Source organism: Calypte anna, chromosome 13 (assembly GCF_003957555.1).
Source record: "Calypte anna isolate BGI_N300 chromosome 13, bCalAnn1_v1.p, whole genome shotgun sequence".
NCBI classification, from domain to species: Eukaryota; Metazoa; Chordata; class Aves; order Apodiformes; family Trochilidae; genus Calypte; species Calypte anna.
The window spans coordinates 15,370,162-15,512,624 of record NC_044259.1 but is presented as its reverse complement, the minus strand read 5'-3'; the positions used below and the strand labels follow the sequence as shown (position 1 = coordinate 15,512,624).

The following is a 142,463-nucleotide window of genomic DNA, read 5'->3' as shown; positions in this document are numbered from 1 at the left end:
CTGTAAAGATTAACTTTTTAGGAAGATCTTCAGCTGGCAAAACATTCTGAAATAGAATTCCCTGGTGGTCTATTTTCAGAACTGAAATACTTGGTGGTCACTATATTTCACTACTAGCACTTAGTGGTTTAAAAAGATGTTTTCTGTTCTACATATTAACATAATTTGTTTACTATAAAAAGACTCCTAAACATATATTTCACCAACCTTCCTTCTCCATTACAGAACAAAATCTGAATGTTGTATCAGAGACTGAGGCAAAGTCACGTCTCGAAGTGTTCTTACCCAAAACCAGTTTCATTTGCAGACTCTAACTGCTTATTTCCTAGATAAGCTTTAAAGCCCTTAAAACAACACCACGGTCACATACACTACACCCCATCAGAAAAGCATCACATTCCCTTATTGTCACAAAAATGCCATGATAACAAGAGTCCCAGCACACAGGAGACAGACACACCGAAAGCACAGCTTTCTGCACACAGCAGAAAACATCCATGGAGAATAAACAGTGTTTGAAAAAGCAAGTTCCAGGACTTGCAGCTATGTCTCAGCAGCTGCTCCTGCTATATCTGCTTCTGCCTGCAAAAAAAGCCAGGACAGAGAACATCTCAGACACTAGAGGAATCTTCAGTGAAATGATCAGGAAAAGCTCTCCTCCTCCCTCACCAGTCATGTTTGCCACTAATGTTTTCTTCTGGGTAAATATTTAACAGCAAGCAGTATTTGTCCTGCTGTACACCTGTTTGCAGAGTATGTGATTAGGTGGTGGGCCAGGGCATTCTCTGGTTGTGAAAGCTTCCTTAGCTAAGTGAGTGGGAGCAGCCAAGTCAGCACAGAAAATTAAAGAAAATTAGAATATGAAATAGTATGGGGGCAAAAGGGTTGTTGTAGAAACTCTTTCACTGCAGAATTCCAAAGTAAGCACCATGAAGTTCTATTAAACATTCAGCAAGGAGGATCATCCTTTGTGAAGTTATCTCAGGGACCCACTAACACTTCACCAGCTCTAAGATCTGGCACTGTATTTATGCCTGACCATATCATGGGATGCAATGCACCAAAGTCTTACCCAGTCACTTTCCTTGATATCTCTGCTTCACAGAGCTGAGCTTTTATTGTGCTCCTGGACTCCTGAGTGGATTCTCCATCCCTGGAGATATTTAAACAGAGCCTGGATGTGGCACTCAGTGCCATGGTCTAGCAACCGTGACGGTGGTTCAGGGGTTGGACTCGATGATCTCTGAGGTCCCTTCCAACCCAGCCAATTCTATGATTCTATGATACTGGTGGCAGCAGAAGCCAAGTGTAGTGGTGTTACTCCAAGTAGTAACTGAAGAGCAAAGGGAGCTGCCAGATGCTGCCTTCTCCCTAGAAGGATAAAACTCTGGCGCAACACATGCCACTAGGTTATTCTTCTTCTGCCAGAGTTTACATCTATGACTGAAATAAAACAATAGTCTCGCCCTGACATTTATTTCAATAAACATTGGGAGAGCTTCCAAAAGCCTGTTGCAGTTACAAATACTAACCAAGCCATTGAACTATTATATAAATGATCTTCCAGGCCTTCCATCATCATGGTTACTATTGGGCAATAACAGGACTTTGAGGGGGTTCCACAATAGTGAAGTCTTGACTGTGATCCCAGAGGCTTCTGGCTCAGCCTCTGCTATTCAAGCACAGCAGAACTCACCCAGCTCTGACTGAACTGCAGGACTCTGTGGGGTTAAAACAAGCACTGCATCGAGATTAAACACATCTGTTATGAAAACCTCCTGTGTTTTGCATACATGATTCAATAAAGAGCCGTAGTGGGATAATTGTTTCGCCCAGATTATTAACTAGTTTTCTTTACTTTTTTTTTTTTTCCTCCTCAGAGTAATGTTTCAGGTAAACAACTCACGATTGTGCAAGAATTGCACTAAGTGGAACAAGCTACCCTGGCTGTCTGTTCCTGGATATTATTCTCTTAAAGTCATCCTTGCAGTAGGAAGTTAATTTGGCGTTTCAAGGAGCTAAAGCAGACACTGCGTGTAAAACAAACAAACCCCCCCATAAAAAACCAAAACAAGCAAAACACCCGAACCAAATAAAAGAACAGAACAGCATTCCGCACTCAAGTCCTGAATATCAGCAGCAATGTGAAAGCACAAACCCGGTTCGGACAAGAGCAGAACTCATTGTCGGCACCGTCAGAACCAAGCAGCTGTCCTTCAACCCAGCTCCTGCCGCCCACCAAGCACAACCAGCCCCGCACTGACACGGTTTGAACCCCGAGCTCTCCCTCACAATAGCTCCGACGAAGAAGCTGTGACAAACTCCGGAGCGAAACCTCCATCCCCGAACCCTTCTCCCCCCCGACTCCCGGCGCCTCCGCCACCGCCTGAGGGGCAGCGCCCAGCGCGGGCCGCCAGGGGGCGCCACTGAGGCTGCACGACCCAGCCCCGCGTCCCCTGAGGGGAGAGGGGAGTGCGGGTCCCGGTGCGGTCTCAGTGCGGGGTGAAGAGGACCCCTGGAAGCCCCCATGGGCGACAGCAAGCGGGGATTGAGTGAAAAAAGCAAAGAGTCCCCCCCCGTGGTTGTGTCACTCGTGGTAGTCGCAGCCAAGCGTGGTCCTGTGGAGGCCGCCAGCCAGGGTCAAGCGTTGGGATGTGGAGCGGTGGTGTTGGAGATCTGAAATAAATGGCTGCGTGTTGGGCTGCGGGTTATGGGTGGGGTAGTGTTGGGAAAATGTGGTTGAGGACATGGAGATCAGTGCTTCTGTTCCCAGGAGATAACAGGGATGTAAAAAGCTCCAAAGGAAGAGAAGCTTGAAAGTGATGGTGAAAATTAGGAATGGGATGTGTAAAGCGGGACTAGACCCAACACCCAAACCAGTAATGCCCAAAATTCCTCTCCATTTGCAGGTAATTAACACATCCCCAAAGCCTCTCTGTCCAGGGCTAAGCATCTCAGTGTGTAGCTTGGATCTGATCCCTTCAAAGCCACCTAACTCTGGTGGTTATTGTTTTTCCTGAAGGGTTTGATCTTGGAGGACTGGAATAGCTCACCAGGTACTGGCAGTGCTCATCACCTTTCTTTAGAAGAACTCAGAGATTTGGACCTTGGTTAGGACCATGCCTGTCACCTCTCCAGGTAGCATCTGGGCTACCAAACTGGAGGCTGGGCTGATGGGCAGCAGATATTTTTCTCCCTAAGCATGGGACATTTCCAGACCGATTGTACAGGAGGAAGAGAACAGGACTGAGTAGCTCTGGGATAAGGCTCAGTCCTATGTATTCATCATGGGGCTTGAAATGAAGAGCATTCTTACCAACGGAGAAGAGCAGCCAAGTGGTTTAACCTCTGAACTCCTTTGAACTGAAGGGTTCCAACACCCTGTCCTGTGTTTGGGGGAAACTGCCATTTTGCAAAAAAGCACCGTCCACCACAAATGTTGCTGGAGAGGTCCTACAAGTTTCAGCCTTTCCACAGAAACAAGCAGAACTTTGCCTACTCAGCAAATCCTGCCAGGGCAGAGGTGTTAAATAACTACCTTAAAGCTCAGTGTTGCAATAATCCCTGTCCTTGCTCAATTGTCACCCAACCTTAAAGACTTCTGGAGCCTGCTGGTGCCTTTCTTGTCCAATTTAACTTGCCCCAGAACTCAAATGACACAAGAAGGTGTCCTGCAGTGCTCTCCAGAGGCCCACTACCAACCCATGCTTTGTTAAGGGTAATTAGTTGAGTAGCCTTTAGGGATGAGGTAGATAACTGGGAATGCCACATTGGAAGCTGAGAGTGACCACCAGTCAGCATTGCAGTGTTTCGACAGAAAAGACATTGTTTTCTGCTATGTGGACAAACAGGTTGGACTAATTACCACATAGAACCATTATTATTTATGCTCTATAGACATCAGAGTTTTGTCTTTAAATGAATTTATAGAGGGGGAAAAAAAAAATCACAAAGCTGAATAATCCCTTTAATTATACACTTAAAAATCCTGAATAGAAGAAATTAGGAGACACAGAGGAACAAACATAAACTAATTATTCTTTGTTTTGCAGCTAACGTATTTCTATGGTAACCACTATGAAAGAAATTAAAAGATTTTTTAAAGTCAGTTCATAAGGAAAGTCACCCAAGTAAAGCCACAAAACAAAAATCTTTCAAATAAGTCTAGAGATGAAGGAGAAAAGCAAGCATTTTCCCAGATGTTGATCATTAGAGCTACGAAACTGCATTTTCAGTAAAACCACCAAGTAGATTCTCTCTGACATTCTGTGTGGGGACCTTGGTGGGTGTGGGCAGAGGCACAAATGCCTGGCTGTATATAGAGAAGAAGAGAGACAATTTTCACCTCTTCTGCAATCATTAAAGCAAGGTGAGCAAAAGACAAGGATCCGTTTTGTAATAGTTGCACGTTCTGCTCACACACTGATTTTTTTTGAGGCTGAAACCTTCCAAACCTGATTCTTACACAGCCTCAGTTTTCCTGTGCAGCTCCAAGTAGGTTGTTAAGTATCGACTGAAACATGGGGTGTCCTAGCTCTGTCTCTACCTGGAAAAGCACAACAGGTAGGTACAATTTCAGTAGGTCAACAACACAAGAAGTGGTGTAGGATTGAGTAAAGACCAAGTTTACACATTTTTTGTCCCTAAAATATAGTGAATTAATCAAAAACATGCACTTAAATCCTCAACCAGCCTGTCACCAGCTTTATAGTATTAAACTTGAGCTCAGGGGGTGAATTGCCAGAGGACTAATTCAAGCAGAATGGTCCACAAAGCAGGCAGATTCTGGCTCTGTGGGAGGTTCTCTTCTTCAGACTGTGCAGAGCTTGTCAGCCAAACAGACAATTCATGCAAACAACCCTTGCTCTTCATTTGACCACACCACCAAAACCAATGGTTTCCCCTATCTCATCTGTGGCCTTGCTGGCAGCTACAGATAAAGCATTTAACTGAACAGGCTCCTACGAAGGGATCCTCAGGTTTCAGTTAGGGGGAAGTCCCTGCAGTTGAAGCTGAGGAGCACAGTTCAAACTTTTTCACAGAATTCAGACTTTTTTCCTCCCTTCAGGCTCTGCACCCTCCTTCAGTGCTGCGACCAAAACAGGAACTTCACTGCAGAAAGCTATACATTGAATGCTGTATGCAAGTCCTCTCTCTGTGCTGGGATGAGTTGCCACAAACAGAAGAAATACCAAGAAACTTCAGCATCAGGGGGGAGTAAAAGGCTGCCCAGCTCCCAGCACAGCAACCATCTTCTTTCCCATTCCTCTTGAATGCTTTTTGCCACAGCTTTGCAAGGACATAAAGAAATGTCACACATCCAAGGCATGGTCCAGCAGCAGAATCATTCCTGCCTTGGTTAACATAATATTATTAATATTGTTAATAACAGCAATAACAGCTCCTATTAAGACATCCTGCTGGCTTCAGAGAACAGGTTCCTATTTTCCTCAGCTTCTAATTTTAGAAGCTTCTGGGGACTATGTAAACACGTGAGCTAGGAATAAAAAAAAACCAAACCAACAGGATCTGTATAGATTATTTGCAGAAAGCTTGGGGTGAGTGATCAGATCCAAATATCCTGCTCTCTTGAAGTCACTGCCCTGTTCTTGCCCAGGAATATCAATGGGCCTTGACTGGGCTGCTGCTCCAAACAGGAGCAGTAAGAGAAACTTATCCCATCTGATGTGAGGTTCCTCAGCTCTCTGTGGTCCCATTCTGCAGCTGCTCTGCCAAATCTCCATGCCCACAGCTGGGCTGAGAAAAAACTGTAGTGGTGAAATGCTCATTTTGCATTACAGAGAAAAGAAAATTCACCTTTTCACACAGTGAAATACATCTCTAAAGTCAAGCCTGTTCATCTGCCATTTTTCTTTTTAATTAGTCCAGGAAAAAATATCCAAAACTTCACGACAATTTCTATCACACTTCCAACAGATGAAAGGGCTGAGAAAAATCCATGAGATTTTTTTTGGGTCCTGTTTTTACAAAGTATTTAAGCAGAAGTTTAATTTACTGCAGGTAAGTAGTGTGTGGCTCCAGTGGGACTACGTATCTGACTAAAGAATAAATGTAATTATCTCTATAGATCAATGCCATAATTTATTCCTCCTTGAGTATCAGATGGATCCTTATAATCTCTTTGATAACATTTTGCACTGCTTGAGTTTAAATTATCCAACCTGTGAAACCACACACAACACACTACTGGAAACCTATTGAAAGAAGTTATTTTCTAATGCATTCCCCACTTCATAAATTCCACACTTCTTTCACAAGTCTCTATATAGAGCTCTTAAAAGCAACTCCTCACCTTTTCCAACACCACCTTGACAAATTCTAGACAAAAAAACCCAAACAAACAAAAAAAACAGAAAACCCCTTCTCAGGTCAGATTCCTTCAACAAAAGGGATACCCTTTGTCAGAAGGGACAAGTTTTCAAGACCCTGAAAAAATAAGTTATTCAAAAGAAGACTTTCTGTAGGCCAGCTCTAGGGCATAAATAGCTGGTGCTTTGGACATGGTTTTTTTTTTCTCTGACCCCTGTTCAGTAGGCTCTGGAAGTCAGCACAACCATCAGAGGTTGGATTTAATGGCCCTCACAGCAAACAGGGACCCTACAGGAAGAATAAATGAGTATGTGTTGCTAGCTGAAGGCAAAGGCATGTTTTGCACACATGATGTCACTCTTGCAACTCAGGAAGAACTAATTGCTTGGCTTGTTGTAAAGTCTCATACTCGTTGGGTTCACTTGCAAATTATAGTTGTCTGGAGAGCTCCAGGATGTCATCAGCACCCAACAATGTTGTCTGAAGCCTAATTAATATCTGTCTTTCTTTTCAAGTTCCTTATTTACCCTCTTTCCCCCATGACAAATATGTTAATGACCTCTCCAAAACCCACAGGTTGTCATTTTCAAAAAGCCCCCATCTTTCTGCCTTGAGCTGAACACTTGAGACTAAATCATGGTGAGCCTGTTCTTGCCCCCATTAAAGCTGCTGAGGGTTTTCTCAGTGACTTCAGTGTAAGCAAACTCCCCCAGGCTGTAATGGGAGCAGAGCAGGACCACAGACCTATGCAGCTTTGCACAGGGGGGAAATAAAAACAACAACCAAAAAAAGAAAGAAAAAAAGGAAAAAAGAAAAAGAAAAAAAAAAAAAAAAGGAAAAAGAGAGAAAGAAAAAGAAAAAAGGAAAAAAGAAAAAGAAAAAAAGAGAAAGAAAAAAAGAAGAGAAGTGAAGTGAAGTGAAGTGAAGAGAGAAGAGAAGAGAAGAGAAGAGAAGAGAAGAGAAGAGAAGAGAGAAGAGAGAAGAGAGAAGAGAGAAGAGAGAAGAGAGAAGAGAGAAGAGAGAAGAGAGAAGAGAGAAGAGAGAAGAGAAGAAGAGAAGAAGAGAAGAAGAGAAGAAGAGAAGAAGAGAAGAAGAGGAGAAGAGGAGAAGAGGAGAAGAGGAGAAGAGGAGAAGAGGAGAAGAGGAGAAGAGGAGAAGAGGAGAAGAGGAGAAGAGGAGAAGAGGAGAAGAGGAGAAGAGGAGAAGAGGAGAAGAGGAGAAGAGGAGAAGAGGAGAAGAGGAGAAGAGGAGAAGAGGAGAAGAGGAGAAGAGGAGAAGAGGAGAAGAGGAGAAGAGGAGAAGAAGAGAAGAAGAGAAGAAGAGAAGAAGAGAAGAAGAGAAGAAGAGAAGAGAAGAGAAGAGAAGAGAAGAGAAGAGAAGAGAAGAGAAGAGAAGAGAAGAGAAGAGAAGAGAAGAGAAGAAGAATAAAACAGCACTCCAAATAAATAGGCAGGGATTGACTTAGAATTTTGCAGGATTTTGAGCTGATTCAGGTGCCCAGAGCAACATGAGGATCAAACCATCCAATCCTATGGGTTGCAAAGTTTATGTTGGATTACAGGGTCCTAAAAGGCTCCTGAATTTGATTTTTTAAATGGTGTGGGGAGCTCTGAGGGGCTTTTTGTTTGTTTTTAATCTTTATTTTTAGTGATATCATCTATTTACCTGGTTCTCTCTTAAGTACTTATCTGCAAAGTGTAAAATACTGCCCAGAGCTTAATACAGTTGCATGTGAAAATACATATACAGAACATGTATATCAGTGACAGCAGTAAATGTACTGGTATCCTAGACCATTACTGGGGAACATTTTGACACCAGCTTGTGATTTAGTGCTCACACTCACACAAGGACTCGGACTGATTCTGAATGTGTGCCCGTTTTTGTGTCTGCCTTTACAAATGAGCCAGGTTTACAAATAATAAATGCATTTGCACTGAAACCAGAAATAGGATCTTCTATATTTAATTACCCACATCTGTATTCCATTTTTCCTGTTCCATTAAAAAAATTTCCCCTGCTTAAATCATCTGCCATTCAGCAGAAATCTGGCCAACGACAACAACAACAAAAAGTACTATTTCCACTACTACATAGCTGTTAGTTTCAGATGTGAATAAAGCATTTCCCTTTCCAAGACTTGAACACATGGCAAGTCCCCATACTGTGTTTATCAAGTTCTCACATGTTTCTATCCTTCCCCAATTAGCAAGGTAAGTCTTCTGGAATTCTTACCATATTACTAATATGAATGTACTTGCCAGCAAGAAACAAAATACATTATAAATTTCTTCTTCTTTTGTAGAAAGTGCTGTAAAATAGAGGTCCAGGCACCCATTTTCTTCTAAAACACCTGGCAGGATTTGATTTCAGCATCAGCTGGACTGCTGTGGTCTCAGCTACACAGGGGTAAGTTTTACCTTGGCTGGAGCACCTTCTCCCAAGCTCCTTTCCTGCAGTCAGGAGCATGAAACCATCCCACAAGGCTTCCAGCAGGAGCACTGGGGCCACCATTACAACAGAAAACTGTAGACCTGAATTAGCTGGACACAGAGCCCACCCCTACCCCTTCCACTGAAGGCTGGGATACAGACACTTGGTCCTGCTGAGCAAAGCAGAAGGAAGCCCATGCTGTATCAGCACTAAAGTATCCTACAAGCCACCTGCCATTTATGTTTTTTAAAGGCTTTTATATTACATAGGTATAGCAGCCTAAAGGGGACAGAATCTAAACATAGCTGGACAACAGGAAAAATCTCTTCCAGCAAAAAAAAACCTTTTAATGACTTTTATTGATCCTCATTCCACCACAGTTTAGATGTGTTTCTTCAGCATTATGTTAAAACCCTCCTACAGTCATCACTTAATAAAGATAACTCCTCTGCTTTTAGAAGCAGGTATAAGTTTCTGCCAGACAAGTCCAGTGGATTTTAATGATCTTCTAACAATAAACAGCTCTTAGAATAGGGGCTATGATTCAGAATTCTTGGGTTCTGGTCTTCGTTTTGCAATCCCATTGCTGCATTTGACACCTCTGTGCCTCAGCTTGCCTTGTTCATAAGTGGCCCTGACAACACCTCTGTCACATGGTGTTAAAGGGTTTAGTTAATTGCTACTCATAAATCATATTGAGAGCCTTGAAAAAGAGAAATATATATATATGCAAAGTAGTTTTGATGTTGTAATAGAACTGCATTGCTTTCAGATGCAGTGTTTAAAATTAAATTCCTAGAAGATTCATAATTCTTGTATCACTTGGCTACCCATTAACATCAAGGATTAGTTCCAGAATATTCAAATACAATATTTGTGCAATTCAAGATGACACTGCTCATAACAATCTCAGGGGATCATACAGGAAATGGAAAAACTTTCTGTATCCACCTCCTGCTGAATTGGAGTGACTTTTGCTTTCATTTTGAGGACCCAAACTTATTCACCTCTCCTAATCCCCCTTGAAAAGTAACTCTGTCTTTGTAAGACACAAATTCTACATTTTAAAGCTCTGTTACAAACAAATACTTCTCCTCCCTCCTCTTCAGTGGCACGTTGGGTGGCTGAAGGTTTTTAATTTAGGCACCTTCACTTAGAGAAGTGTTTTGAGATCTGCCAAGTACAGAGTTAAGGTTACCATTTTCACTTGGATTTTTTTTTTCCCCCATTAATTACTTGCTATCAAGTAGAGCTGCTTTGTGGCCAAGAAGCAGATAAGGAGTTTAGGAATGAATACTGTAGCTTTTCAGGGTATCATACACAGATGTGGGTTGCAGTAGCAGAAATAGGATCAAGGTATGAAGCTGGAATTAGAAGAGAAACCCCCTATTTATACCTCAACAGGTTTTAAATCCTCAGTTTTCCTTCTGCCCACTACCAAGACAAGGGACAAACTTCCATGCCCAGAATTCAATCAAATCCAATAAAGCTGACTTGGGCTTTTGGCTTCATTTCAGCTTTAAGGTAGAGCTAAAGTAGATAATTTCTCTGCCTCTTCCATGTTGCAGTGAAGTGGCACAAAAAAAGCAATAAAGGTTGGTGGCTGGAGGTGCCTATAGCAACATGAGTCCATCCCTGCCCATTTCTCCCACTGCTGAACACTCCCTGTGCCCCAGGCAGGCAGCAAACACAACCACAAGTGGCCCTTTGGAGGAGAGAGGGTTTGAATCCCTGCTGAGCTGTTCCATCCATCCTGGGACAATTTCTACCCACACAACTACGACAGAATCCCAGACGATGAGACCTTGGGAGACTCATCCTTCACCCCTACCTGGGGCATCAGGGAACTCGAGCTCCATTCCCAGAGCAGCTTGCTCAGGCTGACCCAGGACTCATGTCAAGGCAGGTGAAAGATTAGTCTTGGACTTAACCATTTCAAACTCAACCATTTCTTCTCCTTTCACACACTGGGTGTGCTTTGCTGAGGAAACCTGAAGTTTGCTGTGAGGATTTTTATTTTTTTTCTTATTCTAAAATCATAAGCCTCACAAAATAAACCTGATTTCTTGGCCACAGTATGGCAGCTTGCCTTTGGTGATGAATTTGAGCTTCACAGAAAAAGGGAAGCAAGGGCACCTAAACAGTTTAGTAGCCACTTATCACCATATGAACAAAGAAAGCTACAAGAACAGTAGGTAGATTGGAATCTTTTATTTCTTGCTTGAAATCAGAATGAGCTGCAGGTAGGTTGGATTGCCCAAATTCTGGCCTGAGTCTGAAGTAACCAGATTTTACAAGAAGGGGCCTGGTCTCTAAATAGAGTCATCTCTGTGCTAGAGAATGTCAATAGAGAGACAGGTAATAGAAATAATAGAAATAATCTATTATTTCTTGTGATCCCATCCCTCATTTGGGGGCATAATGCTGACATTATAATTGCTTTGGCAATGAATAGCTGATGAATGAAAACAATGTCATTTTATTTAAGCTGTTGTTAGTTCTATCAACTCAAGTTTACAAAAGTCATTAGTCAGACTGCACACAAGAAGAAAAAAAAAGGAGATATTTGATTTTAATCATATTTTAAAAGCTCCCAAACTGATAAAGATGTTCAGAATTTCTCTTTCTTTCTGGCTGGCACACCAGAGTGGATTTTTCCCCAAACTTTTCTTGGGTGTCATGAGAATCAGAATATGTGTTGTTTTTTTGAAGGTCCATGTCCATTAAGAATTGCAGCCTGGATACCATCTGCATCCAGTATACCAGGAGGTATTCATGATCTCCTCTGCCCTCCCACACTCACTATTTTTATGCTTTTATTAAACCTGCATCAAACCCTCACAACCTAGATTATTTTTATATTTTTTTTAATAATGACAAAGGCTCTGTTAGGGTAAAAACAAGATTAATCAAAAGGTAAATGCAATCAATGATCTCCACTCCAGAAATCACAACAAATATCATCATTAAAGATGCTTTAGATTGTTCCCTCCACATTCTAAATGTTCATAATGCTCATGAAAGTCACTCCATAAGCTCTCTCCCTGGCAGTACTTCCATGTGCCATATGCTTTGGAGCAGAAAGCAGCCTTTCCATGATCCTTCTGTTTGAGTGAATCCCTGTGAATCTCTTTTTTCTTCCTGGATCTCGGGGAAGCAGCACTGAATCTCCTCAGGAGTGTTTTAACTGGCACTCCATGAACAGGCTGTCATCACTCCCCTTCATTTTCTATTGTATCTTTCCAAAATCACAATGCCTACTTCTCTAATTATTTTATTTGGCAACCTGGAAATCAGGGTAATTGCAGTGTTTGCTGTGAGCTTGTAAGAAGGACAGAGGGTCAGATCATTTGGAGAGAATCAAGATCAGACCAGTAGGTCCTGGTTACACTCCAGTAAGAGTCTCCAGAGGAAACATTTGGTTGCCCACGAAGTATTTCTGGCAACTTTAAAAGCAATTTTGCTTCAGACCAATACTGAACCAATACTCCAGCATGACACCAGAGGCACAGTAACTCTGGATATGCTACATTCCCAAACGAGATGTTGAACAAATGTCTTTACCACATGTGGTCATTAAAGATTTGATGCCGAGATGAAAGGTGTTAACCTTGGAAACCTGGCCAGACTCCAGCACTGGGTAATTACATTCTGCCTCCCCAAGCAGTTCTCTGTAGAGTTTCAGCTGGACATCTCAGATCTCAACCCGTTATGTAGCCTGGCTGTCAGTGCCTAAAGAAAAGGACTTTGTTTGATCACTGCGACAACTCCCTGCTCCTCTGCATCAACAACTCGTATTAGGGAGCTGCAAACCTCAGAGCAGTGACAAATCACAGCAGGGAAAAACCATTCTGGTTACTGCACATTGCTGCAGCCTTCATTGCTGTAGCCCTGGGACTGCAGTGAAAGCTCCTGTGTTGTTGTGGGGTGGACCCCCAAAAAAAAAATAATTGTATTTTATAGAACCCCAGACTGGTTTGGATTGGAAAGCACCTTTAAGATTATCTAATTCCATCCCCTCTGCCACAGGCAGGTAGACCTCCTCCTAGACCAGGTTGCTCCAAGCCCCATCCAACCTGGTCTTCAACACTGCCAGGGATGGGGCAGTCACAGCTTCTCTGGGCAGCCTGGGCCAGGCTCTCACCACCCTCACAGTGGAGAATTTCTTCCTAATGTCTCACCTCAGTCTCCTTCTTCCAGTTTAAAGCCATTGCCCCTCATCCTACCACCACAAACCCTTGTAAAAATTCCCTCCCCAGTTTTCTGTAGGCCCCCTGTTTACTCTGCATTGGAAGAAACTCACAGGTACAGGCTAGGGTTTCCATTTTAATGGAACTAAAAGCTTGCCTTGTGTCACTGTTTCTCATCGAAGCAGTCTGCTCAGGTCTAGGAGTTATGGGAAAAAACCTGCAGAGTCTGATAACACCATCATCAAGCCTAAGCATGGCATTTGTAGCCTGGCCACTGGATGCTACCAGCACATTAAGTACTGCAGCACTGAGACCTGCTCTGCAAGCAGAACGTTTACCATGCCAGACACTCTTCTGAAGGAGGTTCCCTAGAGGCAGTATCTCCATTGCTGGGGAGATGCACCCTGCAATCCTCTTCCCTGGGTGCACACCCTCTCCCTGCACCCTCTACGGTGCAGGAGGAGATGTGTGTGAACACAAAGCAAAGTGGTTCCCTTTGTAAGGAAGCCAGGACATGGCTGGGGTCAGAGGGGCAGGGAGGTCCCCAGGGAGCTGATCTGGGGACCAGGGCAGTGCTGAGCTGCAGCTGCTGATCCTGCAGCCCCCATCCAGACAGCAAGCAGAAAGCAGCCCTGAGAATGTTTTGCACAAGTTTCCCAGGCGTTGACAAGACTCTTGTTATTAGGATCCTCATTATTCCCATCTACATCTGTACCTTACAGAAGGTTTCAGCAAGAGCAGATGTGATTCCTGCCAGCCCCACTCTGCCCAACGTTGGCTCCATGCAAAATCCTGGTGCAGAGTCCCTGAAGTCTGTCACACAACTGATTTAAATGCAAGTGACTTCAAGGACTGCAAACTCAGATGTTCCTGAGCACAGGAGACCTACTGGTCTGATCTTGATTCTCTCCAAATGATCTGACCCTCTGTCCTTCTTGCAAAACGTGCAGACCAGGTTATGAATCTAAGAGTAGAAATAAATCCTTGTTCATGTAAAAAACCATGAGCCTACCTGCTCCTGTATTGATTGCCATGCTATCTTAGATATATTTTCATTTCAGAAGGCTTTTTATAATACTAAGCACAAACCAGAGCCAGTGATGATCTCTTTTCAATGCTAAGATTCTGACACCACAAAGAACAGTGGGGATCATTTTCAGAAACTTTCCCAGTGCTCAACACACAACAGATCAAATTCCCTTCAAGCGTTCATCACACCCATGCAAATAATTTATTCTTCCCCACAGAAGCTTTGTGTTTGATCACAATGACAACTTACTGCTGCTGCTCTCTATCAAACACATTCTGGAGCTTCAAACCCCAGAGCAAGAGCTAAATCAAGATGAGGAAACCTATTGAGGTGAAGGTCCATTATTCCTGCAGTCCTGACACACACAATTACACCTCATAAACTCAGCAAGATTTAATTATGTCAGCAAGGGCTGCAGAACCAAGACCACACTTTTGAAAAATGAGTTGTTAATCTTTGAAAAGGATTAACATGTTGGAAGATAAGAAAACACCTAGCCCAAGATTGTTGTTACAAGAAAGGCAATTTGGTTATAAACTACATTTTTATCATTTAGGAGTCACCTGTCCTGCAAATACACATGCACTAATTTGTCTGTGAAATCCCTGGGAAACCACAAACAGGTTTTAGAATCTGCTGATCGGTGTAAGCAGTCTGTCAGAATAGCTTTAGCAAATAAAAGAAATGCAAAATACCGAAACATACCTAGAGGACAGAATGTCCTGGCTGAGTAGGGTTGCAGGCTGAGCCCCAAAGAGCTGGTAATTTGGGATGGAACTGCTTCTACAAATCAATCAGTACAGAAAGCCAACATCACACAAGCTCTGCATTCACTAGGCAGGGGCTGACAGCAAGAAACAAACTCCAGCATGGAAACTTTCTGTGTATTTTAAGCCTCCATCCCAAACTTACTCTTCATACAATTCATCTGCAGGCTGTAATTTACTAAATCCATCTGTTGTTCCTACAGCTTGCTTTCTGGAAAGACTGCATTTCAAGGGTCTGCTTGTTAGAGAAGGTCGAAGAGTAAAGCAGGCCCTTTCATTTTAAGTGACTTGAAAGAAAAGTAAAGGAAATTTATATTTAGAAATATCAATGATTAACTAGGGGAAATATATTAGAGTATTAAAATAAACTACATAGGATAGCTCTTACTTCCAATTAAGCTGACTTGACTTCAAGAAAAATATTTATATAGAAATATAAAAAGCTGGAGAATGTTAACCTATTCTAAGATGAAAGCATCTCATAACAAAATTTGTGCTTAGCCATTAAAATCAGTGATAACATTTTCCCATACTTTTTCTTCTTCTTTTTTTTCTCCTCTGCTTCTGTGTTTTATTCTCTAATCACCAAAACTTTTAGCAACTCTCATTTGTCTCTCACCAAGCAACTGCACACCTTCCACATCTCTGTCGCCTTTAGACACAACATCCTCTGCTACTGCTGTAGCATTCCTGAAGCCACACACACACCTCACAAGCAGAGAGCTGACAGATCTGCCACACAACTAAGGACACCAGCTCCCATCCACATCAGCCCAAATCTCAGGGTCTCAAGGGCTAAAGTCCAGAGCAGCAGCCACCAAACCATACCTGGGACTCCTGAGTGTATCCAGGGCTTCTGCTCTGAGCATCCCCCATGATCACTGAAGTGCAGAGCCACCCAGGGCAGCTCAAGTCAGCCCAGAAACTCAAAGGTGAACCTACACCCCCTGTAGAAGGGGGTTGTGAGACCTCTGCCTAAATGCTGAGCAGCTGAGGCTGTAGTTGCCCAGGTGTTGGCTTCCAACTAACCAGTTAAAGGTGTCTCACCACCAGCTACAGTCGTACTTCAGGGCTGTGGTGTACCCCATGGTCATAGCCTCAAACGAGGCAATAATTGACACCACACAAAGCAGTTCTGAGGGAAAACACAGTACAGCTGGACACTGACCAGGAGACTGGAATCACCATCCATATGAGTGCAAAATCTTCAGGACCCTTCCTGGCATGAGTAGTCAGGCTTTCAGTCTAAAAAACATCCTAAACTGGGGCGTGCTAACGTCATGTGAGAACACTGCTTCAGTCCTGACTCATATGAACCCTTGTCACCTCCTGAGTCACCAAAACCATCCCTTGCAGCATGGGTTTCCTTGGAGTCCCCTTTGTAAGCCCTGCTTAGGCCTGGCCCTGTTTTGCCTGTAAGATTTAGCATGATGGGAGTCAAAAGTCATAGCACGATGCAATGAGCTGCATAGTTTGTTTGCTTTCATAGGGGCTTTCCCTCCCTTCCTCAGACTGCAACCCTACCAAAAGGCCTTTGTCTGAGGAGTAGAATCAGAAGCATTACAGAGTGTTTGCATTTCCTTTCAGGGGAGCTACTCCAGCAACTCCTCTGGAGCCTCAGAAGTCAGCTCCAGTACAGTTACTTGGCTTAAGTTCATCTCCGCTCAATGGGCTGACTTGGTTCAAATGTATTGCACAACCAAACGATAAAATTGGGAAGGGGGGTCATGGGGAGGGGGGGAGGGGGATGACTAGTGATGACACATGTATTTCACACTGCATGTCTCCTCTTTCCAGATTAGGAGGAGCTGGCAAGCTCCAGTCTGTCCACATGCCAGCAGCGGATGTCGGCACATATACAACACTTTTCAGAGCAACATACTGTTGAAACATGTAGTTCAACTCAAAGGCACCCCTTCTGTTCAGCTAGCCCCAAAACAACCAGAATTGTCTTGCTTAATATGGTAGGATTTGTAGCACAGCTTTTAAATGTTGCTTTAATCTGGTTTCTTTATGGCCGCTTCAGAAGTGTGGAGAAGGAGGTGGGAGCCATCCTGCTGTACTTTGCAGAAGGTCCCCCACATCCATTTCAGGCCAGGGAAGTGATGAAACTGTTGGCAAGAGGGAAATGACAAGGATAAAGGGGGTGGCATAAATGATGCAGGAACACAAGCCTCCCTTCCATGTTCACCTTTCCTCACTTGTCTTTCATTTTTCGGTCTGAAGCACAGAGAAGTCTGATGCTGACAGGCTCACCCTGCCTTGTTGTCAGTGTGCCTCAAGGAAGTCACCAGTAAAGATCTGAAAGAAATAACAGCCTCAAAATAAATAAAAATAGACCCCAAGCAGTAAATGAAGTGTTCTGCATTCATTAGCAGAAAGCTTTGCTGTGCTGAATTCAGATTTTTAAACACGTTCGGTCCTTTGCTCCTCTTCTTTTCCATAATTTTGGTGTGAATATTTATAAATTCAGCATCCCCCCCCATTTCCATGTCCTTTTCCCTGCCCCATTGTCCCCTTTAGCTTGTCAATTATTTTGCTTCTTTCTCACAGCAGGCAGAAATCATCAACTAAAAGCAGTGCAGAAAAAAATATTCCTTAGTAAGTGCAGAGGAAGACACTTTTTGCCAGGGGTCTGGAGTGGTGCTGAATGTCTCAGAACCCCACATGATATGGGTGGCTTTTAAAAGACTTTTGAAAGACTCATGATGGAATCATTTGCCTGTGGCTTCTGATCTGGCCACCCTATCCCACCATCATTACCCTGACAATTTCCTTTTACTCTCACTTCCTACCAGCTGTTTCTATTTCTTGCCTCCTTTCCTTCTGCCTGGCTCCAGGACTGGGAAGGAGGTGATGAGGCTGAAGAGACCCTGGGAGAGTTTCCTGCCATGGGACTCAAACTCTTGCTTGGGTAAGGCAAGAGATTGCCAAAGCCTCCAGCTCTGCTCTGCAGGAGTTTGATGTGCTAATGTGGGGATCACAGAAGGAGCTGCAGCCAAGGTTGTCATCAGCATCCTCAACTCTTTCTCACTTCTCCCCCAGCACCAGGCCTTGCAGGTATTTCTCAGCAGCGTGGTTTGGTCTTGTTCCTCTGGAGCATCCAGAGACAGCACTTCTGCATTCAGATGTCCCAGGTCACGACAACAAATGTCACTGTCACTCTCAGTTCAGCAGTTCACTGCCACCATCCAGCCCTCTTGTCAGCAGTGGTCCTCGTTCAGACCTGTCTAACCCAGCTTTCTAGCAATGATTCTTGCTAGTGTCCTTTTAGCAACAAGGTCCTCTTTTAGAAACAGGCTGAGTTACACTGATGGAGAACAGTCACAACCTGGTCTAGTGGAAGGTGTTTGGAACTAGACAATCTGTAAGGTCCCTCCCAACCCAAACCAGTCTGAGATTCTGTGTGCAAGAAGGAAAGAAGAAGCTGGAAGCTGGCTCTGGATTACAATCTCTTATCCAGGCTCAGCTGAAGCCTGGATAGCATGTCTGACCAGAGCCTGAGCTAAAAGAACAATATTTGGATTTCTCCTGCACTTTGTTCCATCCAATGTACAACCAGGAATCCCAGGACAAAGTGTACTTCATGTGACTTGTACCAAACACACAACAAGGGGCTGCTTCTATGGGCTTGGAAGGATTTTGCTAAAATATAAAGGGCACTGCCAGAGAAAAAAAGGAAGCCAGTTCTTTGGTTTGGCAAAAATAAGGTTTTACAGACCCGAAAATCAAGCTACTTTTCCCTCTGGTTTACAGAAAAACGGTTGTGGAAGCAGTGAGTGTGATTCTGCAAATCCATCTTCAGGAGTCCTTTTAATTTAGAGGCATTGACTCATCGGAGCAGGGACTGCTTGGGTGAGTGTATGACCACAGGATGCAGCCCTGGAAAAGTGTTTTTGTAAACAAATAAACATGCTCCTTCCTGTTTGAAACTCAGATCTTTCAGCATTGGGCAAGCGCCTGAGAACCTGACAGTGAAAGTAGTAAGAAATATTACAGAGAATGCCAGTTGCTTGGGCTGGTTCCAGCAGCAAGAGGTGAACAAAACCCACAGAGTGAAAAACAGATGAGTCGCTTAAACTCCTTTAATAATCTGAAGTGTTGTTTGTATCAGGAAGAAAGACTTTTCAAGGCAAAACTGACCAAAGCAATGGTCTTACAATGGGATAAAACTGAAACAGAGAGTATTTTCTAAAAAAAAAAAAGGAAAAAACCCCAAAAACTGTGCTTGGAGATTTGACAGCGGTTTGTGCCGTGTTGTGCCACACGTGCAGGGAGTTCTCCCAAGATCACAGTCTCCAAAATGGATTTCACACTGTGGCTTTTGACATCTGATGAAGTCTTCTGAGTGAGATTATCCTCTTTTCCTGGAGAAAGCAGGATGCTGGCCCAGGTCACAGACTGCAGTGCCTTTGCTTCTGGAGTCCCAGGAGGAAACAAGGAGTCTCCAGCTGGAAGCATTTCCAGAAAAAAATGTAGACATTCAAAAGCAACCTAAATATTGCAATGTCAAGGAGTCAATTTTCTGCTAGTATTTTAAAAGTAATCTTTTGGCAGCTGCCAGTGAATCCTTTAAGTCCGTTTAGATCAACACATGATGTCAAATAAACACTTAAAATCACTCACAATTAAGATGGACAGAGGGAATCAAGTAAGGAAAGAGCAGAGTGCCTGCTTGACCCTTTTTTCAGTCACAGCCCAAGAAAACCAGAGGATGCTCCAAACCAGGACAAAATCCTGCTCTACCCAAAGGGAAAGCCAAGAGGAAAGAAGAACACAAGGCTTTGTGCTCACCTCAGCTGGGTCAAGATGTTTCAGTTGCAAACGATAGATCTATTTTACCTTTTAGAGCTTGTCTAGACTAAGGAAATGTTCCTGCAATGACTAGGCCAAGGTAATTACACCAGAGTAAAACCCTTTGGGCAAAAGAGAGCTTTCAGTGGCCTGATTTACTCTGGTCACTTGCCAGGATTAGTTCAGCTGGTACCAGCCTATCCTCCAGGAGCTCCTGCTCCCAGCTGGAATTCCACACAGGAGTTTTCATCCCTCTCATCTGAAACGTTGGCACTGCCAGTCTATCAATCACACCATCCTTATGGGACGATTGTGCAAATGTGTCTCCAAAAGAATGGGAATTATTTAGAAGGTTTCTGTTAGTAGGGAGCTGATTAATTTGCTATGAAAAACAACCCCACGCTGAACTAAATCTGTTTTAAAATTAAAGAACACTTTGCTTTGCCTCTGTGTATCAAGGAAACGTATTTGCTGCAAATACAAGGAAATCAGGAAGGTTTTGTTCCTAGGTTGTTGAGCTTGCCAGGGATAGATGTGTCCCTTACCCACATTAAATAAACTCATAGGGAAGATAAAAGTGTCCAAAAAGAGCAAAATGGGAGCTACTCCAGGCTGATTCTATTAAATTAACCACAAACTAAGAAAAACAAATAAATTAAATTATAAAACATCACTCTGAAGCCCCTTTTAAAGACCAGAAGGCAAAAGACTACCCTAGGAGGATTTAGTGGTAACATTTACGTTGACTTTAAAGCAAAGGCTTCACTTGCAACGTGCTTGGTGATGCCACGTGGAACAAAAATACATGTGCTGAGTTTCACACAGAGTGCTCAGAGAACTGGCTAATAAATGCAAGAGGAGAACAGACAGACTGACAGACAGACAGACTTGGTTATAATTTAATCTAGTTTACTGTTCTCTACGTCTGCTGGAGTTAAAATGCTCTAAAAAGTTATTATACACCTTTAATTCTAAACAGTTACTGGGAGTACAGTTAGAAACTCTAATAGGGAAACAAACACACTGCTTTAGAAGTCTTGTTGTTTAAAAAAAAATTTAAAAAGGAGGGGGAAAAAGTATGTCTGAAGCACAAAGATGACATCAGAAAAGTTCCTCAGTTCACAGATGGCTGCACCTTTCAAAAAAAATTAAAATAGGAACCCTAGATTGATTTAATCACCCATACAAGCGAAAAAACGTAATGAAGATACTTAGTGCCAAATTGGTTTCTTGGGACCTTTTCCATGTAAATAATACAAATCAAACCTTGAAGTTCAGTGTAGATATGATCTGACAAGTAAGCCAGGTTTTTTGTTTTACTTTGATCTAGCTCCAGAAATGTTTTATCCAAGGTAAAGTTGTTTTTAAGTGTTTTCCATTTCAGTTTTTAATTTTGGGTATTCAGCATATAGGAAACTTGCTTATAATGCTTAAAACATCAGTCTGGCTGAACTGACTCAAGGCTCCAAACATAAAGATTTCCTTAGATTTGCTCCTAAGACAAAGACATAAAGATGTGGCAAGGGATCAATTTCAACTTGCTCTCTTATTCTTAATGGTACAGTGAACGTGAACAACCTGAGTCGAGGATTTCCAAACACCAAGATAACCTGATTCCAGTATTTTTAGCTCTGTTCCACTCCTCATAGGTGTGCTTGTGAGTAATACTTTTGAAAGCAGTAAGATAGACAGGCCTTTGTTTTCTAAGTGATTCCCCAAACTCCCCACGTTCAGCCATTCCCTCAGGATGCCATCTAGGAGCAACAGTGCCTTCTCTTGGAAAAACATCTCTGTGTTCAACTATTTTGATTTTTTAAATATTTTACTTTTACACTTCTGTTTGTTGCAGATAAATTTTTGAATAAATTATATTTTTCTTTTTCCACTCCATTCTAACACCAGGATGAAGATTCTGCAGTTCAGAAAACCACGTATATATATATATATATATATATATTAAAAAAGCCTTGTTCAAAATTTTCAGTGCTTTTGCATAAACAAGATTCAGGCACCTTGCTGCAGGCATCCAGTTTTTAAAAATTCAGCTTTTGTGAACCATGTAAAATCCTCTGTATTCTCTTACTTCCACAATCACTAGGTAGTATATTTAGAATTAACAGGGTGCCTTTTCTCTTTTCACTCAAATTTGTGGTGTAAGGTTAATGAAAAAAAGATGGATTTTTTATTTTGGGTCTTAAACATAAAAATATGAAATGTGCCCACCAGAAATGTAGGATAAAATATTTGCTCTGCTTGAAGATTATGTGATATTTGTATTCTAAGCCTCACCACAGTGGGTTTCTTTAAATAGAAGCTATACTTTACTCCTAAATTGCTTAAGGCAAAGGAAGCAGAGATGATGTTTTTATGAATGTTTAAATGCAAATGGAACTGAGAGTGAATGCTATGCTAGCTAACATCAAAGGCTCACCAAAGTCTCTGCATTAATGAGGCTCTTTGTTTCCTGGATCACAGATTACAACAGGTTTCCAACTCATTGCCAAGGCTTTATCTCCATTTGGGAGGGCTGTAAATCTCAGACGATTTTTTTCACATGCAAAACAAGAGGATCATCTGAAAGGAAAAAAAAAAAAAACCACCAAAAAAAAACCACCTTAAAGTAGCAAACATTTCATTCAAATTATTATTACTCAAAGTGGCTGCAGCATATTTTATTTTTGTGATGTTTAAAAGAATGGAAATTTGCAGACGGAGTTTCCTATGGGGCAGCCTGCCATTCATTGGGATGGGGGAGCTGAGCAGGAAAAGAAGCAACCAGCATCCTCTCCCTCACCCTTCTCCTTTAGCCCAGCGTCAACTGTGCCCCCTAAATCAGCGCAGTAATTCTATGTCATGCAAAATCAGCAATTAGCAGAAAGAGGGATTTTGCTCCATTTAAATATATTCAGTACTTTTCAAAGTGGCTCCAACTAGTTCTTCTCCTCCCCAAAAAGTAATGAGATTATACCCCTCGTAATAATATCCTAATTAACAAGAAAAATAGGGACCGAGATTTTGAGCTTCCTATTCAAGGGCTGAATGTGACAATATGCAGTATATTGGGTCATAAAAAACAATTTACATGGCGTCATTGCAGTCTGTAGAGAAGTCTCCAGGACTCAGGGCTATCTTATGCAATCTTAATTAAGGAAAATAAATATCAGTGTGTTGTTTTAAGCTACCGGAGACATGCACAGGACCTGTCGTATGTGATCAGAAGAGATGGGGAGTTTCCTATTCCATGGGAACGGCTTACAAAAAAAAAAAAAAAAAAATAGAAAAGAAAAGAAAACGCCGACGCCGACACACAAGTGTCTAGTGCCGTCGGAATTGGCTGCGAGGATGGTAATTTCTTGTTTCCTGACCCTCGGGGCCACTCAGGAAAACTCATCATTTTCTGCCATCCAACACGTCACGTCTGTGCCTCCGAAGGGGCTGGGGACACGGGAGAGGTGGCCGGGGACAGTGGCACCCACGCCTGTCCTGCACGTGCAATCCTTGTGTGTGTGCACACTTACGTGTCCCGGCGTGTGCTCGTGTGCACACACGCGTGTCCTCGTGTTTCTCTGTGTTTCACACCTATGTGCTGATAGGTGCCCGGGTGTGCATGCAGACGTGCTGCTGCCTCCATGCACACGCTTGTGTCCCCTTCTGTGTTTCAGTCGTGTGCTGCTGATGGGTGCTTGTCAAGTCCTGGGCAAATGTGTGTGTGCAGATATGTTTGTGTGTCCAGGTGCGTGCAGGTGTGTGCAGGTGAGCTTGTGTGTGCAGATGTTTTGCACAGATGTGTTTGATTGTGTGTGCAGATGTGTTTCTGTACAGGTGTGTTTCTGTGTGCAGGTGTGTGCACTTGGCATCCTCACTTGTGCTGACATGTCCAGGGATGTGTGTGGATCCCACTGTTGTGTGGCTGCTCAGCTGCAGATGTGTGCTAACATGTGTGTGCACACAGACCCACGTGTGACACGTGTGACAGTGCATACATGCAGGTGTATGTGCATGCTGCGTGTGTGCATGCTGCGTTTGTGTGTGCAAATAAACACCCAGGTATGCAGATTTACATGCAGAGGTAGGCACGGAGATGTATGTGCACAGGTGTGCGTGCAGACATGGGAGTGTGCACGTGTGTGCACAGATGTGTGAGCAGAGATGTGTGTACATATATGTGGAGATGTATGTGCATACGTATGTGTGCAGATGTGTGAGCACAAAGGGATGTCCGTGCACATGTCAGCAGAGAGGCATGTGCAAACACACGTGTGTACAGATGTGCAAGGGACATGTGCAAACACACGTGCACGCAGCTGTGTGAGCAGAGATGCGCGTGCAAACACGGGTGTGCAGATGTGTGAGCCGAAACACACGTGCAAACACATCTGTACAGATTTGCACCAACAGATGGGTAGGTTTGCACCAACCCCAGCTGCCTACCACCGGGCCACCCCAATCCCTTAACCTTACAGTGTCCGGCGGGGTCCCTCCTCACTGTACCGCGTGTGCGTGGGGTCACCCCGATAAAACGCGGTGGCGGAAGAGTTGGGGGGGGGAAGGAGGGCGGGGTAGGCGGGCGAGGCGGGCGTTCCCTTTAAGGCCGGCAGTGCGTGTGCGGTGTGTACATGTGTGTGTGTGTACACATGTGTGTCTGTGTGTGTCTGTGTGTCTGTGTGCCCGCCCCCGGCTCCTCCCCGGAGCTGCCAATCACCCGGCGGCCGCTTTGATGCCGCCAGCCCTTGGCCGCCGCGCCGCCGCGCTCGCACACAGGCACCGACCGCTCCGTCCCTTCGGCTGCCGCCTCCCGCTGCTCCCAGGGAAACTTTCCGGGGCTCGGGGCTGGAGGGGCGGGGGGTGGGCGGCAAGGGGCGGGGGGGGGCCCGCCGAGCCCGGCATCCCGCGACGCCTGCCCGCAGCCCGCCGAGCCCCCCGCCAGCCGCCGAGGGAGGGAAAGGTGGGTGGGGGGTGGAAAAGATCTAAGAAGGGAAAAAAAAAAATTATAATTAATTTTTACGGGTTTTGTTTTTTTTTTTTTCGTTTTTAGAAGAGGGATTTGAGAAGGGGGAGCGAAATTAAAGGGAAAAGTTTAAAAGTTGAAAGGGAAAAAAAAAAAAAAAGGAAAACTTTACAAAGAGAAATTTAAAGAGGGAGCAAATTTTTTTTTTTTTAAGATTAAAAAAAAAATTGAGGGAGGAAAAAAAAAAAAAAAAAGCCAAATCAACCAACACAACATAATTGCGAAGGGCTTGATCCGGGCGGCGGAGAACAATACTCGCCGGGAAAGTTGCTGCGCGGCTCGGGCGGGAGCGGCGGGAGGAAAATGCCGCAGCTGGGCAGCGGCGGCGGGGACGACCTGGGGGCCACGGACGAGATGTTGGCCTTCAAGGACGAGGGCGAGCAGGAAGAGAAGATCCCCGAGAACGCCTTCACCGAACGCGACCTGGCCGACCTGAAATCCTCGCTGGTGAACGAGTCTGAGGGCAGCGGCAGCCCCGCCGCCGCCGCCGCCGACCCTGAGGTGAGCCGGGCGGCCCCGGCCCCCGCCCCGGCCCGCGCCCCCCGCCCCGCCAGCCCCCACTCTGCCTCTCTCTCTCCTCCTCCCCATACAGGCCATCAGGCGTGTGCAGGATCCGCAGAGGGTTTATCAGGAGAAGCTCCCGGACCACATGGATGATGGTTAGTGGCAGCTCGCCCCCGTGTCTCTGTGGCTTCCCCCGGCCAAGCCCTCACCATCCCCGGGGTGGGTGAGCCCCCTGAGCCCACTGCCTGGCTGTGCGGGAGGCCGGCCTGGCCGCCACAGCCCCCCTGGGGGAAGCTGTTCCTGTCAGCAACCAGGCTGCCCAGTGCCCCCCTCTGTGGCATCCTGCATCCCCCAGCACCCTCTCTGAGGAGTGTCAGGCAAAAAGACTCCCTAAATGTGCTGTCACCTCTTTGGGGGCCTCTGACAGGCAGAGAAATCACCTGTCCTAAGGCAAATCTTGATGGGGAACTTGACTTTTGGCAGGTATGAAGCATCAGGACCCAGGGATGTATAAAGGATCTGCGTATTCTGGCTACCCTTTCCTCATGCTCTCAGACCCGTACCTGCCAAATGGATCTATGTCACCTCTGGTGAGTTCATCCTCTCCTTACGGAGAAGTTTTGTGGCCTCTCTCACTGCTGAAGTATGTTGCTGGTATTGTGCAGGTACCTACGTGTGCCTATTATTTTTTTTACGTGACAAAAATGCAGCTGGTTTCTAAAACGTTTAGGCAATGTTCAGTCCAAGCTGAAGGGAGGAGTGAGAAAAGGGAGAGATGCTCGGCAGCAGTCGCCTGCGTTGCTCTGAATTTGCTGTAGGAGCTTCTTTTCCAATCTCCCCTCCTCCAGATTTCCCTGTACTCCTCCAACAGTCAAGACCTAATATCTAATTTAAGAATGTCCCTCTCTTCTGCTGGGTCTGGGGCTGTGGAGGCAAGCAGCTTCTGGTGTTTGTTTTCAGGGATATGTCTCTCAGCTTCACTTTGGTTTGATGTTACCCCCTTGTAAAATGGACAGGTTTTGGGCAGCCGTCGGTCAGGGCTCTGTTGTGGGTGATAGCCCAGAAAGTGGATCTTCTTCTAAAACAGCAATGAGGCTTTTTTAAGAAAAGTCTTAGTGGTGTTGGAGGACAATTCCCGTCTTCTCCATTTAAAGTTTTTCCCCCTTGGGTCAAATCAGCTTTAGTAGTTTTGTATATTCTAATGTTCATAAGTTTTGCTGTCTGAAGAATTCAACTAAAGGCTTCTCTATAAAAGAAATCTTTTCCCATCACCATCTCTGTCAGAATTTAGGAAAATAATGTCGTGACATTGTAGCAGACAGTCATTGCTCCTGTTGTTCCTGGGGACCCAGCATTGCTGCATTCATTCAGACATTATTCTGCTTTTCTAGTCAGTGAATGAAAGTAGAACATCATTTAGTTTATCTCAGGTTTTAGGTTTTCACCTTTAAAGGGGTGAAGTTTGACAGAACATGTAACACTGTCCTTTCCTTAATTCTAGTCATTTGGAGGGGTAGGAGGTTAAAGTGACACTATGAAAAATTGATGAATTGTAGGGTATGAAACTCAGGTTTAAGTGTGATGAAATATTGCTAATGGGAATTACTGCTGTGTCCTCCTGTCCGATCAAAGGTAGCAGGAGACAGGTCCCCCCCTGAGCCTCCCTGTACCCCAGCTTAGCCCTTTGGTGGGGCTGATTTCCGTGGCTGTTAGAACTGCTGAAGTCAGTTCACAGATACTCGGCATCTATCCCAGAATTTTGAAGTCTTCCTTCAGTTTAGAGAAAGATGTGTTTGCAAGGAAGGACCAATATAAGTTGTTGTAAGCCCAATAAGTATTTCTTCTGCTGTTTCCCACTTTATGTCTTCCTCTAGGTACCAGGTATTTCTATCACTCACCCGACAATATTAAACTTCTATCTTCCTGTTATATTCTAAATATTATATATTATTTTTTGTGTATTTAAACACATTTAGTTTGCTCCCTTGCGTGGAATCTGAGTAAATTCAGAGTTATATTAGCCCAGAAACTATTTGCTGTAGTACAATATCTATTTTAACCTTAGATCTTCACTAGATGGGCCACAAAATGCTATAGCCTGTTTATTAGCAATTAAACTGAAAACTAAATGATGTTTTGTGAATTGCCTTTCCCCTTGATAATGTAATAAAGCCCCGTGTGGTTACTGTTGGAGTAAATAGGCTGCAGGACTCGGAGGGGAGAAAACTGAGTAGCAGGGAAGGAAAGATCCCATCCCTCGAGAGCCACAGAAATCCTCAGCTGCCTCAGCCAGCTTTACTTGGGCCTGTTCAGATCCTGTGGTGGTTCATGTTGCGTGACTTAAGAATCTGATTTGAGGTTTTCAGCTGAAAAATCTGTTGCCTGACAGGCACGGGAAGATTTCTTCCTCAGATAAAGGCTGGTCTTTTGTTTTTCCTACTTGGTACAATAGCTGTTTCGATACATCTTTCTGGGCAGTTCTGTCTCTTGTTTCTATTGACTGTGCAGAGGTTATCACAGTAAATTGTGCATTGCTCTCCTATGGATTTATTGCTACTGTGTATATTATATAAAGTGTGGGTTATAATCTGGTGGCTGCTTCCAATAATTGAGGGGGTCAGATCTGTGACCGAAGATTGCAGATACTTAACCATCCATAAAAGTGTGTTAATTAACACTTCAGCACAAGTGGAGTCAGGGAGGAGGGTTGTGTGAGTGAATGGGATTATGTATCACAGACATGCGTGCTCTTGGTAATGGAGATTGTGTTTTGATTAATGGGGCTTCCCAGAAACACTTGTTTGCAGCTAGGATTCATTTCAGAATCTTCTAAAAGTCAAAAGGTTTTTTAAAATTTTCCTAGGAGGGCTTTGGCAAGCTGTCAGGCCTTTACACTGAGCTGTTTGAAAATGACAGTATGGCTCCCCAAAAGATGAAGGCCAGCTGGCTGCGGGCTGAACCCCCACCCTGCCACATACTGTAAAACCACTTCTTTATTTTTCCTTCCAAACCCCATCAGGGTTGTGTGAGTGGTGTGGAGCTGTCCCGGGGTGCCTGCCCGGGTGGGTGTGTCACTACCGGCGTTTACGGGCACACTAATTTCCTTTTTTTTTTTTTTCTTTTTTTCTCAGCAGCATCCCTTTTTGCTCTGTTTCCCTCAAGGTGGTTGTAGCCCGCCAACTGTTACACCACTCACCCCAGCATCCTGCCCGCATCTCCCCAGCCAGAATTGTCTCTTTTTACCAAAACACACCCACTTGGGTTATTTACATGCTCTGATGTCGCTTCGGAGTGATGCGCTGAACGTGTCTGGGTACCTGACATCAGCAGCAGCACCAAACCCAGCTGATGGCCCCAGCCACCAACAGGATGTGGGACATACCCTCTGCCCCCCCTCAGTGGGCAGGTCCCAGGCATTGAGGTTGGTGTGCCACCTTTGCTGCAAGTGGCAAACACCAATTTAGGGTAATTCAGCTGGAGTGAATCTGGTTTGAGCACACGCAAGGAGCCTGGACTGGCAGGAGAGAAAGAGAGGGCTGAGAGTTGCCAGGGAGTGCAGAGGAAGGTGCTCCAGGAGCTGGGGACAAGGCAGTGGGCTGAGCCAAGAGGTCCCGTGGTTTGGGAACATGCTGTGAGTGCAGACTGAGTGTGCATCTGAAATCTTGGAAGTTTGCAAGGCACCAGGAGAACTGTTTCTCACCCAGCTCCTGAGTGTCACACGTGGGGTGGTTCACAACTGCTTTGACTCTCCTGACTCTGGCGAAGTCCACCTTTTCCCAGAGTGGAATTGTTGGATTTGCCAGTTAAAAATCTGCAAGAAAACTTCCAAAGAATATTAACAAGTTGAGGAACTGTTTTTCTAAATGAAATATAAAATCATAAAACTATATCCTTTTTTAAATTGAACAAATGACTTTAAATCAAATTAAGGTACATCCTTAGTAAGAACATCAGCCTTTTAGGTGGTTACAAACATTAGAGGTCAGACATGGTCAAACATGTTAACACTTTGATCAGATTAAAATATTTTTCTTGCTACAGTTGTCTAATTGAGTTTAGACCTGAGGGGGTTTTCTGAACATTGTTATATCTTGTACCATGTGGTAGTTTAATGGTAGAAGGAGCACTTATAAGTTCCTTTAAGTTGCTTTTGTAAATAGGTTTGTAAAATAGGGGAATGAGTCGTGTTGCCCTGTATGTAGAGCACAAGCTCTCCCCCTCCAGTCAGTGGGAGAGCTCCCAGGGGAGCTCCTCTCACCTTCTGTTGTGCACTTCTGCTGAGTGTAATTGAGCGTGTGAGGTGTGTGAAGGCAGAATTGAAATATTTTATATATAAAGTTGAGGTGCTGGACTTTGTGTCTGTGTGAGAAACAGAGGTCCGAGAGCCTTTATTTCCTTGGAAAACAGATACTCCCTGATTTTCTGGATTATAAAGTTGCCTAACCAGGGCTCGTGCAGAAGCTGAAAGGTGGTGTTGCCTCCCCAAGCTCTGCACATCTGAAGTCCTGAAGTCAGATGGCAGGCTGAGGAGAGAACACTGATACTCAGAGCCTGATGCCTTGGCTGGCCGGGCTCCTCCAGCCTGGTTCCCAATCAGAGGGTTTGAAACATCCCCTTGGGCAGGATGAGATGAAAGTGCAGTTACTGCTGGCCTGGGGCCACAGGTCCCATATGTCTGACATGAGGTCAAAAAGCATGGAGCTGGAAGTCTCTGCCCTTGGCTGGGCAGAAGCTGAGGCAGCAGCAGCTGAGCTCTGGGCCACAGCTCCTTCTGAAAGCCCCTTCTGAGGCTGCTCCATCCCTTTGCAGGAGGAGGCTGTTGCCCCTGCAGCAGTTGGTGGAAGGAAATCTGCAGCTCAGCTGCTTCTATGGACAAATCTCTCTGTCCTAGGTTGCACTGTCAGGGCAACAGTTTAGTATTGCTTATCCCTGCCATGGGTTCTCCCTGGAGTCACAGTCTGATGGGTGTTTTGGCACTGTGCTAGGGCTGCCACATCCTTCTCCAGATGTGCGGGGAGGGAGGGCAGCTGGGACCCAGCAGTAGCTCCATAGCTTCCCGGTGATGCCAGCTGCTGTGGGAGAGCAACATCACCACCAGCATCCCAGCCAGGTTCCCTCACCGGGATGGTTCTTTGTCCCCATAAATTGCTATATTCTTGGCAGAAAGTGTTAGGAGTGCAGTGGCTGCTGATGGATGTCCTGGCAAACAGACAGATGAGTAATTTGTTCCCTCCTGACCAGGGCAAATCCACTTCTTCCAGCTCTTCTGCTTAGCTTGAAATAAGTGAAAATTATTTTTTTTCTTTTTTATTAAAGCATAATCTTGGATAGGTGGATGTACCAAGACACAGGGCTTCCGAGGTCATTTATTGCATGTCTGATTCAGCCTTCGTTCCCCCCAAGGAAAATTCTTGTGTTAATTTCTGAGTTCATATCACACCCTCAATTTTGAAGCAGAACTTCCCTTTGAAATAAATTAGAGAGTTCTGCTTAAGAAGCAGTGACATGATACAGCACTGCCTGTGTGTGGTCTAATATAACCTTATTTTTTAAATTGTTTGGAATGAAAAAAAGAGAGAGAAAAAAATGTCACAGGGAAACAAAGGCAAGTTTTATGTAAATCCCTGCATGTGATTCAGAGGGTTCAGCCATTTCTGTTCTCCCCCTGGGATTCCTCTGCAGGGTCAGTGGGGAGTTGCTACGAGATTACGGATGGTGAAGGCACCGTTCCTGCAAGCTTCCAACTGTTGCTGTTGGTGGAATGTTATTAGCTCAACCGGTTGAGAATTTGGAGAGAAAAGCAAAAAAAGCCTCACATCAACCCAAGCTCCCCGAGCTCATCCATGTTAATGATTAATATGTTTGAAATTTTCACTGTGAAGAACAAAGTGATTTGGGGGTTAGTGGCACACGATGTGTCCGAGATGAAAGAACATTGCTCAGTGTGGTATCCAAAGCTTTAACTGAGAGCAGAGGAGGGTAACCAGGAGCTCTGCATCCTGCTTGTGCCACTGATAGGACACGTGTCACATCACAGCTTTCCTGCATTCATGCTAGAGGTCCCATTCAATCCCTGGTTTTGGGTGGAAACTCTGACAAATCCGTAGGGTCGAGTGAGCTGGCGTTTGCAGTTCCGAGGTTCCTGCACCAGTAACCACACCGTGTGTTCCTGTGACTAAACAGACCCTGCTGAGTGCCTAGGGATGACTGTTGACCTGCTCTCAGAGATGATCTGTGAAGGGCCAGGTCCTAATGAGCTAAATCTCTCTCTACCCTCTCTATCTCATCTATGATCTGCAAGTGAAGCAGGTCTTCACACTGGTGGTGTGAGCTGCACACCTAGGATTGCAGTCTGGGCTGGACTGTGTGTGTCTGCATGTACATGACATGATGGTTGTTGGTAGAGCACAGTAAAGTGCTGAGAAATGCCAGCAGTTCTGAGGAAACATCCACAGCTTGCCATTAATTTCACACCTGCAGTTCTTTCTCTGCCCTGTGGTCGCGAGGGATGCAGGAAGACCAAATTTAGTCTTTGTTTTGTACAGAGGCCCCTTGCTAATTCAGTATAGAGATGGTGAAGGAAGGACCCATGCATCTGTGAGCATTGTGTGCTTGTGAGGGGGCTGGGCTGGTCACAAATTCCTCAAGAAATCCTCAAGGATGGTTTCTCCTGTCTATTGCCTTGATTTGAAGAGGGACCTCTTGGAGAGACCATTGCCACTGCGGGAACTTCTCTCCATCCCACCCCTCTGAGGCTTTGGGCTGTCCACAGCCACCATGTAATGCCCCTCCCTTTGTTTGCTGCTCATTTCCTTGGTTTCTCATGGCTTTTGGTACCAGGAGATGGTTTATGTCAGCAGCTCTCCCTGCCTGATGTATATATGCTCCTACCTCATCTGTCATTTACCAATGATAGGTGGAGAATTCTGTAATTTCTCCACAGAAATAGGAGAGCAGGTACAGTCTGCTTCCTGAACTCTTTCCAGAGCCACTACAGCAGGGAAAACCTCTCGACCTGACCAAACCCAAGGTTGATGCCAAGCTGGGATGTGTGTCCCCCCTACAGGTTCTTCCATGTGCTCTTCTCCCAAATCTCTTTTTAAAAATAGGATATAACTTGATACTTGCTTAATAGCCTCTGTGCCTGGAGGATGAAACAAAGGTTCAGGTGACTCAGTGGGTTGGTAGCAGGGTGCAGAGCTGTTCCTTTCCTAGTTTCCAGTTTTAATCCAGCTGAATCAGTGAGGCCCAGACGCCTGCTCTGTCTGCTGGGTTGTCCACTGGTCTGTCCAGGAGGGCTCGGCTCCTTCCAGCCCCAGGCAGGGCAAGGGTTTCAGGGCTTGAATGATGAGATATCCAGGGAACCTGCAAGGTCTCTACCAAACCCTCTGTGAGTGTCAGCTTCAGTTTTCGTTCTCACTGTGGGACTTGCCAGTTCAGCAGATGCTGCTGGCTCCCAAACCCCACTGGCTTTGTATCTTAAAGGAAGTGATTGCAACATCACATGCCTCAGAGTCTTGATTATGGAAGGGTCTTTGTCACCTCCGAGTGATCTTGGACAAAGAGCTCTCACCTTCACCTCTTTACGGAGCAGCTGCTCTGTCCTGTGGACATTTCCATGATTTTTGCCTCTGAGCCTTTACAATTTATGACCATTCCCAAAGTTCCACCAACGCTGCCTCTGAGAGGTGGGTTCACAGACATTTGGTCAAGATAGAGGATGAGGCAGGTTAGCAAAACGTGGCAGATCTGGTGGTATCCATCCAGAGCATCCCACTGGCTGGAGATGCTGGGCAAAAGGTCACCAAAGTGGCTTTAAGTGACTTGTCTCCCATCTGCCACTAAACACAGCTCAGCTGCAATGAAAAGAATCTGGTTCATTGTATTTTATGGGGTCCCAAAATTAGTATTTTGTTAAAGAAAACAATAAACTCAACAATGCTGTGGTAAGTTTTTGAAACCAAAGTAAAGCTGGATACTAGAATTGAGTGCTCTTTTCCCCTCTGGTTATAACAACTTTACATTTGATTAAATGATAGGCAAAAATAAAATGTCTCAACAGTATCTCCTTTGTTCCATTGAGAATCTGGAACTATAATGTACAAAGTATATGTCTGCCATGAAGAGCTATGCAGTAATCAGGGGCTGACCAAAAAAAAAAAAAAAAAAAACCAAAAACAACTTTTTTTGTTTTGGTTTGGGTTTTTTTTAAGTGATTCAAGTTGTATGCTATATGTTGACTTTGTTTTCTGCTGCGGTTTGCTCTGAGGAATAGCACAGCCGGGCATAAACAGAGGTTCTCCTCTGATGGGACTTACACAAAAGCAAAATGTGAGAGCCCAAGATCATAAAGTATGCTTGACTCAGCACGAGGGGAATGCAATTATAAACACACTTGTGGAAGACGTGCTGGGGAGAGACTCTTCCTGAGCAAAACGCTCGGAAAGGATCAGAAATGTGGAATTTTTATTCTATCACCAAGGAGATGGCACTGAGGAGATTGCTTTCATGTTTAGGAAATAAACCCTTGTAAGATCTACCACATGAAATTGTCTTGTTCTTAGCATGAGAGGCTGATGGGTTGGTTCTCAGTAATTCTCATGGAATTACTGGTGTGGCAGTAGAGATAGTGAGGAGGAGTCCTCTTCTTTTACATCCTCTGCATGACTTTGCCCTCAGAGGAGGAAGATCCATTCTAGTGGTGGAGACGATGCTCAAGCCCTGACACCAGCACACCCGAGGTCAACACTTGCCTTTGAGCTTTGGCTTCCTGCTATAACTGACTGAGTGTGGCACTGCCAGCTTTGAAATCTGACCATCCAAAGGGACAAGTCAGAAATCCAGGTGACGTTTTGTGGGATCACATTGAGCTGTGCTGCGTATTCCTTTGGGACAGCCAGTGCTGTCACTTAGAATAAATGAAAATATGCATATGAGCCCTAAATCCAAACCAGAAGCAATAATATAAGAAATAAATTATTTAAAAAAAAAAAAAAAAAAAAAAAAGAAAACAAACCCACTCACATCTTTTTGTTTAACTTTCTCTGATACAAAGCAATTTCTCCAGGACTGTGCACCATATGAAACACATTATAAATGCTCTTGTAAAATCCACATCATTATACCACATGAAAGGCTGGGTCCTAAAAATAGCCATTCGGAGAGGATGCAGGCTAGTAGCAATTTCGGTGATCATGAAATAGTTGTGTTGACATCTCTATGCATGCACACCCACAGAAAGCTTTGACTTTTGAATATTCTTAGCAACATTTGTGCTTTATGGAATTTTCCACATTCTGGTCCCATGAATATTTTCTTATCGTGGGGTGTTCCTTTCTGATCCTATCCCTGTGTTTCTAACCCTGATTTTATTGAGAAAATGAGGAAATTATGTTTTGGGGGTTTTTAAATTTTACATGGAACTATTTCCTTGCTATCAGTTTGACAGCAGTTGACAGTATCAGTCGTATTTCCCTGTCTCCTATCAGTGGAAGTATGCCTTTTTTTCCTTTAACAGACACACAACATCCCAGATTTTTCTGGAGGGATAACTGTCAAAATGTAGACCTAGAGCATTAGAAGATAACACAAGGAGCTGCCACATCTACCCACCCTTTGTATCTGCTGTACTATTCCAAAGCAAGTAAATGAAATCTGCAGTAATTATACAGTAATGTATCCACAACAAAAATTTTTTTCTTCCTGGTCCCAGCGATCAGAACTTGGCTTTTGTTTTGAACTATGAAAGGATGCAGCCTCCTGGCTTTGGTGCATTTATCCCTGGCTGGGATAAACTGCCATAGCTCTGGGATAGACAACACAATCCTGCCAATTGGTATCACTCGAGATCTTTTTGAAGAGCTCATCAGATTTGATTTTATTACAGTTGTGTTTTGGTTTTAGCTCGGGGTTTTTTGTTGTTTGAAAATCGTTACTATAAGGCCACCACTCTGCAAAATGTTTGAATCTTCAGTGCTGATCTCTTGTTTGAGTTTTTCTAAGTAGAGCTGGGGATGAGGAGACCTACACCCTCCAACACAAGGATGTCTGGAGGTTGTGGCTTAAGCTTGTCCAGGGTTTTAAAGTGTGTGGCCTTCCTACAGCCAGCTGGATACAGTCCATTTCCTCAAAATAAATTTGTTTTTGGAATTGGCAGAAAATTTTTGGAGGCAGCGAATGAAGTAATAGGGTGTTGAAGAAAATGACATTGCATCTTAAATAGCTGCCACGAAAATCATTAAGTCTGGAGCTTTATTCAAATCAGATGGAGCTGTGGTTGTACTGGGGCAGGACACAAAATTCTTCAAGCAGTTCAACCCAGAGTGATTCACTTGAGGCTTAGGAGTCGTTCTCCACGTTGCTTTAAGTTAAGAGCAGCTCTTGTCCCTTGTCCAGCTCTGGGGTCCTTTTCTCAGAATGATCAGTTCTCAGAGTGATCAGTTGAATTCTTTCAGGCTCTTAGCAGCTTGGATGAATCAAATGCTGTAGAATGATATCACAGAAATGTGTTTGCTGTTGTTATTTTAGCTTCCTAAAGGAGCTGGACAGTGGGACATGGCAACACCCTGAGAAGACAAGAATTTTATCTAAACCTTATAGAATGAATGCATTAACTTCTAAATACAGTCAACAATAGTTTAATGATATATTTCCAACTAAGTGCTAAGAAATGAGGGCTCCTGTTGGTGTATGTGTGCTGTGTATTGCAACAGATACTGATGTTTAGAAAAAGCCAAAAAGTTTTTCAACACTCCTGGTTTGAAGTTAATGTAATACCTAAGCTCTTTTGTGTTTTCCATCATTATTTTGATGGCTGACACCAGGGTTATATTTGGTAATATTAATTTTTTACTATTCTGGTGAGCTCTGCAGTCCCTGCTAGGAGCAGAATTTGGGTAAAATCACCAAATTTTTGTTGGCAGGGACTTCTGACAGCACTTGAACACAGGAGTTGTTGTAGAGAAAATTTACTTTAAAGATCAGGAGGGCAGAAAATTACCTGATATGTCAGTGCCAGTTTCTTGGCTATTGGCATTTTCTGGAGACAGTATATAGCTACATGCTTTTATTTAAACTTCACAAAATAAAATATTTTGAAGTTACAATATACTACTTGTACTGATCTGGTACGTGGATCTGCATCTACTGCATATTGGGAGATGAGGCAGGCTGCAGTGAATCCCTGAAAGATCAGCTCCTGTACCCCAAAGCATCACTCTTTATCCAGATTTTTTCTTTAAAAAGCCAGGGCTGTGGTGTCTGGCTGCTGGGTTGTGCTGTGGGTGAGAGCTGCCTCTCTCCTGCTTGGGTTTTGTACGGAGCCGAACCATCCCCTTACCCGAGAGCACCAGGTGCTGTGTCAGACACATGCAAACAGCCAAATCAACAGACATTAGTAACACCAGTTGTTTATGTGTTAACACAGGATGTTCTCAAAAATCAGGTAAGAAGTGAGGCATGTTACCAAGTTTTATAGCAGAGGAACCGGATAGTCTTGTAACTGACGAGCAGAGTTGCGGCAGAGGAAGCGCCGTTTTATCCCAACTTCTGCTCCCAGTCCCCCAGGAGCCTGTTTTTCTGTGACTCAGTTTCCCCTAGGAGGGTTTGAAGCTTTTATCATTTCATGTTTGGAGAGCACTGCAGAGAAGGCCACCTCGATACTGAAAAAAAATCCCATAAAAACCAGCATAGGCTGCTGCAAGAGGGGATGTTTCAGAAATTATCAGAGAGGGATTGGCCAAAAAAAGTAAGCTGAGCTGATTGTTAAACCGTTTAATTCAAGATACTAAACAAATTGCAATTTCATAATCTTTCAGCAAGTTGCAGGTGGCCCTGAAACCACAACTCCTCCAAGGCGGTTGGCATCTTTGCCTGCTTTTCAAAGCAAATCCCTTTTTCAGCCGAAATGGCAGTTTCAGAGAGTGGCACTAGTTGGATGGGAATGATGAGTGGCTGGCCCAACGTGTTGTCTCAAGTCTCTGCTATTAAACCGAGGACAAAATGTCATTTCTTATTTACCCACTTACACTAAGCTGAGGAGAACAACCTCCAGGATTGCGTGGCATAGTTTTTGGACACATCTACCAAACCCCTGGATGCATAATTCAAATTCCATGTCATAAAGAATGAGTCTATTTATCTTGGAACCTTTTTTACTTAAACAGTAATCTCTAGGAAATAATTTGTTAACAGTAGTTAGCTGCCAGTTTGTCAGTTAATGGCTTGAGGCAAAGTCAGAAGGGAGTGAAATCTTTTCCAGGGAGATGCTGCTGTCGCATGTGGTGCAGAAAGGTTTATAACAAAAAGTATTAGAGGAGGCAGTCAGATGAGTTCAGTCCAACTTTTGGAAACATGAGGAAAGGAGGCATGATGGGGTAGGCACCCGTTCTGCTAGCATACCTATCCATTTGTAAAATATTAAAGCCATCAATCGTGGCTGTGTCAATTTCTAAGCCTAAATTTCCCTTACTGGAGGCTCCAGGTTTGAGTGCACAGAGGCCAAAACCACACGATTGTGGCAGCTGAGGTTCTGCCTTGCATCCCAGACACCTCTGCATCCCAGACACCTATCTCCCCATCCCTGCATCCCAGACATCTCCACATCCTGGTTAGGAGAGCTGGGGGGCAGCTCCCCCAGTTCAGCCAGGTGCTGCAGGGTGTCTGCCAGGGCAGCAGAGTCCTCCAGCTCTCAGACGTTACCATTTCTCTCTAATAAATGTCTAGCAGTGAGTTTCAGTGAGGTAATGAGAGTTACCTGATTTCTCTTTAATCTGAGCAGCATGGCTATGGCGTGATAACCTCAACTCACTGTTTATGTCATGCAGGGTGCTGCAGGGAGAAAAGTGGCAAAGATGGGTGAAAATTCACTGGAAAAAAAAAAAAAAAAAAGGAGCTGAGAAAAGTCTTCCTAGTCTACACCAAATCCCTCCCTTCTTGCAGCAGGAGCGGGTGAGAAATAACTGCCCCGAGTAGAAACTCTCCCATGAAGCCACATAATCCAGCTGAAGTAAATACCACTTCCCTGCAGCATTATCTCCCACTCTGTGCTGTCTGCCCACAGAGGATGGTAGGGTGCAGGAACTGGCAGGGATTAATGGCAGCCTGGTTCATAAAAACTCTGCTGCCAGAAGGACGTGGGACCCAGACAGAAGTAAAGAGGGGCTGGTTTCTCTCTGCAGATGCCCCAAGTGCTATTTGTCTGAGAGCAGATTTTCCCACAGATCTTTGGCCTTCATATTATTTGAAGAACCCCCTCTGCAGCTGCAATCCTTCCCTCCCCCGAGGGAAAAACAGGGTGGTAACTTTGTGAACTGAATGGTGTGGAGGTTTAGGAGTACAGCCATGGGAGGGGAAGATTTGGCTCATTAGCGTGGAACATTGTGTTGCCAGGAACAGAGTTTTGGGGCAGAACTAATAACATGGAAGCAGATGCAGTCAGCTTTTATTAAACTGGTTTGTGGATGACTTTAAATAGGCAACTGTTTTATCTGGGGCTTTCCTTGCAAAAGGCAGAATGGCAGACCCCAGCAGCAGAGCCTGGATTAGATACTGGATGACAAGTAGATAGAAGCCAACCAAATCTCTGGATGCAAGGAAAAAAATTTGTCCCAAATGTATTTAAAAACCCAATACTTTGTTGTTGTGTTCTTCTCTTTAAACTCCTACAGTCCACACATCTCACTTGGAGCAAGGAACAGCTGTAGAGTCGTGGAGTTATTAGTATGTAGGATCCAACATTATATCATTTCCTCGTTATCATGGTGGATCATCTCCTCTACTCCTGGATCTCACTCAGTTCCCCCAATAGCTGGATGTACAATTAACTGCTTGACAGTGTGTTGTAGGTAGGGATGGATAGCTTCATCTCCAAGCCAAGTTTTGAAGCACTTCTCCTTGAACCACCCTTTCTGTATCACTAATTAACTCTGTAGCTCTTATCTGCATCGGTGATGGTCGGGTGCCATTTCCTGACACATGGCATTCCATGGCCACCAGTAAGGATGGGCTGAGCTCTCTCTGTAATTGCCTTACCCCAGTACCCATGTTGGAATGACCACAAGGCAAAGGACATATTGTCCTTCTCAGAACTGAGCAAAGCCATTGATACCTCAAGAAGTCCCCACAAAGACCATCCATCCTTTTGCCAGACCCAGTGGTGACTGTTGCTGTGTTGTCCCTTACAGTGTCCTTCACCACCTCCATACAGCCTGGACTAACCATCCAGATTTCATGCAAATCTCTGTAGAGGTGCCTGTTGGTTTTCTGACTTCTCCATAGATGTTCTGTAGCTCCAGCCACCATCCAGAAATCCTCTCTCTGCCCTGTGCATCCGAGAGCAGCCTGACACTGGCTCTTCACTGATGTGCTCCTCGCAGCCTTGTCATCCTAGGCTGGCTGAATAAGGCATGAAGAAGTCCATCTGAATGCTGTACTCCAATCCTGCCTTTGTTGTGCAATACTTTTTTCTTGGGCAGTTTCTAATCTAGAGATTTTTCTGGGATCTGTGCATGGGATGTAGGGAAGTCTCCTCATCACCTCGGGTTCTGTCTTTCAGTACCAAGTGTTTAAGACATAATTCTAGGCGTCCAGGGCCTTGCTTTCTCTTTGTGTCTCCTTTGCTGTTGCTTTCATTTACTGACATGTTTGAACTTCAAAGTCTATTCTTTCTCCTTCCTAATTTTTATGGAAAAAAATGGTCTGAACCCCATTTGCATTTCCTCCCTGAGGATACTGGCAATCCTTAATCCTATATTTAAAGAATCTCAGTTTCCCAGCAGCCTTTTATTCTGGACTACTCTTCCACTCTGTTTTATCCTTGAAAATTCTCTCCTGGGATTCAGAATTGCTCTTCCACGGTGCCCCTGACCACTATCACTTTCTGTTAGGAGCTATTTGCACAGACTTTGATCCCTTCTGAGTCCTCTTCCCTCCCCATCCACTCCTTTCCAGGTAATTTGTAAAGATTTTGTGCTCCTGGCAGTAGGTTCATGTTTGCCCTTGGTGGTTGCAGCACATCAGCATTGGGGCCATGCGCTCTGCAACCTCCGGGGACTTGCTGGGATAACTATTTTTAGTGCCTAGAGATAGCAGGATGAAAGCAAATGGAATTTAATAACTGGGTGCTCGTTTATTCAGGGTGATTGTCATTTCACACCCAGGGGTCCATATTCCAGTTGAGGACAAGGCTCCCAGCAACCTGCTCGAGAGGAATCACCATCCTTCCCCAGCTATGGCACAGGATGGCATCAGGGGGATCCTGCCTGTCTGTCCCTTGTCCCTCTCCCTGCCTGTCCCTTGCCCCTCTCCTTGCCTGTCCCTTATCCTTCCCTCTGCTGCCTTCAGGGCCCGTGGCAATTCCCTGGGTGGGAGCTGTGGGAAGGAGGTGGGGGTGCTGGCTGGCTGTCTTTGCGGATCCAGGGATTTAGATCAACGCAAACCCAGTATTCTCTCCTCCAAGTCATTTCTCAGCTATGTACTGGGGTAATTAGCATGTGCATAAACATTTGTAATCTTGTGATCATGGCTTGCAGATTAGCTCTTTTGCCAGCTTTGCGATTTCTTTGCCAGTTTTAGTTTTAATTGCAAATCCATTACTGCCAGCTCCCTTGCATATTGTAGCAATAGGCAAATTAAAACACTTGGACACAGTTGGGCGGGTTTCAGTTAAGAAATTAATTGTTACTGGCCAACCAGTGCTTTTAATGTGAGGGTGGCATTTGAGCTTGTTTTTGAGGGCATAATCTCCGAGACTTTCTTTTTTCCCTCTCCTCCCCCCTCCCCAGACTGCGTTGCCCTGTCGAGCAGCTCCACAGATGGCATGAAGCAAATGCTCTCCTCTTTGATCTCCTAGTCAAGAAATTTGGAAGTCGTTCTGAATTTATGAGAATCCTGTCTGAAATAAATCTGTCTGTGCGCGGGGCCACACTAAGTCAACCCAGAGCTGCAGGCAGGGCTCACCTGAGCCTCCCGGGGAAGCACATCCCACAGGAGCATCGTGTGATGCTGCAGCGATAAAGAGAAACTTTATGCATATTGTTGAACATGAAAAAGTCTAGACAATCTACAATTTGCCAGTCGGGGTAATTGGCTAAAGGCTTAATCCACCCTGATAATCCAGTAATGGTATTGTTGGCAGGGACACTGATGTAAATACCACTCAGCAGAGCTGGCAGCCGCTGTCTCCTGCGACTGCTGCTGTTCCCCATTCCCTTTCCACAGTCTTCAGGGCTGACAGGGAATTTTCAGAGTTCTGCAAACTCTTTTGTCTTTGGTATTTTTTCAAAAGTTGCCCCTGCTCAGTGGATATTTTTCTCTCTCTTTATTTCATAGGTAACATATTTCATCAGATCATAATTTCACAAAAGTGTTCATCAAGAATATATGTTTTTTTTCCACAATGTACTGTTTTTCCCTTATGGATTTTTCACATAGTTCTTTCCAGCCCCTCATGCTACTGGTCACAGAGCCTCCCATTGCACTCCCAATACAAACAGGCATTTGGTTTTCCACAGGACCTGAGCCAATGCTGTAAGCCACATGCCACCTTGTGTGTCACCTCCAGACCTGGTGGCATTCACTGAGGCCTTGGTGGCATCATTCTGCATGACCCCAAGCCCTCACACGCTGGGGGCTGCCAACACTGGTGAGAAGTTTAGAGGTCAATGAGCTGAACAGGGTTTTAAAAATAAGCTTCACTAAGCCTTTTTGCAGGGGTAGTTTTAATGCATGGCCATTTTACCCCGTCAGGACAAAGGAGAGTGAACTGGGGCATAGGGGCTGTAGCAGCAACAAATGATGGAAGGATGGATAGACAAGCCCACTTTATTCTCTGTACTTTATTCCCTGTACCTCATTTTCTCCATTTTTCCTAGGTAGAAGGGGTTTATGTTAAACTGATGGGCTCTGCTCCTCTGAGCCTGTACAGCACCAAGCACAACTGAGCCCTGCCAGGTACTGGAGTCTCCAGACTGAATGTAAATCAAGTCATATTTGCTCCCTGCAAAGCCTTTTACTTCTTTCTGATTGCTGCCTTGCATGTTTAGTCCAGGGACTAAGTAAGAGCAAGTCAGTTTCTTTCTTTCAGTGCATCACCACCAACCATTCCCTGAGTATTGTCTGTACAACTCCCCTACCTTCAGTGAGGCTGCAGATGGGAATTTCTTGGTGCTTAGCAACAACTGCCCTGGTGACCAAAGCAGAAATACCCTGGGAATGACTTTTCTCCAGCAGACCTGGAGCTGCCAACAAAGTATTCAAAAACCATATATAATACATAAAAATAATAATATCTATAAAACTTCTTTTGGTCACTGAAACCATCTGAGCTGGCTGTGAATCCTTGCCACCATTTTTAAAGCAGCCTGCAAAGGGTTTTTTTTTAACTTTTTGCTTTCTGTTTGTCTTAGGGTTTTTTTATTTGTTTTTGGAGGGTTTTTTTCTCAGAAAACAATAGAAGAAGCCCAGTTCTGCTGCAAACAAAACCTGAGCGTGCTCTGAGTTACATGCAGAATATCAAAGAGTGCTTGTTCAGTACACATTACCACCCTTCCGCTCCACAGCAAACACCTCGGCACGGCCAAGAGACTTGGGGAAAACGATCTGTAGTGTATTGGGCCAAATGTCACCCTTGTAAATTAGCCCGTAGCTCTGTCTCCTTGATGTTGTGGCTAAAAAATCCAACTTTAATTGTTTGTGATCTCTATCGGAGCAGACATGGGGTTTGAGTTCAGCTGGTACAGAGTCAGGAGGAATAAACACGAACCTACAGTAAGATCAAAGCAGCAGCGAGGTGCGCATGTGCTAATAATAATAGCTTATGAAAGCTCATATTTTCCTTCAACAACATCCTGTCATTTGTGTATTACCTCTTTGAAAAGTGTAAAAAAAAAAATAAAGAAATTTCAGTGTAATTTGCTGCAGCAAAAAAAAAAAAATGAGATAAGGCAGATAGTTGATTGCAGCAGCTCGTGTGTGGTTTGCTGCGAGGATTGTACATGCATCTCCAGTGCATGTGTGCATGAGAGTGCAGAGGCTGAGCTGGCTGTGAACTGAAGTACCATCTTTATCTGATTTTTATATACAGTCTGTGACAGTGTGATGCAGAAAGGAGGATGAGGTAAACAGTCGCAGAGTCGGTAACCCGCAATCCACACCTGGTGCACCCTCGATAAAATGTCTGTAACAGTTTGTATAGAGTGAGTTAATGTGAGGCTGAGGATTCTAACGGCTCTGGAGATGTGCCCATGCAGGGGCAGATCGTGGAGTTTTGGGGATGATGTTTCTTGTCGGGGTGGAATCACCTGGGGCATTAAATTGGGATTTGTTGGTTGTTGTGTAGGGATGAGTGGTTGGGTGGCCCTAGCCTGGGGGACATGTGGTGATAACTGGGTGACACACTCATTGCCCTTGATGTGATGTGACCCTGCTCAGGAAGCCTTTGGGTCAGCCCTGGAAGGGGGCACAGGCTGACCATTTCCCCATCCTCGTTATTTCAGACTTCACTATCAGCTTTTTTAATCACATTCTTAAACCCTCCAGCAAGGTTTTGGCCCCTGCCCAAGATGCTTCCGTGGCTGTGGGGGATCAGAACCTGAGAAGCAGCAAGATGGAGCTGTAAGGGTGATGCCTGGTTGCCAGGAGGAGACCAGCCTGTGTTTTTTAATTAAATCTCCACATTTCACGTTGTGGGTTGTTGACCCTGGGTCATGCCTGTAGTTCTCTCTGCAGGCAGGAAAGGGTTTGGGGTTTTGGTGAAGTGGAGGAAGGCTGGTGATAAAAGGTGACAGTGGCCCACTGAGTACTGAAGGTGTCCTGGCTGAGGACAGGAGAAAGGTTGATTTTAAAAACGAAAACCAGAAGGGAAAGAGGACACAGGAGGAGCAGGTTACAGGCACAGTTGCAAACTGTTCTGCTCTTTCTGCAGCGGGGTGCTGTGTCTTTGGGTCACCGAGCTCCCTGGGCAAGATGTGAAGGACTGGCCACAGGGGTGACAACAGCAAGGGCCAGTTGACTGCTCTGGGAAGGTGTTTTCTCAGGGTTGCTAAAGGCTGAGGCCTTGAGAGCATCTTCAACCCAACATTCTGAGAGCAGAGCTGAAGCACAGCAAACAGCGGACTCGTTAAGAAAGTGGAGCGAAATAATAATGATCGTCTGTTTGAATGCAGCTGAAAGGCGATACTTTCAAAGATAGTGATAGTCGCTCAAAAAGCCCAAGTATAGAGGGGAATATACTTGATCACAGCTTCCAAGTTTTGATGGTAGCGTTTGTAAGTAGGTCAGCAAACGGTAATATTTAAATTAACTCCTCTTTTGGCAACTAGATGGGAATGTAGGTCTGGAAATGGGTAGATGTAGATTCTCTTCCCAGCTCTGCCACTCTGACAAGTCACTTCATCTCCTTGTGCCTGAGGGAAGAATACACCTTTGGGCTCTGCCCAGTAATCATCAGCCAAATAGTTCCCCACCTATCTGAAGGGTTTTAGAATATGTGATTGAAAAGTGCAAAGTGTTATTAACATTGAATTAATGTCTGCCATTACAATATGTAATGGAGTATTTCTGCACACACCCCATTTCCTCCTGCTCGAGTGTTTTGTCAGACAGGTCCAAGTGTTTACCAGTGTTATAGCTGGCCTAAAAAGAGCCAGAGAGCTGGAGCTAGCTGGTGGCTAGTGATGGATGGGACATTTTGGGAGCTGGCAGCAGAGCAGAGCCAGCAGGGTTTTCAGCAGCAGGGTCAAGGTATCTGGGCTGCTCCATCATGGCCTCCCTGGAGCTGCAGGGCACATCTTGTGTGGAACGTGCTCGTCTGTAGCACCAGACCAAGGTGCCTTCTCCACAGGGTCCATGGTGGGGTGCAGATGTGTCACACTTTCTGTCAGGGGCAGAGAGGACCAGGGGGGGGATGTGCTCCCAGAGCACCTCCCTTCACTTCTTTTTTGGGAGCTGAGAGCCCTCCCACTGCCTGCACATCACCCACGCTTCCGACAGAGAAGAAAGCTGGGGAGGGACTTTTTATAAGGGCCTGTAGCAAGAGGACAAGGGCCAACAGTTTTAAACTGGAAGAGGGGAAACTGAAGTTGGACATTAGGAAGAAATTCTTCACCATGGGGGTGCTGAGCCCCTGGCCCAGGCAGCCCAGAGAAGCTGTGGCTGCCTCATCCGTGGCAGTGTTGAAGGTTGGATGGGGCTTGGAGCAACCTGGGCTGGTGGGAAGAGTGGCAGAGGGGTTGGACCTGGATGAGCTTTAAGGCCCCTTCCAACCCAAACCAGTCTGGGATTCTATGATTCCCCAGGCAGCTCACCAACACCCTGTGCAAATTGCTTTAATTTCAACCTCCTCTAAATATATTGATTTTCTCTATGCAAATAACAGCTGCATATTTTTTGACCCACAGCTGTGTTTAAGGATATCAACCAAGTCCTTTCAAGGCAGCATTCCTCTTTTTTCCATCTTCAGCTCATCCCATCAGACAGAAGTTCCCTGCCTGCCTGTTGCTCTTGCCCGTCAGCCTCTCATTATCACACCCTGCACAGACATTTTGCTTCTTTTCTAAAATATCTCAGCACATGGTGTGGGTTACTGTCTAGACTGCATCACTTCAACCAAATGTATTCACTAATATATTATATTATTAGGGCTCACTAAAAGTAACAAACAAAGTACATTTCTTTGTTCACTCCTTAATTGTTTGTTCATTACCTTGCTTGCTGATTCATAAAATATGAAAACCTCCAATAGGGTATCTAGTCACTAGTGCAAATTAGCTAGTTTCTAATGTACATAAATAAATTATAAACCTGCATTTACAACTTGCCTTAAGTGTGAGCACTTTATCTCATCAGGAAAGAATTGGATCTGCTGCTATGAGCACAAATTGACAACAAGTAAAGGCAGGGGCTGGGAGTGAGTGCTTCATCCTACACTTGCAGAACACGTTAGAGGCAAAAATGGTCTCTTTGCTGCTGGATAATCTGTTTTCTTTAGCTTCAGAACTGAAATGTGACATCCTCAGATCCCTACTTTTGTATCAGGGTCTGGATGTTCAGCTGGTGTGGGCATGGCCTGTGCACTGTCAGCAGGTGGGAAAGCCCTGAAGCTTTCATTATCCTGCAGCTCTGGGTTTTGCTCTTTTTGTCCAGCAGCAGCTCTTCCTACTTTTTGTTTGTTCTTGTTACTTAGGATATTCCCAAAGACACCCAGACCCTCAGATTCCTCAGAAACTAACTTCCAGCTAGGATGTGCCCATGTGCAAGACTCGTAGAGGATCAAAAATCACAATTTCATGGTATTTTTTTCCAGCCTACAGATTTCTGTGGCAAAGAGTGTCAATTCAGAGATGTAATTTCTTCCCTCTCCATAGCACAGTTAACATGCTCATCTCAAATGATACAATCCTCTAAAAATAGTGCAGGTTTTTAGATAAAATTCTGAGGGCTGCTGTTTAATGTCTGCATATTTGGTTGGTTTAATCCCTTTTCAGTCCTGTAATTCTCTTAAATAATGAATACAGGCTCTCTATAAGCTTGTGACTTCACTGCACAACCTGTCTAAAACAGAGGTTTGCCCTTGTGCAGCTTCACACAAGGGTCCCACACAGAGAGGACCAAAGTCCAAGCAGCACAACTTTTATATTATTTCTTAAAAACTCTGATTTGTCTGATTTGTATGGACACTGAAGATTCATGGCTGTAAATGCCTTGTGTTGCCAAATGAATGGCTACTGCCTCATCTATGGGCAAGGTTTCCAAAGTCTTCACACTTCATGAAGCTTGGAGCTGCAGATGCTCCCATAGGTGAAGGATTTCACATATATGGATGGTCTTGTCAAAACCAGCCTGACAATTTGTGCCTAAAATTATTAGCATGTATTTGTATTTGCAAGGATTTATACATGCAAGGTCAAGGACTTTGTTTGTAATTTTTTTTTGCTTAATATATAAAAGCTTTGCTCACTGTGTATTTGGAGGTCTCTGCTGTGTAAGTCCTGTTGAATTTCAACAGCAGCAACTCATCCACATCCCTTGAGCACACAGAGGTTTTCACAGCATTTTAAAAATTCTGATAAAATGAAGGGTGTTCCAGCAGGTAGGATGCAACATTTCAAATGGGGTGTTGACAGCAATTTAGACTTTAAAAAATGTGTATTTTTGACAGAATGAAGTATACACTTCTTTTCCCTCAGCCTTTTTCAATGCAATTGATTGAACAGAGATTAGGATGATGTGGGGTTCTTTTTTTCAGTTATTTTACCTCAGTACCATAACATTACTGTAACTGACTTTACCTCAAAGCCTGTCAAACTTCCTTTTTTTTTTGCTAAATTAGCTCGTGAATTTTCCACTTGCTGACATGCCCAGCTCCTCTGCCTCTGACAGAGATGGAAAAAGCCTGCACCAAATGCCAGAATTGTTTTCTTTATCACTGCACATCCCTGGGTGATAATTCTGGTCCACCTCATGATGCCAGCAGGCCAAAGCTCTTCTTGACATGCTGCAAACTGGCACTTGGGAGGGGACTTCATCCACAGGCAGATGGATATCCCAGTCCCCAAGACATATTCAGACCTCTGTATTGTCAAAAGGGATAATTTTTCTTCTGTTGTTTGGGTTTTTTTTTTTGGTTTTTATTTTTTAATGTGGAGATCCTAAGGTGTGATTCCTGTGGCTGGGGAGCTGGCAGAGGGTGTACAGAGTGTTCTCCAGCTTCACCAAGAGCCTGTGACCTGCTGTTCTTTAAGTACAGGGCAGTCACATCAGCAGACAAAATGAAATCTTGCTTTGGAAAGTCAGGGGTGCCTTTCCCCTGACTTTATCCACATTTTTGTTTCAATCACAGAATTACTGAGGATGGAAAAGACCTGAGATCATCCAGTCCAGCCTATGACCTAACACTGCCACATTTCACATGGGTTTTTTCTTGCTTGATCAGTGGCCAATTTCTGTCGTTTTGTCAGTATTGTGTTTAACAATCTATAATCTTTAGCTGATGAAGGAAGGACACCAAAATGGGAGCATCTCATGTCCTGCTCTTGGAGCCAAGCAGTGCAAGGTGCTGCAGAGCTCTGCATTCCGAGTGGCGTCATTCAAACATTCTCTTTCATCTTCATCTCATTCTGCTTGAATTTCTCCATTTAATTGTTCAGATCACTGGCTGTGCTTGGGTGCTTCCAGTTTTGGGTTTGCTGTGCATGTGATCCTATCCAGGTCTCTTTGCAGAGACCAGATTAGGTGAAAGAAAATTAATTATGCTTATTTCTGTGCTTTAGGTGTTTTTTTCATGTGTACTGCCCTATGCAAAACAAGGAATATGATGCTTTAATGTTTTCTTTAGATCCCAACTCTAATCCAGCCTCCCCAGCTCCACCTGAGTTCCATGTGAAGGTAGTTTTTTGTTGGGTTTTTTTGCTGTTTTGCAATATTTCTACATAATTTTCTGCATCATCTTGCCAAAGAGGTAGAAATTCTAGATCAACATCTCTTCTTTCAGGCTACAACCATTGTCACTTTTTCTGCCCATTCTGTTCTCTGCTTCTGTCTTGGTGTTAGGATTTAGGACAACAACTCTAAGGCAAAACATTTTACTGCAGATACCAAGAGTTTTAAAGTCCTCAAGCAAGCTTGTCTTTAAAAGGAAGAGTTGCTACATTCAACGTTCATAATTAACATATAATTTGAAATAATAGCTTTACAGGAGTGTCTGAGTAGAATTTGACCTATATATTCCTAAGAATTGGTGACCATGTGGAGGAAGGAGAGAGTTTGACCCAGCTTGACATTCATATTCCATTGGAAGGCTGCATGACTAACATGAAAAAACTCAGATATTTAATTTCAGTCTTGGAATGATGAAATCACAAGCTGATAACTATGGAAGCCAACGTGGGCATTTTTTGGAGCCATTTATTGGTTCTCATCCACCTGAATTAGGAAAAAAAGAGTTAGCTGCTTGCTTTTGGAAAGCAGCTGTGAGTGTATCTCCTCTTAACCACTTCCCTTTGCTGAGAGCACCTCTTCTGCAGTTGAGGAGGATTTCAGCCATACCTTTGACTCACACTGTTGCCAGGTGGTGGTGATCCTGCTTTTACAAAACACCTCTACAGAAAACTATTCCAATCCCACAAACCACCCTGCAGTATTCCATTGGTGTTCTGCTGGCAGAGAGGCCTCTAAGGTTTGGAGACTCAAAGGGAGGCAGGTGCCTTTTTTGTCCTCCAGCCTTCCCTGAAAATCTAGTGATGCTTTGGGATTTCCCTTGTCCTCAGAGGAATCCCTTCCTTGGGGGAAGATACAGATCAGGGAGGCAGGGGGGGTTATATATTTGCATCTTCCTGGGCAGAGAACTCTGTCTCCAGCTCATCCTTCTCCTGCATCCCTGTGCCACCTGGTGCTAAGCTCCCAGTCCCGTACTGTGTCCCCAGGCCACCTTTTCCTCTCCATTTTCCCCTTATTGGTGGGGTGACAGCAGGTAGATCACACAGGGAGGGAGGAGGTGCAGCAGCACCATCGTCCTTACAAAACAGGGCATTAATCCAGTGACACCAGAGGCCCAGATACCAAACTCCCAGGAGAGCACATGAGGACAGTGCCTGAAGACAGCAGCATCCCTGGGTAGCGTGCCAGGGTTCTGCTGTTCCTGCTGCACCGCCCATTGCCCCGTGCTGCAGCGTATTCTTCATCAGCTTTATGGAAAGGACTTTTCTATCAACTGTTCTGATCTCTGTGTTTCATACGTGTGGAATGTCCTGACTTCCATACACAGCAGAACTGGCTGTTGGGTTCCTCACTTGGGCTGGAGGGACGTGGTGTGTGAGTGAGGGTGATTCACCGGGCTGCAGCGCTCTGCCCCTTGCTGCCTTTGCTAAAGACATGACACACGATGTGGGCATTAGACCAGGGGAGAGCAGAAAAGGAGCAAAATGTTGCTATACTGATACATTTTTTAAAAGTCAGCTTTTAAAGTGATGAGCAGAGCATGCTGAGATGTTGGTCTCTGATCCTCTGCTCCCTTAAACAACTAGTTCCCAGAGAGTTGGGTTTTCTTTTGCAAAGCAGCTGGGTAAAAATTGGCTGGAAAGGCAGGGATGGAAAAGGCAGGGTGGTTTTCTCAAGTGCTGGGGCCAGCATCAGCTGTGGAGATGCAAGCTACTGCTGGGCCACCCAAAAAACAAGCCCAGAGAGAGGGAGGGGAGAAGCTTGAGCTGCTGTAATCGCAGGTAGGAGTGGAAGTGCCTGGAAACAGTCCATCAGTGAATGGTGGGACACTCCTTGGCAATACCAGGAATAACTTCTGCACTCTCCCAGAGAATGTGTGCTAAGGTGGCCTTGCACAGGACTTTCCTTTTCAGTCGTAGCAACCTGTTTAGATAGATATTGATATATAAATCTTTTTACATTTCATTTCCAAGCCACCAAGCATGGATTTACTCATGAGTAATGGGTGAGTCTGCTGGGTATAATGCTCATTACTCATGGGGAGCATGCAGGGAGGTACTTGGAGCTGTGGCAAGGGACGGGTGTATCCCAGATCCATCCTCTCCTCAAAAGGCTGGGCATTGCCACCTGGAGCTGCCATACTGCTGATGCTGCAGGAGCTGCAACAAGGAATTTAGATCATTTTTCCCCATTTTTTTAGTTCACTTCTGTCATGGCAAAGTAAGCCTCTACCGTGGCGTAGAGCACAAGCCAGCAATAAAAGTCTGATTTCTGCATCTTCTGTCCTTCCACTGCTGTTTGTGGAAGGGAGGTAACAAGTGACATTGGATTGGGCTCTCTTTTAAATGGGGATTACATTACCTACAAAGAATGTGAGCAAGCCAGATTCAGTGGTGCAAGTTTCTGAAGACCAGCAGCCAGTGCTAATGAGAGTATCTGGTCATTCACAAATGGATTAATCTTCTTTTCCCTCAGTCAAATGTTTCTGTTTAAAGCACCTGCTGAAAAGCGAGCAATATAATGAAGTGTCTGGGTGGTAAAAAGTGTTTTTAGAGCCTTGGTTTTGCTTCCCATTCTTTAGCCCATGTATAGAGCAAAGAAAAGGCTCCCTTAGCATGGGAAGCCAGGAGCAGAGATGGGGAATTAGGATCTGGGCCCTAGAGCCTGAAATACCCAGCCTGCAAAACCTCATGCTGTGGGTTGGGTGGAAAACAAGAGCGATAATTGAAGCAGAGAGACTGAATTTAGGAACAGAGCTGAACAAATTAATGTGTGGTCCTGGCGGGTGATTATTCCTGTGCCTGAGAACGCCCGGGCTCATCCTGTATCACGGGGATGCACAGGGGGAGGGAGGCAAAGGATTAGCTTCTCCTTCTGTTCAGAATACAGTCTAGACCAACCCTAGCCAGACCAGAAAGACAACATGGCATGGAAATCAAAACACAGGCTCCCATTTCACTAATGGTACACAGGATACAGTGGGGCCAGTGGGAGTTTGGGGTTTTTTTGGTTTTTTTTTTGCTTGTGGTCAAGAATTTGACTTTCTTTTTTTCTGAACACACTTGTAACGTAAGAGACTTTGGGGGTGAGGGTTTAAATGAAACAGTATTCTGTGCATGCAGGAGTTGCTTGTTTGCAAATACAGAGATGTGAATTTCAACCCCTTGTGGTTTACTATGGAAAATACAGACTTGGTGTTTTTCACCTAAACTTTGCTACACACCAACTGCAGGCAGAGGAGACTGGGTGGCTCGAGCAGTGAAGAACTACAGACATGAAACTGAAATTAACTTACTTGGTGTGCACACAGACAAATGCAGATAAACACACACACAGAGGCTGCTGTGGGGTGATTTCCTTGTACCATGTGTGTTTGCTGAGTGGTGAGATTGTGGGCATCTCGGGCAGTGGGTGAGCAGAGCTCTGACCCCCCCAGCCACAGAGGGAAGGTTTTGCAGAGCTGGAGCTTGCTGCAGCTGTGGGAGGGAGTGACCACTCCTGGATTTTACTTTAGCCATATTCTTTGCAAACTTGGACACACATTTAGCCTCTATAAATCTTTGTAGGGAACTTCACGTCTTTGTGGGTCTTTAATTTCTAAGTGCTTTCCCAGAAATAAGAAATAAATATCTTCCTTGCTTTTGCTCATACAAGAATTAGACACTTCAGCATCCCACCTGGATGGTGGATGGTTATCTTCCCAGCTTGGATGTGGCAGGGAAAAGGCAGGTTGTGGCCTTTCTGCAGGATCCAGGAGAGCTGAGATGAGTTATTTGTGCACAGGACCCATCTAGGCTGCATCTGCTCTGCTGTCAGACACACTGAGGATCAAGATCCGGGGAGCAAATCCCAAAAATACAAGGAGGGCCAAGAGTACTTCCATATCTTGAGCCTCAGCAGTAAATGACAGCTGCTGCCTGTTTTCCAGTGACTTGTACCTGTGAAAAGAAGGGCAGGATGCAAGTCCTAGTGGTGATAGTTTGTTTGATAGTTTGTTTCTTACTCAACATGTCAGGGGGGAAAGCATGGTTGACCAGATGACTGCCTCATCTGAAATGGAAAGTTTCCACTTTGGGACTGGGAAAATAAAGAGAGACCTCCTGGTATGGACTGTGCAAAGAGGGCTTGGATGTATTTATCACTGTGCATTAATGAAGTGGGTGAGAGTTTTGCCTTCCACATTCATAACTGCTTTTACTTTTGATTCCTCCTGCAGTGCTAAGGTTGACAGCCTGTAAGACAACACGTGTGGGTTTCACAGGTCAGTCAGCCTGCCCTGGAGGAGACAGGCTGTGTATGTGGTGTCTCTGTAGTTTCTTGTTCTTATTTACTCCTTGTGTTCTTCAGTGGTGCAGATGCCCACAACGAGCTGAATGCCAAACATCAGCCACAACTGGGAGAACCAAGACACGATCATTTTTCACATGTCAACAATTTTGTGAGGATTTGTCTTGAATGTACAGTTGAGCAAAAAATAAAAACAAAATAAAAAAAATCTGGTTTTGGTTAGGATAAGGCAAGTTTCAAGTTTAAGGGTTGGGCTGGTAGAGATCTGTGAACTGAATGAGCACCATCCATGGCTGGAAGTGAGCCTGGGGACCAGGACAGAGCACTGACCTGCATGGGGCTTAGAGCTGCTTGGAGACATTGGATAGGAGGGGAAAAATTTAGGTTTTTGGCTGAGAAAAGCCATGAGACAGTGTAGCTGCTTCTCAGTCCCATGCTACACTATTTAGTTACCTCTGAGCTTTACCTCTTAGCTTGAGGCATGGTCCTCAGTGCCTTGCTGGCCATGGTTGGCAGTGTGGCCCAGGGGCACACAGCAGCTCTCAGATCACTTTATTGACCTCCTCTGGAGTGCAATCTCAGCAGTTTCTCCTGGGTACAGGTCCTGATCCTACACTCAGTGTCAGCTGAACCCTGGGAACATCTTCCTGTACACAAACCAAATACACTGTGAGAGATGTGGCAGCTCATTCACAGTCCCCTATGTCATCTCCTGGATTCCAGCTCTTACCCCAACCTCAACCTCAGCCCGTTTGCTGCTCCAGTGACTCCTGGTGACCCCAGATTTCAAAGGAGTCACAGATAACACTCAACAGGAGCTTTCCATTTCAGTGCTGTCTTCCCCAAATCCCTTTATTATCCTAGCCCACCAGTTTCTTCTGATAAAACTGTAATTTTGGTCCTTCCCAAACTCATGCAGCCATCCCCAGTCCCAGAAGAAAAAGGTTTCAGAGAGCTCCATCTCCTCTCTTTACTCATCTACCTCCTCTGCACCTCCTTACGACCCAACATCATCTGTTCATCCTGTCCTGGAATATAATCCTAATGCTTACTCCTGCCTCAGCACCATTGCTTTCCCCTTGTCAAGTACTAACCCTAACCAAAACTATCACCCAAGCCATGAAGATGTAACTTATATTCAACCTGCCTTAAAACAGGAGTCCCACGAGCTGGGACTGGGGTTGGGTCTGGGGTTAATATTGTTCTGCAAATTAAGTTTAGGGTTTAGTTGAGGCTCATGTTTCACAGGAGCCATGAGCTAGGAAAAAACGGGAGTGCTGCTGATGCGTCTTGCCTCTGGTCATGGGTGCTGCTTTCCCAAGCAAGTGGGTCGGGGAGTGTCCCTGTCCCACATTTCCCTCCTGCTGTCACATGGATGAATTAAAAATCAGCACCTTAGCTGCATGGTCTGGCAGGAGTCTTCCTTGGAAAAAAACAGGCTTCAAGGAAGAGTGTCTGATGGCGTCACTGTGAGATGACTGGGCTAAAGCAGTTTCCTTAATTAACCTCTTGTAAATAAGGTGCCTTGATGGAATGCAGCTCAGCAGTGGTGCAAGGATCTATTTTTGATGAAATTCTTCTGAACTCCAAAAGAGGTAAAGAGTTTTGACTGAGCAGGTACCGTGTCCAATAATAGCTCTAAAGTTCGCAAATAAGTCTTTGATCTCTTCTGTTTCATGACTCCACATCACTTTTGAAAGATAGCTGAATCCTCAACCCTCACAGAAAAATTGTGGGTTTTTTCTTACCTTGCTTAACCATAAACAGATGCAGGTGGCAAGTCCTGGTGGTGCAGTGAGTGCGAGGGAATGACCTTCCCTTCTTTACAGCTCAGTGACAAGTGCTTCAGGAATGGAATGGAATGGAATGGAATGGAATAGAATAGAATAGAATAGAATAGAATAGAATAGAATAGAATAGAATAGAATAGAATAGAATAGAATGAATACTTCAGTTGGAAGGAGTATGACAGCTGCTACTGTTTTACATATAAAAAGAGCATTTGAGATTTAGGTAATCAACAGTTCAAGAACTATCAGAAGAGAAGCTCCAGGCTGTTCACATGCTTGCTCACAACTGAATGCAAAGAAACTTGAGGCCAAAGCCCTCTCCTAGCCTGCATGCCCCCTTGTTGCAGAGCACCCCAACCAGGGCTGGGTTCAGATGGGCTGCTCTGTTTCCAGCCTGTGTTGAGTAACAGTCCCCATTGGGATAGGGGAGGCAAACCAACTGCACCCCTCTCCCAGGAGGTGCACACATCTGTGAGCACTTTCTGATTTGATGCATCACATGGGAAGGAGGAGGCTTCTCTTCAAACCCATCCCCACCATACCCGTGGCCACGGGAGAGCAAAGCCACATACCCAGAAGTTTGTTGAGAGAAGCAGTCACAGGTTTTTCCATTGATTTCCATTCAGACTTCCAAGGGTACTTTTTCTTTTCTCTGTGTTTTATGAAATGCTGCATCCACCTACTTTCAGCTATAAATAAAAAATAATCATGTGCATTTAACACTTATTAAAATTCTTTTAAATTTATATGCAAACTAGGAGCAGCCACAGGCTCCTGGCAGGCTGCCTATAAAGCCCTTTGTTCTGCAAAGATTGTACACCACTGATGAGGCAGATAAATTTGTCTTCAGTGCCATAGTCTTGTCTTTGCTCTGAATCTTTTTTATAACTACTGGAAGGTGTAGGTTGAGAAATGCTGGTTTGATTAGCTGGGCTTGTGGTTGGTCCCTTTTCATGCCAAAATCATTTAAGTGTTCCAGACATGGCATACACCCATGGAATCTACAAATATATCTCTCCCCAGTGCGTCATAATTCCTAGGGTAGTAAGTGATGAATCATCAGGATCTAATGTGAAGATAAGCTAATTAGCATTAATCAGAGCTCCTGCCCGAGGTGGGAAAATGCTAGGTGAGCAGTCTTTGGCTGCCATCTGAGTTACTGAATTCTTTTCTTTTCATTTCTTTCGATTTTACAAATCGGGCTCTTCAAAGCTCCCGAGCTGGCAGGCTGGTAGTGCAATGCAAATGGAGCAGTGCCATGCAAAATGGAGCAACCCAGTCTTGTCCCTCAGTCTCTGCTGTGCTCTGGTCTCACCCATCACCTTTCTTCTCAGCATGGCCTGAAAGTCCCCAGATGGTGGCCAGGTCATGCCGTGGTGTGGGATGGCTGCTGGGCTTCAGAGTTTCTCCCTGCAAGAAAGCTGCCTGCAGCACCCTCCTGTTACAGTCGTTAAGTGACTATCTCCAGAATTACTTTGAAGTTATTGGAATATCAGGGAAGACAGAAGTCCCATCACGTGGGAATGAAAAGTGTTTCCTGTAGGTAGAGCAGCTGTGGTATCAGGCTGTCCCCTTCTTTCCACTCTGGGGACTCACTTTTTGTAGAAATTCAGAAAATGGATATTACAGTGTGTTCCTTCCCATAATGTGCCTTCTAGCAAAAAATGCCAAGCAGTAGGGATGACTGTAAATACTTCTTCATGTGTCCTGCCTGGGTGCCAGCTGTCTTACCCTGGTCAGGGCAGAGATGTTGCAATCCCCGTTCAAGTCTGTGGTACAGAAGCACGAGGAATTCAGCCTCAGCAGAAAGGCACCATCAAACACCACCACCCTCAGTGCCTGGTGGCCTAGTTGAAGGACCCTTTAAAACAAATTCCTTTCTCATGTTGGCATCTGCAGCCCTCCTCCAGATTTTGACTGGCATTGGCATTGGTGGTGTGTCTCCTCCTTGTGTGCCTCAGGTTTGGTAGCAGGAATCCTCGTGCAAAGGGAACCAGGATTCAGGCTTAGCATGAAGGTATCGAGCTCTCAGGGATAGCCAGACACCTATGAGGAAAGTTTTTTAAAGATGCTTGAGCACCCAGTGCACAGTATGGTCCTACAGTGAAGGCTGTCCCACTGCCCCAGTGGCACATGGACTGTCCTGGTCCACCTGCACGGGTGGGGACAGCCTGCTGGGGACAACTCTTGGGGACAGCCTGCTGGGGACAGCCTGCTGGGGACAGCTCTTGGGCTCCTTGGGTGGTCCAGTGCATTGGGAAGATGTGGCTGTCCCCAAATCAAGAAAAAGGAAACTCTTTCCTAGCCTGTGGCTCTGGAGCTTCACAGGACTCAAGTCCATGTGGTCCTGTACCCAAGGTGTGCCTTGGCCACCCAAAGACAGAACTGAGGTTATCTTTCCGTGAAACTGCTGGAGATCTGCCACTGGAAATGGTTTTCTTTGCTCTGGATTTTGCCATGATCCTGTAACTTATAATTATTCTGACTCTTCCATTACAGTGAAACCCGCCCCTTCCTTTTTTAACCCTGGCACCCAGGCTTTTTGGAGAGCACACCAAGAAGTTTCAGAGCAGCATCGTGCCCCGTGGTCTGCTGGGGTGGGTCAGTGCATTTTACCTCTTGAGCTTGTTCAGATGGAGCATAATTATTCCTTTTCTCATCAATACTGACCCATAGCTCTGTACCCCCAGCTGGGAAAAAAAAAAAAACACAAAAAAACAGACAAACAAAACCCCAAACAAAACCAAAATGCAGGAGCACAGAGCTGCTGCTTTTCCTATGGTGAATAAAAATCCCTGGGCCAGCTGAGAAGGTTTGTAGCCACCAGCAGATGTCATTGCAGCCAGTGAAGCCTGGGACACCTCGGGTGAGAGCAGAGGCATGGCAGGTATTCAGATAACACCCCATGGAAAAGGAAAATTAAAAAAATAAATCGTGTAACCTCTGATTGCCAGGTAGCTCATTAGATCATTGGTAGGTAGTTTATAGTAGATAGACTAGATATGAGGGATTAAATTGCACACTACAATTTGTTTTCTGCTGAATAATTATGATTTATTAGTCCCAAGCACAAATTATAGTAATTTAAAATATTAACAACTTTTTTTAAAGAAAGGAACATGCAAGTGGCTTGTGTTAATGGGGACAGTTGGATCCTGATAACTTGACAAGCCCAAGGGTTAAGGAAGAGGGCCAGGGTGTTAAGGAAGGTGATAAGAGGGCAAGTGTCCCCTTCACTTCGTGGTGATTTGGGCTGAGCATGCTGGTTCCCAGCAGCCTGTTTTGGGATGCCAGGCACCTCTTCCTCTCTTCCACCCATCCCAAAGCTGCCCAGGTGACAATGTGCCATACTTTTTCCTGCCAGGTGGGAGTGCTCCTGGAAACTGGCCATTGAGACCTTGTCTTGATGTCACCTCCAGCTGTGGCGTTGAGTTCAGTGTTGTGCTGGAGTTGAGATGCCTTGTACAAAAGCACCAGGTGATTTGTTGCCATTTTCTTCATGGTTCCAAGTGATTTCATGGTCCCTTGGTGCAGGCACCCTACAGATGTGCTGTGTGTGGTAGCTCTGGGGTGTCCAAGGGTGCCTACAACCTGGAGATGGGCTGTAGCTCCTGCTGGGATGGAGGGGCAGGACACAGGGAATTTGCAGGAGATCCTTGATGTTTGTGTCTGTGCACCCATTTATGTTTCTAACCAGTTTTTGATCCTCATAAATTTGTATGCTAAAGGCTGTTCAGAGAGCCAGATGATACTCCTGGATATGGAAATCAGTGGCAGAATTTGCTGTCATAAGAGCAAAATGAGGGAAAATACTCATTAGCCACTGTTCCTTGGTGACTTCCCCACTCCCCTTCTCTCTCTGGGGTTGGCAAGCAAATAGGGAAATGCCACTGATGTGAATGTAAGAGTATATGGTAACTATTATTGCACTATTGGATAAGATGTATAGAAATCTTTTATATAAATATTCTATTATAAGCAGTATTTACTGTTTGCATGGTGGGGATCACAACCAAGAAGTGACTCTGCTGAGCTTGATCTTGTTCAGATGCAGGAGATAACAGGTCTCCATCCTAAAAAACCACTTTACAGTTAAGAAACACAATTGCTGTTCAGCTCTTGGTCTGAAGATAGCCCAGCACAAACACAAAACAGAGCAGGGCAGAGAGCTGTGAAGATCAGAGACATTGACCAAAGGCAGCGTTTTGGGGACCGTGTCACCAGTCTCCTCCTAACACAACAAACTTGTGGGATCTTGTGGGAAGCTTTAGGTGAGTGGTGGGGCTCTCTTGGAACCCCAAGCATCCCAGATAACCAGTGGAGCACGGAGCTGCTGTGGTTGCAGAGCTGGCACAGCTTTCTGAAATGAGTAAATCAGAGTTGAAGCAGAGGTGCTAAAACACTGCAGAACTCAACAGACTTAAATTTCCTGCTGCTGTTAAACTTGCAGTTTAAGAATAGTTTTCTTCTGTATACACAGTGCTTCTGCCTCACATGGTGCTGCAGAATCAGTCTGCCTGACAAGCTGGAAGCACCTTGCCTTGTTTATGCACGTTTACAAAAGGAAAATGCAGCAGATAAAACACCTGAAATCTCCCAGGCTGGTGAGCTGCAGCATTTCCCAGTTTTGCAGCCTCTCAAAACTTCAGTGAACACCTGGCAGCATTGGAGATGCTGCTCTGTGTTTGGCCTTCAGTGAGATAAATCAGTGAGATAAATCATTGACTTTGGCTGGCACTGAATTTTTTTTTCTGTCCCATAAATAGGATAGAAAGAGGGCTAGAGCACTTCTCCTGTGAAGACAGGTCTCATGAGAGGATTGGGGTTGTTCAGCCTGGAGAAAAGAAGGCTCTAGAGAGACTTTAGGGCACCTGATGGAGCTACAGGAGAGCTGGAGAGGGACTTTGTACAGGGACCTGGAGTGATAGGACAAGAGGTAATGGCTTTAAACTGGAAGACAGGAAGTTATGGAGAAATTCTCTGCTGTGAGGGTGGTGAGGCCCTGGCCCAGGTTGCTCAGAGAGGCTGTGGCTGCCTCAAGGTGTTCAAGGTTGGGTTGGATGGGGCTTGGAGCACGTATTTTAATAAGAAATTGTTTTCTCTCACCTCAGTTAAAGCCAAGAGAGGTGTGAAAAAGCATAATCCTTCATAATCTGTATCGTTTTTACCTTTTGCATTCCAAGGCATCATCTTAGATGATGTCCCATCTTAGATGGGTTTATTTTTTTAATTGCAAACTTTGCAGGGAAAATGTAAATCCTGAATGGAAATAGTCTTTTCATTGGATTCTTCAGCAAATGAACAATACACTGGTTATGAAGAGCACCTTTACTTTAAAAAATTAAACACTACTGAAGCAGGGGTGGTTTTTGTGTGTGGATCATTGTCCTGATAGCAAGAGTTTTTCATTCCCAGACTTTCAGAAAGCAGATGTGGGACACACAGGCTTCCAGCTCAGGCCCTGAATAATGCCTAAGCTAAAAAATGGCACTGTAGGCATGTGGAGGTTATGTGCATGTAGGTGTGGTAGATACAGTTTTTAGTATAGTTGGTGTTCTGTGTAACCTCAGTTTCAGCATCCATCAACTGCTGCAGTTGGTTACTGGAACAGAGCAGAGGACATTGCAAAGTTGAGGGGCTTTTTTTTAAAAGAAGCCTGAGTGACAAAATGACCTACAGCTAAATAGCTGGTAGTGGGTTAAATTAATTATCTGGTTAGGAAAATCAAACAAACCTGTGCCAGGAGCTTGATATGCTGATGGTACCTGGGATTGTCTTGTGTTGTTCCTTCTTCAATTCTTCTTTTCATCTAAACGGGTGTAAGTGGTGCAGCAGTTGCAGTGATCAGAGGCAGTGCTTGTACCAGGGATGTACAGGGATGCTCTGGCAGTTCAGCAGCCCTGATCCCTGCCTGTTGTGGGACCAGCTGCACACACCCCCTCCTGTTTGTTCAGTTCTGCTTTGTTTAACATTTCTGGAAAACCTTTTCCGTGGAGTCCCGTGTCGCGGCTGACCGCGGGGCAGGGCGAGCTCCCAGGGTGAGCTGTTTTGAAAAACAGGTCTGACCTCAGCCAGAAAAGTTGGTATTTTCACTTTTTTTTTTTTTTTTAATCCCTTCACAGCCTGCATGAAATTGGGATAGCTCAAATTTGTGGTGATGGGAACTGACATCACCAGCCACCACACTCAGGCTGCTCTCCCCAGTCAGGGTTGGGCCACCAAGATCTTCATGCTTGGTCAGCCTGGTTTATATAAAGCAGCACAGTCCAGAAGGAGATTGCTTCTGCAATCTCATCAGAGCATGAAAATAAAAAGATTCAGGATGGCTTGTATGAGTCTTCTGTCTCCCAGGAAGGCCAGTGCATCAACCAGGACATGGCTAAAAACTCTGTCCTAAACTTTTCCCAACAAAACTTCAGTGAGGATGCACCCTGTGAAGAGTTGTGGTTTCCATGACTTGTTTCTTCTGACAAAATAAATTATGTTGCTTAAAATTCCTGATCCCATGCTGTCCTGTAACAGGTGGCAACCTCCTCTAATAAGAACAGGATCATTAAACTGCACTAAACTTTCAGTCCTTGTGAGTTTGCATCTTATCTTCAGTTTGCTTCTTATATTCAGATGAACCCGAAACTCAAGGCAAAGCCAAGGTGAAAGAGCACAGTTTCATCCATTATTTTTCTCATCAAACCCTCACAAAATTGTGACTTTCTCGGTTTTTTTGCCATGAAGCCTTTGATCAGTCCTTCCTTGTGAACTTGTGATGGGCCTGGGTTAAAATGAAATCCAAAACCGGACACATTTTTTGTCATCTCAGGTTTCGAAGTGAAAATACTTTGTGTCTCTTCTAACCAGGTTGTTCCCAGGCTGTTATTTACAGTCGCTGCCATAAACCTGTAGCCAAAAACTCTTGGAAGAAATATGCTGAGAAGCCAACCTAGCTGTAGCAGGACTCATTTGTTATTTACTGCTTTGAATAAAGCATAAAAGTTTGCTGTGTTCATTGCCAGTCCAAGTTATAATCCCCTGGTGCAGCACCTCCTTGCCCTGTATTTAGAAAATGAGACTTTCAGCCAAGGTCTGAAGTTTGGAAACCAGCTCTCTCTCAAGCCTGCTTTCCATACAGAGACCCAAAGATGAAAATAATCTCACGACCATCCACTCCTGTAGTAAAATCTTATGCAATTAAATCTATGAATTTCAATACCTGAAAAACAGGATTTGATGACACATGACAAGAGGCGAGTTAAAATATGTATGACTTAATACCAGTAGGTAATCTTTATCATCACGAGTGTGGAGAAGATGAAATCGAGGCAGGGGGTGGAGTTTCCTCATTCATTCCCATCCCATCCTGAAAATTAGCCTAAGAAGTAGTGCTAAATAGACCAGACAAGACTGAAAAATAAACATGATAAAAGATCTAAAAAGATCCCTTCGTGGAGTCAGGCATTGCTGTGGGCATCACATCTCTCTTGGCTTGCTGAGCTCATTGTGGGGGATTAGGAATTTTAGGCAGCACAGATGTGTGCTCACCCTCAGCCTGAATCCAAGATCAGACCACCCCATCCTAAATCTGTCCTAAAATCAGAAGGCTTGGGCAGCCTTCCCCCTGCACTGCTGATGGCCATGGCAGTTCCTCTCACCGTGTGCAGGGATTAGCTGGCGAGCCTTTAAACTGCTCCTTGTTTTACATCTCATTGGAGGTAACATTTAAGGAACTTCTAGATGTCAAGTGGCAGGACAAGATTAATTAGGATTCCCTTCTAATCCTAATTATAATGATATTTGCTTCCCACGATAGGAGGTGTTCATTATCATATGTATAAGTTTATTTCTTTGGTCTGTCTGCTTCCCTCCCCCCAACAGAATTAAAAAAAAAAAAAAAAAAAAGGTTAAATAACATTTAATGCATTTTTACAGTCATTAAAAAAATCAACTCTTTTTAATCTGCTGGAAACATCAGATGGGCAGAGGAGAAAACCATTCAATTCCCTGTTAATTTCCCTTGCTCTTTAATTATATGCAAATCCACCCAGCCCAGGTTTTAATGCAACCGTGTGCATTAAGAGATCAGAGAAAGATTCAAAATGGCAAAGCAGAGCCTGACGTAGCATTGGGGGCTCCAACGACTTCGACTGGAAGATAGAATTCCACATTTTAATTAAAATGTTTATTCTGCTTGGCACAATAACACTTGCTTGCTTTCAGTAGGAAAAAAAAAAGGGGTATTAAGCATTAAAGGAAACTAATTCCTCCTATCAAGAAAATGAGGATTTCTCCTAGGCAGACAGAGGGTATCATCCAGGATTAGTGGCTGTAGCATTCTTTGTAAACATGTCACCCTTGAAAGTGAGCAACAAGGAAAGCTGCTATCGCCTTACAGCTGCAGGGTGTCAATAAAGCAGCCCTTCAGCTCCAGAGGGGATTATCTTCCCTCCACCACCTCCAGAGAGCCGTTTATCATGGAAACTGGGAAATAAGTGGGAATGCAGATTAGGGTAATGCGGGGGCAGCTTCGGGCTGGAGCTTTCCCCACTCCTACACCAGGGTTCCTGATGGGTTCTGGGGAGCCAGGCAGGGAGGGATCCCCATGGCCATGCTCCTTGTCCCTTGGGCTTCACAGCTGGTTGGGAAAATTGTTGCCAGGGTGGGAGTGACATCTCAGGTCACAGCTGGCCACCCCTGGGGTCATCCCAGCAGCAGTGCTGAAGAAAGGTCTGGGAGAGATCCCAGAGGAGACTTAGAGCAGCCACAGTTTGTTGCCATCCCTATTGGAAAGGCATTTGACATCCATGGAAGAGCCAAAGGATTTCATCCTGGCAGAGCAATGCATCCCCAAGAATTATTACAAATTACCATCCTTGTTTCTATCATCTTATCTCTTAATTAGCTGGTGGCGTGTGCTTGGGCACGGCTACATTTGACATTAAAAGATCTTCTCTTGGTGTCACCTGCAAGTGTGTGGCCTTGCTTGGATGCACGCTATGGGACAAAGCTCTCTCTGAACAAGTCAGCAGCATCATGGTATCATTATCACTGTTGTTATTATTATTACTGTTATTAAAGCTAAATTTTCACAGGGCAGTCCCCGAGTCAGGGGGTTACTTTCAGAAGGGGTGAGCCACTTTTGATTTGTTGTCTTTTGTCTTTTTTGTTCTTTTTTCAATCAGTGACATTCATCCATGGTGAGGTTCCCCCCCCCCTAAAGCTGAGCTTTCAGCCTAGCGGGTTGAAAAGAAACAAACTGGAATAAAGTAGAATAAAAGAAAACAAGAAGTACAGTGCCTCCCATGAGGAGCTGGCAGCCACACCATCCCAAGCCTAGAGACAGGGACAAAAGCCCTGTGATGGGTTCTCTTACCCAGGTCCCCGGGTGACAGTGGTGACACCCACAGAAAGGTGTCATCCATGGTGGCTCTGTGGCACGAAGGGGCAGGTTTCACCCCTTCTGATGTTCAGAAAATCGAAACACCTTACATCACATCAGTGTTTTGGGGGTTTGTGTTATCTTAACTCCCCTGTGCCCTTTCAAGTCCATGGCCTGGTTTTGGTGATTTTCTTTTTTTTTTTTTTTTCTTTTTTTTTTTTTTTTTTTGGTTCCTGATGCAAACATTTGCCTCCAGAGACCTGCATGGCACCAACACCCAGAAGGTTCCTCTTGGAACCCACAGGTGCACCCAGAAATCTCACAGGATTTTTCTTTGGCTGTTGCAGTGTCCTTGGCTGGCAGGGATGTAACAACTGGGTGCCAAAGGCACCTCAGCTCAGATCCAGCACCCAGCCAGGGCTGGCGTTTGCAAAGGGTTTCTCAAAATGGGTGAAAATGCCCCAAGCTGCTGGTGTCTCGAGTCTGGGATGTGGCTTGTTCAGTGCAAACCCTCTGCAGGTCACCAGGCACATGGAGGGTGATATCTCTGCTCCTTTTGCAAATGCTGATCTTGACTCTTACCCACAGGCAGGCCTTGGCTCTGTGGCATACTTTTGCTTTCCTCCCTTGCCCTCCTGGACACTTCCCTGATTAATTCTGGGTATCAGACTAACCACTCGCCTTCTGAGTGAAATAAAGGAGGTCAGATACTATCAGCCTCCACAGGTCAACTAAGTGCCTCCTCATTTGAAGCTTCAAGTGTTACCAGTAACTCCAGGCTTTGCAGCTTTTGATTCAAATTCGCAGAACCAGGTAGCATGAAGGGTTTTGGGTTTGTTTGGTTTTTTTGTTTGTTTGTTTTTTGCCCTGCAGCCCAGAATGGGGCTGTGTTTTAGGATATGTTTCTGCCCCCTCTGGAGCAGATACATCACTGTGAAGCTGCTTTTCACATCACAGCAGCAAAGAGGGCACCAAGCACGGGGAACTTTCTGCACGGTTGAGGAAGTTTCTGGAGTGAAGTGGCTCTTCTGCAGACTGTGGCTGTAAACACTGAGCAGTGATGCCAAAAGATCATTTTTCAGGGGGTTTCTCCTCTCTCAGATGGGATGTAACTGTCTCCATGCTTGCCCTTAGTCACCATAGAGAGCAACCTCTGGGAGGGACTTTTGTCTTTATTTTTCCATGCAAAGAACCACCTACATCTTTCTCTTAGAAGATGAAATGCTCGAGAAGTGAAACAGCTCTTCCTGTGCCCGTAAGTGGTGAAATATTCAGCTTATTTCCCATGCAGTGTTTAACTTCAAAATAATAACCATCATTGCTTAACAACAGAAACCAGCAGCAGCACAGAAGGTCACTGAGAACTTTTAAAAGGTTTTGAAGTTCTTTCGCTATATTTGTCCCCATGATGACTGGAGCTTGGCCACCTCTCTGAGTGCTGGGGCATGGAAGATGTTAAATTCCAGAGGATCTTACCCCTCATGCCCAACAGAGTCCCCCAGTGCCACTGAGTGGCACATCCTAGTGAGTTTTGTCACTAAGGCAAGCACATCCCCTTTGATGTCCAAAAAAAGGAGCAGGGCTGCTCAGATGCCTTGTTGGCATTTTGAAAGCAGAGCGGGATTTTAAAGCTGAAAGAAACCAGAGGGAAAGGGAAGAGCTGAGGGAATAATGCCCCATCAACCACAAAATATGGAGTGCAGGGATATAAAAACCTGAGCAAGGACAATATTTGCCTGGATGTGCAATGTGTGGCTTAAATGGATCAGCTCCTCACTGCATTTTGTATGCAGAATTAATGCAAAAATTAATAGCTGCAAATTAGTACTTTCCCCTTTGTATCACTGCTGCTTGTGAGCACTTCTGGGCCAGCCAGGTTGCACAGGGAACAGTGCTCTCCGTGGTCTTCTGCTTCCTGGAGGAACCCTTGGTGGTGCTGAGGATATGGGCCAGCTCCAGCCCTCTGTGCTGTGGCCACACTGGGTGTCCCAGGCCCAGGCTTGGAAGGCCCTTAAAAATCATCTAATTCCAGCCTGAGCCAGGTCTCACCACCCTCATAGAGCAGAATTTCTTCCTAATGTCTGACTTACTTCTCCCCTCTCCCAGTTTAAAGCCATCCCCCCTTGTCCTATCACTCCAGGCCCTTGTCCAAAGTCCCTTCCCCAGCTTTCCTGGAGCCCCTTCAGGCACTGGAAGGTGCTATAAGGTACTCCCTGGAGCCTTCTCTTCTCCAGGCTGAACAACCCCAAGCTGCTGCTAAAATTCAGCCTTTCTGGAGGGGCTGGGCAAGGGCAGTGCCTGAGCGTGGGTGGCTTTAACTTTCACTGCTTCCTTTCTGTGCTGGGGCCACGCAATTGCAGCAAAAGTGAGAAAAGAGAAAAAAGCATGCTGAGACCAGAAATGAGTCGACTCTGCCCTGGCCCGAGGGCTCCACACAGTCCTCAGTGAGGATTTGGGGTGATCTTTTATCACAACATCTCTTGGTGCAGCACGCCAGGAGGGGAAGGTGACTGCTGACATGGTCTGAGGGAGCAGGGAGATGGGATCAGAACTTGGACATGCCCTGAAACTGCACCAGAGCTGGGGTTGAGGCACAGGCCCCAGGTCCTCAACTGCCCTGAATGACAGCGTTGGTCCTGACCCATTCCAGGAACAGTTCCCAATATTATCCCTAATAACCTTCTCGTTTGGATTGGTTGTGGGATGAAGAGCAGGGGGCCCATTCCCCCCTGGTAACGGGCACCAGCTCCAGCAAGCTCGGTGCAGCCTGACCTTACAACTTTCTGTCTTGTGGCCTGATGACTAATTTTGCTGTGAAAAGGAATTAATTCTTCATTGAATCAGCGACAGCAAAACTCTGTAGGTTTTGTTTTTCATAGCCAGCACGTTGACTCATCTCACCCTGTCTGAGAAGTGACGTCGAAGCGAACACATTTGGGGTGACTTCGGGCAGGTCAGACACATGGACAGCTGGACACACAGCTCTCAGGCTGCCCAAACCCCACGGTGACAACCACCAGTATGGCACAATTGCCAGCCCTAGCTGCTCTCTCTCAGCCAGGCCCCTTGCCCCACACCAGGCTGGCCCACAGGTTTTTTCATTTCACTATTTTTGGGGCCAACAATGTGGGAACATTTGAAAGTGAGGTTACTAATCTCACCTCACCACGGCTCAGCTCCCCAGTGAGGCTGGAAACCACAGCACTCTCCCTGGCCATGGGCTCGTGTGCCTGGGTGCTTTGTGCTGCCCTGCCATGGGGGAAAGATCCTGCACCCCCAGGGTGCTTCCATCCTCTCCTGCTGGGTCTGGAGTGATGGGAGCACTTAGCTTTGGGCATCACAGAGGGCTTGTGGGGCTTTCCTCTCCCTGCAAACTCCTCCACATCCATGGAGGGGCTGCCAGGATGGATGGTGGCTCCCATGGTGCTGGGATTTCCAGCAGGATCATCGGTGCTTTGTTTTTTATTGGGCTGACCACAGGGATTTGGGCTGTCTGGGGTGCTGCCTGGTGCTTTTGCCCCAGGGATGTGTTTGATGGTGGTGCTGGGCCTCAGCCATGCTGGTGCTGTGCAAAGTCCTGACAGTCTGACCCTGTTCCCTGGCCTGCAGGGTCCCCTGTGTGCAGGGAGTCCCCTGTGTGAGGGGCATCCACTATATGCAGGGGTCCCCTATGTATGGGGTGTCCTCTGTGTTTGTGGGACCACAGCTACTGCAGCCTCCCATGTGTTTCAGGTCCCTTCTGTAAAGTCCCCTTTGCCTACAAAATCCCCCTGTGCTTTCAGGACCCCATGAGCTGGCAGAACCCCCCCTCTCTGATACTGATTCTGGAGCCTGAATGGTGGAGCCATTTTCCCTCGACGAAGCCCCAGCTGGCCCATCTGCAAACACAGTCTCTCATTTCAGAGTAGCTATTAAAACATCGTGTAAGAAACCATACAGAAGTATCAGAGCAGCATGAAGATGTCCAGAAATCCCATGGGAGAAACTCATGTGGAGTTTTCCCCACTTTGAACAGGGAGCTGGGTGATGCTCTGACAGATAGCCAGGTTTTGCAGGCAGGTGGTGGTGCACACTGGGGGTTGGCTGATGGCACAGAACATCACCTTAGGGCTGACTTAATTATTACAATTTTTTCCCAGTATCTTCACAGAGCTAGAAACCCAGAGTACTACAGTTCATGGAAGTGTTTTGGTTTGGTTTATTGGCTTTTAACCTTCTGTGCTGTATTTTGTGGAGATTAGCTTCACAGTTTGGAAGAAAAAAAGTCTGTTGAACCAGCAAAGTGAAACTACTCATTTTTAGTGTGTCATGACTGAATAGATCAGTCTTTCAAAACCAAGTCAAAATACTTTCTAACAGGAGATGCTTTCCAGAAAACGTTTGATTAACATCTCTTGCCATTTTCTAATTAAAAACTCGTGTTTGGCTCAAAGAAAACCCTCATTTATAGTTCTGATCAACCAACCTCATGCTGGCAGGTTCAGCTCACCCCTGAGCTGCCCCTGGCCCTGCTGCAGCCCTTACTGGGCAGATGGGATGGGAACAGGGGCCAAGGCTGCACCACAGAGCTGAAAACCAGTGTGGCTGTGCTTGTGAGGGTGATGCTCACGGGAAAGACCTGCTGGGTTTGTGTGTGCTCAGCAAAAGGATGGTTTTCTAGTTAGCCTGGAGCTGCTCTCGCAATCAGCCACCCCATGCATGAGGTCTCCTAATTTTGCCTTGCCAACAATTAGTCTTCCTTAATAATTAATGCCATGACTTTTTCTCTTTGCTCATCCAGTTACCTCTAGTTATTAAAGTCACTTAAGTCACTTTTTGGCTTCGAAGAGGGAGCTTCTTCCCTCACAGTCTGGTTGGGAGTCTTTTTTATTTTCTTTTTAATTATTTTCAGCCAGGTTGGTGGGGGCTGAGGAGTCCCCATGTGCTGCAGGGTCAGTGTCCTGCTCTTCACTTCTGTACCGAGGTTGTGGCTGCACAGCTCATTCTCTGACCTGCCCTCAAAGGGCTGTGCTGGGAGAGGTGACACAAAACTGTCCCCAGAGCCCTTTCATGTGTCCTCCCCCAGCCTCTGAGGGACAGGATTTGGGGTGACTTGAGGCTGGGTCCATGACAGTGGGCAGCAGCTGCATTATTCTGGGGGGGCAGGTAGCCAGCAGCTCTGTCACTGCTGCTCTGAGCTGTGTTGGCAGCAGCTTTGGGCAGGAGATCAGTGAGATGCTTCACCAAACCACAGTGCATCACCTCAATGCCCCATCCTCATCCTCCCAGGGGACCTGTGAGAGGACACAGGACCAAATGCCCTCCTGATAAATCATCCCACTCAGCAGATAACATTTATTATGGGGTTAAATTTAGGGCATAGACATTGTCAGCTGATAAGTTCTGGCTTTGAAAAACCCCATAAGGATTTTTCAGCCTTGCAGCTGATTTCAGAAAATAAATCTGGACCTTGTGAAAAAGATAAATTTATACTATTTCTCTGGCATATGGATTTCTTTAAACAAGGTATGATTTCACAGCAAAAATGATTGCTGCAGTGTATCTGGTGAAGAGCAGGAGCTGTAGACATGGACCACAATCAGAAGCAGCTGCAGAATTTAAATCAGGATCAACACTGGAGGAGTCTTCTCTGCTTCTCCAGTTCTTTGTGCAACATTTTCTTCTTCCCCTGGTCAGTTCAATTGGGAATATGTATTCCTGCAACAGACTCCCAAATGGAGGAAGCAGGAGGGGGGTGTTCATCATCTTGCAGAATTTTTTTGCCTTGCTTTCCTCCTGAGCATCCCTCCTCACCAGCTCTTCCTGACTAAGTAGGAGAAATGTTTTTCAGCAAGGAAGTGCAGGTGTAGAAGTAACAAGACCAGCTCATCTTAGTGGTGCAACATCTCATTTCCCACCTGAACTGATGGAAAATCTGAGCTACTGAGCTGCAACTTGTTGTACCTCCAAGATACCAGGTTCTGCTTTGATAGGGAAGGAGGACAGACCATGCCTTTGTGGTAACCACGAGTGCTCTCCTCTTACTCTTGAGGTATCCTGGGGACCAGCATCAGGACTGCTGAGCTGCTGTTACAGTGGTTTGTGTCTCCTGGTAATAGCCACAGGCAGCAGGACTGGTGGATGGTGCTGGGCTTTGGAACAAGGACAGGGCAAATGGGAAGGGAAAGATCTGGCCCTCTTTGAGCAGCAGAAATGCTTCAGTGGAGGTTTTCAAAGCAGCTCAGCATCAAGCTCCTCCTGCTCCAGTGTCAGTGTCACGTCGAACTGCATATCCCTAATTCAGGCTTTCTGGCCTTTAAATAAGCTAAGCCATTGCTAATTTTAGAAATATCACTGAAAAGCAGTTCTTCATCTCATTTCACGGGCAGGAATAGTAAAAGCTGAGAGCTCCAAACATGTGTTTTAACTAAGCAGGAGCCAGCCCAGTGCTGCTCTGGATGGGAAAACCACAGAGCCCGTGGCCCTGCTGCAGGACAGGAACGTCTCTACCACACCAGTCTGTGCTGGGGAGGGTACATTCCCAGTATCCCAATGTAACAGGGTAAATCTGCACCTGGTAAGCATCAGGAATTCAGGTTTTCATTCATTCTTAAATGCAAACCTGCATGCCTCCTGTGTTTTATTTGCATGAGCAATCCTTTGCGGGAAAGACAGATGTAAAGCAGCGTCTCCATCAGTCTGTTTGCCTTTCCGCTCCATGGGTTTCCTCCTTGGAGCAGTGATGCAAAACACAGGACGTGCCCAGGGCTCTGGGGCTGCTGTGCAAGCAGGTCGGAGCAGCAGGGAGAGGTCCAGGGCAAGTCCTCCAGGGCCATCTGCTCCAGGTGGGCCACCTCCACTGAAGCCAACTGGTTTTTTGTGCTCACTCTTTGGCTGGGCAAAATCATTTTACCCAAGTGAAGTCCCTTCCAACCCAATGCACTCCGTGATTCCCTGAAAGGCACCAGTGAAGCAAGTCCATAGATGATAAATGACTTGTCAAAAGTCACGCAGCAAATCATCTGTAGTTGTCCTGGTGAGACACGAGAGCTCTGGCTAGCAGTAGCCAGCTCCTAGCCCCTGCAGAGCTTTCTTACCTATCCCTTCTCATTTCCTCCCCATTTTAGGGGTGCTCTCGGTCCTCTTTCTCTTTAGGGATTTATCTGGGACAAATCCTAACATTCCACCACCAAGGCAAAGTCAGTTTGGGTTTAAAGGCAACCACGGGCGAAACCAGGCATGTAGGGAGCAGCTTGAGACGCTGGAGGCGAGGAGGCTGGCACGGACGGCAGCGGCTGCATGTGTGTATGTGAGTGTGTGTGTGAGTGTGTGTGTGTGTGTGTGAGTGAGTGTGTGTGTGTGTTTGTGTGTCTGTCTGTCTGTGAGTGTGTGTGTGTGTGAGTGTGTGTGTGTTTGTGTGTCTGTCTGTGAGTGTGTGTGTGTGTGAGTGTGTGTGTGTGTGTCTGTGTGAGTGTCTGTGTGTCTGTGTGTGTGTGTGTCTGTGTGTGTGTCTGTGTGTGTGTCTGTGTGTCTGTGTGTGTCTGTGTGTGTCTGTGTGTGTCTGTGTGTCTGTGTGAGTGTCTGTGTGTGTGTGTCTGTGTGTGTCTGTGTCTCTGCGTGTGTGTGTCTGTGTGTCTGTGTGAGTGTCTGTGTGTCTGTGTGAGTGTCTGTGTGTCTGTGTTTTCCTTACAGCTCTTTTGAACAGGTTCCCCTCTCTCTGCTCCAACACTCAGCACTCCCCGTTGTCTTCACCAAAAAAAAAAAAAGCACTTTTTACAAAGACGTTGGGCTCCGATGGCCTCACCATACATTAGCAGGAGTAGCTACAAGAGGAAACAGATTTTTCTTTCCCAGTTCTTCCTGGATTTGTTGCATCCCCAGTGCTGCCTCAGCTCCCGATGATCCTTCTCCCTGCTGTGGGATTTCAGGCTGAGGGCTTGCTGGTGACCACGTCATGGTGTGAAAGGCACTGCCCTCAGCATGGCTCTCCCAGCTTGAGAGCCCCTGTTAGGAAAGCCCAAGCGTGGCTTTCAGAGTGAATGTGCAGGATGTGAAAGTCCAGATTTAGACCCTGTGGGCAGCACAGGGCAGAAAACAAGAGCAATGCACTGGTTAAACACATTTGTAATGTTCATCCTGAAGGGAAAGATGATGGAAATGAATGGGGAAAAAAAAATGTTCTTGAGTGTTGAAAACTTCACACTGATTTGGTCTGAGTTCACCTACCCATGCAATCACCTTCAGCTGTTGTCACTGCTCGGTCTGTGGTTTTTTCCTGCAGGAAGCTAAAATGTTAATTAAGTAGGCAAGGGCATTTTCTGCCTTGCCCTTGAGAGTCACTGGGGACTTTGAGAAATTCCCAGCCTCACTTGCAGCAACGGGACTGCGAAGGGCACCAGCTCAAGAGCCCAACAACTTCTGAGCCCTCTCCCTCCTTCTCTCTTGCAGTCCAACAAAGTTCCCGTTGTGCAGCCGTCCCATGGAGTCCACCCGCTCACCCCACTCATCCCTTACAGCAATGACCATTTCAGCCATGGCTCCCACTCGCCCCACTTGCCCGCTGACATCAACCAGAAACAAGGTAATGACACCACTGGGGACCTGTGTGGTGGGAGGGGAGCAGTGCTGGAAACCTCTTTGATCAAGGATGTCACCATCCTGGTCACAAATCAATGACAATGGTCAAGAGCTTTGGTTAATTGGGGCATTGCTTAGCAGCAGGAGTTTATTTAGTGTTTTATTTAGTGTTTTATTTAGTGTTTTAGTGTTTTGGCAATGCTTTGTTATCCTAATGAAGAGGAGTTTGGTATCAAAAGTGCCAATTCAGCTGATCCAGTGTGCTCAATTCTCTCCTGCAGCTCTAGACCAAAGCCTGCGAGATGATGCGTAAGAGTCAACCAGAAAATGGAAAGTTATCTTTCCTTTGACTCATACCCCAACTGTTGTCAGGTTGTCATTTTGAGAGAAAAAAATGCCTGAAACAGAAAATATTTTGACTAAACAGGATTGGTGTCTGGTAGCTAGCTGGATTGTTGTAAGTGTGTGTCTGTTGCCACACGTTAGGTGGTTGTCACACAGTTTGGCTCTTGGGGTTCTTGTATGAGTCCAGGACACATCAATTAGCTCGTGAGGCTGCAGAGGAAAGTACAGTAGGTAGAAGTTAAACCCTGAACTGTAAAATAGAGGTATGTGCACAGGAATTCACCCCAGCCCATCATTTTTCATGGGTTGCTGGCAAGCTGAGAGTGAAATCTAACTTTTCTCAACCTTAGGTTAGTGCATCTGTTCAGATTCCCCAGGCTTTTGCACAAACCTGGTCTTGATTTCACATGAAAGCAAGCAAATTCACAGTTTTGTGTCACACTACATTCAGGAAGTGGTTCAGGGTCCAACAGAGCCCAGAAATCAGTGTGAAAACAGAGGCACAAAAACAACTGTTGTGTTTTGGGCAAAGGTCTCCACTCAAGAGGGATCCAAACTGTCCCAGGGACATCAGCTTTGCTAAGTTAACCTCATTGCTAAAACGATGGGGTAATGAGGATGCTCTTGGCCAGAGGATGTGCTGAATTATCCCTGGTCTGAACCCTGAGGCCATGTTCTGGACTCATCAGGGATGCTGATGGGGAGGATTTAGGTCCAGTGTAGAAAATACCCAGGCACATCCTGGTTTTCTTCCAGCCAGCAGTTTGCTTGTCAGCCCCCAGAGTGTAGTAAACTCAGCAGAAGAATCTGAAGAGTTAACCAAATAAACCTATTAAAAGCTCAGCTAATGGCAGATTTCTGACCGTTGAGAGGAAGCGTGCAGATTCCCAAGTCTCCCAGGAAGGTGACCCAGCACACCTTCCCTCACACACCCTTTGTAGCTGCCTCACAGAGCTCTGCCCTACTCCCAGAGCCCCTCACCCTGAGCTGCCTCCAGGGGCTCACTGAAAGCCTGGAAAGCCTTCAGCAATCTGGGAGCAGCTCACCCGAGGGATGAGCTGGTTAAATCCCTCCATGGGGGTTATGATCAGCAGTGGAGTCCCTCAGCATTCATCACTGTGGTAATTCTGTAATTCTCTCAATGATTCTGGAAAGCTGCACACCCTCAGGGCAGGCACTTCCCAGTCTCCCCTTTCCCCATTAAGCCTTTTAAGACATTTAAATCAGTGACAGGGGCAGCTTGTCCATCCTGGAGACCCCCCAGATCCTATTTATGGAGAAGGTCAGACCATCATCCTCAGCTGGGAACTGCCTCCATGGTGCAGCTGTGCTCTGCTTTGCATCCCTCATCCCTAAACTGCTGGAGAGAGGGTTTCCTTCCCATTCATTCTGTCTGGATGGGTCCCATCTCTGTTTTCATCACTGAAACATCTCCCATTATCACTTCATGTAAGTGCTTGAGAGTCGCCGTTGTGCTCATTCTCACAGCATCCCTTTAAAGTGTTTCACAGTAGCCCAAGGACACACAGACAAGGAAGTACAAAATCCTCTGAGTCAGTGGCTGGTGGCCCAACCACTGGGCCAGCAAGAATAACTTGTGTTCTGGCTTATGCAACTTGGATTGTTGGAGGTCCAAATCTCAGGGAATCCTGGCAGCTGCCTGACACAGGTGCTGCTTTTGTTTGACCTTTAGGGGGCTGTTGCATCCCACTTGAGCACAGCCACAGGTAAACCTCACACTCAGTTATGTATTCCCTTCAGTTCAGCTGCATGACTTTTAGCTGAGTCCTACCAAGATGCTTGGAGTTTGTCTGTGGCATTCTTAATAATTTATCATTAATAAAGAGAAGAGAATAATCATGACTTCTGAGTTGTCAAAGTGCTTGCAGCTAATCACCAGTTTATTCCATGCAGTAATTGCCCAGGGCAGCTGCTGGACAGTTTGTACCCAATCTTTGTCTGAGGCTTATTAGTGTCAGCATCCCAGGATGCTCTGACAGGCTTCAGCCCCAGTTCCACTCCCAGCTTCCAATCCAGGGGTCAGCCTTAGGCTGGTTTTGCCAGCAGCACTGGGGTTGTCTTGAGTCCCACCCACAGCCCCGGGCTCCACTGGCTGTTTTTAAGCCCAGATGGAAGCTGAGAGATGCTGCTGTGGCTGTCTCCTCCCCTGGCCATGCCACCCATGCCAGCAGCTTTGAAGATCAGGCAGGGATTCCCCATGTGAAGGGTGAATTCCCAGCTGGCACCATACCCACCTCCACTGTTCTTGGCACCCTCAGAGTCCATGGAACAATTGCTTTGAACTCAAGTGGTTGAAAATGGAGCTAGAAATGATGCCTGCTGGAGCATCCCTCTGGCCACTTATGGGGAGCCTAGGATGACTGATGGGAAGTAGTAACTGTTGGCACCTGAACAGGCTCCCTGGGAAGGACATAGAGATGTCCAGAGTCATATCAAATCCTACCCAGAGCAAATTGCTGCTTGGCCTTGGGGTGGTACTGAGTAGGGATGATGCTTATGCAGGAGCAAGCTGCCTTCCCCACCCTCTTGCATCTATTTGTGTGATTCTGCAGCAATGTGGACAACCCACCACATCCCCACAGAGAGAACCAGAGTGATAAAAAGAGCAGCTATAATATCCTGCCTCTTGCAGGCAGCTGTGTCACCAATATTCCTTCCCTGCTGCCCACAGTCCCCTTAGATGGAGCAGCTGGAGAGTCTGGGTGAGCTGAGGAGCAGAGTGATGGATCTAACTCATCTTCTCCTCCTTTCCCAGGAGTGCACCGTCCTTCTCAGACCTCAGACATCCCTGGTTTCTATCCCCTGCCTCCTGGTGGAGTTGGACAGATCACACCGTCGATGGGATGGTGAGTGTGGAGATCCCCAGGCTGACAGCCACTCCCTAAGGGGGGCAGTTGATTGCACACACCATACTCTGTAACCACCATGGTGCTTTCACCCCAGCTTCACCCCTTCTGCTTGCTCTGTGATGGGGAGGAGGACTGAGCCCTGTTTTAGAGATGGGGAGCAGGTCTGTGGAGAGGCTGAAGGCTTTGTCCTGGCTGGGGTGTCCCTGGAGTGGCGTTGCAACCTGCCTGATTCAAACCCATCCTCTGCCTTACATCTGGCTGCCTGTGTGGATTAGGAAACCCAGGGAGAGTTTCCTACCCACCTCTCCTCACAAGAAAAGCCTCTTTTTTTGAGTAGGAGGTAATTTTCTTCCTTGCTGGGGTTTTCAGCACAAGCAGTGCTTTCCCTGAGCATGCTGCTGGTGTGGTGCTATCTGATGGGAAGCTCCATGGTGCTTCTCAGGGTCTGACATGTAGGGAAAAAAATCCATCATGGCAGAGACCTGCCCAAGTGAGGCACCCTGGTGCCCTGGCTTGGTGGCACCTGCTGGCCCAGGTGGGACAGAGGAGGAGGGATTATCAGCTGGAGCATTCCCAAAATGTCCCCCCTGCACGATTCAGGAGCATCCCACAAAGTGGAGCCTGTTGGGAACCCTGCCCCAGGGACATGAGTTAAAAGTGCAGCAGTGCATGCTCCCCAGGCAGTGCTGCTGGCTTTTGTCACTGTGGTGGCAAGCAGCAGGAGGTCTGGTGGGCAGGGCTGTGCAGGCATCGTCACTCTTTGGATTAATTTTTAATCCTGGTCGGTGACGTAGGGGCCTTGTGGAGGCTCTGGGGAAGCTGGAAAAGCCCAGCAGAGCTCTCCAGATACAAGAACATCTTGTAAAATGGGAGAGGTGAAGCGTTTTAAAACACAAAGTAAAAATGTTAGCTTTTTGTTTTGTTTATGAATTTCATGTTCCAGATATTTAAACCACAATGAAACAGAGGCTGAGGCCTTTGATACACAGTTCTGCTTCAAAGAGATTACATTTTGCCTTCTGTGCTAAATCTGCTACTCTTGGGTGATGATTTAACTCCTCATAGGACGTGATTCATCCTCAGGAAAAACAAGTAGTGGGGTGACTGTGCTGTAGCATGAAAAATAGTTGGGGTCAAGGAAGGAGCCTGTTTGCCAAGGTCCACTCTCAGGGTGGGATACTGTTAAGGGCAGCCCTGAGCATGCAGGGGATGAAGAAGTCTGGTTTTGCAGAAGGTTTTGTTGCTCGGTTGTTGGTGGAGGGAGTTGTGGCATTGCCAAGAGCTGCTCCAGCATCAGCAGCGTTTGGCATCCTCAAGCAACCTCGTCAGACACGTTCATCAGTGACTAACAGAGCAGAGACAGCAAAGCAACAAACGGCCCTAAGGAGCAGAGGGCAGCGCCTCGAAGTGCCCATGTCTGTAATACAGCCTTCCCTCATCCTTTTGCCTGCCCAGAATTTAGGGAAAAAGCCAAAAAAAAAAAAAAAGAAGCATTCCTGGTATGAGTGGGTGCAGATGCAATGAAGTCCAGCAGGTTTGGGGCAGCGTTGACCCCCGTGTAGGAGGCAGCAGGCAGCAGGGGCTGCATGACAGAGATGCTTGTGCCAGGGATGCTTGTGAGAAGGATGCTTGTGACAGGGAGGCTTGTGACAAGGCTGCTCACACTGGTACCACCAGGCTGGGAAGCAGCAGAAGCTGGGCAGAAAAGGGCTTTGTTCTCACCGAGCCCTTGGAGGAGGAGCTGCCATCATTCTCTCTGTAATTAGCTGGGATGACAGTTGGATAAAAGCCTCTCAGAGGCCAAGTCGAGTGAGTTTTTGCCAGCGGGAGCCTGGCAGGAACCAGCCAGGAGCCTGCAAACCATGTCACTCACCCACTCCCCAACCCGAGCAGCAGCCCCTCCATGACCATCCCATGACTTTTTGCTAAGCCACTCTCCCATCACCAGGTGATACAGAGCTGTCAGACTGTATTCCCCACCATCCGAGATCCGTTTTGCAGTTGGGTTAGTTCACACCTCGGAATCACTTCGGATGAACCCACGACTGCTCAGCTCCTTTTCTATCCCAGCCCCTCAGCCTCTGCTGTAGCGCCCGTCACTTCTGGATTAGCTCCGAGTGTTTTCTCGGCCCTGGGGCAGCCGCCTTCAACTTCAAAGGTTGTTTGGGGAGCACTTGGCTGTTTGTTGGTGTGTTTATACCCGCCGACATCTAAGGGGTGGGAGAGGGCTTCTGCCTGGCAGGGTGTAAACAGAGCCCCGCCGCCTCCCCTGCCTTTCCTGCAGACAGATCCTACCGATTTCGGTCAAGCCGAGACACAGCAGCAGAAACAGAAACCTCCTTCCTCCTCAGCTCCAGGGTCTGAATGTCTTTATTCTTCCTCAGGGCAAAAACTGCCCTGAAAAATCCCGGGCATCCAGGAGCTCAGTCCTTCCCTGAATAATAATGGGCGTTTTTTTTTTTTTTTTTTTTTTGGCTTATTAGTGATGAAAATAGTTGGTACTTTTCTTAGGCACAGCTCTGTGTGTGCAGTCTGGCTGGAGGAACAGGAGCATCTGCAGGGATTTAAGCACCCTGTCATATCCTCCTTGGGCATCTTGGTTTCCATGCAGTTTTAGTCTGGGAGCATCTTTTGGCAGGTTTGCAGAATTAGACAAGGTATTTCTGAGATACCTCCTTATAGAAGCTGGGGGTTTTCCCTTGCTAGGAACAACAAGGAACTTCCTGCAGAGTTATTTTAACCATCTCAGAAAACAATTTCCAGCTCCAGGTCTGGTATAGGGCCAGTTTCCAGTATGAAATGACTTTGAAAAGAAATGTAGGACTGAACTTCTGTGTTGTTTTAAAACAATGGGCATCTTTTTAGGAACGTGCTGGGGAAACCAGAGCATTTCTGAAGCTTTTACAGGGGCAGAGTTGATGCTTTTTCTTCAAGCACCAGGTCCTTGTGCTTGGTCATCCTCCCAGTGCATCTCCGAGCTGCTGAGTCTCTTGTGCACTGCACAGGGAGACTCCAACCAGGCTTTTTTAGTCCAACAAAAAGGCTCTTTTAGACAACTTCTGTGCAACAGTAACATCTCAGTGTTTTAGCACACAGGGTAATGTTTTAGCACACAACTCAGAACTGCAGCTGTCTCAACACTGGTGACAGAGGTGGGGGGTCAGAGTTGGATCCAACCTTTGCAGGGAGGCCCGGCTTCCCCCAAAATAAAGTCCAGTTGCCCCTTGAGCCCAGGGGACACCCCGAGCATCCCCCAAGCAGAGCTCCTGGGGCCTCGGCGCCCTGAGTCCCCTTAGCAGAGGGTATCTTTAGCAAACACCACGTAGCTGTGGATACTTTATAGCCTCTTTCTTCCCGATCCCAGGCAGAGCCAGTCTGTCTATCCGCTCCCGTCATGTGGATTTAGACAGCCGTATTCGTCAGCACTTTCCACTGGGGCTTCTTTCTCCAGGTGAGTATGAGCTGTGTGAGACAGGGCAGCAGCTCAGCTGGTCTCGCCGCTTGCAGTGTGTGTGGTAGGAGCTTGCAGCAGACCAAGACCATGCACCTTCCCCCTGAGGCAGCCACGGGAAGGGAAGGAGGTTTTAGGCAGTGCTTGGTCCCAAGGGCACTCAGGAATATCGAGCAGGCTGGGAAGATGTGCAGCGATTGGGTTTTAATCACCAAAAGTCAAAACAAAGCCAGAAACCCTTGCCTTCAGCTCTGCTTTGGGAAGAGAGGCTGAAATCCATTACTCAGGAGTTTGCTCATTGTCACGAACCCCAATCCTGAATTTATCCTTACTGCCACCACCACTGGGTTTTGCTTTGCAGAAACTGATCCCTTTTGTTTGGTCTCAACCTCAGATGCAGGACAGGCAGTGGGCAGTGATTTGCTGACCTCCCATCAGTACAGCTCATCCCTCCAAGATGTAAGCACAGCTTCTGCCTCCACCATCCTGTCCAGGGGCCTGGCACAGCTGTGGGCTGGGAAGGGGTTGGCAAAATATCCCCAGGCCCCAGTGATGTCTTGATGGGGAAAATACATCCCCTGTGGATGGAAATCTCAGAGCCAGCCCCTCCAGGCACGCTGGTGGGCAAAGCCACCATGGCTCCAGTGAGGAATGGAGGCTGTGCTCACTCACCAGCTTTTGCTTTTGCTTTGTGTTGTCCTGAAGAGCCAAGAGTGGAGCTTTCCCACAGGAAAACCGTGCAAATCCTTTCCCCAGCAAGCCCCTAGCCATGTGAAAGCTTCAATCCATGCAACCCCTGATCCTTGCAGCCCTCAGTCCATGCAGCCCTTGCTCCACATCAGCCCTGCAGCAGGGGCAAGGCAGCACTGCCAGCCCTCCCTACTCTCTGAGGCATCACTTTGCCCAGCCTCGAAGGCAAAGGCAAGAGAGGAGCTAAAGGTTCCCTACAGAGGCCCAAAAGTCTCAAAGTCTCCCCAAGCCCAGCACAGCACCTCCAGCTTGCAGGATTTTTGGGGTGGATTTTGCAGCACTGCTGCAGCCGAGCGAGTACACCTGGTCCGATAAGGATCAGACTGTGCTGGTAGATTAAATTAAACAGCTTTTCTTTTCGTGCCAGCATATCTAATGAACAGTTCATCTCCCATGGGCAATTCTGCCATCTCAAGCTGCAGTCATAAAGTGGCAAGAAGCTTGGCAAAGCTGCCTGTGCTGGCTTTACCCTCTAAAGCTTGAGAGAGAGCTAATGAAGCCTGAAAGCTAGCAAGACCTTTCGTGATCTCAGTCTTGTGTTGGTGGAGAGCATTGCTTGGGCAAGATGCACCTCCTAGAGTTGCAGTTTGGTTCATGTTCAGACTTATGCTGTTTCTGTTAAAAGAAAGGCACGGGGTGGTCCTGATCTTTGCCACCCAAGCCCTGGGTTGAGTTTGTTGTTCCTTTCTGCAGTGCTCATAAGATACTGCAGCAACAGAGACCTGCTGCCCGTGGTTGGAAGCACCCTCAGTGTGGCTCCCACTGCAGGATGGTTTCCTCACAGTGGCACCCAGACCTTTTCCACCCAGGTGCCCAGTGCTGGGGACAACCCAGGGGTGGCTGCTCGGCACCACGCACCCATCTGCTTTCCGTGTCCTTCGCTTACCGTCTGCCTCTGCCACCTGGGAGTGCCATCCTGGGAGTGCCATCCCACCTCCCCACCTCCCCAGTGTCCCCGGCATGGCTCATCCCCTCTCTGTTGCAGGTTCACTCACCCGTTGATGCTGGGCTCTGGCATGCACACCACTGGCATCCCACACCCTGCCATCGTGCCCCACTCCGGCAAGCAAGAGATGGAGCACTATGACCGTAACATGTAAGTTGGAAATGCTCCTTCCCACCATTAGCACCTTAATGCCCCTTTCATTTAATTAGAATCAGTAAGGTTGGAAAAGTCCTTTAAGATCAAGTCCGACTGTGAACCCAACACCACCGTGCCAACTAAACCAAGTCCTGAAATGCCATGTCTGGTTTTTGAATGCTTCCAGGGATCGTGACTTCCCTCTGCAGCCTGTTCCAATGCTTGAAAACTCTTTCAGTAAAAAAAAAAAAAATGCGTATCCAATCTTAACCTCTCTTGGCACACCTTGAAGCCATTCAAGCCAGAATCATACCCCCGTGGTTGCATGGGAGGAGGATGGGCACAGATCTCAACTTCCCACCTCACCTGCTCGTGCCATCGGGTGGGTTTGCTGTTGAGTCTTCTGCTGAGCTCGGTGCCAGCTTGGTGGGTGGCTCTGACAGCTCCTCTTTTGGTTCCTCCAAGGAAACCTCAACCAGAACCAAAGAGAGAGAAGGAAGCCAAGAAGCCCACAATCAAGAAGCCCCTGAATGCTTTCATGTTGTATATGAAAGAAATGAGGGCCAAAGTCATTGCCGAATGCACCCTGAAGGAGAGTGCTGCCATCAACCAGATCCTGGGGAGGAGGGTAAGAGCACGTGGAGCTCAGCACCATCATCCCAGAGCAGTATCCCCATCCCTTACACCTGCTCTGGGGCATGTAACAGAGTCCTGCTCCCAAAAATGGGTGTTCTTACCCCTTAAACTCATCGAGTCTGATGTGCCCCAGAGTGGGGCAGCTGCAGTGGGATGGGCTGGGAGGGCTGAAGCTGGAGGGGAGGTTGGGGCCACATCTCACTTTTGCTTTTGTCCTTGCAGTGGCACGCACTGTCCAGGGAGGAGCAGGCCAAGTACTATGAACTGGCTCGGAAGGAACGGCAGCTCCACATGCAGCTCTACCCAGGCTGGTCTGCCAGGGACAACTACGTGAGTGGCTGCCACAGCTCAGACCCCCTCCCCATGGCATGGCCAGGAATGACCCTGGGGGTGGCTGACAACTGGTGGTTGCCAAACAGCCCTCCTGTCCCTAGCAGTGTTGTACCTGATGGCATGGTAGCTATAAAAATTGACATTTCAGGAGCATTTTGAACATCTCTTGGTTCATTGTCTGTCTGTAGCACAGATCTCATAGCTCCCCAGCTACCAGGGTAGTTTGCTGTCTTTTTTTCCAAGTAATAAGTAGAAAGGAAAGTACCACAGTTTCTGGTGGTAGGGTCAGTACTTGGGAAGCCTTTGGGCTATTCCCTGGCACATTTAAAGGTTCTTCTTTAAAAGATTATAATTCATTTCTCCTTAGCTGTATAAATCACTTCAGCAGCACCATGTTAAAGGAGGTTCCATGGGAGTAGCAGTGCTGCAGAAGCACAGGACATGCTCTGGGTCTTTCTAGTGGATTTTTCACCTGTTTTCGTCTTACATGCCTAACAAACTGATTAGAGACCTGAAGCAAAGCATACATTCAGTCCATCCACTCGAGGGCTCTGCCCTCTGATCTAAAGCTCCATCATTTCTTTTGCAGCCACTTTCTTTCCTCTGGGAGCCACAGAGCAAGCACCCATCCAGCCCACCCCAACCTAAGTCCTCCATCCATAAAGGCCAAATGCCCTTAAACAGACCAAAACCACCCCCAAAAAAATGAGAGGGCAGAGATGAAGGAGAGGTTATGGGAAGTCCCCAGCCCTCATTTCCCTGCAGCATCTCTGACTCCTTGCAAGCACCAGGAGCTCAGCATCCACATGTAGCTCTGCAGGATCAGTGCTGGATGCTTTCACCCTCCACAGATGCCTTTAGAGGATCCATTTCTTTAGATCCTTAGAGGACACAAAGGTCCATCTGCTGAGGGTGACAGCATCAGTGGGCACACATCTGGAGGATATCAGCATCTGGAGAGCAAGGCACCACCTTCCTCCTCTGTGGAAATCTCAATCCTACAGCATCGATTATCTTGGCAAGGGCTGGTTTCTTACAGATTGTGGAAGAGGATTGAGCAAGGAAGAGGAGGAATGTAGGTCACTTCTGCAGCACGTGATGCAGATATTGGGCAGGAAATACAGTTGTTCCCACACTGAAAAAAAAGCTTACCACAGCTTGGAGCTTCCCATCTTCACTCAAACCACAAGAAGTCATATAAAAAGTCAATGGGCAGAGGCACCCTGTGAGCTGCCTGCTCCATGCAAGTTAGATTTGCTCCTGCACCACTGTGGCATCATTAATAAGCTCATTAGGAGATGAGGGGAGTTGGGTTTTGACTCAGTTTGGGCATAAAATTGGGTTTTCTTGTTAGTGAGGGATGGAAACAGAAGAACGAGACACGGGTCCGAAGCTGTGAAAGCAGTGGAATAGGTAAATTTTAATTATAAATAAATTTCTGGGGATTTCCTCAGACTTTCCCATTTGAAATAAGGGATGTTCCTCTTGGTAACTTACTATGGGGCAAGCAGGTATAAGCCACCACATGAAAGCAGGTGTTGGGAATGGGGAAGGTGCTAAAGCAAGCCACAAGCTTTTTAAAAAGGTAGAGAGAGAGAGAGAGGAGGAATAGGAATAGGCCAGGAAGAGCCACTGTTGATCATTCTGCCACTGTTGCAGGAGGCAAAACTTGTTTAACTCCATAAATCTACGTAAATATATTAGTTAAATCAGGTCTAGCTCCCAAAACCCTTCCCAGCACTCCTGCTCTCCTGGGCTAACAGCTTTTGCTTTGGCTTCCTAGGGGAAAAAGAAGAGACGAACACGGGAAAAGCAGCAAGATTCCAACTCAGGTAAATGTGTGCACCTCAGCTGGTTGTTTCTGCTGGTTGATAATCCAAAGCAGTTGTCATGTTTTCTTTTATTCTTCTGAGCTTAACTAAAATATGTATTTATATATTTTAAGAAGTGATAAATCAATATTAGTGAGTTTTTCAGAGACATGGGTGAAGTAAACCCTGGGGAGTATGTGAAAACTGAAACATTTTTGGCCAGTGCATAATGTCATATCCCTAACCTTAATCTGTTCAAAATGTTTATGGTAATTGTCCTCATCAACCCTATAGATACCATTCATGAAAGAAAACTCCTCTCCAATACATCAGTATTCTGTGTGGGACTAAAAGCAGTGACAGGATTGAAGATCACCCACGGCATGACCCTAAATTTAGCTTTAGTTTCAGAGTAACATGGAGTTCAAGCAAAGTCAGACTAAAAACCATCCCAGCTGCTAATGAGTCCCTTAATTACACAGTAGAATTTCAACACTTTAGGAAAGGCCACAGAGAAGAGCTTTGCCTTTAAAATTGGAAGGGGAATAATGGGGGGCAGAGTAGAATAACCTGGGCCTGGGTCTCCCTGGTGCTAACTCTGCTTTCAGCCTGCTTCTGCAAAGTTTCCTCCTCTTCTTTTCCATGTGCAGTCTGAGCTCACTGGCAGCCCTGTTTAGTTGCTACTGGGAGGGCTGGGAGCAGGTAAGGATGCAGATACAGGAGGCAAGGAGTGCCTCTGGGATTTGGCAGCTTTTTCAAACTTCACCAGTTTGAAGAGCTGTGAATTTGCCCATGATTGCCTATATTTGCCAGAGCTGAGACTGTTTCCCAAACCTCCTCCTTCTCCAGCTGCCAGCAGTGATCACTGATTATTGCCTAACAATCAGTTTTTTTCCAGGAGAGGTGGTGCCAGCACTGGTCTTCTGCAGAAAAACAACACCCCCCAAAAAATTGGATTTTAGTCTGTTAGTCATGTGTTCAAGTGGCTAAAATGATGTTGCCTCTTTTCTTCCTCCTGCTCCTCCTCCTCTTTGTGCCTCTGCCTTGCCCATTCTCCGCCACGCATGCTTCTGTCTTCAGATCCTGCCTCTCCTAAGAAATGCAGAGCTCGCTTTGGCCTCAACCAACAAACGGACTGGTGCGGCCCGTGCAGGTTTGTATCAGCCTCTCCTCACTGCTGGGGTGAGGGGTTTGGCTCCCTGGGTCCTCCTGGAGCCCTCCCAGTGCCTGCGGGGGCTGCTCCGGGCAGGCGGGATGGGATTTTCTCTGGGCATCCTCAGGAGCTGCACTCTGGGTTTCTTAGCCCTCCCCTGGGGAAATGTTGGGGTGATGCTGTATGTGCTCCTCAGCTGGTGGGACTTCCCTGGTGTTAAAAGCTTGTTTCCAGGGTGGAGACCTCTGTGACCCTGATATGGGGCTTTTCTCCCCCGTTAAGGATTTCCTATTGTATAAATAGGGCCAGCAGAAAGTTATTAATGGGTTTGTTTTCCCTATTTATACTGGGGCTGACCATTTAATTCAAGATCCAGATCTTCTTGGTCTTGAAGTTTTGCAGCACCCACCATGGGCAGGCTGGGGGAACTTCAGACAGCAAGACAGAGTCTCCTTTGCCTCAGGCAGTAAACATTGCTGGGTGCTGTCAGTTTTTAACTGATGAAGAAACTGGACAGAGCACCTCTTAATTTCTCAATAATAGTCCAGAGAGGAACTTTTGTGGGCCCATCACTCCCACAGCAATGCCACGGCAGCACAGAGCATGACTCCAGGTTGTTAGGCAGTTCCTGCCACTTCCCTCTGCCTTTGTTTGAGCTTTCTTAATTCAGCTTCTCCTCTGCACTGCTTCCCCATTAACCCAGGCTGCTGGAGTGCTTCAAGACCTCAGCATGCTTTGATTTTCCACCCTTTGCCTCAAACCTTGGGTAGGTGCAGCCATCCCACATCTCATAGAGCAGCTCCAGGGTTCTGCTTCTACATGCCCTGGTCACCTGTAACTTCCACCTGAGGATTTGCAGAGGTTAACTGGTTCAAACTAGGTGTTCCTGCTCCTGAGCTCTCCCCCTCCTCACCCTGAGCAAACTGCTCCAGGGTGCTGGAGTTCCTAAAGGGGAGGGATAAATCCCTTCAGCTGTGTAGCAGCCACATCAACCCTAGCCCACAAACCAGTTAATTACCAGCAATCTGCAGGATCAGATCTGCTTTCCTCCCCTTTCCCCCGTTACTTTAAATAAAATCAGTGAAGCAATGGCTGGGTTGCTCTCCTCACCAGCAGCTCATTGCAGCTCCACATCCTGCAGCTACTCCGTGGGAAACACAGCTTCTGCTCAGGGAAATTACAGGCCCTGTAACACAACCTCCCAGCTCAACACTCCATTCAGCAGGGCTGTCGGGTTTGGTATCGCAGTAATTGGGTCAGCCCGGCTTAACGCTGACACTGACAGCTGTAATAGCACTGCTCTTGTTCACATCCAGTGCAAAGTCATGTTTAATACTGGGCTAGTTAATACATATTCTAACACTGTTTAGTTTTCATTAGTAAGATCAAAGAAAGGTGTGTGCCCGCATTAGTGAGTTCTCCATTTGATGTTTCCCTCAAATGAGCCAGCCAAGGCAGGGAGCAGGTAGGAGGAAAATGCTCTTTTTTAGCTGTTCTAGCTGCAAAGTCATTAATACCATCTCCAGCAGAGGACTTGTTCCCTCACTACTGTTGAGGTGACATGTGACATCTTGAGTGCTCTCTGGTTTTGTTTGTTTTTTTAAATATATTGAGATGCTGGAGGGAGGACCCACAGCAGGTGAGGTGAGGGATCCAGCCCATGGAGAGAAGGAAAACCAGCTCAACACAGAGTATGTAAAGATGAGACAGGGTGAGGGAGTGACTCTGGAAAGCCAGGAGTGGTTAAACTCATCTGGGTGTTGGAGATGACAACTGAAACTCAGGGTAAATATTTCCATTTTCAATACAAAACAGCAGAATTGCCAAGGGATAGGGAGGAACCATGCCAAAATCCAGTGAGAGCAAGAACAATACAAGATCCATGTAGTGGGGAACCTGAGTACCTTTTCTAGGGGTCCCTGGTCCCCAGAGGCTGCTGTCTCCTGGACCTTGGTCTCAGTGAGCTTCACAGTAGAAATGCAGGGTAGGGGAGGAGTGTTGCCACCCGTGAGGTACTTTTGGGTAGAAAACCCTTTTTGTGAGTAAATCTTCCGGGCCAATGGCTGCTGTCTGACACTCTCCACAGAAAGGGAGTGTGGAGCTGAGTCTTTCCCAGCTGCAAACCCATTCAGGTCCTTCTCCTGCCTGGTCTCTCTCTCTGATGTCTTCCCACATTGCATTTTGTGCCTGTACCTCTGCTTCCTATGAGAGAGAGCACAGCAAACATTTCCTGCCCAGGAAAGCCATGGGCTGAAGTGTCAGAGTTGTTTTTTCCTTAGCTTAGCAGTTTAAATGTGCTCTACCTTCTGAATACCCAAGAAGTCATCTTGAAGGAAGACTCAAAAGGCTCAGGACAAAGAACCAAAGCAGGATGTCCCTAAGTCAGGAATTAATGCGAGGTATTTTGAGATGGAGAGGTGGCTGCTGAGGTTTTTGCTGCAGAAAGAAAAGCCAAGTAGATTGTATCTAATGCACAAGTTAAAGGAAAGTGCTAGGAAATGGGCCACAAGACTTTTTTTTGTGACCTTACCATTTTGGGGCTAACTTGCATTGCTTGAGGAGAGAAGCCAGAAGTGGCACAGAGGGCAGTGTCCTGACCCTGGCCATGTCATCTGCCCTGCCCTGTGTGGTGGCCCCAAGCTGTGACATGCTGGCCATCCTGTCCTGTACAACACACACATTTTATCCTGGAACTCAATGCATTTGCCCCACTCATTCCCCTGGAGTGGAGAAGCCTGGAGGGCAGCGTTAGTGCTGGGCTGGTGAGAAATGGCTTCTTTTATTTGCATTTTAGCATTAGTTTTATTATTGGTTTTATTGTCAGTGCTTTAATTTTTATTATTACTTTAAATTTTCCTTTTTTTTTTTTTTTTTTTAGGGCTTATTACTATGATTTTTATTCTTGCTTTTATGACACCCCCTCCTCTCTCATTTTGGGGGTGAAGCTTTTCCTTTTCAATTCATCAGTGGCAAGGAGACCGGGTTTACAATCCCGGTTTCCAGCCCTGGTGCCCGGTCCCGGTTCTAGGTTCCAGTCCCGGTCCCGATCCCGGTCCCTCTGTGGGGCCACGGAGCAGCCGCGGGACGCGCCCCGCTACGGCCGCTGTTTTGGCGCCTCCTGGCGGCCGCGCCGTGGAGCTGCAGCCACCTCGGGCCCTTCCTTCGCTCACCTCGGGCCCTTCGCTCACCTCAGCCCCGGTCCCATCACAGACCCCCCCCCCCCCACAATGGAGACCGAACCCCGGCCGGGTTGAAGGCATCGTCCGGCCGAGGGTGGCGGTGACCTGGGCTGCGCAGCCCTGAGTTTTTGCCGAGCGCTGTGTGACGGTGATGCTCAGCCTTTATTCACAGGTAACTCTCTCCACTGTTCTTAGGAGGAAAAAGAAGTGCATTCGGTACTTACAAGGAGAAGGACGCTGTGCCAGCCCAGTTTCTTCCGATGGAAGTGCTATAGACTCCCCTCCCTCTCCTCTGGACGCACTCCAATGCATCTCCTCTGCTTTTCCTTCAGACAAGCTCGCAGCCCCCGCTGACTCCGCACACAGAGAACCGCCCGACCCCTTCCCCGTCTCCGCTCACCTCCAAACCGCCACCTGCTCCTCCTCCAGACTGACCACCCGCTCCTCTCCTGCGCCCACAGAGTCCCCAGCGTACAGCCTGGCCTCCTCGGGGACATAGTCCCAGCTTCACCACCACGGTGGCCGGGACACTGGGCACTTGGCTCTCTCTCTGTCTCTCTCCCAAGTGGTTTCGCTGCCCGGTGAACAGGACCAAAAGCCCTGCCCAAAATTCCCCATCTCGCTGTAAAACGTGCAAAGTTAGGCAACAGGATGGCATAAAGATGCTGGAAAACTCATTTGGGGTTGATTTTTTTGGGGTTTGTTTGGGTTTTTTTTTTAAAAAGGGAGGGTGAGGGTTAAAGATAGAAAAACGATTTCAAAACAGAACAAAAAGTTGAAAAAAAAAAAAAATTGCCAAAACTTAAAGTGCTGATGAGTAAACGAGCCTTTTGTCCCTGCCCTGTGCTGCTTTTTTTAGTTTGGTTTTTTTGGGGGTTTGTTTCTGGTTTTTTACTACATTCTCTTCAAGTCTGGCAGACAGCAGAGATGAACTCCCCAGCTTGCTGCAGTAGATGGTAGGTGCTACCAACCCAACACTGCCTTCCCCTCCCTGCCCTCCCAGCTGCTTTTAAAGCGTAGTCATTCACCTGCAGATCCCACGTAGCCATTACACCATGGAGCTGGAAAAGCTGGAATAGGAACCTTGTTTTTTTAAAAAAAAAAAAGAAAAAGCCCTTATTGTGTGAGAATTAAATATAGCAGCTTTAGCTTTCTTATCTAACTGGGTAAAAGAGAAATGAAATATTTAAACTGAGGTGATTTTTTTCCAACTTGTTTGAGAACAGGAAGCTGTTGTTTACAGGTAACAGGACTCTGTGCAGACAGGAGCCATTCCCAGTGTACAGCATGGCAGAGGAGAAGGGAGCACTCACTGGACAGTGAAAGGAGCTTGGACTGGATGCTGAAAGGTCAATTCCTCAGTGTAGGATTTCCCTTGCTGTTAGAAATTGTCCATGGGCAGAAATCTCCCCAGGAGACTGATCCCAGGCTGTCCCAGCTTTGCCAGCAGCAGGCTGGCAGCAGCAGGACACAAACCTGCTCTGTGCTTCAGGCATCACCCCTGGGTATGTACCCTCAGCCAGATCAGAACCCTTTTGTTCATCATTTGGTGTCTAACTTGTTAAAAAAACTTATTCTAAAAGAATGGAATCTAAAAGATCTTCCCTCCACATCCATGATGATGCCAAATGGTTTTGTATTCTCTCCAGCTTCAAAGCATTTACCAGTTCCTGGTATTTTTATTTATATTTTGAACTTGATAAACTAGCAACCACTCTGGACAGGTTGTGATCTCCCTGACATGATGTAAATCCCAAATTAATCCAAGTTCTTGATTTACTTCAGGTCTCAGACTTCTCACAGAGACCACAACCTAGTTCAGCACAGATTTTTTTCTGCTTCAAACAGATCCTACACTGCTGAAGAGAAAAACTAACACCACACAGAGGGAGAGGGGAGGGGGGTGTCTATTTTTTCTACTTTACAGAATAGGCTTTAGAGTACTGAATACAAGTTATGTAGTAATGTTATTATAGAACTGCAAGAAATTTAAGATGACCTTTAAAATGTACAAAATATTTTTATATTTTTTTTCTTAATGCAAAAACACAAACCCTAATTTTTTACATGGGACTAAACTTTTTAAGCAAGTTTATGCCTCTGAGATTGAAAATTAAAAAAAAAAAATTAGTCTGTAGAGCAGCTTTGGGTTTATTCCCTTTATTTAGGTACTTTTGCTTATAGTAGTGTAGGTTTTTTAATTCCAGTTTTAGTTTAGAAGACCCAAACTTAACTGCTTTATTCCTCTCCTGTATAAATGTAACTTCAGAAGCACTGAAAGCAAGCTGTGTGCACAAACCTGAAGTCTGAAAAAAAGCATTTTAAAGTCTGAAAAAATCATTTTAATCTTTAGAGAAGGAGCATTACCTGAACTGACTGCCAGCTGTACACTTAGCCATGTACTTGCTGCACTCAGAGGGTTAATGGTACAGCACTAGACCAAAATGCAATCTTAAATTAATTGCAGGATGCAATTAAAATGCAAAATGCAATTTTAAATTATTTTATCAAGAAGAGACAACAGTGTTCTCTGGTGCTGAGCAGAGGAACTCAGCAGACTCTTCCCTGCTCTGACACAGTCTCTTCTTATTACTTAATTAAAACAAAAATTGCTTACAAATAAGAGCTTTGTCTCAGATTTGTCATGCTGAGACCCTCTGATGGGAGGTGCTGGAGAAGTGTCAGCTGCTGTAAATGCCACAGGTGACAACCTAACACCTGACCCATGTTTTAGGGCTGGATGAAACAGGGAACTTCACAGCAAAGGTAACTAGAAAAGCAGATGTGTCTAAATAATACTAGGGGAAAGTCCTGAGCAGCACTGAACCATAAATCCCAGCTAAAGATCAGGCAGTGCCAGCACCCACAGAGCACTCCCTCATTTCAGAACTCATCAGGACTGTCACCCACTTGATTCCAAGGCCACTTTGTCCCCTCTGTGGTACTGCCATGGTTCAGGGCCCATCTGTATCCCAGCCTCCTCTCACCTTTAGTCCATCCAAGTTCTGCAAATCTCCTTAGGAAGCCTCCTGCCCCTCTCCAGGAGCTCCCACATGGGATTACAACCCAGGAGTCTCCACAGCCAGGGAGCTGGAGCAGTTCCACCAGTGGTGTTCAACACACACAGGTTCAGAGCCAGACCTCACCCTCTGCTTCCAGCTATCACAGTATCAACTCCAGACACGCACCCTGTACAACCTCACAGGCAGTTTACACTGTGAACTGACCAGTTTAGAGTGGTGGAACAGAGAAAATATCAACTGCTTTTTGTTTTTCCCCCCAAAACACACAAGATAGACTTTTATCTCCCCATTCCCAAGACACAACAGTGCACGTTACATCCCCCACAGCTGATTAACTAATGCCAAAACAAAGTTACTTTTATTAATACCAAAAAAAAAAAGAAAAAGTGTCTTTAGAAATGCTGTATGAAGTGTTACTATTTTGTGTCAATACTTTTTTAATAGAAGGAAAACGTTGCCCTTAAGTTTTTATTGCAACAAGAATTTTTTTTTTGTTTTTTAGTTCTTTTACAGCAATTTCAACTCTTCCTGAAAATAGCAGATTTGAATTCCTGAAATCAGTTTGAATGTAGAAGTCATGGAAGTGCCACTTCATTAAGCCAAGTAAAACCACTGTATGTATGTAGCAGGGATAAATATTTTGCAGCTGTACTTTCATTTGTCCAATGACTATCCATCACTTGTTGTAATTTTTTACTTCCTTGAGTTTGTATTTTTTGGCTTTTATGTTCAAAATATGTTTATAGCTTTATAAATAAAGTAACTGCCAGACTGGCTATTCAGAATAGGCCACTGGAAGTTATAATCCTATCAGACTGTCAAATAACTATTTCTAAGGATCCAAGGATTTCTGCCTTTTTTTTTTTCCCCTTTCTTCAGCACTGTATAAATAGTTTTAGAATAATTTCCATTGCTCTTCAGTGGGTAAGACTGAAAGAGTAAACCAAGACTGAGGGGGGAAAAAAAAAAAAATCACATTTACAGTCACTCCTGCTGCTTTGCCTCCCTTGCTCCCACACTGAAGCACTTGAACCACTGACCAGCATCACCACCACCCTGACAGGACCCTGGAGCTCCAGCAGCAGCTCCACCAAGGGTTGTTTTAGACAAGCTGCAATTATTAATTAGCAGGTCTGCCCATAGGGGCACAGCTGTGTTTTACCCAAGTATGGCAAAGAAAAAACAAGGTAATGAGGGAGACAAAGCAGTGCCTGTGTCTCCTCCTCCTGGTACAGCAGCATGAGGCAAGGTGTGAGGCTGGGGCTGCTCACACCCAGCTCCCAGTCCAGTGACAAACACCTGAAGGAATTCAGAGGCTCCTTCCACTGAACACAACTACAGCACAGGCTTCTTGTTAGCAAGGGTGAATTAGTGCATTCTGGAACGTTAACTTCACACACTGATTCACTGTCACAATCCAGGAGAGGATGAATATTCAACTACAGATCCAGGCACACAAAGAATTGCCATCAGGTTTTCTCCAGCAGCACTTTTAAAGTGAGGTGTCTGCAATAGCACAACGTGCCCAGCAGCCTCAGGAACAAACAGATGTGAGCAGCAGCTGCACGCAAAGCATGGCTCTGAATCCTGCTTTAGAGCTAGGCATGAATGCTCTGTCTGTGCTTCCAGTCATGATGGCAGCACAGATAACCTAAAAGCTGGTAAACCATAAAAAAATAAATCTACCTTGCTAGTTAACTCCTGACTTGGTTACCCACCATGCCCAACTAATTAATCATTTCACAAAATCCTTAATCTGTTTTATTTCAATTACCTCACTGGCTCAGGGCTACTGATGGTACACTGAGTACTAAGTGACAGCAAGATCTAGTTTCAAATAACTAGAACCATTTGCAAACAAAAGTTTAAAAGCCCTTTATTAATTCAGAATTGAAACACTGATATTTAAAGTGAGATAAGTATGTTTATTAAGGTTCATTCTACTCTAAGGTTTATACAGAGAATGGAATGCAATACAAGCTAAGAGCACACCTCAAAGATCTACCACACCACCATCCCCTACTCCCTATAAGGGAACTGTAACAAAACAAAACAAAAACAAATTAAAATAAAAATCAGAAAACCAGTTACTTTTTAACTAGTTGCAAGTGGCTTTGTCCAAAGTTAAGCTTGAAATTGCATTAGTTTTGTATGCAATAATTAAGTCTCTACAAGCTGAAGTATCATATACAGAGGCATGAGATCTCCTGTGGACACATGAAACCATGTTTTAAAGAGCTACAGCACAAGGGTTGATTAAAATTGCCTAAAAACAAGCCACTAATGGCATGCACAGGTCAAAAATATTAACTTTGGTAATGTCGGTCATTTTTGGTCAAATCTGGATTCCACTCTGAGCAGTAGCATGGATAAAAACACACCCAGCCTGTGCATAAAGCAAAACACTCTTGCTACCAGCTAGAGGCAGGTCTTCAAGACATGGTTGAAATATCTGACTTGAACTGTCAGATCTTAGCTCTAGATGACATCTTTCACTAGTCTATAAGGAAAGACTAACAGGACAAGAAAGTGGTCAAAAATGGTTGTTTGTTGTTTTTTTTTAATGCAGGACAAGAACCATCTTGAAAGTTATATAGCTTTAATTAGCACTAATTTCCCCTACAATATTTTGAAAGAAATTTGTTTTACTTCACCCAGTTCCCCAAGACACATTTGAGTCTTTCTTGCTGAAGCTATCAGTACCCTGTAAATACAAGTGTTCTGTTCTTCTTGAACTCAGAGGGTGGGTTTATTTACAATGGAGTCAATCCTTAGCACTGTAACTGGACTCAAAACAGTTCAGAAGTGAAATGAGAGTGATAACTTTAAGTGCTACTTCCCATAAAGAATCCACACTTAGTTCAGTTTTATTCATTGCAGAGTAAAAGTAAAAAGACATCCAATTACACTAAAAACTCAAAAGATTTAAATTTGTACTCAAAAAACCACTACACATGCAAAGGGAACAGTATCCTGCTAACACAACTTCATTTGCTGCTGCATTTGTCTAATATTAACAATTATGAACAGAGCAGTGCAACTAGTATTTGGAACAATCCTTACAGTGTTCGAGTGTCAGGCACGATACTTCATTTCTCTTCACACCACTGGTTCTCTTTACGTACCTGAAAGAACATTTTTCACTATTAATGTTGCCCTGAAACTTCCAGAAGCTTGCTATGAATTCTGCGGGACAAAGTTGGAAGCAAATGTAATTTTTCATGCAGGAGTTGTAGTTAGAAAACAAAGTTTTCCACCTGTAGCAACCCAGTTATAAGGAGCTGGTGCATTAGTTTACATTTACTGCTAACTTATCAGTTGCATCACACACTGAATTCTGAAGCACCACACAAGAATTAAGCATAAAACCAGCTAAATTATAACTACACAGATCAAGTACCTGTGCTTCTTCCTCCTCAGTGAAGTCATTCTTAATATTGAATGTTTTGCGAATTTCTTCTGGAGTTTTCCCCTTGATCATGTTTGCAACTGTCTTGCATGTGACATCAAGCAAACCTTTGATGTCCAAGTAATTTGCAGCCTGTAGAAAAGTTTCGAAATTGAAAAACTCTGTATCAATGTTTTGCCGCTGCAGATGCCCTCCCAAAGTTATGCTTACACTGGAATTGTAGAATACTGTAACTGCAAATACATCATCTCCACTTCCAGACATTTCCAGCTAGAACCTTGAAGTAACACAAAACTTGCTTGTCAAACAGGAAGGAAAGTAGTTTGTACCCTGAAAGACACCCCTTGGCTCCTCCTTTTCCAAAGAGCTTTCAGAAGCCTGCAAGCATTTGAGATACTCAGTGCTGAAATGCTGTCAGCTGGCTAAGAGAAGCCATGCTGGCTCACAGGACCACGTTTCCAAAGCCAAAGCTGGAATTTCCTTTGGATGCTCATCTCCAGAACTCCATCTCTAGGAAGAAGCCCCCAACTAAGACAGAAAAGCCCCAATACAGACAGGGCCCCATATTCAGAAAAGCCCATTAATTCATAAATGAGCAAGTACAGATGAATGCCCAGCAGGAGGTTATCAGGCATCCAACATCCTCAACTATTTCAGCCTGTGGAGGTTGCCAGAATTACTTGTCCACCCCACATCCCCCTATGAAGAAGCTCCTCAAGAAGCACACAAACTTTGTCAAGTACACAAAGGCTTCACAGGCCCTTACACTTCTTGATCAGACTTACCAGGATAAGTTCAAAAAGTGTTCCTTGGTCTACTTTCAGAAACTCCTGATCCCACACGGGGATGTCATCTGTTCTTTTTTCTTTGTTCTCATCATCCTCAGGAGGAGGTGGATCATCCTTGTGATGGGTGCACCACTGAATCACCTAATTATGGTTTTGATATTCAAGTGTTATCCAGGGGATTCTCCCATTAGGCCCCAACCATAACTTCAGCTTAGAACTGTACATTTTCTCTGGATTAATATTCAAATCCTGGATGAACATGCTCCTCTAGCCAACATTTTCATTTCAGAACAACTAATCCCCATTCCTGAACTGCAGCAGCCTTCAAGAATCCTATCTGAGACAGCAGCTAATTACTCACAATCTTAAAAGCCAGCTGCTGGTGTTATAAAGTTATTCAACCCTGTGCTAACACACCTAAGAGCACACAAAGGAAACCTAACCCTCATTTTGCACTGTTCAATCTGTTTGCAGAAACATAATTCTTATTAAGCAGAATATACAGGGAAAGAGTGTCAAGTTGTAATAGCTACCAGCAGGACGTGTTTGCCTCAGTACAAAGTTCACCTGGCAAGTTTCATGTTCCCAACTTTTTTTTTCAACAGCACCATCTGATCACCCAATTAAAGGAGTAGGAAGCTACTGCAAGTAAAATCCTGCTGTGTTTTCCAGCCCAAGAGACTTCCCAGGTTTGAAGTTACTTCTGTGTTTGTCCACTAGGAAATAATTCCTAGCCCTGTATTTACCCCCAAACAATCCAGTGTTTATTTTAGCACAAGACTTCAGAGCAAAAAGCATCACAGACAGTATCACACGTTTTTGCTTTGTTCACTTGACCCAACAACAATCAGTTATTTAATTTAGTACCACCAAATGTGCACAGTATCTCCTGAGTAACTGCCAGTTACTCTCACCACTGCTTGTTCCTTAATCCTAACATTTGGATCTCATGACCTCTGTTCACAGAATCCAATTAAAATCAGTGCTTTAATACCAGAAAATACTCATGTGCACAGATGTCCACTGCTTCAGCACCCCAGGAAGTCTGCCTGGCCTTGATCTGCCTGCCAGCCTCACCCCAGGTCTCAGATACCCTACGTGCCTCTGCTCATGCACTTCAGATTGGTTAAGCTTGTAGCCAGCACATGAGAAGTATTTTTAATAGCTTCTAATATCCAACTCCAACATGAACTCCACAGCTCATTACTGCCATTCAACACTGCCCCTTCCAGCACCTTACCTTTTTTAAGATAGCTGCATTAACATTTGGAAGAGGGACTGGGTCATCATCACCTTCATCATCCATTCCCAAATCTAAAAATTGAAAGATGACAAAGCAATTGGCAAGCAAAATCATTTACTCTTCTCTGAACTGGGCTGCTTCACCATTTCTCCACTATTTTAACACCACTTGGTAGCAAAGGACCTCTAATTGGTGGAGATAGAAGCTTTTGGAAAGTTTTATTATCTAATTAGGTTACACCAACTTCAGATCTACTGTGCTAAGTAGAGAGTGTTTTGCAGTTCTGTATTGAGGCAAGCCAACTGCTGTTCTCATTAGTGGGATATTAATTAGTACTACTTTTGGTCTGGAACAACTTCATTGATTCAGAAGCTAAAATATTGACATTAAAGGATACTATGTGTGTCACCAGTTAATGGAAACCTCAAATGCTTATTTTGAACATGGCAGCAGAGTAAGACATCACCAGTCCAGAACTGCTGGTATGAGGAAATAACTGAAGCAGCACCTGACATTTAGTCAGCTCTGCTCACTTTGCCCCCAGCCACCTCCCAAACAGCAGCTTCATCTCTTATCAGAAAATGTTACTTTATCAGTGGTCTCCTGCTGCTGGACATGACCCTGCCTTCCAGCTTCCACCAGCAGCACCCCACACACACAGAGTTTATCACCTGAGGCTGACCCAGCTGTACTGCAAACAGGTTTCACCTGTACCAGGAGCCTGCTTCTCACCAGATTAGTAAGAGGCTCCTATGTGGTGCCTTAACTATGTGTAACCTCCCTCTCCCCAACACCTGTGTGGCATTAAACACCCTCAGTGACACAGTTCCTGAATGAGGAAACTGAGAAGAATTGTGCTCCCTAATGTATTCCAACTATCACTGTCTCCAGGTCATGCTGTGTGTCATGTTCACCAGCAGCTTATTAACACAAGTGTTCAATGGTTGGAGTATTTCAACCTTTTTTTCAATTATTATGCATCAGGTGTCACAACCAAAGATTTCTACACAATAGCATTTTAACTACACCCACAGAAAGCCTTTCTTTTTTCCAATTCATGAATGCACCCAAAAACTGGAGAAAACCACCAGTAAACAATGAGGATTTGCACTGGAGGGATTAGACACAGCCTGCTCTCTCTATCCTGGCCATCTGGCAGATTTCCCCTCCCCCACCACGAGTTCTTTTGTTTCAAATTTGTGTCAGCAGCAGATCACCAGGATTTATCCCAAATAATTTAACTGCAGCCATAAGTTTACAATATAGGTTTCACTTCAGCTCTTCCATCACTGCCTCAGTTTACAAACTCCCACCTCATTTAAAAGCTATTTACATCACAAGATTGGTTTATATCATTAAATAAAAGTTTTTAATATGATTAGATGTTCTGGCCACAGAACTGTACAGGCTGTAGGCAAGGCAGGGGGGTGCTTTTGATTTGCTAACCTCCTTGTCAGTGCTCCAAACAAGAGGTCTGAACTTTTTAGCTTTTAGTCAGAGCACAGCCACCCAAAAGTTCATCTCCACCAGCAACTGTTCCAGCTGCTGACAGAAAGCACCAAGGTGCTTCACAGGCCTGGGAACTCTTTTTCAGCACAGTACCAGTTCATCTCCTTTGGTCACAATTCCTCTTCCTTTGTGCCTTGAATGCATGGCTGTCCCTCTGCCCCTCACAACTTCACACTCTTACCTTCCAGCATGGTCTTGATGGTCACAGACTGCTTGGCAATTTCAACATCCACTTCAAAGATTTCTCCATCTGAACTCTGCAGTTTAATCGAAGGCATCTACAAGAGAGGGGCAGTTATTTCCACACAATATTCAGCAAATATTACCAGTTTAGCTGACCCAAAGACCAACATTACCCTAAACTATTTGTGTTCTTTCTTCCCAACAGCAGAGAGCCCAGAGCCACTTTGGATTTTCAGATTCACTGCTTCAATCAGCAGCCCTAAATTCATTAATCCTCATGCTTAAGAAACAAGGATTGGTAAAAACAGGTAAGAACTTCTTTTTCTTTCTTCAAAAGCATAAAATAGCATTTATTAGTGCTTATATTTTTCACAGTGTACCAGAGGTACCTTTCTTTTGAATTAACTACCAACACCACTTCCAAAACACTACTTGTCTTCAAATACAGCTCTCTGCTCCTCAGTTTGACTACTCAAATTAAGCCACATCTCAAAAGCAGCTGACAAATTATAATCTCTGGAACAGAATCACAAAACCCAGGTTGGAAGGAACCCTCTAGACAGAGTCTGCTCCAGCCTCCCCTGCCCCAGTCAGTAGATTTTGCATCAAAGGTTTTCCTGCAGAAAAGTGTTGTGGTTTTCTGAAGAAATTCAAAAGCAATACACCACTGCAAGGCAGGCTTGCAGCACCCAATACTACCTTAGGAAGTAGGAAGTTAGACCAGCACTGTGTTATTATTAGGAAATAATAAGATAATTACACAGTTCAAACTATTTCAAACTGATAAAACCTGCAATAGGAGCCACAGGCCTCAGAGATGGAACTAGCAGAAAAATAATCCCATTTGCTAATAATGTGTCCTCCTCCTGGTTAGCAGCTCAAACCTGGGAGTAACCTGATACAGCAGTGAGTAGGTTACAACTCCAGCCTGAAGTGTGTACACAGAGGGTGTTTGGGCATCACTGCACATGAACCAACTGACTTGAAGGCCATGACAAACACACCACACACCTTTTATATCTCACTTCCCAAGGAACTAGAAGAATTTGTTATTATAAGTCCATTTACCACTCAAAATACTTTCTCACAGCAGACCATTGCAACAGCTTCATTTTTTCCCCTCAAGTTACCTACTTAAATACCTCTGAAGCATCTATTTGTAACCAAGCACTGGGAAGAGAAGCTTTAGGAAGAGTTTCAAATTAATTTCAATTCATTTTAAAACATTTCCCCCCCCTTAAGCCTCAGAGCTAGGCATGCTGGCTCCTTACAGCAGCACTTGAACCACCAAAATTGCATTAGCTGGACCACTCTCAGCCAACTTCACATTGTCCTTTTCCAAATGTCTCCTGGAGCTCCTCAGGAGGGCTGAGCCTGACAGCCCTGTCTCCGTGGAGACCAGCCAGGGCACAGGGCACCTTATTAAGCAGCTCACACCAGCCTGGAATCCTCATTGCTTTAATTTCCATTTGGCAGAGTGAGTAGTTAGTTAATGTTTACACAGCAATGTAACTCTATATGACAGCAATACTTCTAATTAAGATGTGTGTCCTGCAGGGTCACAGTCACAATTCTTCCAAAGTTATGAATATAGATGAATTTTATTTTGGTGGGTGTGGATTAAAACCCACTTCTGAGCTGGCAGGTTGAACGATGCTCTGAAAAAAAAAAAAACAAACCAAAAAAACCCCCAACATCTAGAGGCACATTTGAGATTTAATGCATCTTGTTTTTGCAGTGACTGCCTGAGAACATCCAAGAACAAACCCTGCTTCATCATCAGCCTTCCCCTGCTTGTGTCTAGCATTACATAATGCTGCACAAGGGAGCCAGGGATGCTTCCTGAACACATCCCTGCAGGGAACATTTGCATCCAGACCCTTCTTTTACCCAAACCCACTTTGATCAACACCTGCAGGTTCTTGTTGCAGAGGCTGAAGCAGGTAAGATGAACTTAATCTACTGCCTAATCACTGACAATAGGATTGCAAACGAATTTTGTTACTTTTATCAGGCTCCTGGAAGGAAAAAAAGAAAAAAAATAAAAAAAAAAAGCCATCTTTAGCAGCTGCATAGGGCTCTGAAAACAGAGCTCGGATAACAACACAACCAGGTGACTAAGCAGACCAGTCCCAAAAGGTGTGTTTAGCACAGCTCCGTTGCTACAAAACAGGTTGGGAGCCACTCAAAAGGCAAACCTGAATTACAAGAGTGATTTGCATGGCTCGGGCTGAAACGCCGAGCTCAGACACATAACACAGCGCGACCGAGCACCTCCGAGCCTCCCCCCAGAGCCTTCCCGGGGGGATGCCCCCTCTTTGCCCGCCACCTCCCCGTGTCACCGCTGCAGTCATTTCCCTGCACCTCACCCTCAGCCCCTCCACCTGCGCTGCCGCTCCAGAGCTCCCGTCGCTACCCAGGGACACCGGGGGTGCCCGGGGAGGCGGGGGCCCAGCTGTGGGGGTGCCGTGAGGCCCGGAGGAGGTGGGGGGGGGGGGCGGGGCCGCTGCTTTATTTACCAGACCTCGCATAGCCCCTTCCCCATCACAGAACCCACAGCGCGTTAAGCCCCGGGATGCCCAGAAAGGCCTCGCACCTCAGGGACCCTCCCAGACCCCACCGGGGAGCTCCGCCGCCACAGCCGCCCTCCTCCCGCGCCAGGCCGACCCCACCTCCCCCAGGAGCCAACCCGGCTCGGCTCCTACCGCCGCCTCCAGCACCTCCCCCCGCTCCGAGAAGACTCCCCCGAGCGTTCAGGCCTCACCGTGAAGCGGCGGCGACCGGGTCGGTACCGACGGAACCTGGCGGCGGCAGCGCTGGGGCCCAACTGCGGCGGCGGCTTTATATGGCGGGGGGAGGGGGAGGAGGACCCGCCTCCCGCTGCCTCGCAACTGCCGGGCTGCCGGCCGCGAACGCCTGAGCAAAACCAAACGGCGGAGGGTGAAAAAACCCAAAATGAGCGATCCTCACCTCCCTTCACGGGGTGGGCAGGGGGAAAGCGAGGCCGAAACGGGGCGGCGGAAAGCACCGGAGGCCGTCGGGTCTTTCAGGCGGCGGGGCGGCCACCTCAGGAGGAGCGGAATGGGCGGGGGCGGCGCGCGCGGGCCAACGGTCGCCGCTCCCCTCAGGGGGGCTGCAGGGGCGGCCGCGGGGGTCCCGGTCCGGCCCAAAGCCCTGATGGAGCCACAGACGGGCCCGGCTGTCACCGTCTGTGCTTAGAAACGGTAACCCGGTAACCCCGGGTGGTCACAAAAAGCCCGCGTTGGGTGTTTTCCCACCAGGTTTCACGGAGAGACAGCCCAAGCCCCGGGGGTTGTCGCCACCCTGTCAGGGAGCTGGGCAAGGCCGATTCTGTCTGGTGTCATTTGGCGTGTAAATACAGTTACACGGCATCTCCAGCGGCTGCTGAGGCAGCAGAAGACATTTTAACTAAAAAACGACCCGGAAAAAACGGCTAATGTCAAATTGTTAAAACAATAGGTTGCTCTCATCAAGTGGAAACCCATGAGCAGCAGCCGATGTAGGATGCTCAGCAGCTCGTTACTTACAGCACACCTGAAGATGACTCTGAGCAACCTAACCCGACCTAGAAGATGAACCTAAATTCAGATTATGGTCCAGAGGCCTTCGTGATCCCTTCCAGCCTGAACTGCTGTTCCCCACTGTGAGATGTGCTACAGTGGGACTTCTGACAGCTGAGAGAGCATCCGAAGAGGCCAGGTGACAAGACAGTAGAGTTTGACACTAACAGAGGTTCCTCAAACATCCTGGGATTAGCAACCAGATAAGCTGTCTCTTCATCATTCATTAGGGTGTAATTATACATTTTTATTTATACATCACACATACACAGATGTGTGAAGCCTCCAAACTGTGCCCGATGTGGCCTTTAATTGTACCATTAGCACATTTACCTCTCCTCCTCAGTCTCTCCCTTTCATACTCCACCACTCAGAACCACATTGACTGCTCTAAAAAAACCCAAACACTGCCTTTATTTTCCTTACATGTTCTTTTCTTAGCTTCTATTAAAATTCCTTGGTTTGGAGGATCAGACAATGGCAGAAGGTGGTATGTGGAAAAGATATCTGCAAATCCTAAATCCCCTTTTCCTGGTGATGCCAAAGAGCAAGGGTTGTGATTTGGCTTGTGATCAGTGAGCAGAAGCTCTCAGACTGCAAATCAGGCTCAGCAGCGGGGGGATGGGGTTTGCTCTCTGCACAAGACACATCCAGTGACATCAAGGAAGGGGCAGAAAGCAGCACGGATTTGCTTGATCACAATCTCTGCGTTCGTTTTGCTTCAAAGTGGTGCTAATGATGAGCTTTCTACTTGATACAGCTTTCTAAAGGAGAACATTCAGTCCGTGGGTAAGTTCAGCTGTCGAATTGGAAGTCTGGGAAAGTTCAAACAACAAAAACACCCTACTCCCTCCCCCCCAAATAAACCCCCGTGGCAGCTGGCTGTCACAGATAGGCTCTAATCGCGGGCAGGCCGCCTCCCGCTGTGCCCCACATCTCCTACAATGTCCCTGCCCAGCCAGCCCTGGTGCTTGCTGTTATCTGTCCTGGAGAAGCAGCTGCTGCAGCGCTGATAGCCCAAGTCCTGCGAGTGAGTCGGTATTAATAACACAAAAAACCCCTCATCCCTTAAAAAAGCTGTGAGGCAAAAAACATGGTGGGTTTTTTTTTTCTTTAAGAAAATGGGTGGCCCAGTTTCAATTGTTAGGCAGGCAGGTAATCACTGCAATGAGAACACTGCTAAACCTGAGCGCTGCCACCCTGAACAGTCCAGATAATTGCAGCGTGTCCCAGCCCCGAGTAAATGACAGTTCGGGGCCTTTTCCCACTGAGAACCTGAAGGAGGATGGGGGAAGTTTAACATTAAAGCAAACACCTGAAAAATGGGAGAGATCCTGCTGAGTGCCAGCGTGATTTAACGCTCGTCAAAGCCAGAAGAGCTCTGACCTACATACAAACAGCATCGCGGGGCTGCGGGTGAAACCAGCGGAGCAGCCGCAGGGGGCAGAGGGTGGAACATCAGGGAGCAGCCTGCCAGCCCCTGCACTGCATCTGCTCCATACCCTGGGGCTCGTTCTGGCTGTTTAAGGCAAAAATGACAGTGCCTCCCACCTCTCCAAACGCTTCATACTCTCCACTTTTACAGATAAACTGGGTTGTTGGGGTGGGTTTTTTCTGCCAGGGGTGCTTTAGAGTCTATAGAGATAAGACATTGATCATTTGTCAATACTATGAGAGAGGTGTGGGACTGTCAAAGCCTCATGAGAACCAGGCTTGAGAGATCTCCACTCCCTTGACAAGTTGGAATCATTTAGTTCAGAAAAGACCTTTAAGATCACTGACTCCAACCAGAAACTTCACAAAACTCAGCCTGGATTCCCTGATCCAGTACAGGGGGCTGGCAGGGGCTGGACTCAAAGGTCTCAAGACCAGAGAGAGCCAGGTATGACCTGAGGAACATGAGGTGTGACCCCCCAGTCTGAACAAGGACCTAATCTACATGTAGACTTGAGATGAGACTTGCTGTAAAAATCCTATTGCTTTTTTTTTTTTTTCAGGAATACAAAAGGTGGGGAAAAAATGAAAACAACCAACCACATCAATGAATTTAAAACCAAAAATTAACCAGTTCAGTGTAAAACCAGAAAACATCAGAATTACTCATGGGAGATAGGTGGTAGGAAGACACTGCCAAGCTCAAAGACTTGGGCCACTGTTAAAAGCAATCTTGGGACACTGCAGAAGAGGAATGTTCTTGTTCTCAGTACAATTCTGGAAAACAGTGATTGTGTTTCCACCTCATCAAGGTTTGTATTACAGGAATATCCTTGAGGAGGAGTCTTTTGTCACCCAAATTGTCCCTCAGCATTGCCAGTGGGTGGCTGAACCCATTGGTTGCCTGAGTGTCCAGTGAGCACCAATGGACAGAACTCAATAACCAAATCCTGTCAAGCAGGAACCAACTGTTTTATTTTCTTATCTGCTTCTTTCTTCCTCTAGCAACATTCCCATTCCCCTTACATAACAACAGGGATTCAAGATAGAAGATAGGGAGGGGGAAAAAAAAGATTGGAAATAGCAGCACACCTACTTGGGGTGTATTTACAGCATCTACTTTCTAACCTCACCTTCACTCCACCTCCACACAGACCAAGTTTGGCACCAGCTGTGCCCTCGCATCCCTTGGGCTGCTCAGGAGCCAAAGTTGGACCCCGCAGCCTCTGGGGAAGGTGCTGCCGGTCAGAGCCTCCCCCCTCGGGCTGCAGAGTTAGAGGTAGAAACCGGTGGCAATGCAGCCACGGCCCGACACCCCGGTGATGGCACAGTGGTGGCACTGCCACGTGGTGGCGCCGGGGATCGCTCCGAGGGAGCGGAGGCACCAGGGCAGGGGTGGGAGAGCAGCCAGCAAGGCCCATCCGCCAAAAAAACCCCGATCGTATCGAGTCCATGGACTGAATGAGAGGAGGGGACTTGGTTTAAGAACTACGACAGTGTAATAAAGTTGTGAAGATCTTTGGTAATCAAGCTTGAGAGCAAGGGAACTAATTTGTCTTCAAGAGGTTTCACAGCACTGATCTTCAGCCTTAGTTCAAACTCCAACCCAGCAGATTCGAGGCTGGTTCTGACACCATGTGGGATTAAATACAGCCAATTTCAGAAGGCTGGCAAGAATTTTAAAGAGATTGGAGGGGGGAAATGCCACTTTTTTGGCTCTTCGAGATGGTCAAGCTACACTTAGAGGGGACAGAAAGGAGAGCAGAATCCCAGCAGCCTCCCTCCTGAGCAGGGGTCCCTGCTTCTTCCTCTTCCCTGAGGACACTGGAGGAGAGAAGCTGCCTGCAAAGTGGGTCAAGTGCAGAACGAACACCGCAGGATCCTGTCAGACAAGCCCCCTCTTTAAAAGAGAGCAGTGATCTCTGACTTCTCACACTGACAGCTGCAACAAAGAAGGGGTTTTCACAGCAAGTTTGAGGATGAGGCAGGGTGGTGGTGGGTGTTTTTTCATATTCCTGAGAAACAAAGGCAGGTGGAGCCAAGCTGAAGCCTTTCAGCCCAATCCATCATGCAGTTAAACAGTAACAGCCCTCTTTGACAGTTCTTCACTTCTGTTTTAAATGCATAATCCAGACAAGTTTGTATATTTAGTGAAAAATAACAACAAAAGCAACCAACCAACCAAACAAATAAACAAAAAGAAATGAAAACAACAACCCCTCCAAAATAAACAGCTGTGTTTGGGGGAAATCTGATGAGGAAGATGTTGACTTCTGTATGAGAGGACCCAAACAGCTGTGACATTTTCTATCCCAGCCTTGGAAGCTCACAGCACTAAATAACAACCTGTCCCAGTGCCCTCCCATTTCAAAAGCTCTCATGGCCAGCCTGGTTTTCTGTTTCCCACATGGTGGTCAATGACATACACAGAATATTTAGGTACTGTTAGTGTTTCAGATTTTATACACCACCAGCAATTAGTTTAATCTTCATCCAAAAGAAGCCCTGTTCACCATAGTAATTAAGAGAGCAAGAGCTCTAGTTCAACCCATCTCAAAGAACAAAGCTTTTAAACCACAGCAGTTTTTAAAAGGCTAAAAGAGGCAGCACTGCTTAATTTAAAACCAAAAGTGTTGTTTCAGCCTTTTCTTTCCTGTATATATGCCAAAGAACTTTGGTCCCTTGCTCAAGAGAGCAGCTTGTCTTTATTCTCATCCAAAAGGAGCACAGCCAAATGAATTAGAACACTAAAATAACTTTTTCTTTAAACCACAGTAGGCTGACTCATGAATGCTTACTCTGCAGGCCCTTTTTAGTCTATTCCTGGGTACTGAAAAACTTCTATAACATTTTACCTGTTTTTAACCTTCTCCTGGAACTTGTAGAGAACTGGTACTCCCCTTAGAAGGCACCTTACACATTCTACAAGACTTCAAAAACATTTCACCTGTGCAAAACCTTTTGAAACATATGGCAAGTTTCCACGACTGCTCAGATAAAAAGCAAACACAATTAAAAAGTGATAAATGAACGTGTGACAAGTGCATAAGGAGGTGGTGAGAGTGGAACCACACCTTCAATTAATTGAATCTGGAGCAGCATCTAATTTGAAATTCAAAGTTGTGATTTGCTCACACTTGCCTCTTCTTACAGACCCATTTTTCCAGACAAGCACATTGTCCTCCTGCTACCTAGGTCACAGCTCCTCTGGCAGGAGAGCTGCCTTCCACGGTTCCTAAGGAAATGAAGATGAAGGGGGGGAGAGGGATGTGTTTACTCAACTATGAAAAAGGTCCAAAATAAACCCAGCACCTGCATAATGGTTTTGTAGTGAGGAAATCTTTTAAGATTCAGGCTGAATTTCTGAATTGCCAAAGACTTTGTTCCAGACCCTCAACAATCACTTTATGAAAATGACTTTCAGAAAAAGAAAAAAATTGGAAGAAAAAATGGGAAGTTCTGGGAGTGGTTCATAGGAAAGTGTCAAGATTCATTCCTGCCTTCTGACAAGTCAAAATCCCAGCATCATCCCTCCTCACTAACCATGGGGTTTAACCATCCTGCTTTAAAAAACACTAATTATTTAACTCCCACAAGATAGGATTTCCAGCTACTCCTGTTTCACATCCCACTGGAATTTACCAGTCTTTAGAGTGAAGGAGGAAACACCAACAAGGATGACCAAACCCAAGTGCAAACACTAAAACACTTCTCTGCAGCCAGAATTCAGCACAAGGTGAAGAAGTTTAGGTCAGCTGAACTTTAAGCTACTAGTAATTCAGACAGTTGTTATTTCTACTGGAAGTTTTCCTCCTCCTCTTGACTCTTCCAAACATACTTTTAGCTGGCAAGTCTGCTTTGGTGGCCAATCTTCAAAGTAACTTTTTATTGTGTGTTCACAATTTGATATTCTCACCGAAATCTTCAGGCAATCAGTCCCAGCTTAATTACAAGGGTAAAGCACAAAACCTGGAGTGACCTTCAACCTTTTCCATTGATGTCACCACCAACCACTTGCATTTTTGTACAGACACTGAAGATATCTGGCTGCTCCCCTCCAGAGCAGGAGATAGAAGGACCAGGGAAAGCAGAAAATAGGGCAAATAGTTACTCTGGAAAGGATGGTGTCAATGAAGGCAAAGTTCTAGCTATGAAAACATTTGCAGATAATGGCAAAGAAAAGGCATTTAGAGTCAACTCCTCTTTATAGCAAAAGGTGTGGTGGTGGGTTGTTTTTTTAATAGCAATCAAAAACTCCTGATATGCTGGGAAAAAACCAAACAAGAAAAACACCAAAACAAACAATACTGAACTTCAGATGCACTTGTTTAGTGTGCACTTCTTCCCCTACAAGATCAAACTGCAGAAGACTGAGCACTCTCCAAAAACCATTTGGAACCCAACCTAAATCTGATTTTTTGCTGAAAAAAAAAAAAAAAAAAAAAAAGCAACTCCTTAAGCCTTTCAGAAAAGGTGTGAATTACTGCTTGATGAGAATTCACTGGTTTTCCAGCAGAAAGGCAAGAAAGCCCCAAACACTGTCTAGGAGCAGGCCTAAGTTGGACATTTCCATGTTACTGCAGAGTCTACCGTGTGTTCCAGGGATCTGAAGTGTGTTAAATAGGAATATTAAGAGTCTTGTATTAAAACAACAGCCAGGATATGCCCATTAACTTCAGGAACAAGCCTTAAGGAGGCATAAAATCTGAAGTTCTCTTTTGAAGAACACAGTCCAATTGGGACTTGAATCCTGTAACAGTTTAGGAGAAAGGAACTATTTGACCAGAAGTTAACAGAAACCACAAATACCAATTTCTTTTCAGAAGGGAAGCTCGGGCAATACAGGTGGTACTTAATTTCAAGTTATTTCCTTTAATATTTAGAAAACTGGTTTTATTCTTCTTTTTTTTCAGAAAATTATTTGAAGTATTAGCACCCACATTGTAAATAACTTGGATTTACACTTGACAAAAAGCCACGGTCAGTCACTGAAGTTTTCCTGTATTCTTCCATGTTTGAATAGAGCACCAAGAGGGAAAGAGAGCAACACGTCAGTGTCAGGTGAGCTCTGTCCTCAGCTCCATGACATTAATGACCATGCACCTCCCTGGGACAGAACTCAAAAGGTCAAGAGTTTTCCAGCACTCTACAATCACCTGTGTTTTAGTTATTTCAGGTGGAAATTGCTATGTAAGTTTATAATACCCATCCAGCTACACATTAGTTTATTAAACCACAGTTGACCTGAGATGCAATTAGAATTTGACATTTTTCCATACTTAGTTCACAAGTTTATTATGAAAAACTCTGCAGCTCTGTTCTGCAGTAACATTGTTTTACAGAAAAAAACAGTTCTGTTCAAAGTAATTCACTATCCTTGGACAATTACAAGGGACAATATGGAAGGGCAAAGAGTGGAAGAGGGAACTGAGTGTGGTTGGAAAAAAAAAAAAAATCAATACAATTAAATTAAACAGTATTCCCTGAAAATAAAACAAAACAGTTTCAGAACAAATGAGGCCTTGGTACTTATTTTAAAAATGTTCTTTAAGCTTCAATGATTGTTTGCTGCTACCCTTATCTACAGTCATGCTGAATAAAGCTATAGCTAAATGGAAAGTTAAATGTATTCACGAGGTGTTAATGTCTACATCTTATTATTTGCAGTCTCTCAGAGAAAGCAAAAGTAACTACAAATAGCGCTATGCCAGAAACTGGATTCTTGACCAACAATGTTGCTTCAGCATGCAATGAACTGGTTCATTCTAAAGTGGTCACAGTTGTTGACGACAAGAGGCTTTGTATTTGAGTATGGCACGTCTTTTGGTCCATGTGAAAACAAAGTTTGAATGTTAAATATTTTCTGACACTTTGGAGTTACTGTTGCTGCTCTTCCCGTTTTCTTCAGGTCAACGTCTGGTTCATGGCAATACTGTACAGGGCTAAAATCTCTTTACAGGAAGTAGTCTGGGGTGCGACGAGTAACATGCGGCTCACCTCTGCGTGGTGCTGGATCAAACTGCAAACTGCAAAGCAGAGGAATCAATCAAACCACAGAGCACAGAAATCACTGAAAATGCAACAGCTCGCTGTACATTCAGGTATGTTTTAGACATGAAACACAGTAGCATGGAAGTCTTCTGTATTTGCAATCAATTCACATCTTCCAGAATTCAACTTCTTCCACTCCTCCTATTGTATCCATTTTTAATCTCCATATTTCTGCCTCCTCTTTATGATTACTACTGAGGACTGAAGTAAACCTCAGCTTTAAGACCCAGAAATTGGTCAAACACTGGTACACATTTAGAAAAGTTGAATTCTCCAGTAAAAGTGAGTAATTTATACAATGCTTTTGCCTCATTTACTAGCAAAGTTGATGTTGTTCATTATCAACTTAAAAACTAACGTCCTAAGATCTAAGAATCTGAGGATTCCAGAAGTCTCTTGCCCTAGACTGACCTCTGCAGTATTTCATTAAACTCCAATTATGGAAAACAAAACCAAGGAGTCTCACTTTAATCTGACAGAGAAGATGTCAACAATTCTTCCAGATATTTGACTCCAAGACTTTAGATGCCACTAACCCAACAATTTCACATTTGTTTCAACTCCTAAAAACATCTAGGGAAAAGCCCTACCTTAAGACAACAACTAAGTGGTATCTTGCTACAGCAACTGCCTAAAAATGGGTGATGTAAAACTCATTTTTAAACATACTTACAAGGAGTATTTTAGAGTATCATCAAGTTCCATAATTGCAGCCTGGTTGCCACAACGGTAACAGTAATTTGGAGCACTGAAAATTGTTACTACATTCCGATCATGGCACCAGTTGTACCCCTGGAAAGAAAAAAAGGTGATGACAGGCAAGTTAATTTGTTGTATTCCACATAATCACCTCACTACTAAAGTGGATTTTTAACATGCAAAAAACTTAGGTGGCTTTTTAATTAAGATGAAGGCTGTATCTTTATCTGATATCCAGAGAGAAAAAGGCCTTCATATGTTGCTGCTTATTAGTAAGCATGAGCTAAATAGATTAAAAAAAACCACACCAGCAGAAATTCTCCACTGTATTAACATTTAAAAAATTAAAAAATAAAAAAGCAGCAATTCTGCAGTACACAATCTATTGTGAATCTTCAGCTGTGATTCAGAATCCAGACATACATTTAAAAATCTTAACTATCATGGCTACCTAAAGACTAAGAACAAAAACACACATCTAAAGTAGAAAAGGACAAATACATCTTCATTTGTTCAAGGCATCAATATTTCTGTGAATTTTCTTATCAAGAGACTCAGCATTTATATTTTAAACATTTTTAGTCTATGCAGAAATGCAGTAACATGGCTACTACAGAAGTATTTACAGTTATTATAAATTTTCAGGAAAAAAAAGCCAAAATAAAGGTTACTCCACTGTAGAACTGAGAAAGTCCTTTAGTGGTGCATGAATACTGCCAAAACAGTTTCTGGAAGACTCCACAACACCATCCACACCCCTCTGACAGGGGATACACAATTAACACACCAACCATCTCCTGCTTACCTCCATTACCAACTGATGAGCTCTTGACACCAACGTAAGGCCATTAGCATGGTTAAAGGTTTCTGAAATATCCTGTCCAAATGTATAACCTGCACCTCGAGGAGAAATTCCCCAGCCACCACGATCATCTGGATCTGACCATAGCAAGTCACACATTGGACCCTGCAAGAGATTTGTGAAGGCATTTCAGAAATGAAGTGTAAAAACACCTACACTCACACAGCCTGCACAACTTCAAGACCTAAATAAAACCCACAAGCAATTACAACAGCTAGTGCTGCTAACACTGGAAATACTATCAAGTTAATATGCATGAAGAACTTTCACAGAAATAGTTCTCACCTCCCAGCTCTTTAAGGGGTGATACTTGTGGAGATCCTAGGCACACTAAAATATTTCATACTTTAGACAAAACCATCCCCCTCCCCCCATGTTTTATTTAAACCAAAATGAGTCCAAGAGCCTCGTACAGAAAGACAAGACTTTCATATTTAAGTTCTTCTGAATTCCATTCTCAGCTTGTGTATTCAGGTACCCAATCTATGCTGAATCATGAATCAAACCATGAGTTTAGAGAAGTATTTTCTCAGTACCTCGTGGGGAACTTCCTGCAAGCGATCAAGTGCTCTGATGTGATCCAGTGTATCTATTGATGGGGAGAGGCCACCATGTAGACAGAAGATCTGGAAGAGTTAAGATCAATGAAGTATCTCTTGTTAATTAATTATATCCGGGTAATTATTTAGAGCAAATTATTAGGAGAAAAAACACAAGTGATTCCTTTAAAGCTGAGAGCTGACAGAACACAGTGTTAATAGCTCCCTTTATAACTAGTAATATTTTCTTTTTTAATTTTCAACATACCTGGCCATCCACCAAGGCAGTTAGAGGCAGGTAATCAAAAAGGTCTGTGAAGTATTTCCAAACATTTGCATTTCCATATTTTCTTAAACATTCATCATAGAAACCATATACTTGTGTGATTTGCCTGCTTTCGTGGTTCCCTCGAAGAATTGTGATGCGTTCACGGTAACGAACCTAAACACAAGAGTTTACTTTAGAATCATCAAAACATGGACATCTTCCCCCCCAAAAAACTGAATTTGCACTCTTCACCATCACGTGTCAATAAAGCAATCAAAACCAAATTATTTTCAAGGCTTATACTCAATTATAGCCTTTGACAAAAGAAGTGATGATTCATTCACATGTTCAGCTGACAAATACTTTTGAGATTAATACCAAAATTTACTGACTGTTCTCAGTGGACTTGACTTCACCTGTGCATTCAGCTGATCTCTGAGCAAGTTCTTAAAGATTGCTACTTGGGCAAGTAAAAAATAAAATAAATAGAGCACTCACTTTAGAAAAGGTTACCCTGGCTCTCATCTGAAATTTAGTTTTTGGGTTTTTTCCTAAGTATCTTAGAAAGCTAAGATAGCAACAATTCAGTTTTGTATCTATAGAACCAGCTCAATACAATTCATTACAGATCTTAATTGCAGTCAGGATAATTATGATGTATGTTATATATACAGAACTGTAGAGCAGAGAAGAAAAGTTACCTTAAGAGCTACAAGCAATGTGACTGTTTCGACTGAATAATAGCCTCTGTCAACATAGTCCCCCATAAACAAATAGTTTGTGTCTGGTGATTTGCCTCCAATTCTGAAAAGTTCCATGAGGTCGTGAAACTGTCCATGGACATCTCCACAGACCGTGACTGGACATCGCACTTCTTGTACATTGGATTCTTTTGTCAGAATTTCTTTAGCCTATAAAACAAAAAACACACAAATTGTGAGTTGGGCTCTGAACAGTCATTTTATTGCAACTAAGCTCTATCACTTCAAGATCACACCTGCCCTCTTCATCAACTCTTGTCCCTTCTTTGTCTGAAGTACTTGGGATTAAAGTGTCTTTATTTAAAAACTTTTTTGCCTTATGCTGCCCTGTATTAGCAGCAGAATTTTATTTTTGTGGGGTTTTTTCTCTCCCCAAGACAGGCATTTTCATATTAACTACCAGTCTTAAACAAAAACATTTCAGACTTTCTAGAACAATAGTTCCATGAAGCATAAAACAATGATCACCACTGCTGGAACTGATGAAGTTCACAAGGATTTGGAAAAATCAGATCTAAAATCATGCCAGTGTCTTATCTCCAACTCTCCAAAAGCCTGAACTGAGACATGGCCAAAACTGAGACTCCCTCAGGAAGGTAAACACAGCCAGCAAAAGCTCCCCAGGAGTTATACCCAGATTATCTTGCTTCAGAAGCCAGGTTGCCACCACCCATCCATCCATCTTGGGATGCAGAAGCAAAGTCCTACAGAAGCAGGAAGGAGAACAGAACTAACACCCAGTGGTAAGGGCAATTGCAGAGCTGGCAGATCACCTGCACAAGCTTTCTGAACAAGTTTTGTGTTTAAGCACAAACAGGCAACACTGAGTTGTCTTTATAAGCCAAAGGGAAGAAACAGATCTTTGGCCTCATTTTTTTTCCCCCCACAAATTGGGTACAAGAAAGTTGCAGACAAAGGCACCTCCTATGAAGGAGTTCAAGCTAAGTATAGCACCAAAAAGGTAATTTTTAAATAATGCAAGAGCTCCTTAATCACACTGCCAGTCATTACAGTTTCTTCTCTGAACTAGACACATGCCACAATAATTTTCTAAATCAAGAGTATATTAGAAATATAAATAGAAACAAGTTTACAAGTTATCATCTACAAAGATTTCTGTGCCTTTCAAGCACCAATGCTATTAAAATTTTTTTTTCTTCTCTCATTACCAGAATGAGAAGAGAATACATACAAACTGTATTTTATTTTATAACCCAGGATGCCTACAAGACTTGAAGAAACAGCACCAAAGGCCATACTGACTACATTAGTGTAACGAGACAGATGTACAAGCAACAACACTTCCATTTTAGGGTCACTTTCTTTAATTTTCTCAACCCTAACCTGACACCTAAAGTACCACACTAATTTGGGGAGTCTTTTTTGAGACAATAGAAAAAAATAATCATCATTTGAAGAGCTTAAGATTTTAAAAGGCTAGGAAAAAAATATCTGAAATGAAAATCTAAACAGTCTTTTAAATACTGGGTACTGACATGAGCCAATATGAAGGAACACTGCTGTAACCAAGTTTCTACCCTACCCGTGAAGCCTGGACAGCAAGTGACATCCCTGAAAGAGGTCACACTGTGCACATTGTCCAGGCTTGTCACTACATCTATAGCAAGAGAAGTGACAGCAACACAATTTAATCAACATTTCATTCAGCACTGGAAAGAAATAAAAATGCAATCACAGTCAAGTACCCTGCACAGCAGAGAGCTTTAGGTGTTAGAGCATGAGCAACTGAGTTAACTCACTCTGCAGACATTTACACTGAAAGTCAGGCTCATATGACAGCCTCCACTCATGCCCTGCCTAGTGCTAAAGATAGGTCACTGCTGGCTCCTGGTAGAGTCTAAAAGTGTAGATTTATTTTAAGATAGCCTGACTGACATTCATTTAATGCAGTGACACTCACCGGATGTTTTGAAGGTGTTTTAACAGCTTTAGCCTCTTCCAACACACTATTGGATTCAGAAGCATTAGCCTTCTTAATTCACCTTTTGACAAAGAACATTATAAATACTTACAGGGCTTCAGGATCTACTCTTAATTAGAATGCTTTCCAGTGCTGTATTTTCTTAACACACTGGAATCACTGCACAAAGAATGCAACATTTATTTTTCAAAGTATGCAGTGTTTATGCAGTCCAAGATTAAAACAATGACACAGTTCTCAGCAAGAGTTGCTGCTTCCTCAGTTTTTGAAATATTAAATCCCTCAGATATGCATATGACTAAAGACATAGATAGGTCAGACAGCTCCTCTGATAGAAAAAGACTGTTCCAGGTCAACTTGCAAAACAGCAATCTCTATTTAAACCCCACTGAGGAGGAATGCTGGTGCAGGGATTTCACTATTTTCCACTTTCTGAAACAAGTTCCATCAAGTACTGCCTCATGAGCTGCTCAGCCCTCTTACACCCTTACCATGTCCCCCAGCAGTGACAGTGACATTCACTGAAGTACAGAAGAACTTAAGCAGAGCTGAAACTGGGAAAAAAAACCATCCTGAAAGCAATCTACCAGCAAGTAGCTTATCAACTATTCCCCAAGTTTCCACATCATGTTCCTATAAAAGGGCAACGCAAAAATAAACTTAATACCCGTAACACAACCCAAACACAAGCTGGTGAGGCAACAGTACACATAGTATTTCTATTTCACAACCCAAGTTTCACAGTTCAGCTATCACTAATACTGCTGCAGTACCTGTGACCCTGACACTACACTGGACCACACACTGCCCTGAGCAATCTCATCCTTCCACTCTCCCTTGATCCTTTCCCAAGCTCCAGGATGATGTTCCTTGCTCAGCCACATCACCTTCCATTCATCCTCCACATTGCCCATTCTCATAATCTCTTCCTTCAGACACTCCCAGCTCCCCACCAGCAGCTCTCCTACACTTCCTCAGGACAAGGACATTCAGCAGCCTTCAAGTGACAGAAAACCCCTTGGTCAAACCACCCTAGGGAGAAAGCCACACACAGGATTCTTGGTACTTTAAAACCCCAGTGCCCTATTGCCTCGGAGGGTGACAGTGCAATACCTTGGCAGCATTTTGACACCAATATTTTGAAACATCCAGGTTTCATTGCCTCTCACCAGGATAAACAGTTACACAATTCTGAAACAGATTTTTCTTCATTTGTTAGGGCTCTTCTTTCTCAGGCTTTTTTCAGTTCTTAACAATTCTTAAGACAACCCCAAACCCGTGTGCCTTTAAACCTCAGAAGTACCCAAGCCACAGAAAGTTTAAGTCACTGTCAATATTTTATGATTTTAAAAAGATTAATATGTCAACAGCATACTACATTGCAATTAAAACTATCTCCAAGCCAGTTTAATTATTTTTCAGCCCTACATCAATCTGTATCTGTTTGCGATGGGTTTAAAGACTGAAAATAACTCAATCTATGAAACTGACACATGCCAATTTTACAGCCAAGCACCAATAAGGTCTAATGCAGGAAAAAAAAAAAAAACAGGTAGCTGTAAGCCACAGTTGTACAAGAAGAATATAAGAAGTAAAATGCTGTCATAAACAACAACTGCTGAGGTGATAAGTCATTATTTTACTTGGAGCAATCTCCAAGTTCTAACAATAAGCACACATCAGATACACTTCAGCTTAGTCACAGTGACTGGAATTTGTTCCTACTTGATATCTGAACCACTGGCTTACTCAGCCATTTTGCTGCAGAGAGGCAACTTCTAAAATCCCTGAACATCCAAAAGACAACACTGCTGTAAACACACAAGAAAACAACAATTTTCCATTTTATTGTAAAGCAAGAAGTACTGCATAAAAATACAACCTAGCATTTAAGAATTAAAATATTCCTGGACTGCTACACATCATCTAGATGGCCAAACAGTAATGCATTGTGAAGAAAGGCAGCAGAACAAAGCCCATCTTTTATGCAAAATGCTGTTCTTAAAATACAACTATTAGCTTCATTGTTTAACAACAAAACAACCAAGTGTGAACTCTGCATTTCATTATAAAATAATGAACAGTCAGGGATAAAAATTTTCCAAATTGTAGGATTATTAAAGCTACTGTCTATGATTTTTAGATTTGCACAATTTTATTTGCAAGTAGCCAGAAGCATCTCCTCTTTCCCCTTGTTCTCTGCATTTATTTTTATCCAATATGCCACAGATTAAGGCTTGGAGTCAAGAGCCATAGAGGCTCTCACCCAACCACCCTGTGTCTCAACTCATTCTACACCAAGGACAAACCAGTTTCCCACATTTTCAGAGTATATCCTCAGATGTGCTTCACAGAACTAATTTCAAGTCCTCCATTTCTGAAAAATCCTGTGTATAATAATCTCTACCTAAATTCCATGATGTTTCCAAATCACCCCAGTTATTTCTCAATTAGTCCTACACCTTCTTAGATCCATACATTCTAGCAGGAGCTGTGACAGCTCCAATCAAGTATCTACCATGAAGAACTCTGGGACACATAAGAGAGAAAAAAAAAACCAAAAAAACGGGGAAAAAAAAGCAGCAACATGACCGTGGCTTTTTAGAATTATAACACCATGTCTGAAACAGCTGCATAGCAGAGAAGCAGTGCTAGAAAGCACTTATCAAAAGATTAACATGAACTTAGTAAAGGAAATACAATCATTATTTTAATTAGACAACATAGTTCCAAAGTCATGGCTGCAGATGGTAACGTGTCATTCTTGGCAGACCAGAACTCACACCTGCAACCCACTGTGCTGTCTAATGAAGTGTGTGTTGAGAAGCATCCATTGTAACCAAGAAAAAAAATAAATATTTGTAGTTACCATAAAGACATTTTGATGAGATCGAAGACTTCAAACCACACCTATAATTTCCTGTCATCAAGTTGCACAGGATGTGACTAAAGGCACAATGATCAGCTAATTGGGGTGAATACTGGTTTTAGCTGGCCAAACATCGTGGCCTGGAAGAGTCCAAGCAAAGTCATGATTACAGTCAGCAAGTCTTCTGCAGAGTGCATCCATTTGTTTCCTTCAGTTTAGGAGTTTGCCCCCACCCTTTGCTTCCAGAGAAAAGAAAGCATGGTCAAAGATGGGCTCACCATTTTTGAAGCAAAAAGTATTTTCATTCACTGGCTGACATTTTCAACAAAACTAGATAAATGAGGCCTCCAAGATCACCCTTCTGTGGAAAAGGTTCAAGAGCAGTCAAATTACACATGACACTAATGAGAAAAGGATTTCTGCTGAACTTCAGAATCCACTAAGGAGTTCAATGTGAATGTGTAAGCAGGAGTAAAGCTGAAATTCAAAGCTCCTCAGTGACATTTAACTATTTTGCATTGCAGAGGAAGTAAAACCAGGATTTCCATCCTCACATCAGCCTCCAAATACTCTTCCAAGGCTGAAACAGAAGATAACCAACCTGCTTGATTCTGGTCATCTGATTCGCTCCTGTGCCTCCATTTCACTGACAGCATTAGGGAAGGTTTAGAACTCAGTGAAGGAAAAACAAGGGATGCCAGGCCAAAGACAGTGCAGCTCCTGAGAACATGTGTCACCATGTAGTCACCACACATTTGTAGACCTTCATTTTCAAGGAAAAGGGCAAACAGAACCACAACAAAAACTTGTGTGTGTGTGTTAATTCAAAATGCACAAAATGAAAGTTTAGGAGCTTACGTATAAATGACTCTGTCACACAACAAAGCAAGCAATTAACAAAAAAGCATAAAATACAATCAGCTTTGCACTTCACAACACACAGCAAAGCACTCTTCTTTCAGCTCACCAGCTCCACTGCTCTTTTCCTCTTTTAATGTCCATTTGGTTAGAAGAGTGACCAATTAATCACAAGATGTCAGCTAACCAAAAGATCAATCCTAAAGCCAGCACTGCATGCAAGATGAAATGAAACAATCACCTTCCTTTTTCTCCTGGAAAATCTAGAAGGTCTACAAGAAAGCATGCAGGCAGTAAACTTTTGCCAAATAACCCTCTATTCCTTTGTATCACAAAGAAATGACTGACACCTCCATAGCCTCAATAGTCCCCTCAATAATTTAATTTGGAAAAATCATTAGCAGCCTTGCCTCCTCAGTGCAGCTGAAAGGAGTATTCTTTCCCTCAGAGGCAGGTTTGGGAGTAGCAAAGGGGAATTGCTATTAAAGTATCAGTAGCTAACAAAACCAGATGGAAAATGGGGATAGGAAGGAGCTCCTCTGAAAGAACTCCAATGTCATTATTTTGCTTTATACAAAAGATCTTAGTGTCTTTAAATCTGAATTCAAAGAACAACAGTCTAGAAAATTCTTTTTAAAAATACAGGCAGTCAAACAGCTCATGAAATTCAGATGTTTTCCTCTCTAGATTGGAGTTCCAAGATACACAAGCAACAGTAGTAATGCATGGAGCTGATCCCTTACATCTGCAGTCCCCTCTTTAGCAGCAAGCTGAATTAATTTCCTATCAGTCAAGTTGTTAAAAATAAGAACTAGGCTAAAGCTACTGACAAACTAATTGTGCCTGATACATGAAGCTAGACTTGCAGATAAATTCAAAAGGCTTTCAGTCTTTTTGCTCAAACAGCTCCATTCACAGGGGGGGCTGGGGCAAGCAGATCTGTCTAACTTGAGAAATGCATTTCAAAAGCAACTAGCAAGCATGTGACACCTGTATTGGAAAGTATCTTAGATATACCCAGCAGCAATATTGGAAACCTGACTAATGAGCAGCTGAGCTCCAGTATTTATTCTTTAGCCAAAAATAAAACTGTTCTTCCAGCTTAACACACTGCCTAAAGAAAAGGAACTGAGGACAACAACTGTGTTACTGAATCCAGGTGTAGTGTTTAAGGGTCCCTGTGAGAGGATGGAAATTCAGTCACTGCTCCTTTGATTCCCTCCAGATGGCCTTTTGTGCAAGGCCACCTTAACTCATGCCAGACACCACCAGACAGGTTGGGTTATTACACTCAGCCTGGATGACTACCTGGAAATGGCCAGGGAGCAATCACCAAGCAGCACTCTCACCAGATCTGAGCACAGGTAGGTTTGGAAGAGGACATCAGTGTAAAGCCTCATCCATGTCCTGAGCCTTTAACTGGTAGAACTGAAGTGGAAACTTGCTCCGAGTTCTTTCTGCTATCTTAACTATGCTCAAAATGACTTCTAAAATAACACAAAAGTTATTTCCCCTTTCATCACAACTAATGTTGTAGTTAAAGACAAACAAAAGAACCCACACCAGCACAACTTGAATTTACAGAATTTCACAGAACTGAAAAAAATTAGAAACTTGCTGATGTTACAAGAATTGGTACACAGAACACTAAACTCCTACAGGCACATCAAAGTGTTATATGTATAATCAGGATTAGGTAGGTGAGAAGGCTGGCAAAGTTGACACTTCAAAAGACTTTTGCATAAAGAGGCAATTTCTATTGTGTATTAGCAGCAGTTACAAAAAAAAAAAATTAAAAAAAAGCAGCAGATCAGCTGCAGGAATGAAAGGATTTTTTTTTTTTTTTGTGGAAGTGTTCCAGAATAATCAAAACCACAGTTATTAAAATGTCACAAAAAGCTTTTTACAATATACCTGTAACTCTTCAGAGATGGAAGGTGTAACTAAATGTACCCATCATCAATGGCTTGATCTCTGGGTAGGTTCAATGGACAAGGAGGAAAAATGCCCTAAACCATCTTAGCCATCTCCCTTAGCCCCTGGAACCACTAAGGAGGCTCTTCCAGCCACTGGCAGTAGTCCAAGGGCTCCCTTATTAGTGAATCTTAAAGCCAATGTAGGAGCACAGAGGAACTGAAACAGTGTCTTCCAGACCCATGTTCTTGTTCTGTCAGGGTGGAGGGACACAAAGCTCTCCAATACACAGCCCAGCACATGGAAACTCTAACTAGCTGGGAATTCTCTTGGGACAGAGAGGTTTGGTTGATTTACAGCAAGCTTGAAGAACACTCATATGTGATGGCTGCATGTAAAGCTGTGGGAATGCAAGGGCTAGTTAGTGGAAAGGTCCTTGCAAACATGGCTGGGAACAGTTCAAAAGAGTTCTGGGCAAAAATAATCAGCTAAGAATGGTAACTCCCAAACAGCAGAGGAGGCAGAAGGGAACATGAACTGAAAAAGAAGCAGGGCAGACACCTCTGGGCACCAACAATTTAAAACACAGGAACTGAGATCAAGGGAACCTGCCAGTTCTGTCCACTGGAGGATCTGGACTTTTATTGCAGGGGGAGTTTTCTGACCCAGAAGCTTACATACTTACATACTGCCCTCTCAGAACTGAGACACATAACATAAACTGAAGGATTTAAGCAGATCACACAGCTGCAGTGGGTACCTGCAGATCTGGTTAGTTCTCATCTGCACCGAGTCTCAGCAAACCTAACCTGGAAGAGCTGGTGTTAAAACAAAGGTGGAAGTTCTGCAACAGGATAAAAAAAGTCAGGAAAATACACCACTGACAAGGTACACACCAGAGAACAGTACAGCCTAGAAACACATTTATACTACAAAAATTAGAACTGGTGATAGATCAAAAAGCAAATGTAACCAAGATTGTTACAGACCACAAGCAAAGGAGCAAAGGCTCAGATTAAGGTCACCTGAGTGCCTTTACCATTATCAACCCTTCATTAGGTTAAAAAAAAAAAAAGCTGCACAGCAGTACTGGCTATTCAGATTTATTTTACCAGTAATTCAAGTACACAGGAAAAGAACCTTGAACATTCTACACAGCACATGCGATCAAATTATCATTTTTTTCCAAAAACTGGATGCCATGTTCAAACCCTTACAATTACAGGCTGCTGTAAGAGGAGAGACTTCAATACCTCTCCTACCACCTGCACTAGATATCTTCTGAAATATTAAATGAACATTATCCAGAAATTCAACTCACTCTTTTGTGCTTTCAGACTGCCATCCCCCCTTCCTAAGCAATATAGCACACCCATCCCTGTGATAAAGGGCATTTATACTGCAAAGTGAGGACACAATACCACTTCCCTCTGCGCTCACAAATGATGAAAAAAGAACAGTACTCCAAACCAGCATCCTTCAATTCAGAATGGCCAACAGAAAAACCCTCACCTGGCAATAAAGGCTTCCTTTCTCCTCTGTTCTCAGAGAACTGGCAACAAACAATTCAGTGTTACAGGACAAACACTGCTGATACTCAGTGATTACATGGTGTACGTTTTGAACACTTCTTCAAAATTCACACTTAAATCCTTACAGAACGCAGACAGAATTGGTCAGGCATTGACGTAACGTAAGATATTCAGCCCATATTAAGTTTAGAATAACTTAACTGCCACTCAAAGGTTCTTTTTTTTCTCCCAAATCATCTAAGTATTATGTATTATTCATAGTTACAAATTATTCCTAGACTTAGAAGACATTTCTGCCCAGTTACCACCATCATCCAGGTAACCAGGCACTAAGAAAGTAACTGGGAAGCACTAATGGCCACACTTAGTTATCATGTTTGTAAACAGCTGGTTTGTTCTTTAGATATCAATACCAAAATACAAGAGAGCCCTTAGGCTTCTTGTTGTTAGACAGGCACCAGTCTGCACACATGGGAGTCCCAGCAGATCAAGAAATACCAGTCAGGATCATCATCCAATCAAACAGCCTTAAGGAGGAAAAGCCCTCACAAATATTTATTTTTTTTATATCAAACAGCCCTAGCTACAATTCAGTGTGATAAAGAGAGACAGTTTATACCTATGAGGTATAAAGGATCTTTATCTTTTCTGTGGAACAGTAGCTATATTTAACACTGTCTTTAACACATTCATGGAAAAGCAGAACCTTTGGGCTTGATTACCTCCACAAAACTACTTTAGACAAACAAAACATGAAGCACAACTCTGCAAAGTTTCTGATAGTGAGGGCTGCAAGCAGATAGACAGGTTGGAGCAAACACTGCCCTCCACTGCAGGGGGGACACAGAATTCAACAAGCATTGGGCTTTTACAAACACACTTCCCACCCAAAGGGACAAAGTGATGGAAAACTCAGGGCTTTGAGGGCTGATTTCCAATTCTTTGAATCAGCAGCCATGTAGTAACTCAAGTACACTTTGTAGGAAGTCCCAGTAAATCCACGTGTAGTTATCAGAGACAAATCGTCTCTCCTTAACGTAAACAGCCATGTGTGTGTATTCTGCAAAGTGCTGACCACAAAACAGGCAGAGAGGGAATTTCACCTCAAGCACAGTATCACACTACCCAGGGAAACACTGCCTTCAGTCTGGAGCTGCCTCACAGACACCCAACTTGCTGCTAAATGGTATTTTTCAGGTCAACGCGTCTCAGGCATTCCAGTGGTCTCATCTCAAAACACAGCTGTTAGACACACAACATTCTGTGACCTTCCTTGTGATCAACCATTATTTTGATGAGGAGAACTAGGCATTTATTCAGAAATACACCTCATTTCCATTCTTCACAGGGAAGAAATGAAAATGTCGTCTTGCACAACAATGACAACTGGGACTACAGTGTCTCCTGGAAGGAATTTCTAATAGGAATTTCTAATTTCCCCACCTATCAAACCTTCCTCCTGCAAGTTACCATACAACCTTACAAAACACACTGCTCATACCGTGTTCTGGAGCCTGTACTAACACCAGTTTATAAAAAGTGGAATACTCACCTCTCCAGCAAAGCAATACAAGAAAGAAGCCGGACAGCTGTCACGAGATGTGCATGAAAAACAGGCAGTGACATTGCCCCTTGCTAACAAGAGAATTTAAAATCCAGAAACTGTATCAAATGGTAAAAATTTCAAGCTGGTACAATACTAGTCAACTAAAATCTGGACTCCAGCAAGAACTCTCCTTGCCAAAAGCACTGCAAGTTCGTTTAATAAATTCATTGACAGTCCTATAGAAACAATTTGCTTCCAAAACAACATGCTGTTTGAAGGCATGATGCCAAATTAATAATATTCTTATTACTTCTTATGGCAGGTCTGCAGCTTTTAAAAGCCAGTATATCCATAACTTCCCATATTCCTTAATTTCTAGTGCCCAAATCATCCATAAATATTACTCCCTTCTGTCTAGATATGAATGAACATATAAAAACCTTCCATAACAAAAAAACACTGCTCAACTATTAAGTTGCATCCAGAATTAGAATATTATTGGAAAATGCATCTGAATGTTACAAGAACAGTTTTTTCCTTGAATTTCTAAAAGGCTATCCATGCTGAGCTAATTTGAAGACCTTTCTAAATTATGTCTCATTCAAGACAATCCATAAAATCCAAGACTCAACATTTTTAATCTGGCATCATAAAAACAAATGGCTATATAGGATCTCAACTGCCAATTCTGTGGATTTCACGAAACCCAGAATCTTACTTGGAGAAATCAAAGTCCCAAAGCTAACCTACCCTCCAATGAGTATTAATGCGACTGTGCTTATTTATATATTAAGAAGGGGAAAAAAAAAAAAACAAAAATCAAAGCTGTTAGATCCAAGCAGCAGCCCTTAACCCCGTGTAGTTTTCAACCGGACACTATAAACCTTTCTTTTCCTCGGGACAACTCACACGTTTTGGGACTGCTTTAAAATTTCAACCGTATCATGAGAGAACGTCGCGTCGATTCATTCGCGACCCCTCCGGACCGTCCGGTCCGGCCAGACCGGCAGCACGGCTCTCCCCTCCCGGGGGAGGCCGGAGGGCAGGGAAAGGGCAGCGGGGAAGGTCCGGTGCCGGTGCAGCACCCTCCGTCCGGGCCCCGCCGCCCCGGGATGGCGGCCGCGCTCGGGGGTCTCTCCCAAGAATCCCGGCAGCGGCGCCATTTTAGGAGGCGATGAGAGCGGCGGGAGGCGGAGCCAGGCTCCCAGCACAGCCAAAGGGGCGCGGACCCACCCGGCTCCCCGGCCCGCTACCCCCGCCGCCCGTCCGGCCGCCAGCCAGCCCCGCCGAACCACCCGAGAGCTCCCGGTCCTCCGGCCCGGCCCGTCCGTCTACCCGGCAGCCAGGCACCTCCCCCGCCCGGTAGCACCCAGCTCCCCCGCCGCTCGCCTTCCCGCCGAGCGGCCGCCTCGGCCCCGCGGGCTCTCCCCGCAACACAACCGGCTCCTGCTCCCCTATCCACCCCCTGCCACATCCCCGCACCCTCGGGCGTTCCTCACCTTCTCGCAGAGGCTCTTCACCTGCCCCTCGGAGAGCTGCTTGCACTCGTTGAGCTGCTCCACCCACTGGTCGAGCTCCTTGGTGAAGACCTTCTCCTCCATCCCGCTCTCCCCCTCCTCACCGGCTGCTGCCGCACCACCCCGGAGGCCCCTGCGATCCGCGTTCCCTACAGCGGCGTCCGCGATGCGGCGGGACGGAACGGGGCAGGAGAGGGGGAAGAGGCGACCCGGAGCGCTGCGAGTCGAGCGGCCGGCACGGCGCCCTGTGCTGCTGCAGCTCTGCCGCCCGCTCCCTCGCACCAGACCGTGTAATGGCCGCCGCTCCTGACGTCACCGCCTCGGCTCCCACTACGGGGAGGAGGAGGGAGACGCCACGGGAGGGCAACGGCGCCTGCGCAGCCTCTGGGCGGGACGGCGCCTGCGCTTTAGCCAGAGCCGAGCGGGACGGGGCTGAGAGAGAGAGAGCGGTGCGCCTGCGCCACGTACCGCGGCGGGGGCGGGTGAGGCGGCGGCAGCGCCTGCGCGGGAGGGAAGGGGCGGCCGGGAGGGGCTTTTGTACCGTCCCGGTGCGTGAGGTGCGGCGTGCGGGTTCGGCAGTCCGGTGCGGGTTAGTCCGGTTGTGCCCCTCCCCGGGTGGGGTTTTGTGTGAGGGGCAGCGGTGCCTCCCCGCCCGCAGTCCTGAAGCGGGAGCCAAGGGCCCTGGTGTGGGGAGCAGGGGATTGCTGTCACCGGGGCTGCTGTCACCGGGGTGGCACGGCGGTAGCTACCCCGGAGAGCCGTGAGGGCAAGGAGGCAGCGGGCACAGGGGACACAGGCTGGACACGGCACCCGGCTGCCAAATGTCTGATGGGGGTCGAGGGAGTGAAGGGAGAGGGGATATTTGTGCGTCTCTTTGTAGTCCTGAGCAGAGTAACTGTGTGTGTGTGTCCCTGGGAAGAAGGAATTGGAAGGCACTTGGTGGTGGTAGGTACCTAGAAATAAAGCTTTTCCGCTCAAGCATGAGTGTTCAGTATCATCTCACTCGTACCACCATGTAGTGCTTGGATAAAAAGACACTGTTGCTTTTATTTTAAGCTGAAAGAATATTTTCTTTATACTTAAAGAGTTTTGGGGAGGCTTGGGTTTGCTGTCACCTTTTAAGAAAAGGAATAAGTGAGGCACAGCTTAAGCTTTCAGCAAAAGGCAGAAAACTGGTGGGGAATCTTGACTTGTCATAGAGTACCGGGACACCTGCTTTCTACCCACAGCAAGAGATGTCATTAGGATCAAGACAAGATGCAATGAGAAACACACAGCTGTGTTCTGTGATGGATTATGTATTTTGTTGCAATTTGCATCTTAAATTATAGAGGTATTTGTCCAAGATTTCCCTTAAATAACTTTGAAAAGATGTGAAATTCAAAAAATGGCTTAAACGCACTGAAATTTCGGCCAAATGTGCCCAGTTGACATTATCCAATCTACAAAGACCTGTGCTAGTTAATAGGTGTTCATTGTCTCAGTTATGTTTTGCCTAATACAGAGGCTAAATTGTTGAATTCTTTGCCCACTGTTGAAGCAGATCAACAATTAAGTCATGAGCAAGGGGAAAAGAATGTTTGCTTTCACAGGTCAGTCTCGGTTTCTGGGTGTCATAATCTCCTAGTAGACATCACTTTGTTTGAATGACCTAACTCTGGCATTTTGGTTTTCTCCCAGAATGTTTTTTATTTAAGTTTCCATCTTCAGATGTTCTTAGTGTTATACCTAGAGCTGTAGAAAGAAAAAATGTTATTCACTGCAAAATGATCGTTTTCGAGAATTTACTTGGTAGCACATCTTCCTTAGAACTCCCAAAATAATCTTGAACAAACAAATGCAAAGAACATGAAGCAATAACATAATCTCTTGTGTAACTTGCCAAACCAAAGTTTGTTTCCTCTAATAGCTCTTGACCCTCTGACATACTAAGATGTTTTGAGACCAACTTTTAACTCTGCATTTTCCATACAGATAGTGAAATTCTTGGTGGGACTTGAGTAGATGACATCTTTAAACTCCTCATGGTGTCAGTTTTATAGTTAATTGTACTTCTGTATACAAAAGTTACAGTTATTTTCACTTATTTTCCACAACATTTGGAAAGATCAGAACCTATATTTAGCTTTTGTACCTCAATCTCAAAAGAAACGAGTGCTTCAGCACCTTGCTGAACTCTGGTCAAGAGCAAGATGTTCTCTACTCTTGATTGATGCTCAGTGGTGACAACCCTCTCCCAACATTGTTTCCCCTCTGTTGCCAGCAAAAATGAGTGTTCAAAAATACCTGCTCCACTTGACAAAAGTGATCTTTGCTGCATCTGTACCCTTCACCACTTCTCTATGTGGGCTCGAGCTGGCACAGGAAAGGATGCATGGGGTGAGGGTGACAGAAGGGGCCAGGTCAGACAAGAGCTGTGCAGAGCATCTGGTCCAGCTGAAGGCATCACCGTGGTTTGGGTTATTTGCTGTAACTTTTGGGCTTTCTGTGGCAGCTGAACCAGCTGAAAAATGAGTGTGCTGGGTGCTGATCCTAGTGCTCAGAAGGGGGTAGGACTGCATTGCCCACTGCCAGTCTGTGGTCCTGGAGTAGGAAAGGCAGAGTGAGGGCTGACACAAAACCCTCTCAAAAGCAGGAAACCAGTAACCTGGCTTATTTGTTTATGGAACTACAACCAGAGTCCTGTGATGTTTTATCTGGTAGGCGTGGGGAAAACACAGCTAGTGTGGATCAGGCAGGGCTCCTTACAGACTGCACTATCAGTTGCTGCTGCCTTTAGAACAAGTGTGATAGTTCCCAGTCCCCCCTCAGCTGATTCACAGGATCATGGTGTTTAATGTGTTTGCCTAAGAAAGAAACCCTTTTTGTTTGGTAAGACTCAATCACAAGTCTTTAATGCCAGGACAAACTCCACTTGGGGAGGGGAAGGTGATTCAGCACTCTGCTGGCAGCTGAATACATGCCATTGGCAAGGACTGGATTCAGGATTCAGTTATCTTGACACTCACTGAGAAAGGGAAAATCTTGTTTTCCATTTCCATCTTGAGCATAAGCTCTGTATTTTATCCTCATACTGTTTTGAATGGTCTATACCATGGATCAGAATTCAGATCTCATACCTCCCTCCTGCTTTTTGAGTCATAAGCAATAGTTTAGAGAATCAGGGCTGCTCTTCTCTTTTTCCTTAATTACCTGAGCCTCCAAAGGAGAACCAAATAATGAAACAATACCTTCTGTGTTGCATAAGTTGGGGGGTTGTCAGTAAGTCAGATATACAGTCAGATTAAACTGTGAATTGTGAGATAGCAGTAATAATACTATGTGTTTAGTTTGAAAATATATGCTAGGCTTTTGTGTGTGTGTGTGTGTGTGGTTTGTAACTAAGGAGATGGATGGGGTGTGGCTGCCATGATGAGTCAGGGGTAGTCCACACTTTACCCAATTCTAGCACTTGAGTCAGTGACAAGTATTTCATCTCTACAGCATTCCTTACCAAGGAGTTCCTTAATTAATCAAGCTGACAGTACTTAGTTTACATGCTTCGAGTTGGCAGGTTATTCAGCTTTTTTGCAGAACCACCTTTAGTGCTGTAACGGTCTGAAATGAACCTCCTTGATGTGTGTGTGTGTGTGTGTGAGCAATTGCAATAATCTCACAAGCTACTTCAGTTTCCCTCATAGTGGAATGTAGTCAGTATTTAAACATGCAGTTTTATATTGCTGGGCATCATACAACTATGTGGATGTAGTGTTAATTAAGCATTATAGAGTAAGGAACATTTACATTAGTGTTTGGGGTTTTTTTCACACCTCTCTCTGAATATTTTATTGGTTATCTGTCAGTGCTTGCCTGACGTGTCTGTTGCTATGGTGTTTTAATACTAAATGTAGAATTGCAAGGCTATGTAATATTGTAATAATGTGTTCCCACCTTTTGATGTAGGGTTGTCTTTGATTAATACATTTTTGGTAACCAAAGAGTAGAGACTCTGGTATTTCAGTGTAGAAGTCAACTGCCTCCATGGGGAAAGGGACTTTTCCTGCTCAGATGAAGTCAGAAGTATACACCCTGTAATCTTTTGCATATTTTAATACTAACCCCTTACTGGGATAGAACATTGTATGTTTTGTGTCTTAATAGATCCATTAAATCAGATAAACATGATTCTTAGCAGAATGATGGCAAAGATGGGAACTAGGAGCAAGGCTATGTACATCAGATATTTGTATTACATTAGCATGAATAAATATTATTTCTGTATATTTGACTCATTCCAGAGTCCAGAGAGTGCACGACAAGGTCAGTGACATCAGTAATTCCACTATCAGCTGAGGCCTGGTCACATCAGAAGTTCAATTACAAGCCTTCTGTGAAGGGTGGAACCTCGCTGGTAATCACTTTATGTGCTGCAAAATGTAATACTTGAAATTTGCTGGTTCATAGTTCACTGGTCTTGCAGAGAATGCAGGGAGTGTACAGTTTTCTTGGAATAAAAAGTTAGAAAGTAACTCTAAAAAAAAAACCCACGTTTTCAAACCACAGGAGGCAGATATTCTGCAGTCAATTGTCTTTTTAAAAAGCTAGGAAAAAAGTTCTCTTTCACAAACGTTGGGGTTTTAATTTTTTGCAACTCTTTTTTGTCCTACCTGCTTCCTGGGTGCTGCTCTCAGCTTGTGCATCCTGCCTGCTGCTGTTTCTGTCTGGGTGGGGAGGAGCACTGGTGGAATAGGTACGTCCCTGTTCCTCCTCACTTCTACAAGTGCTACATATCCTCTAACAGCTCTGATTTTTAGAGTACTTGACAAATATTATCCCTGCCAGGACAAATATTGTCACCAGATGGACAAATAGATGATTTCAGCCCCGTTGAGGAAACAGGTAGTAAAGTTAACTAGTTTGCCAAACATGACAGAAGCATTTAGGGTCAAGGGACCAGAGATCCCAGTTCAGCAGACACTTGGGCACATTCCTTCCTTGTAAGCAAATAATGTAAATATCTGTGAAGTGTCCTGCTGAGTTTGTGCTAGGAGGCTTTAGGCTTACTCATTGCTGCTGTGGCATAGCTCATATTACAAGTACTTGCTTTGGAAGAGCTCTCATATTGTTCAGCCTTTTCCATAAACGGGGTTTAAGCACACAACAGATTATTTATTAATACGTACAGGCAGTTGTCATGGAGATAATATGATCCAAAATGTGTTTTTATAATCAATGAGACAAAGTTGGCACATCCCACATGCCTTGTACAGACTATTCCTACATTATGTTTCCTGTGCTAGGCATGGGACAGATACATATCTGCTTTTTGTAGCTCTGCACTACAGAGGAACCTCTGTTTCTCCCTTTCAGATGGTTGGCTTTAGGAATCTGAAAAATTTAGGACTTGTAAGAGGTAATTCTTTGTTTTTCAAGTGGCAGCATCTTAGCAAGGGGCTGCTGCACTGTTCATTTCTGTGAAATCTCAGCCACAATGTCACAGCTGAATTAGGTCAAAAACCTCTGTAGGACATATTTTGTCTCCTCATTTTTAGTGCACAGACTTATCACAAAATGCAGTAATTAATCCAAAAGAAGGCAGCTGGCTAATGGAGCTGGGGAGGCTTTGGGGACATAATGAGCATCATTTTCTTTGGAACGAGACTGCAATCCTATTAAATGCCTATAAATCCAGGAGGACCAAGACCTGTACCTGCAGACTTCAGGGTGTTAAGCCTGAGCTCTCCTTGTTGTCTTGCCCTTGTTTGCTCTTTAACTGTGCCCTTGCAAAGTGCTGAGACATTGGAGAAATACAGTGCAGTTCAGCCAGTAAGTAGGACTCATCTTGATTCTGTGCTTCTTTTTCTTCTCTTGCCCTGGAAATCCTCTTGCACTTAAGCCAGGCAATGCCTACATGATGTAGCCATTCTGTAGCTTATTAATTTGAGTAAATGAATGAGATTCTCAGCATATTATAGCTATTCCTTTTTTTTTTTTTTTCCCAGATATTTCCTTCTGTTAATGCTGTATCACAGTTACTGTCATAATGACCTTCACCTGAGCCAAGCAACTTGGGAGTTAGGGTGTAGAAAGACTGCAAAGGAAGGATTTCAGCAAGATGTGAGGTATTCCTGCCAGGTAAATGCATTTTTCTTTCATAGCACTGCCAGTATCTTGTAGTGAAGGGATCCTGAACCCAGTCAGGGTGTATGCACAACTCCTAGAAGCATGTTATGTATAATATCCACAGTGTTTGAGAGGTGTCACAGGTGTCTTTTATGACAAAACAGGTACACACAACCTGCTAAAGATGCCTTGGCTGAACTGCTGCCTTGCCATCCAGCTCAGCATCAGTTCAAGCTCAGTTCCAAGCAGCACTGTGTCCAGGCTGCTGTTTAAGTGCCTCCTATGAATAGAGAAACTGGGGAGGGAAAATTTCTTTTGAAACCTATTTGTGTGTGTGCTAAAGGACAAAGGAGAGCTGTGATCTGTTCACTGCACAGGCACACTTATTCTTAGATCATGATTTCTCTTCAGTGTGGTTAACAAGTGTATTATAAGTAATAGCTGGTTACAAATAATAACCTGACCTTCTTTTTAACCTCTTACTGAATCAGGTTTCATTGTAATAGGTGGATGCACTCCTGTGCTTTGCTCTTTGTATGTTATCATTCAGAATTTCAGTGCCTTCCATCTTAGGTATTAAAAATAGCTGGCAAGTTGGATAATTATTATTGTTCCAAATCTCATTTTCAGCCTTACCTAACATTGTTCTCACCAAAAGTCTTATTTTAAGGGTGGAGTGGAAGAGCATGTTGCAGCAACCTGAAATTACTGGTTCTACTGTAGCTGGGTTATACAGAGCCTAGTTAGAACCACCTCTTTTCTGAGTGAAGTTTGAGAGCCAGCTTGATATGAATGAAAATTAAGATATTAATGAAAATAAAAAACTGTGGACTGGTGTTTGGAGTTATTAAGTCATGTGTTGTCAGCACACCTCAATCCTGAGCATAAGTGTCCTTGGTAATCATATATTGCCCAAGCAGAAACTACTACTCATGCCAGCTCAATGACAGTCAAAATATTTCTGAGTGTAATAATAGTAAATATATAAACATTGAAAATGAAATAACAATGGTCAATTACTAGGAAAGAGAATATCAGCAGGTGGATGGAGCTACACCTGATAAACCTGAGCTTCCTCATTAGTAATGCTGTGTGCATAGGCAAAGCACTGTCTCCATTTTTCCATTCTTCCAGCCCTGAGCTGGGTCAGCTTTCCCCACCTTTCCTCATCAGATCCATCAAACTCATGCAATTTGAGAATAATAAAAAATGGTTGGGAAGAGGCAGTGTTTGATCCTAAGACCATGAGATACTTTCCTTCAACTATAACAAATTCTCCATCTCTGTTGATGACAGTAGCACACCCTTCTATTTAAACAACAAATTATATTTTTTTCATCTCCTATTTTGCTGCATGTTGTGACCTCCCTCCTTGATTGAAGTCTTTTTTGCTGCAAAGTTACCTTCATTCTTCCTGGCTGCCATTCTCCTCTATCCTTTTTCCTGTGCATAGCTTCCTTTCCTCCTCCTTTTCAGCCTCGCTGAACTGGATTTAGCCAGATGATCCACAACACCTCATAAGCTCTGGAAACATCATTCTAAACTGAGAAGCTTTTCCCCCTGAGGTTGTGTATAAAATAGATCTAATGAAAAGAAAAATACAACTTTCTTTTGGGTGTATATAGCATTGGTGATAACTGCTGAGCATGTTCACTGGCACAGTAACACCCTCCTCGTGACAGCCCCAGAGTGCACGTCTGCTCTATAATATTGCATGTCTGTCACACAGATCCCACACACACAGCTGCTGGAAGCCCAGGCCAACAAATCATAAAAGTTTAGAAGCTTAAAAGCTGGGGTTGTACTGGGCTGCCCAAGTGATGCTGAGTTGTGACTGAAGTAGCTGAAGTTTGCTCGTTGTCAGCACATCAAAAAGCTGTCAGTGTCTGTGTGTTCAAAGACAGGAGTACTAACCTGGCTTGCTGCTGTGGTACAGAGTGATTTATTCTCTGGAGTGCACATCTAGCACAAGGATGATGTTAATTTTTACACCTCACCAGTGTGGTTTTCCTCTTCAGATTGCAAACTGAAAAGATCAATGAAATTCTGACTGTCGTTTTCATCAGGTGAATAATTACTCTGTGTTTAGATAATGATATCAGGTGTATTATCAGAGAGAAGAACTGGTTGCAGAAAACTGTCATTAACTTGAGCAATTAGAATTTTCCAGTTCCATAATGAACATATATTTATTGCAGGACTGAACAAGTGGGTCTGTCACGACAGATGTCAGTTGCACAAACAAGGGAGGAGACTTTTCCATCACAGAATCACTGGCCCAGAGCTCTGGGACACTGCACAGCAAGTTGAAATTTGATTCACATTTTACTGTCCAAAATAATCTTACAAAAACCTGTCTGAACTTCCTCAGAAGAATATTTATTTCAGAAACAGCATCTTCCAGTCACCAAAGCTGTAATACAAATTAAACTCAACATTGTAAGTGTAAAACCTACTGTTCTTGTTTCAAGATGAAGCTTCTCAATCTACTTTTCTTAAATTGCATTCTTTGTCCTGTCTATAGTTGCACTTTCCTTTAAAAAATGGTATCTGTTACAGTACAAAATCATTCCTATTCATTATTCTAGTAGTAAAAGAAATATTATTGGTAAAGGGACTATTGCTATAATTTGCTTAGAGTGTCCAACTGGAGACTGTCAAGCAAATGTATCAAAATCTGTCCAGAATAACTCATGGTAGATAATACACCAACTAAATAATTTCCACAGTGAAGGTGTGTGCACTAAGATAGGGCTGACTTCTTCCAAACAAGTTCCTCAGGTTTTATGTGACTATTTAATACACTTCTGTTCAAGAAAATAACTCTTGCTCTTACTCTGTCCTATTAAACCAGTAGAACAGAGGCACTCATGGGCTACTGAGCAGGTCAGGAGGCAGGAGATGCCTCTTGTATCTGTTTAAAGATTTTCAGGGTCATTTCAACTCCTTCCTCCCCTTCTGTGAAGTGTTACAGCTAGTAGTAATTTTGCTACTTATATGAGCATATTTTTAAACTGAAATACACTTTTTTCAAAGCATAAGGTTTCTTTAACAAAAAAAGTCATGACTATTAGGTGAACAAATTCATTATTTTCCTATGTCTGTGAATGGAAAGGCTTCTGGGCAGTGTCACTGAATGCAGATACTGGCATTTTTTTCATGTTTTAAATCCAAATGCTTTCTACGTATTGCTCAGAAGAAAAAGAAAAATAAATTTATATATATATATATTGCTGCTAGAGAGGATAACCTCTCTAAAAATTACTGACAAAGAGTATCTAGAATGTGGTTTTTCACTGAACATGTTTCTGTACCCTCTTTTGCCTCAGAAGATTCTACAGGGTTCGGTGGCTTGCAAGCCCAAAGGTAATTTCACTTCTCCTGCAAAGCAGCTGTGTCTAAGATGAAGTCAGAACCACAGCACTGAACAATAAGATTTCTAGGTGAGGGAGTGACTAACCATTTTTCCACTTGAAACTACCAATAAATACTTTTAAAATAGGGGTGCTACCAGCAACATGTACAGCATTCTGTCAAGTGAAACCATGCAGCAGATGCTGGCAGTCACACACCCAGGCATCCAAATCACTTCTAGTCCTCTTTTTTTTTTCCTTTTATGATGGGATTGTGACTTGTACTTTTTTGTTTTTGTAATTAAAGGGTGGAACAGATGGTGCAAACTTAAAGAGCTGCATCCATTAACTTTCCACATTATAATTTAATATAATAGGATTTTGCTTTAGTGAAATAAAACCATCCAGCCTGGTGCTTGGGAATGTTTACTATATGTGAAGCTTCACTGTTAAAAAAGATTTCACTGAGTCATGCTATGAGTCTCTGCCAAATACCAATCATATGACCAGCCCAGTTAAAAAGGGTGTTTCTTCATGCCAATATATTTCACATGCCACCCTACAGTGAACCTTTTTTTGACTACACACCTGTGAATTTTATGTAACACCAAAGGGCAATGATGTAATTAGACTGCATGTGTTTAAAAAAGAGTCAATATTAGGAGGCAGAAGTTATAGCTGGTCTGGTGTTAAGAATGGTGTAACAAGAGGGGTTGGGTCTAATGCAATTTCAGAAATAAAAGCAAATACAAACCAAAACTTGGTACTGGTAAAAATCAGGGAATGTTTTGCCCATTCAAGGATTCAAGATGCTACTCTGTATGGCAATTAATTTTAAAAATTGATGAAACAAACTTTCTTATTTCTGTTGAGACAGGGTTTTGGATTACTCTAAGTAAGAGAGAAATAGAAAATATAAAAGTGTAGGCGTGAATTTTAGAAGCAGGAGTTGATACTGATAGGTGTCCCTCAGCCTCAGAAAACAGTTATACTTAACTGTAAATACTGCAGTGAAAATGGTCTTAAGCTACATTTTGGGAATGCTGTATTTTGTTACTGAAGTGTTTTTTATCCATGGGAAGTTACAGCAAATGTTTTGTACTAAGGATTCTTTACTCCAGCAAGCTCCAGCTGTAGATACAGGGTACTTACTTCCCCTGCAGCTCCAGCACAGCCAGCAATCAATACATTGCCTTCTGTGTGCAAAGCCTGTTCCTCTGATGGTCAGACAAGGCACAGGAATGAAATCATTATGAAAAATTGCAGTAGGAAGAACACAAAGACTCACAATAAGCCCAAGTGTCTCTGCTGCAACCCTTCCTCTGACTAAAATCCACCACAGATTAATTTGCCTCAATGACCACCGAGTAAGAAAGTTAAAGGGATGAGAACACAGAAGACAAGAAGTTTAAATTGCATTTCCCTGTGATGCAATCTGTGAAATGACTGTTACACTGTGTGGGAATAATTGAGAGGTCACAGAGGATTATGTGGACATTTCTGGTTCATTCTGGCTCCAGTGATACCAACAAAATTGTTTCCATCTTCAGTAATGCTGCATTTGTTTCTAGGGCTTAATGAAAGAATAATAAGCACATATTTATCTTTTACTAAGACAGCAGGTTTTCAGTATTCAAGTGACTCAAGGGAGGATTCCAGTTCTGCATTTTGATAGGACATTTGTAGATCTCATGTCATTTTGTCCCAGTTTGCACAAGCTTTCTATGCAACAGAACAAGGAAAATATTAACCAGTGAACCCAAAATGCTGATATTAAGAAAATAACTATTTTATCTCAACAGCTGGTGCAGCTTTTTGTCCACTAAGTTTAAAGAATGCTGTTAAGCAGAGGTTTAAGTTGTACAGGTTTTACCACCTGTAAAACATCACAACCAACAAGAAAGGAGATCTGTTAGCACCACTTCAAAATAACACTTGATGTAAGTCAGGTACTCTTGGACTAACACCATATCTGGAAAGCTTTTCATGTGAAAAATATATTTCTGCAGCTGAGCATCTGTGGCAGGTTTCCTAAATGTAATCATTTTAAGATTAATTTGTCTGCAGAAAATTGGTAAGAACAGATTGAAACTCAGTGTGTTATATGGTGCTAACTGCAGAGTGGTGGGAAGTGTCCAACAAACAGACAAATAACTCCTGATTTCAAGGAGTCAAACCCTCTAACACCTGAGATAAGTTGACTGTAAGGTCTTCTCTGACTTCTCTTTTTAATCAGATAATTGTATCTGTCCAAACTGAGCAGATTTCTAAAATAATCATATCTTGGAGTGGAAAATATAAAAATTTAACACCAACTCTGGCATAGCTCTCAGTGGGCTTTGCAAGGTGATGTGATGTGATGTCATTGGTGATGTGAGATTTACCCCAAACCATCCCAGCACAGCAAGGAAGGAAAATGATCCAGATGTCTTCTTGGCTAGAGTCAGTTGGCCACTTTAAGTGGAAAATATTTTATTAGTTATTCGTAGAGGATTTGCTAGCTCTGTCTTCCTTTCACACTTTTTTTTTTTTTTTTAGCCTTCTACATACTTGGTTTTCTTTCTGGGATCTTCAAGGTGTGTTCTTCCATCTCCTGAGCTGGGATGCTGTGAATTAAATCTGCTTTTCTGAGCTCTAACCCTGAGCCTGTGTAAGCCTTTTCTGGATTTGGTGACTTCAAGCCCTCAGTTCCTTACTTACCCTGAGCCCTCAAAATACTTTTTTGATAGGATTATATAGGAAAACTTATTAGGAGAGGAAGAGAATTTTCAAATAGCCTAGCACCTAAATCTCCATGTAATCTCTTCTCATTGTCCAGGGGCATGGAACTGGAGGAGCCTGATGTTGGTAAGGAGGAGCCATATGTAGGATGTACACTTTCCAAATGCTCACACATTTATGAAGCCTTCCGAAGTGTTGGTTGCACCTGGGTGATGTCATTAAAGGTTTACCTATAGTGAGTCTGCTTTCTTCAGAGGACCAGAGGGGCTTTTTCACACATGATAACCCCTAAAAGCAGCTGTTATAGTTAGAATCTGTCAGTCAACACTTTATTAATCCTGCCACAGCAGGGGCTGGCAGCAAAGCACTGTCCAGAGAGCAAAATCAGGGCTGCACTATCCTGGTGCTTAAGTTTAATAAGCAAAACTGGATAACAAGAAATTAAGATGTGCCCAAATTGTCCTGATTTGGATGGTGGTACTTTTTGTTCTAGGAAATGTTATCCAAAAGCCTGTTCCTATTGCAATATTTTATATTGTAATCGCTGAATGTAAGTAGTTACCATGCCACAATATAAAAGAAATATTTATTTTAAACTTAAACATAACAATAGGCTCTCTGTTTTAACATTGTTTATTTTTTTTAACATTCCAGGCTCTTCATAACTTTGGTCATGTCCTACTATGTAGCTTAGAGTGCTTGTAGTTTGTTTTTCTTTTTTTGCTGGCAACATCAGTGACCACCTGGAAAAAACAACAGAGGAAAGCAAAGGAAAACATTTAAATATGTAACAATAAATATGAAAAGTTATCACAATAAGGATTGGAATTTGTTTCCTAATTCCTATGATAAACAAAGGACTTCACAGCTCATAAATTCTTGCAGTTTCCATATTGTATTAGCTTTGCTGTACAGCAGGATTCTCTGAATACTTTACAGACACCTCCCAGTACCAGCTAATGAAACGATGAGGCAGAAATTCCTACTCCCCAGTAGCACGATTCCCATGTAACCCGAACTCTATCAGTTTCAGCTGAAGACACAGAGCAGCACCTCACCTTGCCTCCACTAGGTATTTTTCCAGCTGTAGCTCCTTTTGCCACCCCAGCTGCCCGGAGGCTCTGAAGAAAGAATTAGAAAGAATTTCTTTATGGAGAGGGTGATCAAGCATTGGAATGGGCTGCCCAGGGAAGTAGTGGATTCTCCATCCCTGGAGATATTTCAAAAGAGCCTGGATGGCTCTTTTGAAGCCACTCAGTGCTATGGTCTAGCAACCGCAACGGTGGTTCAAGGGTTGGACTTGATGATCTCTGAGGTCCCTTCCAACCCAGCCAATTCTAGGATTCTATGAAGGTCCAACCGGTGGAACCGGTCCCCCTGGGCCTACAGATGAGCTTGGGGCAGGGACCTTCGGGATATGCACGGTGGGTTCGTGCCAGCAAGTGCTGTGGCAGCCGCAGCTGCAGCATCACAAGGCTGCGATCACTGCAGGGAACCATCGGCATTGCCCTCCACCCACCACCTCCACCTTACCATCTGCCCACTTTTGTGCCGCTGTCCTTCTCCTCCAGCAACACAACTCCCGGCAGACACCCCTGAACCCGGTGTCTCTACACCGTCTGCATCAACCCCTTCAGGCTACAGGAGGGCAGCACCGTACCCACCATTCCCACCTACCCCGGCTGCCTGGCCCCCAGATGCTCTGCCTGCTGCCAGGTCTCCAGGAAAAAGCGTCACAAGGAGTGACAAATGATCATGGAGATCATCGCTGCGGGATGCACCTGCACCTTCGGAAGTTCCGGAGTTACTCCCTGCAGCCATGCACAACTCTCACCAGTTTGCTCCCTCTTCCTGAGCTTGCCCAGCCCGCTGGGACAACGTCCCCAGCCATCGGGATCCCTCTACAGGGAGATACAGGCAACAAAGACGCTTCCAAATCGGTCCTCAGACGCCCTCAACTCCTCAGCCACCTCCTCGCCCCCGGGGCTGCTCTTTTGGCAGCTCTTCGGTGCCGCTTGTACCCCATGAAGTGCTTTTTCCAGCCGCGTGTTCCCGGTTCATCATCTCCTTCCCTGCCCAGCTCTGTCCGGGCGGGAGCAGCCGCCCCTTAGGTGCGGAGCCCTCGTGAGAGGAGTGCGCGGGCGTCCCGCGGGGTCAGGGGCGGGAAGAAGCAGCCGCCTGAGGGGAAGGGGAGCGGGAGCCGCCTGAGGGGAGAGCCAGGGCTCTGTGCAGTAACAGGGGGGTCCCCTCTGAGCCCGCCAGCAGAGGGACGGTCCGGGCTTGACCCTTTTTATAGTTTTTTGTGGAAGGACGCAGCGAAGCCGCTTAACAGTGGCGTGGGCGAGGCGACCTGCCTGTAGTCAGGGCCCGGGTCTCTGCCTGTGTGGCTGCCTGTCCCGCCAGCAAGCTGACAGCCCTGGTGACAGCCCTGTCCTTTGGGGCGTGTGTCACGAGCCGTGGAGCCCCGTATCCCCAGAACAGCCTCAGCTCCCTGTAAGCAGGGCTGTATGCATGCGTCCCCTGTGCTGGGTGGGAGGTGTTTGGAGGGGACCCCCTGTAATCAGGCGGTCTCTCTGGCCCCAGCCTTTCAAAGGCTCTTGGGACAGGGTGTTTGGGGCCGGGTGTCTGCCCCCCACAGTCCTTGAGGCTGGGGTCCTGGCCCCCCAGCCTTTGGCCGTGAGGCTCCGCTGCCCGACTGCTGAGCCTCCTTCCTGTTGGCGTAGAGGAAAGCCAAGCTCCCTGGCTGTTGACCTGCCTGTAACCAGGCTCTGGGTCGGGGAGCCTTTGTGCTCAGCTGGCAGCCTGTGTGGTGTGACCGCCCCATTAGCGGGGTGCGGGTCTAGGGTGCCCCTGAAAGGGAGAGAAGGAGCCTCCGTAGGCCTTTGGGACAAGGGCCACCCTGTAAGCTGGGGCCCGGCCATTGCCCTGGCATCCCGGGCACTTTGCAGTTCAGGTGGTGGGTCGAGCGCCCCGTAATCAGGGGTGTGCGGGCTCTTTGGCCACTGCTTTGCATGCCCAGCTGCATTTGCCCAGGGTGCCCGCCTCTAAGCCCACTTCCATCACCGGCTGGATCTCGGCTGGCAGCAGCAGGGACACCCGGAGCACCAATTGGGTGAGAAAAGTCGATTGGCGAGGTTTTTTCCGAGGGGAGGGGGGAGAGTGGTGGTGCGGGGTGAGAGGTGCTTAGAGTGGTGTCAAGGGGAAAGGGGTGTGTGGTCTGTGCTTCATCTCCTTTTAGGGATACAGGGGATGGGTGTGGCAGGATGGGCAGTGGTCAGGTGGGGAGTGGGGACTTGCGGGTCCTGCCCGTGTCCTCCTCCTGCAGAAGAAAGAAGAGGCATCAGTCGTGTGTGGAAGGAAAGTGGAGGCAAGAGCGGGCGAGAGGAGCAGCAAGAGGAAGAAGGGGCAAGAGCAAGGCACTCCCGGGAAGGGGGATATCCCCATCTGCGGGACTGCTCTTCTGGCAGCCAAAGCAAGCGTGGCCCTTTGGGGCCGTTCCCTGTGCCTCCGGGGCTGCTCTTTTGGCAGCTCTTGGGTGTGGCAGGACGGCCAGTGGTCAGATGGGGAGTATTTTTTTCCGAGCCTGTTTAATTTTGTGTGTTCTTCTGCTTTAAAATCCATATTCAGTTTTTGGCTGCAATGACACCTCTTTGCTTTAGCGCCCTGTGGATACCCAAGTACTGTAGTAATGCTGGTTTGTGATTATGGTTACAGTTCCATGGAGCAATAAATATTCCCTACTCTTCTCTACTTAAATTTCAAGTTGGTTTTTTTTTTATTGCACCCAATTCAGTAATATCTAGGATGTCTGGATCTTATTCTGTTGCTGTGTAACCTAGTGCCCTGTTTTTGGCTGGTCTTTCTGTATTGGCACAGCCAGTGGATGGAAGGTAAGTTGTTACTATTTTAGCTCCCAGTTCTAGAGTAGATAAGGGCACCAGAATTTTCTCTAAATTATACTGGAGAAAATACTCCCTTGAGGAGCACTTTGCTGGTGAGAGGCTGTCCCAAAATATTCCAGATTTGCTAGAGAGATGTTATGAACGGACTATCAGCCAACTGTGCATCTCCTCAGGGCTTTTTCACCCCCTATGCTGCTCCTTTCTCTCTGTAGCCAATGATCTGTCCCTGTGTCTTTATTTCCAAATTTCATTTCCATTTGCTGTCCCACGTTTCACACCTCTGAGGATCTGATTCACAAGCACAGAGCCTGCCATCTGAATCCTCCAGTCGTGGTTTTTGAGCATGAAATAGGAAACGAGACAGATCCCATAAGAGCATCATCCCATAAGATCATCAACTAAGATGCTCTGGTCAGTCAGGAAAATCCCTTGACTACAGATTCCTCCCCCCATGTGGCTCCTGCTCTTTCCTCTTCCCCCATGAATTAATGAGATTCTTCATTTCTCTGCAGCAACTGCATTTCCTATTGCCAAAGAGAGAATGAGTCAGAAAAGCCTACGGGTGGTGAAAGCTTTGCTGGTCTTTACTCAACAGAGGTCTTCATAATTTTTTTGTTTGAGTTTTTGTGGTGTTAATAGGTCATTAGAAATGCCTGGTATCACCATGAGCATTCTGGATTTATAAAAGAGCTTTTTGCTTGCCATTTACTTTAAGACTTAATGAACAGGTTCTCCTTGTCGAGGAAGACATTTCAGGCATGATCTTTACAAATGAAATAGAGCAAGCTAGTAGAAAAGAAAATGGATCTCAGTTAGATTATTCTTCCATCTGCTCTCAGATCTTTTTATGACAGGAAATTGCCTATTGGATTTTTGATTTTGCTTAATGGAAATGGCAATACATAAATCCAGTCTCCTTCCCCCTGACATAAGGGGAAACAAGATTCAGTGTCTGAACAGAACATTTTTTTCCCCCCCAAACCACTCATTTCTGTGACTGCATCTCTCTGAATACAGTAATTATAACACCAGTGAATTTCAATTAACTTAGAAATTAGAAAGCTGTGGACTGGCAATTGTGCTCCTGGTTCTTCTTGGCACTTCTGAAAATCCCAACTTCTTGAATTAGGAATTTCTGATGTGCCATATTTGGGGACATCCCGTTTAAACCTGCTGAGCTCCTCATAGGCATTAGGGTGACAGACTGTAACTGAATGGGGTTTCTAATAGGAAATAGCATCTCCAGTGAGGCACTGAGCTGGAGACACCTTTTCCTTGGATTTTTAGGATGCTGGACTTCAGTGTCATCACTCAAAAACCCAGGCTTTTTTATAAAATGCTCCGAAGAAGAGGTGTCCAACTGCTGGTCAAGCAGGACATTGTAGTGAAATGAGGCAGCCAGGTGCCACTAATTGCCAGGTAGTGGGTGTGAGCTTGTGTCAAGCCCACCTGTGCCTGATTAGGGCCCCAACTGCGCATGAGCAGGATTAGGGGGCCAATAAAAGGTACCCTAATCAGGCACAGGTGGGCTTAACACAAGCTCACTACCTGGCACGCTCACTACCAAGCTCACGCCCACTACCTGGCAATTAGTGGCACCTGGTTGCCTCATTTCACTACAGGACATTATGAACAGATAATCAATCAGCTGTTTAAAGCACATATAAAAGTTATATATCATATTCTTATTTCAGTATCTCCATGGAGATGGCTAAAATACATTAAAAATCCCTCATCAAAAAGCCTGCTGTCTTCA

General features: G+C 44.9%; 3 protein-coding genes and 1 long non-coding RNA gene across 15 annotated transcripts; 2 read left to right on the top strand and 2 right to left on the bottom strand.

Annotated features, from left to right (window-relative positions):
* The first annotated feature begins 24,729 nt into the window (after positions 1-24,729).
* On the top strand, positions 24,730-88,950 carry TCF7 (transcription factor 7). 4 transcript variants are annotated; one of them, XM_030458872.1, is made up of 11 exons: positions 24,730-25,053; positions 25,145-25,211; positions 25,540-25,646; positions 72,364-72,496; positions 75,614-75,704; positions 79,072-79,158; positions 80,894-81,004; positions 81,455-81,617; positions 81,848-81,955; positions 83,742-83,790; positions 88,297-88,652. In XM_030458872.1, the coding sequence occupies exons 1-11, from the start codon at positions 24,856-24,858 to the stop codon at positions 88,374-88,376; spliced, it is 1,194 nt and encodes a 397-aa protein (XP_030314732.1). In that variant the 5' UTR covers positions 24,730-24,855; the 3' UTR covers positions 88,377-88,652. The 4 variants fall into 4 exon arrangements, with proteins under 4 accessions (XP_030314732.1, XP_030314731.1, XP_030314733.1 ...); XM_030458871.1 differs by having other exon boundaries at positions 24,731-25,053; positions 88,434-88,950; XM_030458873.1 differs by lacking the exon at positions 79,072-79,158 and having other exon boundaries at positions 24,733-25,053; positions 88,434-88,948.
* Positions 88,951-92,983: 4,033 nt separating this feature from the next.
* On the bottom strand, positions 92,984-101,321 carry SKP1 (S-phase kinase associated protein 1). 3 transcript variants are annotated; one of them, XM_030458869.1, is made up of 6 exons: positions 101,227-101,321; positions 98,255-98,351; positions 96,562-96,635; positions 95,319-95,462; positions 94,525-94,665; positions 92,984-94,249 (listed from the first exon to the last, which is right to left on the bottom strand). In XM_030458869.1, exons 2-6 carry the CDS (start codon positions 98,349-98,351, stop codon positions 94,214-94,216), a joined length of 492 nt encoding a protein of 163 aa, XP_030314729.1. In that variant the 5' UTR covers positions 101,227-101,321; the 3' UTR covers positions 92,984-94,213. The 3 variants fall into 3 exon arrangements, with proteins under 3 accessions (XP_030314729.1, XP_030314728.1, XP_030314727.1); XM_030458868.1 differs by lacking the exon at positions 101,227-101,321 and adding an exon at positions 101,021-101,144; XM_030458867.1 differs by lacking the exon at positions 101,227-101,321 and adding an exon at positions 100,626-100,722.
* Positions 101,322-108,539: 7,218 nt separating this feature from the next.
* Positions 108,540-129,351, bottom strand: PPP2CA (protein phosphatase 2 catalytic subunit alpha). Of its 3 annotated transcripts, none has more exons than XM_030458865.1 (7): positions 129,276-129,351; positions 112,392-112,601; positions 111,691-111,864; positions 111,420-111,509; positions 110,827-110,988; positions 109,996-110,114; positions 108,540-109,297 (listed from the first exon to the last, which is right to left on the bottom strand). In XM_030458865.1, exons 1-7 carry the CDS (start codon positions 129,306-129,308, stop codon positions 109,225-109,227), a joined length of 861 nt encoding a protein of 286 aa, XP_030314725.1. In that variant the 5' UTR covers positions 129,309-129,351; the 3' UTR covers positions 108,540-109,224. The 3 variants fall into 3 exon arrangements, with proteins under 3 accessions (XP_030314725.1, XP_008493698.1, XP_030314726.1); XM_008495476.2 differs by lacking the exon at positions 129,276-129,351 and adding an exon at positions 124,612-125,062; XM_030458866.1 differs by lacking the exon at positions 129,276-129,351 and adding an exon at positions 124,022-124,232.
* Positions 125,170-137,646, top strand: LOC115599044. 5 transcript variants are annotated; one of them, XR_003988109.1, is made up of 6 exons: positions 125,170-125,218; positions 128,907-129,019; positions 130,611-130,743; positions 132,930-133,170; positions 134,064-134,174; positions 137,460-137,637. It is a non-coding gene; the product is annotated as an uncharacterized LOC115599044 (long non-coding RNA). The 5 variants fall into 5 exon arrangements; XR_003988107.1 differs by having other exon boundaries at positions 134,061-134,174; positions 137,460-137,635; XR_003988108.1 differs by lacking the exon at positions 132,930-133,170 and having other exon boundaries at positions 128,907-129,044; positions 134,061-134,174; positions 137,460-137,646.
* Positions 137,647-142,463: the final 4,817 nt, after the last annotated feature.

Excerpts from the sequence above, each read along its gene's own strand:
- TCF7 (XM_030458871.1), top strand. The coding sequence starts at position 24,856 with ATGCCGCAGCTGGGCAGCGGCGGCGGGGACGACCTGGGGGCCACGGAC. Across the intron at positions 25,212-25,539 it reads CCCGGACCACATGGATGATG|GTATGAAGCATCAGGACCCA; the intron begins GTTAGTGGCAGC and ends GACTTTTGGCAG. Across the intron at positions 25,647-72,363 it reads ATGGATCTATGTCACCTCTG|TCCAACAAAGTTCCCGTTGT; the intron begins GTGAGTTCATCC and ends TCTCTCTTGCAG.
- PPP2CA (XM_008495476.2), bottom strand. The coding sequence starts at position 124,713 with ATGGAGGAGAAGGTCTTCACCAAGGAGCTCGACCAGTGGGTGGAGCAG. Across the intron at positions 111,510-111,690 it reads CTGCCTTGGTGGATGGCCAG|ATCTTCTGTCTACATGGTGG; the intron begins GTATGTTGAAAA and ends TAACTCTTCCAG. Across the intron at positions 110,989-111,419 it reads TGCAGGAAGTTCCCCACGAG|GGTCCAATGTGTGACTTGCT; the intron begins GTACTGAGAAAA and ends AATCTCTTGCAG.
- SKP1 (XM_030458869.1), bottom strand. The coding sequence starts at position 98,351 with ATGCCTTCGATTAAACTGCAGAGTTCAGATGGAGAAATCTTTGAAGTG. Across the intron at positions 96,636-98,254 it reads CATCAAGACCATGCTGGAAG|ATTTGGGAATGGATGATGAA; the intron begins GTAAGAGTGTGA and ends TTCAATTTTTAG. Across the intron at positions 94,250-94,524 it reads CTGAGGAGGAAGAAGCACAG|GTACGTAAAGAGAACCAGTG; the intron begins GTACTTGATCTG and ends ATGTTCTTTCAG.